The 143,739-nt window shown below is 40.8% G+C and overlaps 6 protein-coding genes across 21 annotated transcripts; 3 read left to right on the top strand and 3 right to left on the bottom strand.

The window, feature by feature from the left end:
• Positions 1–25,271: 25,271 nt before the first annotated feature.
• Positions 25,272–46,320, bottom strand: dmc1 (DNA meiotic recombinase 1). Of its 12 annotated transcripts, none has more exons than XM_062982940.1 (15): positions 46,182–46,318; positions 43,731–43,789; positions 41,771–41,861; positions 39,759–39,803; positions 38,873–39,019; positions 35,338–35,420; positions 34,861–34,913; positions 33,932–33,973; positions 33,520–33,589; positions 32,729–32,820; positions 31,663–31,736; positions 31,436–31,550; positions 29,687–29,747; positions 28,370–28,486; positions 25,272–25,950 (listed from the first exon to the last, which is right to left on the bottom strand). In XM_062982940.1, exons 3-15 carry the CDS (start codon positions 41,825–41,827, stop codon positions 25,881–25,883), a joined length of 1,026 nt encoding a protein of 341 aa, XP_062839010.1. In that variant the 5' UTR covers positions 41,828–41,861; positions 43,731–43,789; positions 46,182–46,318; the 3' UTR covers positions 25,272–25,880. The 12 variants fall into 12 exon arrangements, with proteins under 12 accessions (XP_062839010.1, XP_062839002.1, XP_062839007.1 ...); XM_062982932.1 differs by lacking the exon at positions 46,182–46,318 and adding an exon at positions 44,663–45,529; XM_062982937.1 differs by lacking the exon at positions 46,182–46,318 and adding an exon at positions 44,874–45,529.
• On the bottom strand, positions 45,753–78,663 carry fam227a (family with sequence similarity 227 member A). 4 transcript variants are annotated; one of them, XM_062982930.1, is made up of 17 exons: positions 78,094–78,169; positions 73,134–73,306; positions 72,200–72,347; positions 70,369–70,454; positions 67,687–67,765; positions 66,678–66,766; positions 65,992–66,138; positions 64,691–64,792; positions 63,938–64,042; positions 56,273–56,396; positions 55,848–55,955; positions 53,690–53,745; positions 52,679–52,757; positions 51,560–51,690; positions 50,489–50,645; positions 48,035–48,185; positions 45,753–47,317 (listed from the first exon to the last, which is right to left on the bottom strand). In XM_062982930.1, exons 3-17 carry the CDS (start codon positions 72,318–72,320, stop codon positions 47,188–47,190), a joined length of 1,665 nt encoding a protein of 554 aa, XP_062839000.1. In that variant the 5' UTR covers positions 72,321–72,347; positions 73,134–73,306; positions 78,094–78,169; the 3' UTR covers positions 45,753–47,187. The 4 variants fall into 4 exon arrangements, with proteins under 4 accessions (XP_062839000.1, XP_062838999.1, XP_062838998.1 ...); XM_062982929.1 differs by lacking the exons at positions 73,134–73,306; positions 78,094–78,169 and adding an exon at positions 78,436–78,663; XM_062982928.1 differs by lacking the exon at positions 73,134–73,306 and having other exon boundaries at positions 78,094–78,228.
• A 37-nt stretch (positions 78,664–78,700) lies between these two features.
• Positions 78,701–85,228, top strand: cby1 (chibby 1, beta catenin antagonist). The gene is made up of 5 exons (XM_016993692.2): positions 78,701–78,796; positions 80,496–80,611; positions 81,765–81,870; positions 83,055–83,170; positions 83,728–85,228. The coding sequence occupies exons 2-5, from the start codon at positions 80,534–80,536 to the stop codon at positions 83,806–83,808; spliced, it is 381 nt and encodes a 126-aa protein (XP_016849181.1). The 5' UTR covers positions 78,701–78,796; positions 80,496–80,533; the 3' UTR covers positions 83,809–85,228.
• Positions 85,229–91,208: 5,980 nt separating this feature from the next.
• On the top strand, positions 91,209–102,600 carry tomm22 (translocase of outer mitochondrial membrane 22). The gene is made up of 4 exons (XM_003220973.4): positions 91,209–91,367; positions 94,501–94,619; positions 100,538–100,655; positions 101,934–102,600. Exons 1-4 carry the CDS (start codon positions 91,260–91,262, stop codon positions 102,006–102,008), a joined length of 420 nt encoding a protein of 139 aa, XP_003221021.3. The 5' UTR covers positions 91,209–91,259; the 3' UTR covers positions 102,009–102,600.
• Positions 102,601–102,840: 240 nt separating this feature from the next.
• On the bottom strand, positions 102,841–113,044 carry josd1 (Josephin domain containing 1). Its single transcript, XM_003220974.4, has 5 exons — positions 112,898–113,044; positions 109,567–110,392; positions 106,327–106,455; positions 105,984–106,178; positions 102,841–105,056 (listed from the first exon to the last, which is right to left on the bottom strand). The coding sequence occupies exons 2-5, from the start codon at positions 109,749–109,751 to the stop codon at positions 104,957–104,959; spliced, it is 609 nt and encodes a 202-aa protein (XP_003221022.1). The 5' UTR covers positions 109,752–110,392; positions 112,898–113,044; the 3' UTR covers positions 102,841–104,956.
• Positions 113,045–118,227: 5,183 nt separating this feature from the next.
• Positions 118,228–141,105, top strand: gtpbp1 (GTP binding protein 1). Of its 2 annotated transcripts, XM_008110705.3 has the most exons (13): positions 118,228–118,622; positions 121,983–122,094; positions 124,431–124,611; positions 126,196–126,544; positions 127,002–127,125; positions 130,724–130,838; positions 131,571–131,715; positions 131,842–132,024; positions 134,213–134,348; positions 135,092–135,270; positions 136,167–136,367; positions 138,162–138,203; positions 138,856–141,105. In XM_008110705.3, exons 1-13 carry the CDS (start codon positions 118,353–118,355, stop codon positions 138,946–138,948), a joined length of 2,130 nt encoding a protein of 709 aa, XP_008108912.1. In that variant the 5' UTR covers positions 118,228–118,352; the 3' UTR covers positions 138,949–141,105. The 2 variants fall into 2 exon arrangements, with proteins under 2 accessions (XP_008108912.1, XP_003221023.2); XM_003220975.4 differs by lacking the exon at positions 138,162–138,203 and having other exon boundaries at positions 118,229–118,622.
• The last annotated feature ends 2,634 nt before the right edge of the window (positions 141,106–143,739 follow it).

The raw sequence follows: 143,739 nt of genomic DNA, 5'->3' as shown, positions 1-143,739 counted from the left end.
CTATCCTCTTACATCCATAGGACTGCTCCACATAGAAAATCGCCTAGGCTCTTTCTTAGATACAGAAAGGAAGCCCTAGGTACACCAGTAACAACTCAACATCTGGCTGTGTGGATCACATCAAATATTCCGCCTGGCCTACCAGCTAGCGGGCAGCCCAAATTGCTGCACACTCTACCAGGGCACTGTTTAACTCTCAAGCCTTTCTTCATGGCGTTCCCCAGAGGACATCTGTAAGGGGGCTACCTGGTCGATGCCTTCCACCTTTGCGGCTCATTACAAGCTGGATATCCAGGTGAAGAAAGAGGCTGCTTTTGGCAGGGCCGTGCTTTTTTCCTGCGTGGCATGACCCACCTCCAGGTTAGTAGCTAGTCACTCATATGTGCGTATTTCACAGACAGCACGTAGAAGAAGTATAAGTGGCTTACCTGTAACCGTATTTCTTTGGGTGTCAATCTGTGAAATTCGCACAGCCCCGCCCTTCCTCCCCACTGTGTCATACCTTGTTTTCAGTTGCTATCTTGGCGGCTGAGAATTGAGACGTAGCCCCGCCCCCGGGGTTATATTATGGGGAGAAGGAGCGGGGCTACTTCCATTTTGCTGCTCTTTCAAGCTCTAGAATGTTCCGAAGACTTGCGCAGGCACAGTGGATACTCATATGTGCGAATTTCACAGACCAACACTCGAGGAAATATGATTATTGGAAGTAATGACGTTTTAAATCCATAGCATTCCCAAGGTAAGTAATTTGCAGGTAAGAATTGCAACTTTCATGGAAGGTATTTGAAGTAATGACGTTTTAAATCCATAGCATTCCCAAGGTCGGTAATTTGCAGGTAGGAATTGCAACTTTCATGTAATATATTTGGAGTAATGACTTTTTAAATCCATAGCATTCCCAAGGTAGGTAATTTGCAGGTAGGAATTGCAACTTTCGTGTAAAGTAGTTGAAATAATGACCTTTTAAATCCATAGCATTCCCAAGGTAGGTAATTTACAGGTAGGAATTGCAACGTTCATGTAAAGTATTTGAAGTAATGACCTTTTAAATCCATAGCATTCTCAAGGTAGGTAATTTGCAGGTAGGAATTGCAACTTTCCTGTAATATATTTGAAGTAATGACCTTTTAAATCCATAGTATTCCCAAGGTAGGTAATTTGCAGGTAGGAATTGCAACTTTCATGTAATATATTTGGAGTAATGACCTTTTAAATCCATAGCATTCCCAAGGTAGGTAATTTGCAGGTAGGAATTGCAACTTTCATGTAATATATTTGGAGTAATGACTTTTTAAATCCATAGCATTCCCAAGGTAGGTATTTTGCAGGTAGGAAATGCAACTTTCATGTAAAGTTTTTCAAGCCATGACCTTTTAAATCCATAGCATTCCCAAGGTAGGTAATTTGCAGGTAGGAATTGCAACTGTCATGTAATATATTTGAAGTAATGACCTTTGAAATCCATAGCATTCCCAAGGTAGGTAATTTGCAGGTAGGAATTGCAACTTTCGTGTAAAGTAGTTGAAGTAATGACCTTTTAAATCCACAGCATTCCCAAGGTAGGAAATTTGCAGGTAGGAATTGCAACGTTCATGTAAAGTATTTGAAGTAATGACCTTTAAATCCATAGTATTCCTCTACGTGTTGTCTGTGAAATACGCACACATGGGTTTTCACTGTACCTGCGCAAGACTTCGGAACATTCTAGATCTTGAAAGAGCAGCAAAATGGAGGTAGCCCCGCCCCTTCTCCCCATACACATTTCAACGGTGCTCGATTTCCTGGTCCACCTTTGTATCAAGGGGATGGCACTCTCATCCATCAAGTGCGACATCGCAGCCCTCTCCTGGTACAGACGGAAGGCTGGGCAGCCATCCCTCTTTCAGAACCCTTTGCTTCAGTTATTCTTGAAAGGTTATAAGAACACTCATCCTCCTAGCTCTCTGCCCCCTCCATCCTGGAGCCTAGAGCTAGTCTTGTCCCAACTATCCAAGCCACCATTTGAGCCTCTGGCCTCTAATGACTTATGTTATCTTTCATGGAAAACCGCCTTTCTAGTTGCCATTATGTCGGCCAGGCGAGCCAGCGAACTGACCGCCCTGCGGGCTGACGCCCCCTATATTCGTTACCATGTGGACAAGGTCGTACTTCGAACAGACGTGACGTTCCTGCCAAAGGTAGTGTCACGCTTCCACATGTGCCAAGACATTGTGTTACCCTCCTTTTTTCCTAAGCCATCCTCCCCACTGGAGTTAGCCCTGTACTCTCTGGATGTTAAAAGCGCTCTCCTTTTACATCCATAGGACTGCTCCACATAGAAAATCGCCTAGGCTCTTTCTTAGATACAGAAAGGAAGCCCTAGGTACACCAGTAACAACTCAACATCTGGCTGTGTGGATCACATCAAATATTCCGCCTGGCCTACCAGCTAGCGGGCAGCCCAAATTGCTGCACACTCTACCAGGGCACTGTTTAACTCTCAAGCCTTTCTTCATGGCGTTCCCCAGAGGACATCTGTAAGGGGGCTACCTGGTCGATGCCTTCCACCTTTGCGGCTCATTACAAGCTGGATATCCAGGTGAAGAAAGAGGCTGCTTTTGGCAGGGCCGTGCTTTTTTCCTGCGTGGCATGACCCACCTCCAGGTTAGTAGCTTGCTAGTCACCCATGTGTGCGTATTTCACAGACAGCACGTAGAAGAAGTATAAGTTGCTTACCTGTAACCGTATTTCTTCGGGTGTCGATATGTGAAATTCGCACAGCCCCGCCCTTCCTCCCCGCTGGGTCATACCTTGTTTTCAGTTGCTATCTTGGCGGCTGAGAATTGAGACGTAGCCCCGCCCCCGGGGTTATATTATGGGGAGAAGGAGCGGGGCTACCTCCATTTTGCTGCTCTTTCAAGCTCTAGAATGTTCCGAAGTCTTGCGCAGGCACAGTGGATACTCATATGTGCGAATTTCACAGACCAACACTCAAAGAAATACGGTAATTTGAAGTAATGACGTTTTAAATCCATAGCATTCCCAAGGTAGGTAATTTGCAGGTAGGAATTGCAACTTTCATGTAATATATTTGGAGTAATGACCTTTTAAATCCATAGCATTCCCAAGGTAGGTAATTTGCAGGTAGGAATTGCAACTTTCATGTAATATATTTGGAGTAATGACTTTTTAAATCCATAGCATTCCCAAGGTAGGTAATTTGCAGGTAGGAATTGCAACTTTTGTGTAAAGTAGTTGAATAATGACCTTTTAAACCCAGAGCATTCCCAAGGTAGGTAATTTACAGGTAGGAATTGCAATGTTCATGTAAAGTATTTGAAGTAATGACCTTTTAAATCCATAGCATTCTCAAGGTAGGTAATTTGCAGGTAGGAATTGCAACTTTCATGTAATATATTTGAAGTAATGACCTTTTAAATCCATAGCATTCCCAAGGTAGGTAATTTGCAGGTAGGAATTGCAACTTTCATGTAATATATTTGAAGTAATTACCTTTTAAATCTATAGCATTCCCAAGGTAGGTAATTTGCAGGTAGGAATTGCAACTTTCATGTAATATATTTGGAGTAATGACTTTTTAAATCCATAGCATTCCCAAGGTAGGTAATTTGCAGGTAGGAATTGCAACTATCATGTAATATATTTGAAGTAATGACCTTTGAAATCCATAGCATGCCCAAGGTAGGTAATTTTCAGGTAGGAATTGCAACTGTCTTGTAATATATTTGAAGTAATGACCTTTAAATCCATAGCATTCCCAAGGTAGGTAATTTGCAGGTAGGAATTGCAACTTTCATGTAATATATTTGGAGTAATGACCTTTTAAATCCATAGCATTCCCATGGTAGGTAATTTGCAGGTAGGAATTGCAACTATCATGTAATATATTTGGAGTAATGACTTTTTAAATCCATAGCATTCCCAAGGTAGGTATTTTGCAGGTAGGAATTGCAACTTTCATGTAAAGTATTTCAAGCCATGACCTTTTAAATCCATAGCATTCCCAAGGTAGGTAATTTGCAGGTAGGAATTGCATCTGTCATGTAATATATTTGAAGTAATGACCTTTAAATCCATAGCATTCCCAAGGTAGGTAATTTGCAGGTAGGAATTGCAACTTTCGTGTAAAGTAGTTGAAGTAATGACCTTTTAAATCCATAGCATTCCCAAGGTAGGTAATTTGCAGGTAGGAATTGCAACTTTCGTGTAAAGTAGTTGAAGTAATGACCTTTTAAATCCATAGCATTCCCAAGGTAGGTAATTTGCAGGTAGGAATTGCAACGTTCATGTAAAGTATTTGAAGTAATGACCTTTAATCCATAGCATTCCCAAGGTAGGTAATTTGCAGGTAGGAATTGCAACTTTCATGTAATATATTTGGAGTAATGACCTTTTAAATCCATAGCATTCCCAAGGTAGGTAATTTGCAGGTAGGAATTGCAACTTTCATGTAATATATTTGGAGTAATGACTTTTTAAATCCATAGCATTCCCAAGGTAGGTATTTTGCAGGTAGGAAATGCAACTTTCATGTAAAGTTTTTCAAGCCATGACCTTTTAAATCCATAGCATTCCCAAGGTAGGTAATTTGCAGGTAGGAATTGCAACTGTCATGTAATATATTTGAAGTAATGACCTTTGAAATCCATAGCATTCCCAAGGTAGGTAATTTGCAGGTAGGAATTGCAACTTTCGTGTAAAGTAGTTGAAGTAATGACCTTTTAAATCCACAGCATTCCCAAGGTAGGAAATTTGCAGGTAGGAATTGCAACGTTCATGTAAAGTATTTGAAGTAATGACCTTTAAATCCATAGTATTCCTCTACGTGTTGTCTGTGAAATACGCACACATGGGTTTTCACTGTACCTGCGCAAGACTTCGGAACATTCTAGATCTTGAAAGAGCAGCAAAATGGAGGTAGCCCCGCCCCTTCTCCCCATACACATTTCAACGGTGCTCGATTTCCTGGTCCACCTTTGTATCAAGGGGATGGCACTCTCATCCATCAAGTGCGACATCGCAGCCCTCTCCTGGTACAGACGGAAGGCTGGGCAGCCATCCCTCTTTCAGAACCCTTTGCTTCAGTTATTCTTGAAAGGTTATAAGAACACTCATCCTCCTAGCTCTCTGCCCCCTCCATCCTGGAGCCTAGAGCTAGTCTTGTCCCAACTATCCAAGCCACCATTTGAGCCTCTGGCCTCTAATGACTTATGTTATCTTTCATGGAAAACCGCCTTTCTAGTTGCCATTATGTCGGCCAGGCGAGCCAGCGAACTGACCGCCCTGCGGGCTGACGCCCCCTATATTCGTTACCATGTGGACAAGGTCGTACTTCGAACAGACGTGACGTTCCTGCCAAAGGTAGTGTCACGCTTCCACATGTGCCAAGACATTGTGTTACCCTCCTTTTTTCCTAAGCCATCCTCCCCACTGGAGTTAGCCCTGTACTCTCTGGATGTTAAAAGCGCTCTCCTTTTACATCCATAGGACTGCTCCACATAGAAAATCGCCTAGGCTCTTTCTTAGATACAGAAAGGAAGCCCTAGGTACACCAGTAACAACTCAACATCTGGCTGTGTGGATCACATCAAATATTCCGCCTGGCCTACCAGCTAGCGGGCAGCCCAAATTGCTGCACACTCTACCAGGGCACTGTTTAACTCTCAAGCCTTTCTTCATGGCGTTCCCCAGAGGACATCTGTAAGGGGGCTACCTGGTCGATGCCTTCCACCTTTGCGGCTCATTACAAGCTGGATATCCAGGTGAAGAAAGAGGCTGCTTTTGGCAGGGCCGTGCTTTTTTCCTGCGTGGCATGACCCACCTCCAGGTTAGTAGCTTGCTAGTCACCCATGTGTGCGTATTTCACAGACAGCACGTAGAAGAAGTATAAGTTGCTTACCTGTAACCGTATTTCTTCGGGTGTCGATCTGTGAAATTCGCACAGCCCCGCCCTTCCTCCCCGCTGTGTCATACCTTGTTTTCAGTTGCTATCTTGGCGGCTGAGAATTGAGACGTAGCCCCGCCCCCGGGGTTATATTATGGGGAGAAGGAGCGGGGCTACCTCCATTTTGCTGCTCTTTCAAGCTCTAGAATGTTCCGAAGTCTTGCGCAGGCACAGTGGATACTCATATGTGCGAATTTCACAGACCAACACTCGAAGAAATACGGTTATTTGAAGTAATGACGTTTTAAATCCATAGCATTCCCAAGGTAGGTAATTTGCAGGTAGGAATTGCAACTTTCATGTAATATATTTGGAGTAATGACCTTTTAAATCCATAGCATTCCCAAGGTAGGTAATTTGCAGGTAGGAATTGCAACTTTCATGTAATATATTTGGAGTAATGACTTTTTAAATCCATAGCATTCCCAAGGTAGGTAATTTGCAGGTAGGAATTGCAACTTTTGTGTAAAGTAGTTGAATAATGACCTTTTAAACCCAGAGCATTCCCAAGGTAGGTAATTTACAGGTAGGAATTGCAATGTTCATGTAAAGTATTTGAAGTAATGACCTTTTAAATCCATAGCATTCTCAAGGTAGGTAATTTGCAGGTAGGAATTGCAACTTTCATGTAATATATTTGAAGTAATGACCTTTTAAATCCATAGCATTCCCAAGGTAGGTAATTTGCAGGTAGGAATTGCAACTTTCATGTAATATATTTGAAGTAATTACCTTTTAAATCTATAGCATTCCCAAGGTAGGTAATTTGCAGGTAGGAATTGCAACTTTCATGTAATATATTTGGAGTAATGACTTTTTAAATCCATAGCATTCCCAAGGTAGGTAATTTGCAGGTAGGAATTGCAACTATCATGTAATATATTTGAAGTAATGACCTTTGAAATCCATAGCATGCCCAAGGTAGGTAATTTTCAGGTAGGAATTGCAACTGTCTTGTAATATATTTGAAGTAATGACCTTTAAATCCATAGCATTCCCAAGGTAGGTAATTTGCAGGTAGGAATTGCAACTTTCATGTAATATATTTGGAGTAATGACCTTTTAAATCCATAGCATTCCCATGGTAGGTAATTTGCAGGTAGGAATTGCAACTATCATGTAATATATTTGGAGTAATGACTTTTTAAATCCATAGCATTCCCAAGGTAGGTATTTTGCAGGTAGGAATTGCAACTTTCATGTAAAGTATTTCAAGCCATGACCTTTTAAATCCATAGCATTCCCAAGGTAGGTAATTTGCAGGTAGGAATTGCATCTGTCATGTAATATATTTGAAGTAATGACCTTTAAATCCATAGCATTCCCAAGGTAGGTAATTTGCAGGTAGGAATTGCAACTTTCGTGTAAAGTAGTTGAAGTAATGACCTTTTAAATCCATAGCATTCCCAAGGTAGGTAATTTGCAGGTAGGAATCGCAACTTTCGTGTAAAGTAGTTGAAGTAATGACCTTTTAAATCCATAGCATTCCCAAGGTAGGTAATTTGCAGGTAGGAATTGCAACGTTCATGTAAAGTATTTGAAGTAATGACCTTTAATCCATAGCATTCCTCTACGTGTTGTCTGTGAAATACGCACACATGGGTTTTCACTGTACCTGCGCAAGACTTCGGAACATTCTAGATCTTGAAAGAGCAGCAAAATGGAGGTAGCCCCGCCCCTTCCCCCCATACACATTTCAACGGTGCTTGATTTCCTTGTCCACCTTTGTATCAAGGGGATGGCACTCTCATCCATCAAGTGCGACATCGCAGCCCTCTCCTGGTAGAGACGGAAGGCTGGGCAGCCATCCTTCTTTCAGAACCCTTTGCTTCAGTTATTCTTGAAAGGTTATAAGAACACTCATCCTCCTAGCTCTCTGCTCCCTCCATCCTGGAGCCTAGAGCTAGTCTTGTCCCAACTATCCAAGCCACCATTTGAGCCTCTGGCCTCTAATGACTTATGTTATCTTTCATGGAAAACCGCCTTTCTAGTTGCCATTATGTTGGCCAGGCGAGCCAGCGAACTGACCGCCCTGCGGGCTGACGCCCCCTATATTCGTTACCATGTGGACAAGGTCGTACTTTGAACAGACGTGACGTTCCTGCCAAAGGTAGTGTCACGCTTCCACATGTGCCAAGACATTGTGTTACCCTCCTTTTTTCCTAAGCCATCCTCCCCACTGGAGTTAGCCCTGTACTCTCTGGATGTTAAAAGCGCTCTCCTTTTACATCCATAGGACTGCTCCACATAGAAAATCGCCTAGGCTCTTTCTTAGATACAGAAAGGAAGCCCTAAGTACACCAGTAACAACTCAACATCTGGCTGTGTGGATCACATCAAATATTCCGCCTGGCCTACCAGCTAGCGGGCAGCCCAAATTGCTGCACACTCTACCAGGGCACTGTTTAACTCTCAAGCCTTTCTTCATGGCGTTCCCCAGAGGACATCTGTAAGGGGGCTACCTGGTCGATGCCTTCCACCTTTGCGGCTCATTACAAGCTGGATATCCAGGTGAAGAAAGAGGCTGCTTTTGGCAGGGCCGTGCTTTTTTCCTGCGTGGCATGACCCACCTCCAGGTTAGTAGCTTGCTAGTCACTCATATGTGCGTATTTCACAGACAGCACGTAGAAGAAGTATAAGTTGCTTACCTGTAACCGTATTTCTTTGGGTGTCGATCTGTGAAATTCGCACAGCCCCGCCCTTCCTCCCCGCTGTGTCATACCTTGTTTTCAGTTGCTATCTTGGCGGCTGAGAATTGAGACGTAGCCCCGCCCCCGGGGTTATATTATGGGGAGAAGGAGCGGGGCTACCTCCATTTTGCTGCTCTTTCAAGCTCTAGAATGTTCCGAAGACTTGCGCAGGCACAGTGGAAACTCATATGTGCGAATTTCACAGACAAACACTCGAGGAAATGTGATTATTTGAAGTAATGACGTTTTAAATCCATAGCATTCCCAAGGTATGTAATTTGCAGGTAAGAATTGCAACTTTCATGGAAGGTATTTGAAGTAATGACATTTTAAATCCATAGCATTCCCAAGGTTGGTAATTTGCAGGTAGGAATTGCAACTTTCATGTAATATATTTGGAGTAATGACTTTTTAAATCCATAGCATTCCCAAGGTAGGTAATTTGCAGGTAGGAATTGCAACTTTCGTGTAAAGTAGTTGAAATAATGACCTTTTAAATCCATAGCATTCCCAAGGTAGGTAATTTACAGGTAGGAATTGCAACGTTCATGTAAAGTATTTGAAGTAATGACCTTTTAAATCCATAGCATTCTCAAGGTAGGTAATTTGCAGGTAGGAATTGCAACTTTCCTGTAATATATTTGAAGTAATGACCGTTTAAATCCATAGCATTCCCAAGGTAGGTAATTTGCAGGTAGGAATTGCAACTTTCATGTAATATATTTGAAGTAATTACCTTTTAAATCTATAGCATTCCCAAGGTAGGTAATTTGCAGGTAGGAATTGCAACTTTCATGTAATATATTTGGAGTAATGACCTTTTAAATCCATAGCATTCCCAAGGTAGGTAATTTGCAGGTAGGAATTGCAACTTTCATGTAATATATTTGGAGTAATGACTTTTTAAATCCATAGCATTCCCAAGGTAGGTATTTTGCAGGTAGGAATTGCAACTTTCATGTAAAGTTTTTCAAGCCATGACCTTTTAAATCCATAGCATTCCCAAGGTAGGTAATTTGCAGGTAGGAATTGCAACTGTCATGTAATATATTTGAAGTAATGACCTTTGAAATCCATAGCATTCCCAAGGTAGGTAATTTTCAGGTAGGAATTGCAACTGTCTTGTAATATATTTGAAGTAATGACCTTTAAATCCATAGCATTCCCAAGGTAGGTAATTTGCAGGTAGGAATTGCAACTTTCATGTAATATATTTGGAGTAATGACCTTTTAAATCCATAGCATTCCCAAGGTAGGTAATTTGCAGGTAGGAATTGCAACTATCATGTAATATATTTGGAGTAATGACTTTTTAAATCCATAGCATTCCCAAGGTAGGTATTTTGCAGGTAGGTATTGCAACTTTCATGTAAAGTATTTCAAGCCATGACCTTTTAAATCCATAGCATTCCCAAGGTAGGTAATTTGCAGGTAGGAATTGCATCTGTCATGTAATATATTTGAAGTAATGACCTTTAAATCCATAGCATTCCCAAGGTAGGTAATTTGCAGGTAGGAATTGCAACTTTCGTGGAAAGTAGTTGAAGTAATGACCTTTTAAATCCACAGCATTCCCAAGGTAGGTAATTTACAGGTAGGAATTGCAACGTTCATGTAAAGCATTTGAAGTAATGACCTTTTAAATCCATAGCATTCTCAAGGTAGGTAATTTGCCGGTAGGAATTGCAACTTTCATGTAATATATTTGAAGTAATGACCTTTTAAATCCATAGCACTCCCAAGGTAGGTAATTTGCAGGTAGGAATTGCAACTTTCATGTAATATATTTGAAGTAATCACCTTTTAAATCTATAGCATTCCCAAGGTAGGTAATTTGCAGGTAGGAATTGCAACTTTCATGTAAAATATTTGGAGTAATGACTTTTTAAATCCATAGCATTCCCAAGGTAGGTAATTTGCAGGTAGGAATTGCAACTATCATGTAATATATTTGAAGTAATGACCTTTGAAATCCATAGCATGCCCAAGGTAGGTAATTTTCAGGTAGGAATTGCAACTGTCTTGTAATATATTTGAAGTAATGACCTTTAAATCCATAGCATTCCCAAGGTAGGTAATTTGCAGGTAGGAATTGCAACTTTCGTGTAAAGTAGTTGAAGTAATGACCTTTTAAATCCACAGCATTCCCAAGGTAGGTAATTTGCAGGTAGGAATTGCAACGTTCATGTAAAGTATTTGAAGTAATGACCTTTAAATCCATAGTATTCCTCTACGTGTTGTCTGTGAAATACGCACACATGGGTTTTCACTGTACCTGCGCAAGACTTCGGAACATTCTAGATCTTGAAAGAGCAGCAAAATGGAGGTAGCCCCGCCCCTTCTCCCCATACACATTTCAACGGTGCTCGATTTCCTGGTCCACCTTTGTATCAAGGGGATGGCACTCTCATCCATCAAGTGCGACATCGCAGCCCTCTCCTGGTACAGACGGAAGGCTGGGCAGCCATCCCTCTTTCAGAACCCTTTGCTTCAGTTATTCTTGAAAGGTTATAAGAACACTCATCCTCCTAGCTCTCTGCCCCCTCCATCCTGTCGGCCAGGCGAGCCAGCGAACTGACCGCCCTGCGGGCTGACGCCCCCTATATTCGTTACCATGTGGACAAGGTCGTACTTCGAACAGACGTGACGTTCCTGCCAAAGGTAGTGTCACGCTTCCACATGTGCCAAGACATTGTGTTACCCTCCTTTTTTCCTAAGCCATCCTCCCCACTGGAGTTAGCCCTGTACTCTCTGGATGTTAAAAGCGCTCTCCTTTTACATCCCTAGGACTGCTCCACATAGAAAATCGCCTAGGCTCTTTCTTAGATACAGAAAGGAAGCCCTAGGTACACCAGTAACAACTCAACATCTGGCTGTGTGGATCACATCAAATATTCCGCCTGGCCTACCAGCTAGCGGGCAGCCCAAATTGCTGCACACTCTACCAGGGCACTGTTTAACTCTCAAGCCTTTCTTCATGGCGTTCCCCAGAGGACATCTGTAAGGGGGCTACCTGGTCGATGCCTTCCACCTTTGCGGCTCATTACAAGCTGGATATCCAGGTGAAGAAAGAGGCTGCTTTTGGCAGGGCCGTGCTTTTTTCCTGCGTGGCATGACCCACCTCCAGGTTAGTAGCTTGCTAGTCACCCATATGTGCGTATTTCACAGACAGCACGTAGAAGAAGTATAAGTTGCTTACCTGTAACCGTATTTCTTCGGGTGTCGATCTGTGAAATTCGCACAGCCCCGCCCTTCCTCCCCGCTGTGTCATACCTTGTTTTCAGTTGCTATCTTGGCGGCTGAGAATTGAGACGTAGCCCCGCCCCCGGGGTTATATTATGGGGAGAAGGAGCGGGGCTACCTCCATTTTGCTGCTCTTTCAAGCTCTAGAATGTTCCGAAGTCTTGCGCAGGCACAGTGGATACTCATATGTGCGAATTTCACAGACCAACACTCGAAGAAATACGGTTATTGGAAGTAATGACGTTTTAAATCCATAGCATTCCCAAGGTATGTAATTTTCAGGTAGGAGTTGCAACTTTCATGGAAGGTATTTGAAGTAATGACGTTTTAAATCCATAGCATTCCCAAGGTAGGTAATTTGCAGGTAGGAATTGCAACTTTCATGTAATATATTTGGAGTAATGACCTTTTAAATCCATAGCATTCCCAAGGTAGGTAATTTGCAGGTAGGAATTGCAACTTTCATGTAATATATTTGGAGTAATGACTTTTTAAATCCATAGCATTCCCAAGGTAGGTAATTTGCAGGTAGGAATTGCAAGTTTCGTGTAAAGTAGTTGAATAATGACCTTTTAAACCCAGAGCATTCCCAAGGTAGGTAATTTACAGGTAGGAATTGCAACGTTCTTCTCCCCATACACAATATAAGCTCAGGGGCGGGGCCATGCCTCAGTTCTTCTTTTCCACCAAGAAAGCAAGACAGAGAACTTCTATTAGCTTGATCTATCGGTTTTTTGACTCAGACTGTTTTATCGCCGATCTGTTAGTTGTTCCCTAATTGACACGGACTGTTGACTATGTCTCTGCTTATCACTAACTTACCTTCGAAAATCCATCGATTGCAGGCCAGTGATGTCCACCTTTCTTTTCAAGAAGTGCGGGGCCTCTGAGGGCAAGCTGCCTGATGCAGATGGGCACTCATTGTGTCTTCTATGTCTGGGGTTGACCCATAATCCCCAGATTTATCCGATTTGCCAGGGGTTTACATCCCAGGCACGGAGGAATAGAGATGCCCACCTTAAAGCAACTCTATATGAGCAGGCTCTGGCTACAGAGGAGGCGAGGCTAGGAAATCGCCCCTCCTCACACCCTCCGTCTTTGCCCTCAGCCGCCCAAGCCGTTGTACCCCTCCCTATGGGGGAGGCTTTGCCGGAGATCGCACCGCGGCAGGGTGAGCCGCCGAGGAAAAAATGGAGGAACCGGTGAGGCAAATAGAAGCCTATGCTAATGAGGGCCTTGAGCAGGCCTCAGGTTCAAGCTCGGAGGCAGGCTCGCCTACACGCCCTCGTTAGAGCCCTTGGCATCGTCCTCCTCCATCGCCCCCGGAGACTTGGAGCCTCCGTACTCAGAGGCGTGGCGCAGGCGGCATGATCACTCTCCCTCAGCTGCTTCATGGAGCTCCGGTTCCGAGAACCCTTCAAGGGCCTCCTGTTTCTTCCGATCTAAGGAACACGGTTCCCAATATCGTTACCCAGATTATTTTTACCCTTACCCTCTTCCACCTCCCTTTCCTGGTTATGGATATTTTGATCATTTTAATTTTCGCTGGGACCGCTTTGATAGAGCATCTCGATTTCAAGGCGCTCCATGGGCGCGCAATCTGTGACACAACCACTTGTTCAAGCAGTGCAGCCACCAGCTCCGGTACAAGCAGCAGCATCCCCTTCGGAATCGGCCCCTTCTGCCCATGCTTTAGAGCCCAGCTTAATTCACCCACAAGAGGTGTCCCTCAGCCCACCCACCCCTCACCCTGTAGGGGAGGATGTTGAGCGCTCTTTGTTTGAACAAGTAGATGATGCTGGGAAGGCACCTTGTCAGGAAGACCCTGAACAACATCCACAGCAAGCAGGAGAATTCAAAAATTTTGCTGCCCTGTTAATTAGGCTTTCTAAAGCCCTGAACCTACCAACCCCTAAACAAACTGATGTAGTGGAGGACCCTTTTTTTCTTTATCGGGGCAATGTAATCCCTCCTCTGCAGCCCTTCCCACCCTACCTTACTTACTGAAAGTCATTAAGATTGAGGGGATCGCTCCCTCTCTTGTACCTTCGACTCCCAGAAGGGCGGAGAACTTGTATAAGATTGACCTCACTTCTGCCACATGGCTTGCGAAGTTACCAAAAGTAAATTCTGTTACTTCGGAACATTCTAGAGCTTGAAAGAGCAGCAAAATGACGGTAGCCCCGCCCCTTCTCCCCATACAAAATATAAGCCTGGGGGCGGGGCTACGCCTCAGTTCTCAGCCGCCAAGATAGCAACTGAGAACAAGGCATGACACAGGGGGGAGGAAGGGCGGGGCTGTGCGAATTTCACAGATCAACACTCGAAGAAATACGGTTAAAGGTAAGCAACCTATACTTCTTTTACGTGTTGTCTGTGAAATACACACATATGGGTGACTAGCAAGCTACTGACCTGGAGGTGGGTCACGCCACGCAGGAAAAAAGCACGGCCCTGCCAAAAGCAGCATCTTTCTTCTGCTTTTGGCAGGGCTGTGCTTTTTCCTGGTAGCACCAGGGTGGCCCCGCCAGCTTTGGTTTGCCTCTCTCCTCAAAGCATCGAAAGGCGATCACATTCATCTCCAGAACAGCCCGGACCTCCTCACAATGCAGGACAGTCTTCTCCGGCACCCTGAACCAGCCTTCCTTCGAGTGACAGTGTGGAGAATCGGGCCCAACTTTCAGAAGCTGTCCGCCAGATAATTGGGGCTGCACAGAAAACATCAACAAAGAAGTCATACGTCTACAAGTGGGGCCGCTTCAAGGCTTTCGTGGCGACCTCAGAGCTGGACCCTGTGTTTGCACCCATTTCAATGGTGCTCATTTTCCTGGTCCACCTTTGTACCAAGGGGATGGCACTCTCATCCATCAAGTGCGACATTGCAGCCCTCTCCTGGTACAGACGGAAGGCTGGGCAGCCATCCCTCTTTCAGAATCCTTTGCTTCAGTTATTCTTGAAAGGTTATAAGAACACTCATCCTCCTAGCTCTCTGCCCCCTCCATCCTGGAGCCTAGAGCTAGTCTTGTCCCAACTATCCAAGCCACCATTTGAGCCTCTGGCCTCTAATGACTTATGTTATCTTTCATGGAAAACCGCCTTTCTAGTTGCCATTACGTCGGCCAGGGGAGCCAGCGAACTGACCGCCCTGCGGGCTGACGCCCCCTAAATTCGTTTCCATGAGGACAAGGTCGTACTGCGAACAGATGTGATGTTCCTGCCAAAGGTAGTGTCACGCTTCCACATGTGCCAAGACATTGTGTTACCCGCCTTTTTTCCTAAGCCATCCTCCCCACTAGAGTTAGCCCTGTACTCTCTGGATGTTAAAAGCGCTCTCCTTTTACATCCATAGGACTGCTCCACATAGAAAATCACCTAGGCTCTTTCTTAGATACAGAAAGGAAGCCCTAGGAACACCAGTAACAACTAAACGTCTGGCTGTGTGGATCACATCAATCATCCGCCTGGCCTACCAGCTAGCGGGCAAAGAGCCCCCAGCCCGAATTGCTGCACACTCTACCAGGGCACTGTTTAACTCTCAAGCCTTTCTTCATGGCGTTCCCCTAGAGGACATCTGTAAGGGGGCTACCTGGTCGATGCCTTCCACCTTTGCGGCTCATTACAAGCTGGATATCCAGGTGAAGAAAGAGGCTGCTTTTGGCATGGCCGTGCTTTTTTCCTGCGTGGCATGACCCACCTCCAGGTTAGTAGCTTGCTAGTCACCCATATGTGCGTATTTCACAGACAACACGTAGAAGATGTATAAGTTGCTTACCTGTAACCGTATTTCTTCGGGTGTCGATCTGTGAAATTCGCACAGCCCCGCCCTTCCTCCCCGCTGTGTCATACCTTGTTTTCAGTTGCTATATTGGCGGCTGAGAATTGAGACGTAGCCCCGCCCCTGGGGTTATATTATGGGGAGAAAGAGCGGGGCTACCTCCATTTTGTTGCTCTTTCAAGCTCTAGAATGTTCCGAAGTCTGGATACCCAGTGGATACCCATATGTGCGAATTTCACAGACCAACACTCAAAGAAATACGGTAATTTGAAGTAATGACGTTTTAAATCCATAGCATTCCCAAGGTAGGTAATTTGCAGGTAGGAATTGCAACTATCATGTAATATATTTGAAGTAATTACCTTTTAAATCCATAGCGTTCCCAAGGTAGGTAATTTGCAGGTAGGAATTGCAACTTTCATGTAAAGTATTTCAAGCCATGACCTTTTAAATCCATAGCATTCCCAAGGTAGGTAATTTGCAGGTAGGAATTGCAACTTTCGTGTAAAGTAATTGAAGTAATGACCTTTTAAATCCATAGCATTCCCAAGGTAGGTAATTTGCAGGTAGGAATTGCAACTTTCGTGAAAAGTATTTGAAGTAATGACTTTTTAAATCCATAGCATTCCCAAGGTAGGTAATTTGCAGGTAGGAATTGCAACTTTCATGTAAGGTATTTGAAGTAATGACGTTTTAAATCCATAGCATTCCCAAGGTAAGTAATTTGCAGGTAGGAATTGCAACTTTCATGTAATATATTTGGAGTAATGACCTTTTAAATCCATAGCATTCCTCTACGTGTTGTCTGTGAAATACGCACACATGGGTTTTCACTGTACCTGCGCAAGACTTCGGAACATTCTAGATCTTGAAAGAGCAGCAAAATGGAGGTAGCCCCGCCCCTTCTCCCCATACACATTTCAACGGTGCTCGATTTCCTGGTCCACCTTTGTACCAAGGGGATGGCACTCTCATCCATCAAGTGCGACATCGCAGCCCTCTCCTGGTAGAGACGGAAGGCTGGGCAGCCATCCCTCTTTCAGAACCCTTTGCTTCAGTTATTCTTGAAAGGTTATAAGAACACTCATCCTCCTAGCTCTCTGCCCCCTCCATCCTGGAGCCTAGAGCTAGTCTTGTCCCAACTATCCAAGCCACCATTTGAGCCTCTGGCCTCTAATGACTTATGTTATCTTTCATGGAAAACCTCCTTTCTAGTTGCCATTATGTCGGCCAGGGGAGCCAGCGAACTGACCGCCCTGCGGGCTGATTCCCCCTATATTGGTTACCATGAGGACAAGGTCGTCCTTTGAACAGACGTGACGTTCCTGCCAAAGGTAGTTTCACGCTTCCACATGTGCCAAGACATTGTGTTACCCGCCTTTTTTCCTAAGCCATCCTCTCCACTGGAGTTGGCCCTGTACTCTCTGGATGTTAAAAGCGCTCTCCTTTTACATCCATAGGACTGCTCCACATAGAAAATCGCCTAGGCTCTTTCTTAGATACAGAAAGGAAGCCCTAGGTACACCAGTCACAACTCAACGTCTGGCTGTGTGGATCACATCAATCATCCGCCTGGCCTACCAGCTAGCCGGAAAGGAGCCCGCAGCCCGAATTGCTGCACACTCTACCAGGGCACTGTTTAACTCTCAAGCCTTTCTTCATGGCGTTCCCCTAGAGGACATCTGTAAGGGGGCTACCTGGTCGATGCCTTCCACCTTTGCGGCTCATTACAAGCTGGATATCCAGGTGAAGAAAGAGGCTGCTTTTGGCAGGGCCGTACTTTTTTCCTGCGTGGCATGACCCACCTCCAGGTTAGTAGCTTTCTAGTCACCCATATGTGCGTATTTCACAGACAGCACGTAGAAGAAGTATAAGTTGCTTACCTGTAACCGTATTTCTTTGGGTGTCGATCTGTGAAATTCGCACAGCCCCGCCCTTCCTCCCCGCTGGGTCATACCTTGTTTTCAGTTGCTATCTTGGCGGCTGAGAATTGAGACGTAGCCCCGCCCCCGGGGTTATATTATGGGGAGAAGGAGCGGGGCTACCTCCATTTTGTTGCTCTTTCAAGCTCTAGAATGTTCCGAAGTCTTGCGCAGGCACAGTGGATACCCATATGTGCGAATTTCACAGACCAACACTCGAAGCAATACGGTTATTTGGAGTAATGAACTTTTAAAACCATAGGTAGGTAATTTGCAGGTAGGAATTGCAACTTTCGTGAAAAGTATTTGAAGTAATGACTTTTTAAATCCATAGCATTCCCAAGGTAGGTAATTTGCAGGTAGGAATTGCAACTTTCATGTAAAGTATTTCAAGCCATGACCTTTTAAATCCATAGCATTCCCAAGGTAGCTAATTTGCAGGTAGGAATTGCAACTTTCATGTAATATATTTGGAGTAATGACCTTTTCAATCCATAGCATTCCCAAGGTAGGTAATTTGCAGGTAGGAATTGCAACGTTCATGTAAAGTATTTGAAGTAATGACCTTTTAAATTCATAGCATTCCCAAGGTAGGTAATTTGCAGGTAGGAATTGCAACTTTCATGTAATATATTTGAAGTAATGACGTTTTAAATCCATAGCATTCCCAAGGTAGGTAATTTGCAGGTAGGAATTGCAACTTTCATGTAATATATTTGAAGTAATGACCTTTTAAATCCATAGCATTCCCAAGGTAGGTAATTTGCAGGTAGGAATTGCAATGTTCGTGTAAAGTAGTTGAAGTAATGACCTTTTAAATCCATAGCATTCCCAAGGTAGCTAATTTGCAGGTAGGAATTGCAACGTTCATGTAATATATTTGGAGTAATGACCTTTTAAATCCATAGCATTCCCAAGGTAGGTAATTTGCAGGTAGGAATTGCACCTTCCATGTAAAGTATTTGAAGTAATGACCTTTTAAATCATAGCATTCCCAAGGTAGGTAATTTGAGAACTGAGGCGTAGCCGTACATAAACAGATATCCGCTAGTTGATTGACAATCTGAAGAATCACTAGCACAGTCAGGATCTGAATAACAAAACAATCTTGGTTTGTCACTTGTTGGTAACTTCAAATGTAAGTCCATTGTTCCTTTCAGGTATTTTACAACTCTCTTGACAGCTATCCAATCTTTCTGAGTAGTTGCACTGACCTTTCTGCTTCAAATTCAAACAGCAGACGATACATCCGGTTTGGTACTGGTAGCTAAATATAGGAGCTTTCCTATAGCAGTTCTATACTGGTTGTTGTTTGGCAAAAGTTCACTTTCTTCATTGTTTCTCAAGTAATCTGTAGCCATTGGTGTAGCTACTTTTTTTGCATCTTGAAGTCCAGTAACTTCCAGCAAATCTATAATCTTTTGCTTCTGACTCAAGAGAAAAGATCCATCTTCCTCTCACTTGATTTGTATTCCAAGATAGTACGTAGCATTTCCAAGTTCTTTCAATTCAACTTGTTTGCTCAAATGTTGTACAACCTCGGTGTAATCTTCATCTGATTCAGTTGATACAATAAGATCATCTACATAGGTCAGAATAAAAGTACAATGTCCATTTTTGGTTCTAGTGTACAAACACTGATCTGCTTCTCCTTGCTTGAATCCCAATTGCTTCAGCATTTCATCTAATTTGTCATTCCAGGCTTTTGCTGATTGACGAAGTCCATATAGACCCTTGTGAAGTTTACAAACAAGGTGAGGTCTTCTCTTGTCCTCGAAACCAGGTGATTGTCTCATGAATAGACTTTCCGTAATCTTTCCATGCAGGAATGCAGTTTTAACATCTAGATGTCGTACAGTCATCTTCTTTGAAGCTGCAATACTTAGAAGTAGTCTTATGGTGCTGTGTTTCACAACAGGTGCAAAAGTTTCATCATAATCCACTCCATACTTCTGAGAAAATCCTTGAGCAACTAGTCTCGCTTTGTAGCGCTCAATTCTTCCTTCTGCATTTATCTTTAATGTGAAACCCATCTGCACCCAATTGGCTTCTTGCCAGGTGGAAGTTCAGTTAGTGTCCAAGCTCCATTCTTATGTAGAGCATCAATCTCTTTTTGTGCTACTTTCCTCCACTGTTCAGCTTCTGTGGCAGGTAGCATCTCCATTTCTTCTATAGTAGACGGTTCACTGGATAATGTTGACTCTGCAAGGTAAGACAATCTCGAGGGTGGTACACCTCTGTTAGGACGCAATGAATACCTGTGAGTTTGTTCTGGAAGGCAACCTACCTCCGCAGATCCATCTACTCCAGGACTTAACTCACAAGCATCATCTTCTGGCCCTCCTGTTTGTGTACTGCCTCTAGCGTCTGTGGTGCATTCCTTGCCTCTCTGGATGAACCCCGGTGACATTTCCAGTGTAGTATTCTCTTCTTCATCTGAAAAATCTAGCACAGTCCTTTTTGGATTGATTTTGCTCTGTTCATCAAAATGCACTACATGTCGTGTAGATACTTCACCAGTCATTAAGTTCATGACTCTATAGCCTTTATTTGCAGGTGCATAACCAACTAAAATAGTGTGTTCAGATCTACAGTCCAACTTGTGCCTTTTCTGCTTGGGAATGTAAGCATAAGCTATACTTCCAAACTTTTTGATGCGTTTCATACTTGGCACATTACCAGTCCACAACTCAAAAGGAGTTTTAGTAGCACCTTTCATTGGTAGACGATTCTGAAGAAAGGTAGCAGTGGCAAAAGCTTCGCCCTAGAGGCAATCTGGAAGATTTATATCTTTTAACATACACCTTGTCATCTCAACTAGAGACCTAAGCTTCCTTTCAGCCACTCCATTTTGCTGAGGAGTATAAGGAACACTCTTAATATGCTGAATTCCATTCTCTTCCAGGAATCTCTGTGTGCAATGTGAAGTATACTCACTACCACAGTCAGTTTGAATAGCTTTTGGTGTGCATCCAAACTTAGTCTTCACCATAGCAACATATCTCTGCAACATGTCTTGAGCTTCAGATTTGTCTTTCAGAATATAAGAAACACAAAACCTTGAAAAAGCATCTAAGAAAATAACTGCATAATTATTTTCTCCAAATGAAGTCTTAAAGGGACCACAAATATCGCTGTGAATTAAATCTAGAATCTTAGTAGATCTCTTTTCTGTGTTGACTGGAAAAAAGGGACTCACTGCTTTCTGTTGAATACAGACTACACATTTATCAAAAGCTGTATTGCTTATCTCAAGGTTTGTAGCCAAATTGCCCTTCTGCAACTGCAGAATTGCATTTGCATCTCTATGACCAAAACGTCTATGCCAAATTTCAAGATTCTTTCCACCAACATGTGTCTTAACCATGTTGGCTTGCTCAGATGAAACACACAATTCATACATTCCATTCTTTTCAAAAGTTTTGTCATATAAAACACCTTCTTTTGTAATATCACATTGACCATTCTCAAAATGAATTGCAAATCCTTTCTTGTCCATGGAACTAACACTTAGCATATTGCATTGAAGTGAATCAATGTAAGGAACATCTGAAATCTCAGTTACAGCAACCTCATCAGGCAAACTACATTTCACAATACACTTTCCAGATCCTTTTATTTTCAATAAATCTCCATTAGCTATTCTCAAATCACCTTTAACTCCTTGATTCAGTTCAACAAAATTCTCAGAGTTATTTGAGCTATGCTGTGTACAACCTGAATCAACAATCCAAACATCTTCTTTGTCTTTGTTCTCATTAATTGTTAAAATAGAATGAGCAGCCATCAAGCCTCTATGTGATTGTCTGTTTCCAGCAGGCTTATTTGTAAAAACTTTCTTTTCTTGCTTTACTTGCTTATTGCCACCAGATGGCGTACCATCTTTCTTTGGTAGGCGACAAAATCTAGCAATGTGACCAAACTTGCCACAATTAAAACATGTACTCCCCTTTGGGCTGTCCCTTGAAGCTCCGCCCCTATGAGGGTGGTGACTTGACACCATGTAACTTGATTCATTTGCTTTGGGGCTATCCACATGTGAACTTCTATGCTGATCATAACAGAAGTCTCTGAACCTCGCAACGGCCAAGTTAAAAGTTATATCTGGATTGGACTCAATTGCAGACATGAATGGGTCGAAAATCTTTCCCAAAGATGCAATCAATAATCCAACCTAATGAAAATCTTCAATGATAAAACCAGACATCTTTAACTTATCAAGCATCTCTGTAAAATTCTCTAAATGTTTATCACACTCTTTCTTATCATTAAGCTCTGTTTTCGTAAGTCTCTTCAACAATCTAATAGCAGCCAGCTTTGAAATATGGCCAAATGTGCGTTTTAGTGCATTCAGCATATCCTTGGCTGTTACACAATCTCTTACATACATCATTAGCTTCGTTTTCAGAGAAGAAGTGATCAAATATCTGGCTTTTGCATCCTTTACTTTCCAATCTGAAATAGCTTCCTCATTAGACTCTGGACATGTTCTCTCAATACAATCCAACACTCTCTCATACTCAAGGAGTATCAATACTTTATCATGCCAATAATGAAAATTATGGCTGTTCAAATCATCTCTCAACAAATGCATTCTCTCTCTATCATCCATCTTTCAAACAAAATTCCAAAAAATCAAAAAATCTTCAATCAAAAATATAGGAATTCCAAAAAGAAAGAAAGATCAAAATCAAAATCTCAAAATATTGGCTTAAAATGAAAAATGAGCCAAAAAGAAAAATCAAAATGGTTCTCTGATAAACACATGCACAAGAGAAAGGAGGAGGAAAAAAAGTGTCCTTTTAAAAGTCAAGCCTTGTGGCTGGCAAGGCCTGCAAACATTGAAATGGCGACCATGCAGCCAGGCAATCTACAACACAAAAGGCTTCGCCTTCAGGCAGTCTCCAAGTTTAAGCCAGAACAAAAGAAGCAGGAAATGCCTTCTCAATGTGTGAGCTCTCTTTACTGTAGAAGCTCTGAAACTTCTCTCCAAACAAAGAATCAAAACAAAATATTACCTCTTAAAATTGCTCTTTTAAAAATATATCCCCTTTTTGTGTCTGAGCCCATAACCTAATAGAAATATATATTTTCATAACCTGTTAAGATTATGATTCCAATATGGTTAAATATTGGTGCAGAGCAGTAAAAACGCAGAAGACTAGGGGTTTATGCGAGCAGAGGTAAAAAGAAAATAAACAATAAGACAAAATATCCAGCCTCCCTTTCCCTTTAAAAGGTCATGCGCATAAAATAAACATCAGAGACATCAAATAAAATAGCAAAAATAAGTTTACTCACAATCTTGTATGATGATGGTCATACAGGCAAAAACATCTTAGTTTCAAAAGAAAAACAGTTCAGGATACTACATATCTCTTAACAAAACAGGAACATCAGCATGGCATGGTCAGGAGCGAAGACAGGAAGAGGCATCTGTACATCACTTCCTGTGTGTCCCCAGAAAGGATACTCCCCTTTCCCATTTCATATGCAAAAACCCCTAAATGGTGTCATCAACTCTGAAATGCAGCTTGGCTCAAGTTACTAAGCAACAAACATAACTAACTAACTAAGAGGCTTCACTTTGAAAATTGTATAAAAATGGCTTTATTTCTTTGTAACATGCTTTGCCTGACGAACTATCGCGGCATCGCATCCGTTTCAGCTGAATCGCAATAAAGATCACCTCGGTGACATTTCCTTCAACTTTGGCCGAGTCTTTCATTTTGTCTCAGGAATATAAAAAAATAGATCTATAGATTGGGCTTCCCCGGCTCGCCAAAGTAGCGATCCCTCCTTGTTGGGATCATATTGTCTCCCCTCACTGGGGCAGACTTCCCAAAGTTCACGGTCGATTTCAGAAGGAAAAAAGGAAGAGGGGCCGACCAAGGGCAAAATGGATAGATGTTATCCTTGAAGTGACTGGTTTGACCTTGAAAGAGCTGGGAGTGGCGACGGCCAACAGGGAGCTCTGTCGTGGAGGGCTGCAGCCAAGGGGGTGAGGGTTAGGGGTTCAAACCCCCCCCCCCTGAAATTTTTCAGGTTTAAAAAAGCCCTGGTTTACTCATGAATTTTAATTGGTTGACCAAATCCCCATGAATGTCCACTGAAGTTTACCTGTCTTGAGTGTCCACTGAAGTTTATCGATAGAGCCTGATTTCTAAATTATTTTGTTTTATGGAACTACTCTTCATGATTCGCTAAAAAAAAAGTTTCAAACCGCCCCCAAATTTTTTTTTCTGGCTACAGCCCTGCAGTGGCGTGGATTGGTCCATGAGGTCAAAATGAGTCGGAAGTGACTGAACGAATAAACAACAAAACCAACAATACGTTGAATTTTTTCAAAATTAATTCCTGAAATTAAAAAAAATGACTTGTGTATATATTTGCCTTTTCTTTGTAGATTTCTTTCCTTCCTCCCTTTGCCTCATATGCTTTGTCCATCTCCCTTTCTTTCTTTCCTTCTTTCCTTGCTTTCCCTCATACACCTTCACTTTTCTTTCCTTGCTCTTCCTTTTTTCTTTCTTCTCATGCTTTTCTACTTTCCCTTTTACTTTCCTCCCCTCCCCTCATACATCTCCCTTCTTCCTTTTTCTTCTTTCCTCTCTTTGCTTTTTCTTTCTTCTCACCCTTTTGTCCCTTTCTTTTTCTTCCTTCCTTTTTCTTACTTTTCTCCCCCCTCTTATACCTTTTCCCTAATCCATTTTCATTTTTCCTTCCCCCACTGCCTTCCTTTCTTCCTTCTCCTCTTTCCTCTTCTTTTTCTCTTTCTTTTCTGTCTTTCTTCCTTCCTTCCCCTCATACACATATCATCAGCTTTGTTTCTTTTCTTTCCCTCTGAGCTTGAAAGGAGTAGTCTTTTTATAGTTCAAACCCCTCAATTATTTTAAGTTGGAAAATGAAGGGTACATGTGCCATCTTTGGTCCAAATCCATCAAGCTGTGGAGGAGCCTTTGTTATACAAACCAACTAACCAACAGACATACTTTGACATGAAGGATAACCTGTGTAGTGTTTAAGATAGCTAGAACTGGGGAGGTAGGAATTCAAATCAATTATTGGGGTGCATCCACACTGTCAAATTAATGCAGTTTGTCATAACTTTAACCACTGTGGTTTAGTATATGGAATCCTGGATTTATAGTTTTACAGGTTCCTTAGCCTTCTCTACCAAAATAGTGATAACACCTCACCAAGCTTTACACATTGCCCAAGCCTGGACAAAATGACATATTGCAGTTACTTTAAAGTGGAAGCAAACAGCTGTGATCTTGTTAAAACTGTACCAGGGGAAGAAAATGGAACAGGCAGAACATGATACCCGGCACGTGCATTTAATAGTAGCTAAACTCTTCTTTTGGCTTTGGAGATACTCAGTCAAGGCCCTTCCACACAGCCATATAACCCAGAATATCAAAGCAAAAATTCCCACAATATCTGTTTTGAACTGGGTTATTTGAGTCCACACTGCCATAAATTCCAGTTCAGAGCAGAAAATGTGGGATTTTCTTCAGCTGTATGGAAGGGGCTTCAGCATCACGTTCAAGTAACAGTCGTTAGAGACAAACATATAGAACATTATGATGGAAGTGATTTTGTAGCTTAAGGCTTGGAAAATCTGGCAACTGTTAGTATTTATTAAAAGCAGAAATACAGACATTTCATTTTCAACAAAAGAAATCTGACAAGACTCATGTAATTTAAAAAACTTTATAAAGAAAACCATTCCTCCTGCACAATTTCAATTTTCCAATACAAATCAGGTTGATCTGGAAACTATGGGTATAAAGTACAATTCTTAAAATGATAATAAACTAATGCTAGCTCATTTTCAGTAACATTCCAGGATGCTTATTTTCTACTTTTCATGTATATATATATATATATATATATATATATATATATAGAGAGAGAGAGAGAGAGAGAGAGAGAGAGAGAGAGAGAGAGAGAGAGAGAGAGAAACTGCAAAAATGTACAAGGGTCCTTAGATTAGGGTAGATTGTTTCAATTAAATATTGTTTTAAGAAGAAGAACCAGTATCCAGTAATAACCAGTGTCCAATATCTAAAAAAATCCTTTTCATATGTTTTGTGATTTGTTGATAAGTCTCCATTCTCAAGACAACTAGGTAACCCTTAACCTGCAATTAGTATGTATTGGCACCTTACCTCCACCAAGCTACTTGTTGCCAATTTTAAAAAACTCACAAAGCAACCAAATTTTAAAAATCAAATGCGGAAATCTGAATTTTATGCAATGAAGGCTGAACTAATGTGCCTCAGCTGTTCACCACAACAGCCTGTCTACTCTTTGGCATCTCCAATTCCTCCAGCCGTTATTGCAAATGTTGCTTCGTTTTCAGGCATTTCAGGGCTGAGGGGGGAAAAAAACAGAAATTGAGACCAATTTCAGTATGGATATAGATGTGATATTTAGAAAAATTGAATTAAAGTCCCACACATGGATTGTATGCCAATTTTGCTCAAATTGAGTAAATATGCTTAAGAAGTTCTTACAGAATTTATTTATTGTATAATTGGACATGGTAGATATAATCTTTCTTTTACAATTATCCTTTTTGTCTTACTTTACTTCTGAACTAAACCATCACTATTTAATCAACATATATACACAAATAGACTTTAGATCTCAGGTCTTAATTATTTGAAGAACTGCATTCTCCCTTATGAATATGCCAGTGTTTTGAGATCTGCTAGGGTGGTCTTTCTCTCTGTCCCATCACTCTTGGAGGCCCCATCTACAGTAACCATATAATGCAGTTTGAAATGTATTATACATCAGTGTTAGATGCTAGATGGGGCCACAGCTACACCTAGTGGGTGTTCTTGGTGGCTTCCTCCAAACTCTGAAACCCTTCCCAAGGAAGTTAGACTAGTACCCTCCCTAATCCCATTCCACACACAGGTGAAGACCTTTCTGTTTCAACAGGACTTTGAGGACTAAGCGTACAAGGTTCGCCCTGCTGTGCATAAACAATATGCTCAACTCAGTTATTTTTATTGTGCTGATTCCCCACAATAGTTTAAGTTTTTAACTCGCTTTTATTTTATGATAACTTATACTCTTTTAACATGTATATTATATGTATTTTAACTATTATTTTTAATCTGTTCTAAATCGCTTTGAATCCCAAAGTAAGAAAAAGACATAAAATAGTAACACTAGTAGTATTGTTGTTGTTTTGTGCTTTAAGTAATTTCCAATTTACCAGAAAACTAATTTCTTCAAACTGTTTGTCTTTGTCTTTCTTTGAAGGTATCCATGATTGAATAGGGATTTGAGCCCCCTAGACCCCAATTTTGTTCCCTTAACTCAAAGTTGGGCTTTGGAAAAAAATGGGCAACAGTAAAAGTTTCCTGAATATCACCTAGTGGCTGTTTTCAACATTTATACAAAGCCATTGTGCAGTGTTTACTGAAGGTCCTGCAGAAGATACTTCATCCATACTTCATAAAAAGGAAAAATCAGCCTGTTTAGCAAGTCTTGCAAATACTGATTTATTATCAGTAAATGTTTGATTTTAGGGCCATGTAAGCATTTCTCAAGCATCCCAAGTGGAAATGTTTAAGAAGCCCCGTTCTATTGTAGCAGTAGTAATGCACAGATAATAATCAAGTGCTATATATTTTTTGGTATTATTCTAGCAGGAGAAAATGTAGTGGGCTTTAAAAATGTTTGAGGTATACAGTATGTTCATATATCATAACATCAGCCTGCAAGCAAGGAGGCTAGACTCACATATCTGGTACTAATTGATATTAAATCCTGGTACCATCTCATCCTAATCAAATCAGTACTGTAATTATTTTCAAAATATGTGATATTTGTGTAACTCTGCAATTGCACTCAAGATTTTTTAAAAGAATAAAGTACATAGTTAAATAGCTAATTTTGATGCTTGAGTGGATTATAACTCATTCCATGAAAATAAGTTCCATTAAGTGGATATTAATGTTAATTACTCAAGAGACTGATAGAAGAACCCTTGCCTTCTGCTTAATGGCAAGGAGATTGCTCTGCCTTATTGTCAAAATTTACACACTTGCTTTGGAAATAGGCTGTGTCCAATGCGTCATATCTCCCCACCTTCACAGGTCATTATTCCCCACAAATGCACTGACCCTGTTCTTGAGGCACTATATTATGGTTCACAAATGGAAATTCACAGCAAGCAACAGAGAAACAAATGGTTTTGCCAATATGCCATCTGGCTTTCCCAGCAACAACTTCCCTATCATGCCTCAGTTCACATGTTCAGACCACCTTTATGGTCATTGTATGCCCATACAATCCATGGCTACTAGTCTGCTCTTTCTTTATCAGCTTTCCCATAGTCAGGGATGGGGGTTCAGACGACAGATGCATCACCAGGAAAGTATGGCAGGATGACAATGACAGCATCATTTAGATCCCAACTTAAATATGAATGAACAGACAGCAATCTTGCTGTAGGTACCTTATCTAGTGTCCATGTTGAGTTAATCTAAATACTGAATGACTCATAATATTTCTTGAAAAAGTAAAGCCTTGGCTCATTAGTGATAACTTCAAATTATAAACATTGATCTTTTGAGGGAGTGAAGAAAGACAGAAATTACTTTTTCCTATTATTTGAAATGTAAATCTTATGTCTAAAACACAGTACTGTATTTTATTTATTGAGTTTTAATTTTCCATCCTTTCAGAAGCAGAATTGGAAACTAATAATAATGCTACAGAATCACGTATTCTGTAGCAGGAACTCTATAATTTTATTCATATTCTACATTACCTGTCATATATCTTGGCAATACGCAGCTCTCCTCTGCCCTTCCTTAAACTAATCCTGGTTGTAGAAGCATGAGCAAGGATGTGGCCTCCAATTGGCTTCTTAGGGTCTGCCTGAAAGCTGAATCATATAAACAAGCAAGCCAACTGAATGTGGATTGTTAACGCAGTTGCTCTTGATTTATGGGCAAGATCCTTTCCTGTACTACATACACATACATCTTACACCATGTCACTTACACCTGGTAATTTGCCGATTTAGCTGGAACATGATGCAGAAAATCCCAGGTGGCACAGATCTAAAGACTGAGTTCAAGCATTCTTGAAAGTAACAGTAGTGAGACTACAGCCAAATTGTCTGTGGCATTCCAGCCATAGTTAAGAAGCTATAAGTAATTTAAAGGTGGGGGAAATCCACATTCTACCACTGATGGCCGATGTTCTGAGGAGGCTGGATTCTGCCATTATGAAATGATACTTGGGATTACAGACTATCAGTGGATTCCTGACCACTTCACAAATGAGAATGCATAAACTATGCAGGCCTTTTCATCTACATATTCCACCTATGCAGGCCCGTAGCCAGGATTTTGATTCAGGGGGTGCTGGGATTTTGCTTTGGGGGGGGGGGGGGCTGAGTCTGGGTGAGAGAGGATCTACCCTAGCAAACCTTTCGTATCGGTATCCCAATACCCCCATGCATATGGGATATATTGAGCATGGTGATCAGATCATGATATGAATAAACATAACAGCTTAAATAGTAAATGTAAGGCCTTCTTGTGGACCACTCTGAGAATTTTGGGGGCGGGGGCGAAGCCCCTGAAGCCCCCCCCCCCCCCACCCCCGGCTACATGCCTGCACCTATGTATTTGTTATTATTGAAGAATTCTTTAACAAATCCCATCATTAAAACAAAAGAACTCAAATATACTAAGAAAATTTATTTTATTTTCAAGGAAAACACAGTTTCTTTTACTGTTAGTTTTATTTTACTATTCCTTCAGGCTTGGGCTATACATTTATACAAAGGTGATTCACCCTTCCTTTTATTCTACATACAGTACTTGTTTTTGCTTTCACTTCCTCTTTGAGTTTGCTGAGTAGCCACATAGTTTCCCATTTAATTCTTCCATGGGATTGTTTGTGATTGTGCTTTTTGAACTCGTTCTTCCAGAATTCCACCTTTGCTGGGTATCTTTTTTCTTTATCTTTTTTTCTGTCAGGTAAATCTGCCTCATAAACATCTAACTAAATTTCCTTCCAAAACTACTTTAGCTTTTATTTTTGTGGTTTGTCATATCATCAGGAAAATGCTTACGTCATAGTTGCTCCTGGGTCAGCAGTCATCTGGTTAGTCACAAATACAGCCACATTGTATTCTGCAAGAAGAAAGACCAAAGGAACGGAATAGGTATGAAGAAAGAAAACTAACTTAACTAGAATCCCAGTGGGAATCTTTTTCAGCTTAGTAACAGTGCAACATTTATGTCATCATGTACCCTATGTAGCGGGCTGCAGGCAATAGAAGTTTATATCAGATAAAGCCTTTAAAATTTTAAGGAGCAAGAACACATTTTTTGCATCAACTGGTGAACACAGTTATCTCCCAGAAACAATAACATTCAGAAAATGTGCTTATGAAAGATTCCATGCCAGTGGAAAAATCTGCAAGTTAATATCTTTTAGTTCTATCAAGATTTTTCAGTCAGTTGCTATATATTTTTAGATTTTTCTCTAATTTTAATGTAAGTATATTGCATTTTTATCTCATTTCCCTTACAATGAGCTCAGAAGAAAGTCTTGAAGATGATTTATTTCTTTAACATATGCTGGCTTTCAAAACATTAGCTTTCCCAAAGTATAATATAACTGTTTGAAAACTAGAAGCTAGAAAGCTTTTTTAATAATAAGAAGCCTTTCTAATCAATTCCCAACAAAACAGCATAATGGTCTGAAAGAGAAAGAATGGCAATTTAGTACTATTGGATACCCAAACTATTTAAATGCCTACATTGGCTACATTAGGTAAACGTCAAGGTTTTCCCTTGACATTAAGTCTAGTCGTGTCTAACTCTGGGGGTTGGTGCTCATCTCCATTTCTAAGCCGAAGAGCCGCCGTTGACCGTAGACACCTCTAAGGTCATGTGGCTGGCATGACTGCATGGAGAGCCATTCCCTTCCTACCGGAGAGTACCTATTTATCTACTCACAGTTGCATGTTTCCGAACTGCTAGGTTGGCAGAAGCTGGGGCTAACAGTGGGAGCTCACCCCACTCCCCAGATTCAAACCAGTGACTTTTCAGTCAGCAAGTTCAGCAGCTCAGTAGTTTAACCCGCTGCACCACCAAGGGCTTGTCTACATTAAAATTATGGAAATAATCTGTTACTACTATTTTTGTTTTCTTAATGTTCAGTCGTAAAACTGCCTTTACACTTTATTCCTTGACGTAATCTTTTCCATTCTTTGTTATTTTCTGCTAGTAATATGACCTCATTTGCATATCTTAAATTATAGCTAGCATACTAAATTGTTTTACAAATATTAAATTAGTTAAGCACTAGTGACATTTTATTCTAGTGGCAACATTTTCCTTGCCTTGGCTTAATCTGTTGCATCTGTGTCCTAAAAACAATAATTGTGTTTACTTGAAGAAAGCCATCTTTACTGCTTCTAAAACAACAGGAATACAGATGTAAGTATTAATACAATTCATTTTCATTTCAAAAATTACTGGGGAGTATACCAGACTTAGGAAGTGGGAATGAAAAGTATTTGAATGCTCAGGAAGTTGTTTGGACAAAGAAAAACATCATGTGGATTTCCAAAACAAAATTGGCTTCTGCAGGAACAAAACCTGTGACTCCCATATATTAATTCCCATGTGGAGATGTCCTTATCCAATGTTTTCTAGTGATAAGGAGATCTGAATATGAATTTCTCACAACTGTTCTGGTAAGTAGTTTGATTATTAAATTGTAGCTTTTGAAAGAGTGAATGGACTATATAAAAACCCGCTTTTTATGAAGGGAATCAGCAACATCTTACTGTCTTTAATATTTCTTGTACCTTCTGATATTTTCTGAAGCCTTGATAGCATCTGAGCAAGTTTTTGTTGCCTTTCAGCCAGTTCTCCCCGACCACTGAAGTCCACACGGAACAGGGCCATAATGGAATCAATGATCTGCAGCAATCATTGTGTGGGAAAGATTTGAAAGAAGTTGCCGTACTTTCAAAACACGCAATATATACGTTAAAGAAGTAGAGCAAATAACAAACAGGAACATCAAATGTACCAATAGTTTGAAGATGCCAGGTTCTTCATGGAATTTGGCAGCAACGAAGTCAAGCAATTCCATCTGATGCTCACCTTGTGCCATGAAATAATATTAAAAACAGGGAAAGCAGATTGAAACCAAAGTTGAAGGAGTAAGAAATAACACCAATATAATTTGCCTGCAAATAGAGCTATGTTCCAGTTGCCTCATGGTAGCTTTATTTTGCTTAGGTCAAGATTTTTGTATCCAGACCTCTTAAAACACTTTCAGCCCACCATTACCTATCTAAAATTTCACATGTTAAGGGAATCTAAATATTCTACCAGTAAGAAGAGTCTGCATAAGGCAACTAAATTCTTCCTTTAAATTTGTGTTATACTAACAAAGTATGCACCTAAATCACATTAAAATAATAGAGTATACATTTTACTTTTATTATAAAAACCCCTTTTAATACAATTGCTTGTAACAGCTGCAGAATTTCTCCCTAGATCTTTAATAATGTTATATGCAAGGTTCTCTCTACCAAATACCATAGTTAAGATTTTTTTAAAATCCTACTGAAGTATTCAAAGCAGCTTCTCTACAACAGAAAAAATATAAAAAAGAATATAATGTATGCCTTGAAAAAAAATTAAAATCAATCTTATATCTGTAACTATGGATTATTTAACTCCACTTCTTTTCTGGGGTAACTGTATTCTTTATGTTGCAAATAAAGCCACAGCTTGTTGGATGTTTTGATATACAGTATATGCATTCAATGGAAAGAAGTACAATGCTTTTCCTGTTTGTGTGAAAAAATAGATTGTGGGTCTTTCAAATATGGGTAATGCTTATAGTCTAACTTTAAATTTAGGCCTTAAAAATACACTTTTATTCTACTTTTATTTAGCACATCGGTTATTGGAATTTCCAGTAAAAAAGTACTATATATGTGGAATAAATGAGAATGCTTTACCATGAACTTGATCGCAATACAAAATGCAAAGTGAAAAGTAGCTGTTTATGTTCTATATTTATGATAATTAATTAATCTCATAATTAGGGAGGATCTCCAGGTCCAGCTGAATTGCAGTCTTACTAGTATATGCCCGTGCATACAAGACATTGTCAAGAACTGCATCATGATCTGCATTGAAGCGATCAGCAATATCACGAAGACGGTCTGGACGACTAAAATGTTTTCTAGTTAAGGAATGTCTTTTACAATCTAGTTTCTGAAATATAATAGTCAAGATCCAATATACACATGTAAATAATAAATATAACATAAAAATTAAATAAACATTATCTAATAAAAAGCAATTACTTTTTGGCACAGTCTGCTCAGTAAATGTCAGTTTTAATAAAAAATAGTTATGTTCTTCTTACTGCAAGCAGTCCCCGCATTACAAACATCCGACTTACAAAGGACTCATAGTTAAGAATGGGAGTGAGACAATAGGAACTGTGAGAAATCTACCACTCGGAAGGGAAATTAACTTTTGGAAGAGTTAATGCGGGAGAAAGGTGTTTCCACTGAAGCTTTCTACAACAAGCCCAATTTTTCAAAATACAATGGTCACAGGGACAGAAAGTGAGGTGAAATCTTCTGAACAGGGGCACAGATAGCAAAACAAACACCACAGGGGTCTTAACTCTTCCCTATGTTATCCAAAGGTTATATGTGTGTGTATGTGTGGGTTCATTCATTCTAACTGGAGCTACACTTAAAAATGTACCTGTTCCAACTTACATATAAATTCTACTTAAGAACAAACTACAGACCCTATCTTGTTCGCAACTTGAAAACTGTACTTCTTGTTGTATTAATTATTAGGAAAATCTTCCGAAACATTCTGTTAGAATACAATATCTTAGGGGAAAGGATACAAAGTGTTTTCTGTGTCAATGAAGATAATTTTCCCACCAGTATAATCTGCTCCTGGAAGTTGGGCTGTTACTACATAATGCATAATGTTAAATGAACAAATCTAAAAGCCTGGTAACTTGCAGTCAAGAAATTATAATTATGTATTTGTTATCATGGCAGTATAAGAGATATATAGATAAAACAATTCTCAAAGACAAACTAGATGTTAAGGGAAATGCAATAATTCCACAGGTACATGTAACCTACTGATGAGATTTGTAAATTAAACCAGTGTTTACTTTCCAGGGTTTAGTTATAATACAAAGACTAAGTGCAAATTATGAAAATGGGGTAAACATGCTGTTACAAACAGGTGCCTTTCACCAATTGAGGGACTACCTCTTGCCTTTAGTTGGATTGTTACATACATACCACAGATAGTATGGGAGAGCTGAGTTTTGCCTGTTCGGAATTCTAATTAAAAAGTCAAAAACAGAAATACATTTGAGTGCTAAAGATGCTCACCTTAATATTTCCAACCATCAGCACAATTTTTAAATCTTCCATCATGCTATAGAAGGTCTAAAGGTATGTGTGGCAACAAGATGAGATGATGAACTCAACAGAGCTTTTACACACACTTGCAATATCATCCAAGAAGAGAGATTATAATACTGTTTAGACTCCACATTTACAAGGATGTCCTATTGCCATTCAAATTAAAGATAATGCAGCATCTTGGTTTTTAGGCCTGTTCTTGGGGTTATTGGGGGCTCTGATTCAGAAAATTGTATTGGATAGACCACATCAGCTCTAGTTTCTTAGCTATTACCATCACAATTATCAATGGATAAAGACTGATAGATGGCATATCTCAAAAATTAGAGCTGACAGGGGAAAACCGGCACCATTTTTGGAACCAGCAGGTCAAATACAGCCAGAAACAGGTCTGACATCTGAGGCACTAAGATCTGTGTGGGCCAGTGTAATGTTTGCCTATGGCAAACATTACCTAGCTGTTATCAATCACAAGAGGAAATATGTGATTAAGAATTACCAAACTGTGGGAAAGCAAAGATAAGAATTAACATTAAGTTGGTATTGTACCAACATGCATTTTTTGTTTTCTCAGTGCTATTTCAAGTAGAAAAAAAGGGCTCCTTGTGTTAGAGAAGGGGCTGTTGTTATAAGATCCGTAGGGGACAACTTAATATGATTTTTCATTTAAAGTGATCACATAAACCCTTGTGCTCAGCCCCTCCAAGACCTAAACTGGTATAATCCAACAGACATGCTAAAAAGGACATTGCAGAGAGAGAGAGAGAAAACAATAAAGCAAATCCATGCGCACCCAGACTCACCTCCAAAGGCTTCTGTGATTGCCATGCTTTCAATCCCACCCCCCAGAAGCTTACTAGAACAGATGGGAGAAAGAAAAGGTTAGTAAAATAAGACTATGAAACAAAGAAAGCAATGTGAAATTATTATTATTTATTTTTGTTCTATATATTATCTACCTGTGTGGAAAGACTGCATTTGATTTTTGTACTACCCGTATGTAGGAAACCGTATGTGTTGATATTTCCTAGTTCACAATAAAACGTTCTTCTTAAAATATCTTCTTTTATATCTATGCCTTAAATAAATTTCATAATATTCACTTGGAAAATAATTTAAACTCTTCTTCTTAACTAACTAGGGACTATTCAATATGGCAATGGTATCTTTAAGTGCTTACCTTTTGGAAACTTATTAGCAAAACAAAACTAATAGAGCAACAACAATAAAAACCTGTGCAGGGAAGATTAAATAAAAAACAGTATTTATTGTTTACTAACTCAAACTCTTGGCTTCCTGTGCTGATGTGAAACACCATCTTCCGCTTCTCACTGTACTCAAAAGCAGTTAGAAATCCTGGTTCCTGCATGGAACACAAAACAGTTGAAACAGATTAGGATCCTAAGAGAAGGCACTGTTATTTAAGAATTTTGAAATTCTTTGCATATTGCAATGGGCAATGGAAATAATAAAACACAACAATGCTGGATCTTTAAATCAAGACTTACTATTTTCTTCAATCATGTTCACTCAGAGGTAAATCAGACTGGTTGCAGGCATGAGATTGCAACCTTAATGTATTTAGAATCAGAGAATCTTGACAATTTGGTTGCTAATAATTTTTAGAAGACAATGAAATAAATCTTCATATTTGCAACCTCATCAGAAGACTACTTCAAATTTTTGAACCAGTGAATTAATTATAAAAAAAATATTTGTGTGTTTACCATAACTACACACCTTAAAAACTGATGATTAACTGTATTTGCTTTCAAAGAGAACATGCCATGAAATACAGCTTCTTTAGCTTCAAAACAAAGCAAAACAAAATGTGGGGGAGTTCTGCCATCCATAAAATATTCCATGTGGAATATATCAACAACTATAGCATCTTATTATTAAAGTAAAAAGGAACAGGACTACCACCAGGCAGACATTTTGGCCAAGATTCTGTATACCTTTTGCCAGTTCATCTAATTGTGCAGCAGATGCTTTTGTCTTCAGATTACCTGTCATTCCAAAGTAAATTAGCTCTTTTATCCATTGACAATTATGTATGTACTTACCTTGTTTCCCCCAAAATAAGACAAGATCTTACATTATTTTTTGCTCCAAAAGATGCTTTAGGGCTTGTTTTCAGGGGCAGTCTTATTTTTCCAAATTGATTTTTTAAAATGAACTATATCTAGGGCTTATTTTTGAAATAGGGCTTATATTTTGAGCATCCTCATAAATGCTGAAAAATCATGATAGGTCTTCTTTTCAAGATAGGTCTTATTTTGGGGAAAACGGTAGTAACTGGTCAATAGAAGTAAGGATTACAGTATATATATACAGTCTGAGAAAGTGTAGTGGCCTGTTTTTCATCCTGGGGTAGTATTGTTGAACATAGCAACCCCCCCCCCCCACACACACACACACACCAAAATGAAATGAAATATTCCCTCCCCTCCACTACTGAATCTGACACCAACAATACAGTAGACAAATCAGCAGCTACAACTCTCACCTAAAAGGCCACTTTTAATTTTTATATCTTTTTATTAAAGATCTGTAGATATTTGCTGATACATATCAATGCACGTGCGGATTGGATTTGCAGCAGCAAATCTCTCACAGAGACTCTAGCATCATATTATTAAAGAAAAAAGGAACAGAGCTACCATCAGACGGACATTTTGGCCAAGATTCTGTATACCTTTTGTCTGTTCATGTAATTGCGGATCGGATTTGCAGCAGCAAATCTCTCACAGAGACTCTGTCCTTTCTCAACCCTTTAATAAGCTGTATCTTTCCTTCCAACTCTATGCCTATCTTGTATCCTTTATCCTGTGGAGTGCCACAGGGCTCCGTCCTGGGCCCGGTTCTGTTCAACATCTTTATTAACGACTTAGACGAAGGGTTAGAAGGCACGATCATCAAGTTTGCAGACGACACAAAACTGGGAGGGATAGCTAACACTCCAGAAGACAGGAGCAGAATTCAAAACGATCTTGACAGACTAGAGAGATGGGCCAAAACTAACAAAATGAAGTTCAACAGGGACAAATGCAAGATACTTCACTTCGGCAGAAAAAATGGAAATCAAAGATACAGAATGGGTGACGCCTGGCTTGACAGCAGTGTGTGCGAAAAAGACCTTGGAGTCCTCGTGGACAACAAGTTAAACATGAGCCAACAATGTGATGCGGCTGCTAAAAAAGCCAACGGGATTCTGGCCTGCATCAATAGGGGAATAGCGTCTAGATCCAGGGAAGTTATGCTCCCCCTCTATTCTGCCTTGGTCAGACCACACCTGGAATACTGTGTCCAATTTTGGGCACCACAGTTGAAGGGAGATGTTGACAAGCTGGAAAGCGTCCAGAGGAGGGCGACTAAAATGATTAAGGGTCTGGAGAACAAGCCCTATGAGGAGCGGCTTAAAGAGCTGGGCATGTTTAGCCTGCAGAAGAGAAGGCTGAGAGGAGACATGATAGCCATGTACAAATATGTGAAGGGAAGTCATAGGAAAGAGGGAGCAAGCTTGTTTTCTGCTGCCCTGCAGACTAGGACACGGAACAATGGCTTCAAACTACAGGAAAGGAGATTCCACCTGAACATCAGGAAGAACTTCCTCACTGTGAGAGCTGTTCGACAGTGGAACTCTCTCCCCGGGGCCGTGGTGGAGGCTCCTTCCTTGGAGGCTTTTAAGCAGAGGCTGGATGGCCATCTGTCGGGGGTGCTTTGAATGCGATTTCCTGCTTCTTAGCAGGGGGTTGGACTAGATGGCCCATGTGGTCTCTTCCAACTCTACTATTCTATGATTCTATGATTCTATGATCCTCTTCTTTACAATTAAATGTATTAAATATATTGATAATATGATTTCTGCCCAAGCCAGCCACAGGGGTCGTTGCCTCCTTGTTGACCCCACTGAGGAATTTCCTGGATATTCCTAGGGTTGGGAAAAACCCTAGACAAAGGTGACAACCAAGGTCCACTGTGTACATTCAGGCAGTTTCCACTTTTGATCTGACATTGCTGGCCGATATTTGCTCAGCTGATTGTTTCCATCAGGCTGAGAAACAGCTGGCCGCGGAAACCAAAACACAACATATGTACACTCTTTAAATTGCTTTATTTAACATCCAAGGCTTGATTAAAGAAGATCATCACCTTTTGCTCCAAGGCCCCTCACTCTTGCCTTTCCCAGGATACTTCCTCATCACCAAGGACTAAAACAATTAAACCAGTCAGAGACCCGCCTGCATTTCCTGATATGGACATGGATTTTCCAGGGCTTGCTGCCTTCGAGGAGAGCCGCCCCTCAATAACTGATTGGCCCTCCTCAGGCCAATCCATCTCCTACCCGTTGTCAGGATTCCCTGCCTGGAGGCAGTAATATCACCAGAGCACCAGCCAATCAGGACTCTGTTTCAGGCTGGCCTCTCGGCTGGTAAATCAGGAAGGAGAGCAGGCAGAGTGGGAATTTTGAACAGGTGTAAACTGTATAAAACTTCATGTCTCTGTATTGCATGTTATGCTTGTATATTTTTGGCATTAGTCTTACTTGCATCCTTTCTGGCCAGATCGTAAAATAAACCTTTGTGATTGTCTTCACCTGCTGAGTGTGTTATTTTATCTGGAACATTGGCTGTTAGCATAAATACTCACCAGGCACACACCCTCCGTATCCACAGTCCTAGTCTAAATTCGACTTCATAGTACCACAGCAATTCTAATCTATAATGGCTTGCTGAGTATACTATTATACATTCTTAACATCCAAAGGACCACCGATGATCATCTTCATTATGAGTAATAAAGCTTTCTTACTATAAGCTTGTTGGCAGCCTCTTTTATCTTCTCCACTTTTGCCTCTGAAAGTCCCTTCACATTGCATAGTGCTCGTTTTGTTGTCATCTGAATCCCTTTGATTGTACAAATTCCCACTGATTTTAACTTTTTGATATCAGCCACATTCTATGAAAGAAGAAAATATGATTTAAACTCTTGATGTCTGTAGATGATATTCCTGGAACATTAATCAGTCAGTCACAACATTATTTTTCACAACATTTAGAGGTTTTATAAAATGTTTTTTTCAGTGCTGATTTAGGATTTTAACCCTGTTTTCTAGAGTTGTAGTCATGGTTTAAACTATTATGCCACATTGGTTTTATACAATATGTAATTTATTAGAACAGTGACACAATTTTTTTTCTTTTGTCTGTTGAGATCATGGAGAAACACATTCAAGGTAGAAGGAGAATATGTCAGGGGATGAAAGCCTGCAGTGCCTGGGGCAAACGCCTACAGTATGCAGAATCGTCAACTTTTCTCACTTTCTCTCACAACCTTTTTTGCTTTCTGGCACCATTTCCTCTGCTCCACATCTTTCTTTCTATTCAGCAGGCTGCCAAAGGAGAAACAGACCACTCTTTTCAGAGGTCTGAAGTTGTCAAGGATTTTAAACATTTGACTGTAGATTTTGATTAGATATCCTTTTACAAGACAGACAGTATTAATAAATTTATTTATTTATTTATTTCCAATATTTCTACCCTGCCCTTCTCCCCGAGGGGACTCAGGGCGGCTTACACAACTGGCAGGATCACTACCAGTATATCATAATACAATAAAATAATAAAACAATTAAAATAGTTAAATAGCATAGTAAAATACAATATATAAAAGATTTAACACTTTAGAATATACTTACAATTCCATGCTTCTGTAATAGATCAATATCCTGGAAAAAAGATTCCTGAAGGAATATGAAAAAAAACAACAACCAGAAGCTTGGTTATTTTGCTCTAATAAATAATAATAATAATAATAATAATAATAATAATAATAATAATAATAATAACAACAACACCAACAACAACTTTATTTTTATACCCCGCCTCCATCTCCCCAAGGGGACTCGGGGCGACTTACATGGGGTCAAAGCCCAGGCAAATACAATAGCAAAACATAAAACACATCAAATAACAGAACCACGTGCAAATATAAAAAGTTAAACATTAACATAAAAGGATAAAATGGCAAACATTAGTAAAACATACAATAATTTAAAAACACAAAAATAGGATCATAAAAACAAACTGGGCAAAAGTGCACTAAGTGAGTTTTGTAAACATGAGGTTGTTGATAAAGTGCTACAAGATCGTGAGCGGGCACCTTGGAGTAGGGTGGATCCTGTGGCTATATCAAGAATTAACAAAGCAAAAGAGTGCAACCGATCAGGATGTAGTCACAGATACAGAGCTTATCATGAAAATGAGCAGTTCTTATCTGAAGGCCTGTATGCACAGACAGGTTTTCAGGCTCTTCCTAAACGCTACCAGGGTGGGGGCTTAACTAATTTCCCTGGGGAGTGAGTTACAGAGCTGGGGGGCCACCGCGGAGAAGGCCCCACCCTAAGTTTAGACCAAGGGATTGACAGGATTTTACTGTCTGTCAGCTAATCTCTATCTGTTAGGAAGTCCCTCTCATCACCCTCTAATCGCCTGGGCTTACAATATGTATAGTGTGAATAGGCAAAGTCAATCAACATTCCACTTAAGCAGTTTCAGAATCTTGGGATGCTAAATATGGGGGAATGTACCGATTCTGTTATACTTCCTGGGTATTTTAATATATATATTAATAGATATATAAATATACACTATATTCAATACAAATATAGAAATATATATGTAATTCACATCGCAACCCTTTAAATTATTTGTAGCAATCACCGTATTATTTTATATGATGTATTATTCGTAAATGTGCATTTACAAATATAGGGTAAAGGTAAAGGTTTTCCCCTGACGTTAAGTCCAGTCATGTCTGACTCTGGGGGTTGGTGCTCATCTCCATTTCTAAGCCGAAGAGCCGGCGTTGTCCGTAGACACCTCCAAGGTCATGTGTCCAGCATGACTGCATGGAGTGCCGTTACCTTCCCGCTGGAGCGGTACCTATTGATCTACTCACATTGACATGTTCAAACTGCTAGGTTGGTAGGAGATGGAGCTAACAGCGGCCGCTCCCGGGGCTTGAACCTAGGACCTTTCGGTCTGCAGTTCAGTGCTTTAACGCACTTTGCCACCGGGGCTCCTATAGTTATATTTAGTTAGCTTTTACTCAAAGGTGAAGTAATAATTCTGTGATTTCTTAATTTTTAAAAAACATAATTTTACCAATGTGCACTTACACAGACCATAATAAAGCAGTTTGCTGTAGTGCAGATCAAGACAGAAACAGCATGTTAAAACCCCCCGCCAGATATAGGCCAGATAATGTGCTGCAGCTGATCAGAGTATATCGGTATCCCATGTAGGGCTCAAATCTGAGGATGAAAAATGCAGAATGCTAAAAATACCAAAACACAGCTAGCAGAAAGGTAGACAATTACTCCCTGAGGAGAGGAAACCACATAATTCCCATGGGAATACTCGCTTTCCACCCCTTTAGTCTCATTTCCTGGGCTTTGCTATGGTCCATGCATTCTCCAGTGGCTGTCTGATCGCTTCCAGCTGCAGATATTAAGGTTTCTGGGTTTAATTCTGATCTTAGTTTAGCAAATATGGTGACCACTGTTCTAGACTCAAAATAATTCCTGGGGTGTTGGTGTTGTATAGTGAAATCAGTTTGTTTTAATCTACCTCCAAACTTCATTATACTGTCAGGATAGATAGAAGCATCCACAATTTCAAAAAGTGCCAATACTCTTTGAACCCTTACCTCATCATCTTGGTATCCTAGTTCTTCTTGTACAACTTGATCTTCCATAGATTTCATTGTGATGGAAGCGTCTCTAAGATGTCAATATGTACTGCAGAAAGCAATTATATAATGTTAACACATACAAAGAGAAAGAGAAATATCAACAAATGCTATAGTAACAAAAAACTTTTATTTATATCCTGCCCCGTCTGCCTGTGGGGACTCAGGGTGGCTCATAGACATAAAAAGGAAAATATTCAATGTCTTGTACAGAAATAAATAAGTACAGTAATACAATTTAAATAAAATACAATTTAAATATAAGTGTATTTTGAGACTGGCATTGATCTAAGTACTCTCTGAATCAATGACAAAGATTGATTGATCAACAGGTCCTTTTTAAATAAAGGGTTACAAATTTAATTGTTCTTGGCATGTCAACCTTACAAATTAATCTGACTCCTTTCAGTTCACTGTACTTGTGAATATTTGTGATACATATTTAAAGCAAAACTATTGTTGCGAGCAACATCAGTTACTCTTCACACTAATGTGCCCTCACAACCAGAAGAATGTGCATGGTGTTACCATAAATACAAGGGAAGGTTGTTCATTTCCATTGAATCCCGATGTTTCCCTCACCCTGAAGCAGTAATAACTAGTTTTATCAGAGAGCAAAGTGGTAGTCTCTCTTTCCCTTATCACTAGATCATTTGATACTATTACCACGTGCTTCCCACACAAAAACTAGACAAATTGTTTTGAGAAAATGAGACAGTAAAAATGGTAGATTTCACAATCTCAAAAAAAGGTTACTGTTTCACTTTCAGTATGCTTTATTCTCATATAATTATAGCATACTTGAACCTGAAGACAAAAGAATGACACTTGTCACCCAATCACTCAGTTTCAATTCAGTGAGATAACAGTTGAAAAGAAAAGGGTTATTAAATCAAGGAAAAGAAATTTTGCTGCTTTCCATGCATCATGTTTCAAAATACTTTTTGGAAAAGATCAAAATATTTTTCCTGAAGTAATATAATGACCATTATCTCATTATTGAAAGGTGGGAAATACTAACAAAATGGAAAAAGAGAAAGGGCATGTCTATTTTTGAAGATGACCATGCTTTCCTCATCATTGGCCTTAGCTTTCTAGAATTCATAGTGTTTCGAAACCATTTTCACAAAAGGCAATTCTATTTTCAAGAAGAAGGAAAGATTTAGATATCATGTCTAGGTCATGTTTCTGTGCTACGACATAAGATTAATAGTCAAGATGTTTTGTGGGGCAAGTTTTTTTTAAAGGCAAGTGAATTAGGTTCACTGACCACTAGTACTTGTCAGTATATCATTGGATATACTAAATATTTCACTTCCATGTAACTTTCACCATAAGTAAAAAATGTGGAGACTCAGGTGGATAAAATGGGGAATTTCACAGAGAACTCCTTTCAGTATATTCTGAAGACTGTACTCCAAGAAATAATAATAATAATAATAATAATAATAATAATAATAATAATAATAATAATATTTTGTGTGTGTCAGGAGCAACTTGAGAAACTGCAAGTTGCTTCTGGTGTGAGAGAATTTGATGTCTGCAAGGACGTTGCATAGGGGAATGCCCGGATGTTTTACCAAGCTGTGGGAGGCTTCTCTCATGTCCCCACATGGGAAGCTAGAACTGGCAGACAGGAGCTCACCCTGCTCCCTAGATTCAAACTGCTGACCTTTCAGTCAGCAGTCCTGCTGGCACAAGGGTTTAACTCGTTGCTTTTAAAAATAATAATAATAAAACTTTATTTATATTCCACCACCATCTCCCTGAAGGAACTCGGGGCAGCTCACAAAAGCACTTCAAAGTGCTGCACACATAGAATACACAATACATAAGCATATAAAACAATGACAACATAAATTTACACAGCAATATCACATTAAAAAGTCACATAATAATATTTAAAATTCAGCAGAACCTGTGGATAAAAACGGTTGTCTTCAAATATCAATCCAAGGTGCTGAAGTGGAGCAATCACTAAGAAAAATGGGGAAAAATCAAATTATGTGGTGTTTGCTCTTCTAAAATGCATAAAGATAGCCAATTGGGGTCTGAAATATAAAGAGCATTCCATGCAAAAAATGCAAAATGAAAAGCATGGATGTGAGAATATGATAAGGTGTCGGATATGTGAAGCTGGAGAAGTTCCAGCTTTACATATCCAACATCCCATCATATTCTCACATCTCTTTACGCTCATTTTCTAATGTGGTCTTAATTTAACTGCAAGCATAACCTACACCATTACAATGGCACACAGGGCTAGGAATGGAAAATAGGATTGCTGCTGAGGGAGAAGATGGCCTGCTCATCACAATCCATGTACCGAACGCTTGACAGATGGATTTTTATTTACAAACAGTGTTATGAGGGAAGGATAATGGAGGGTTTAGGACAGGGCATGTAACATACAAACATATTTCCATGTTAAAATATAAGGAAATGGATGAGGGATCAGGAGGAATTGTCAGAAACATTCACTAAAGATGGTTGCCTAACTGATGCATGTTATGGCTATACCTGTATAGGCCCAAAACAGTCTCTTAGCAATAACATCAGTATATACCAGGCTTGGGCAAACTTGGGCCGTCCAGTTGTTTTGGACTGCAACTCCCACCATTCCTAACAGCCTCAGGCCCCTTCCTTTTCCCCCTCAGCCGCTTAAGCGGCTGAGGGGGAAAAGGAAAGGGCCTGAGGCTGTTAGGAATGGTGGGAGTTGCAGTTCAAAACACCTGGACGGCCCAAGTTTGCCCATGTCTGGTGTATAAGGATAGTAAAAACAGATCCCCAGGATATACAAAATGTGCTCCATTTTGGGAACAACTGCCACCCGAGGACTATGGAAGTCACCTTTCAAAGAGTGAGGGAAAGTCTTCTGACACACCGTAATTATTTCCAGTTATCTTTCCCACCATATATTTGTGATATATATGTAGCTTTCTCACTCAGCGACACTGCTATAAAATGAAAAGCAAATACAGTAAAGGAATTTGCTGGGGAAAGAGAGCTTTTACGCTTCAAGCAAGAGGGAGGCTCAGGAGGCCAGACTAGGCCGAGTTACCTTCTTGACCCGAGAAGAAAGCAAGCCTTCCTCCAGAAAATCTTGACAGAAAGGAATCTTTGGACAAAAATGAGTAAGGAGAGATTATATATTGACCGTTTGTGGTCTGTATTCGTGTGAGCTGCCTCGAATCTCCTTTTTTGGGGGGCCGGTGGAGGTGAAATGTACTGTCAATTCACCACATTCACTATGTGGCCATGTTCCAGAAGTATTCTCTCCTGACATTTCACCCACATTTATGGCAGGCATTCCTCAAAGATTGTGAGGTCAGTTGGAAACTAGGCAAGTGAGGTTTTATATATCTGTGGGATTTCCAGGGTAGGAGAAAGAACTCGTCTGTTGGAGGCAAGTGTGAATGTTGCAATTGGCCACCTTGATTAGCACTGAATGGTCTTGCAGCTTCAAAGCTTGGCTGCTTCCTGCCTGGGGCAATCCTTTGTTGGGAGGTGTTAATTGGCCCCGATTGTTTCCTGTCTGGAATACCTCTGTTTTCTGAGTGTTGTCCAGTTTGTGTCCTCTCAACTACAGTAGAGTCCCACTTATCCAATATAAACGGGCCGGCAGAATGTTGGATAAGCGAATATGTATGATAATAAAGAGAGATTAAGGGGAATCCTATTAAACATCAAATTAGGTTATGATTTTACAAATTAAGCACCAAAACATCATGTTATACAACAAATTTGACAGAAAAAGTAGTTCAATATGCAGTAATGCTACATAGTAATTACTGTATTTACGAATTTAGCACCAAAATATCACGATGTATTGAAAACATTGACTAAAAAAATGCATTGGATAATCCAGAACATTGGATAAGCAAATGTTGGATAAGTGAGACTGCTGTATTTGAAAAAGAAACGGTGAAAGGACTGGAACTTGTTTGAAAGAATTTATTTTCACCACCTATAAATTGCCTTTACATTATCGTTTCAAAGGAGAGACACTTGAAAAGAGATGGCTGAATTCTGTGCTGATTCTGCAAAAGATGATACTTCGCAGGTACAAGAACGGATGTTTATATTTCCATAGTGGAAATATATAAAAAAACTGAGGTAAATCATAAACTGTAAATGTAGTCTTGAAGCGAATGAATGTTTTCATAAACAATGGACTAAATCTTACTTCAGAGCTTAGCAGTGTTTGCTAATCAAAAAGATGTCCCAAAACACATTTTTGTAGGGAATAAAAAGTTCCTTTTAACTGAAGCAGTATCTGTTGGAGATAGCAACCTTATCAAGCTTCCTATATTTAATGTTTTGTCTGTTTTATAATGTGCCAGTTTATTTCCTGAAGTGTATGTCTTACTTGGTTTGTAGTTTTCTTAGCTCTATGTACTTAAAGCAGTGGAGGGGCTGCAGACCATGTGACTGGTTCAGTGACTGTTTAGAATGTTCAGTTTTAAAAGGATGACAGAAGACAGTTGAGACTTAAGTCTGTTAGAGTGCAGAAGCCAGTGTCAGGAGTTAGAAGACAGTTGAGGCTTGAGTCCTTTGGAAGTCTGTTATGAAAGAGAAGTCTACTTGAATTTTGTCTGCTGAGAACATAGAATAGAAACAAGATATTTATGTGCCCGGTGATCATCCATTACTCAATAAACTAAAGGAACACTCCTGAAACTCTGCCACTCAATAGGTTATGATCCTAACAGGTCATAATCCCCAATAGGTTGTGATCCTAATAGGTCATAATCCAACAGCCCAATAGCATCGTGTTTAGTTTTATAACATGCTATATACTGACAATTTAAGATTGTTTCAAGGAATCAAAAATGGTTTTACATGAGCATAATAAATTACATATTACTATTGATATGAGTGAAAAAATGTTTTTTGAAATAATATTTTTTGAAAACTAGGGTTTTTTTTAATCATATCAAAAGCAAATTGAGAATATACTGCAAGTCGCTTCTGGTGTGAGAGAAGCGGCTGTCTACAGAGACGTTGCCCAGGAAACCCTGGGCAACGTCAACACATTTTAACATAAGAAACATAAGGTGCAATTCATTCCTTAAAAATGCTGGCAACAAATTTTTCTTCAGCCTTTTAAAGATTTTGACTCATAAAAGAAATGACATATCAACCACTGTTTGAGAGCATCATCTTATATTGTTTTTGGGGAACAAATGTTTCAAACCAGCAATATATTTATATAAAATCTTTTGAAAATATATTCTATAAATTATATCAAAATTGTGTTGTCGAAATTAATTTATAAAAGCCAATCTCAAATATTTACACTTTGATTTTAATCTGGGACACTTTAATTCAATTCAGAAAGAAATTAAGATGTGTTACAGGCCATATATATTAAACTATTGCAGCACAAAGGAGATTCTTGAGAAATGAGTTGTAATCTTTTCTGAACTATGTAGTGCTTCTGTAGCGAGTGACTCTTTCTGCTTTTGGGCCAGTCTTCTTTTCATCTCTTCCTTCATCTCTTGCCTGCAGAAGTAAAGTAACAAAAAAAAAGATGAAATTTATTACATCTGAAATCCCTTGAAGCTTAAGAAAAAGGAAGAAGGATGAAAAACATCATAGTCAAACAGAATCCCAGGCTCTGATTACTTATGCAGGCAAGTTGTGTTTATAATGGCATAAGATATTTTTAGATTTGCACATGCATTCTCTTTAAAAGTTTTCATATTGAAAAATTATTTTCAAACGTTGAGAAAATGTTAGAACTATACAAAAGAATGTAATGTTGTAGAGGGAAACCAGAAAGCTAGAATGGTATAATGATCTCAGCAATGGATTTTGCCTCTAAAGACCAGGGTTCTATTCCCTGCTTTGCCATAGAAATCCATTGGGTGACATTAGATGTGTCACATGCTCTCAGTCCAGGAAAACACTGTAATTTATTCCCTTTAGGGTCATCAAAAGTTGGAAGCAAAAAGTTGGAAGACACAAAACAACAACAGCAGCAGGACAAGTTATGGGCTGTGCACAATAAAAACACAAAGCAATTTAATTGTTGGCCATCCCAGTGTAAGCATAAAGAAAGGACAGATAAACTGAAATATCAAATTAAGATACTTAACCATTTACATGAGAACAGTGGAGAAGAGAGTGATAATGGGTAGACCTTTAGGGAGTCCCATTTCCCTCATTTGAGATGGGGATGCCAGAAAAAAAAAAAAGCTCAGCAACCTCTTTCAGTACCTGAAAAGTTCTTGGTTAGCCTTAAACTGTTGATCAAAACTCCTCATTTCCTTCCGATTTTTCAGATATGTCCTTCTGAATGCCTTGTGTCTATGGCAGATCATATTAAAACCTTCTTTGACCACTTCCGCATAAGTCTGAGCAGACTCTGTGTTTTTGGTGTATAAAGGAAAATTCTACTCCAATTATCACAGAAAGCAATTTTTAGATTTTATAAAGCAAAAGCAATGTAACAAAATAAAACTCAGTAAAATGTCAACCCTACCAATATAGAAAAAAAAGTTGGGGTACCCCTGGTAGCGCAGCAGATTAAACCACTGAGCTTGAATCCGGGGAGCTGGGTGAGTTCCTGCTGTTAGCCCCAGCTTTTGCCACCCTAGCAGTTCAAAAACATGCAAATGTGAGTAGATCAATAGGTACCGCTTCGGCGAGAAGATAACGGCACTCCATGCAGTCATGCCGGCCACATGACTTTGGAGGCATCTACGGACAACAGTGGCTCTTTGGCTTGGAAATGGAGATGAGCACCATCACCCAGAGTCCGACACGACTAGACTTAATGTCAGGGCAAAATCTTTATGTTTTATTTAAGACACACACAAATACAGACAGCCCCTGAGTTGCAAACATCTGACTTGCAAACAACTCATAGTTACAAATGGGGGTAAGACAACAGGAAGTGAGAGAAATCTACCCTTTGGAAGGGACATTCACTCCTGGAAGAGTTATCATGGAGAAGCTTTAATACCAATCCAGAACAAACTGAATTTTTCAAAATTCAATTATCACAGGGACAGAAAATTAGGTGAAATCTTCTGAACAGTGGCACAGACAAACTCCACAGGGGTGTTAACCCTCTCCTGTGCTTTCCGAAGGTTATACTGTATGTAGTTAAGTCAACATATATTTAAGTCCCAATGAAACCGTATATATACACTAGTGGGGGAATAGTAACTGAAAGCAAATAGTTAACTAAATCTTACACAGATGTAAAGTCTATTGAAATCAATTGACTTCAATTAGCTTAACTGTACAAGCTAGGTTTAGAAAAGGCAGCAGAACAAGAGACCAAATTGCCAATATCCGCTGGATAATGGAGGAAACCAGGGAGTTTCAGAAAAACATATATTTATGCTTTATTGACTATTCTAAAACCTTTGACTGTGTGAATCATAATAAATTGTGGCATGTTCTTGGTGGTATGGGGATACCAAGACACCTTGTCTGTCTCCTGAGAAATCTGTATAAAGACCAAGTAGCCACAGTAAGAACAGACCACAGAACAACAGACTGGTTCATGATTGGGAAAGGAGTACGGCAGGGCTGTATACATTCACCGTACCTATTCGACTTGTACGCAGAACACATCATGCAACATGTGGGGCTTGACAAATCCAAGACTGGAGTTAAAATTGCTGGAAGAAACATTAACAACCTTAGATATGCATATGATACTACTCTGATGGCTGAAAGTGAGGAGGAGCTGAGGAGCCTTATCAACAAGGTGAAAGAAGGAAGTGTAAAAGCTGAGTTGCAGTTAAACATCAAGAAAACCAAGATTATGGCAACCAGACTGATTGATAATTGGCAAATAGAAGGAGAAAACGTGGAGGCAGTGACAGATTTTATATTTCTAGGCACAAAGATGACTGCAGATGCAGACTGCAGCCAGGAAATCAGAAGATGTTTACTTCTTGGGAGGAGATCAATGGCCAGCCTCGATAAAATAGTGAAGAGCAGAGACATCACACTGGCAATGAAGGCCCGTATAGTTAAAGCAATGGTATTCCTCATAGTAACCTATGGATGCGAGAGCTGGACCATAAGGAAGGCTGAGCAAAGGAAGAAAGATGCTTTTGAACTATGGTGTTGGAGGAAAATCCTGAGAGTGCCTTGGACCACAAGAGGATCCAACCAGTTCATCATCCAGGAAATAATGCCCGACTGCTCACTGGAGGGAAGGATATTAGAGGCAAAGATGAAGTACTTTGTCCACATAATGAAAAGACAGGAAAGCTTGGAAAAGATCATGATGCTGGGGAAAATGGAAGGAAAAAGGAAGAGGGGCCGACCAAGGGCAAGATCGATGGATGGTATCCTTGAAGTGACTGGCCTGACCTTGAAGGAACTGGGGGCGGTGACGGCTGACAGGAAGCTCTGGTGTGGACTGGTCCATGAGGTCACAAAGAGTCGGAAACGACTGAATGAATAAACAACAACAACAAAAGCCTAACTGAGCACTAGATTGTGGCCATTATCATTAAACAGTCAAATGCAATGCAGACCATGAAGGTTCAGGGAAAGGTCTTATATCTAACTGCTTAAGACCACAAACACAGGACTAAGAAAACCAACTCTTCCATCACTTTGCTTGTATTTAAGTTTGGCTTGAATGGACCACTAAAGTATTTGAATCTCTATTCTCATTTTCCCCATGTATGCCATAAGGATATGGTATTGGCTTGCAGATTTCCCTCCTAGGCAAAAAGATCTCACATCCTCCCTTTGACAGAGCATGCCGTTTTTCAAGGAAGTGTTCAATTAGCGGGCTGTGTCCACCAATATTAAAGCGATGCCAGATGAATTCAGGGCCAGAACAGGCTGGGTGCGACTACAAGATAAATGAGAATAATTCACTTACATTAAGAAAAAAACATTTTTTGGGAATACAGCATTTTACAGTTTTTAAAAAAACTTCCATCATGGTGAAATCTTTTTACAAATTAAATAATACATTTATATTTGTGTAAACCTCTGGTGATTTCTTGTTTTAGTCTGGCCATCTAATGAAATTGTTTATGTGCCTCAGAGATGTGACGTAGGCTCAGTTTGGAGCAGTGGATGGAATATGGGGATATACTCAAGTAATAGATATCTGGGAACTTTGATAATCTGAGGTTTCTGGAGTCACTTCTTTAACATCTTTTATAAAAGTTGATGGAAAATATACTCCAAAAGTTTGAATACTTAATATTTAACAGTCAGATAGTCATTAGGATTTGATATCCAGTGGTTTTATTTGATAATAATAGAAAAGTGTACTATTTGATTTGACATGAAAGGTAATTTATCAGACTTTTCTTAAGCGACCACACTTGTCGCCTTGATGTGCATTTGCCTGGGAAAAACTCTTCTCATTTGCATTATTGGTGGCTGCACAGCAATGGCTGCTTTGTGGCTTTTCTTCCCCTCAAGCATGCAAATACATGTATATTTGCCTAAGGTTTCTTTAAGCATCATGTTATGTGGAGGTGTGCTAATACTGATATACTAGTATATTGATTTGCAAACATCCACGTTCAGTGGCAAATGATCACATGACCTGCTGGCCCTTGTAACTTTCCACCAAAGAGTTCAGGTCACCCTAACTCCTCCATCAGCTCCAATGCAAAGCTGCTAGTTGGAGACAGCTATACAAAAAAAATCATAACTCATTTAGATCTTTGGCCAGATTGTGAGATAAAGAAACAATTAAGGGCCAAATAATCAGCTGGGATAAGAATTGTCACAAAGGTCTAGAATTACCTCTCGAGGAACCAAAGCAATCTTCAGTTTCTTCTTTTTTTGTGAGCTCTGCTGTTTGCTCCATGAATCCTTCTGCCCATCCTCTTTAAGCTGGTAATCACCTGATGCAAATTTAGAAAAGGAGTCTATTTCTGAAAAAGAAAATCCCACCATTTTGATATGTTAATCGACTGAGGCTTAAAGTTACCACTATAATGTTTAAAAGTATCCCCAAATTAAAAAAAAATCAGAAATGTTATGCAGCAAACCAAAACAAACATCCTTAGATGGACCAAGTTCAAACATCCTCAATATATAGAACATCTTTGGATGCGAGATTACAAATACTATATACATTTCAGTTGAAACAATCTCTTCCATTAATCAATAAAGATAAAGACAAGCAATGGGTTTGGACAGAATTTATATGAGATCCAGATCTCATATAAAGATAAATGAAATAAGAGATAACCCCTTTTGTTGATTACCTTGATTATCTGGAGCAACTAGAGAAGAAAAGTTCATCCCACAAACTACCCTTCTGATACCTGTTATCATATATCCTTTGTTTTATCAAGGAAAACAAACAAACAAAAAGGTTCACTCTAGAGTTGGGAAAAACCTGGGCTATATAGATTATTAGATTTTTTCTCCCAAAATAAATGCTTAACTAGACAACATGTATGAAATACGCTTCTATTCTGTACAGGGCTAGTTTCAGATTCATCAGATGTTACATTTCTAAGAAATAAAGAAGTAATCAAACCAACTCCTACCACACTGAAGTCTTTAATTAAATTGAGTTTTTAATTAAATCATAGACAAGGATTTATTGTCCTGTCCCATGGGAACCTGAAGATGATCTATGCTACCCTTAAGACAAGTCCATTTATTTCTAACATGGAATAGCTGCATAATATTATCTTCACTGGTATTGCAAACCCAACCAATTGACTTGTTCCTTTTCATTTTTCAAAACATGGGATATGCTTTTGTTAGTGTAAAATATGACAATGTTAAAATCGGAAGAAAATACTTTGGATTAATGCTGCTATTTTAGTTGGGGGTGGGTGGGAGATGTTGTGGATGACTCTTTTATAGGAAACTCTGAATATAATACTTTACTTGTAAATGTTGTACCTTTTTTGGGACGCTGATCTTTTTGCCCAGAAGTAGTCCTCTTAGTCATTTTAGTGGACTTCCCTGGAGATCTGCTCCTCTAAACCAAAAGAAAATGGAAATATTTTAATCATATTATATTTCACCTTGGTTATGGTGGGGGAGAAGAATGAATGCGGAGTAGTATATGTTACCAAGTGGTTTGTGGACTGACATTAACACAGATTGTGTTGCGTCAGGCCATGCAACACACAGTAACATATACTACTCTGGATTCATTTTTCTTTTCACTACAGCCCAGCATTTCTTTCTTTTCAAAGGACTATGTGAACATTGGCCAATATAAGTGGATTAATGCTCACTATCATACCTACCCTGTTTCCCCTAAAATAAGACATCCCCAGAAAATAAGTCCTAGTAGAGGTTTTGCTGAATTGCTAAATATAAGGCCTCCCCCAAAAGTAAGACCTAGCAAAGTTTTTGTTTGGAAGCATGCCCACCTAACAGAACACTAGAGCATGCAGGATCGGTAAATGTACGTACCATAGAGTGTTGTACATGGAAATATTGGTAGTAACAAGAAATTCTTGATAGGATTCACAGTTTGTCTGGTTATGCTGGTTTGTGATGACAACTACTGTACAGTATATATAAAATGTTCATTTTTTGTTTAATAAATGTGAATTCTTCATGGAAAAATAAGACATCCCCTGAAAATAAGACCCAATGCATCTTTGGGAGCAAAAATTAATATAAGACATTGTCTTATTTTCAGGGAAACACAGTATTATTCTGAAATGGTGCCCTTTCCTGCTCTGCCTTTGGCTGAAGCAAGTTAACAGCAACAACTAGGAATACAATTTTCTTAAAATAATAGCATTATTTGGGGAGAGGGTAATTGATATGAATCCAAACTCTTGATACTCAGGCAAGATCTTCCTTTTCTCCAAGGCACATATAGAATGCACCCCAAGGCTTATATTAATGGCTATCTCTCCAGCACAAGTATGTGAAAATTCAATAACTGTTTACCTTTTGGAATTGCAAAGCATGAGAAAACGTGTCACTACTAAAGGAAACACCACTGCCTATGGAAATAAAAGAGTCATGTCAAAAATTATCTATCTAAAATCTTTGATGCAGGATGGGGAAAATTACATTCTGTCCAGGTCACAACACATATTATATACAGTGTGTGTATTTTCCATTTGCTATGGTCTGTGCTAAATGGAGTATTTCCCCTCTAACCATGACATTGTGAACATTTATCCAGTGAAATTTACCTGCAGAACTAGATCATAACAAATGTTTTTCTCGTGCCAGCAAAAACAATTAAGAATTTATGGAGTTTGACTTAAAGCAATTTCAAATTAGCCAAATATGTACTAAAGAACACTGTATATTTTACTCTTCTAGTAGAAAATAAGAAAGAAATATGAAAGGAAATAAATCCAATGTTTCCCTCTTAATCGGACGCCAGCTCCTGGAAGACAGTAGTATATCCTTCTGCTGATTACATTCTGTCTTGGAATGTATTGTTATCCTATTCTACAAGTGCATACTGCAAGATATTTTGATGATTAATAATTTCATTACTTCTCTGTTTCTTTGTGTATGAAATAAACCTGCTTCCACTGCTTCAAGCAATTAGACAAACCATTTTCTCTGTCTATCTTGATATGTTTTCCTCTGTGTAAGCCTGTGACCCTTTTAACTGGCCATAACATGGAATGAACCTGGCTGCTCTTATATGTAAAGCAAACTGTATACCACTGAGTTATGATGTCCCTAATTCCAGCTCTGTTTCACCCAGTTTATTTGTACAGTTGATATGTAATGGAAGGAAAGGGTTTAGTATTTTCTCCCATTTCTGGGCAAGGTACTGGAGTATATGTGACTTCTCAACTGCATGCTGTTCAACATATACATGAAACTGCTAGGAGAGGTCATCTGGAGTTCTGGAGTGCAGTGCCATCTAGACGCAGGTCTATTACTTCTTTCCATTTAATTACAAGAAAGCGGTTCCTGTGCTAAACCGTTGCCTGGCAGCTGTAATGGACTGGATGAGGATGAAGGCATTGAAACTTAATCCAGACAAGACAGAGGTGCTGCTGGTCAGTCATAAAACAGATTTGGGAATAGGAATTCTGGCTGTGTTAGATGGGGTTACACTCCCCTTGAAAATGCAAGCTTGCAGTTTGGGAGTACTCCTGGATTCAGCTCTGAACCTGGAGGCTCAGGTATCAGCAGTGACAAGGAGTGTCTTTGCTCAGTTAAAGCTAGTGCGCCGATTATGCCTGTTCATGGAGAAGTGAGACCTGGCCATAGTGATACATGCCTTGCTTACATCCTGGTTGGACTGCTATAATGTGCTCGAAACGTCAGTTGCTCCAAGGAGCAGTAGCCAGACTGCTAGCTGAGGCGGGCTACAAAGAGCATTCAACTCTGTCACAACAGCTCCACTAGCTGCCAACACATTCCCAGGTCCAATTCAAAATGCTGGTTTTGATCTACAAAGCCCTATACGGCTCCAGTCCAGGTTATCTGAAAACCGTATCTCCTTCTATTAATCTGTCAGACATCTATGATCAACTGGGGAGGGTCTTCTCTCTGTCTCACTACCTGCTCAAGCATGTTTGGTGGGAACACGGGAGAGGGCCTTTTTGGTGGCTGCTCCCAGACTGTAGAACTTCCTCCCAAGAGAGACTAGGATGTCCCATCTCTCCTGGCATTCTGCATGCAGGTCAAGACCTTTCTCTGCCAGAAAGCATTTGGAGAAGGATAAGGGGAACACTGCTAGGGAGGTTGTGGGTGGGATTTTGGCGGGATTGTGTTTTAAAATACATTTTAATTGTATTTATTATGTTTTAATTGTATTTTTAACCAGACACACAGTGCTATTTAAATGTTTTTTTAATTTTTGTATTCACTTTGTTTTAAATTGATCAATGTGTGACATTGTTAGCCGTCTTGAGTCCCCTTGGGGAGAAAGGCAAGATATAAATAAAGCAATAATAATAATAATAATGGTATTGTTGAAATACATTGGTAATCTTCTGTCTTCATTGCCGAATACTTGCCCTATCCCCCATGTCTCAATGACAAGTCCTTTCATTTAAATTAGTTAGTTTTATTCTAACTGTACTGCAAAAGGAGGTTAATTTTTTTTTGGGGGGGGGGTGTCTCTTACCAGCCTTCAACTGTGTCTTCCCTGAGAGCAAATCTTCTCTCCTGGACCGTTCCGGTTCCAGTTGGGCGTAATTCCATTTCTTGTAGCTCCCTGGAGCATGTAGGATACCTATATTGTAGGGGAAATTAGAAGAAAGATTTGACAGTGAGTGGCAAAGTAATTACAATGTACTCTTGACATTCCATGAGATTTGGTTTGGTCTCCAATAAGATTCTAACATAATGGATCTTTGGATTCTAAGTTAGGATGTGGATGAGATGCCAGGGGACAGTTTAATAACCTCAGAAAGATACATTTTTGTTTCATTTGAAGCGGGGGATTAACTGATGTTGCCAAAAACCATTCGCTGTGCTTTTTGTAGAGTCTGGAATAGGAAATTCTCCAAGCACTCAATTCACTGATCATAGAGAAGAAAACCATCTCACCTCCAAACCACTCAGAAAATACATCACAGAGTTGGGCCTTGAATTCCGGGGTATTGAACCAGGACCTTGGGAAACTGTAGCAGAAGCAGGTATACACAGCTTGACTCACTATTGATGGGAAAAACTAGTTTCAAGTAAAGAGAGAAAAGATCTGTCAGAACTCTTCTAGCAACTTTGTGTTCATTACTCAAAGATCCAATCCAACATGGTTGTTGCTGCTGCTTTTCCAAAATATTTCAGAAGCCCTAGGTGCCAAATTATTATTATTATTATTATTATTATTATTATTATTATTATTATTATTAAACTCTCTTATCCTGCAACACAAGATTACTGTGTGTGATTCATCATTTTTTCAGTTCATGCAGAGAATCAGTGAATCCCAGCAGACTGGGGAGGGCAGGGAAACTATAAATTCCTAAATTGCAGAATCTTCAAAACTGTTTGTGGGGTTAATAACATGGAAAAGATTTGCTGGGGCAAGTTGATTGAGCAACTCCCACTTTCTCATATCTATTTTTTTCAGTATACATTTTGAGTATATATAAGATAAAGAAACATAATTTAGGAATTAGAAGTTTCTTCTTTGTGGTGCTTCCGTGGAAATCGCACTGATGGCATTTCCTGCGCAGCATTCTCGGAATCTTCTAGAACAGGGGTCCCCAAACTAAGGCCCGGGGGCTGGATGCGGCCCTCCAAGGTCATTTACCTGGCCCCCACCCTCAGTTTTAGACTTCGCCTCGCCCAAAGTCTGAAATGACTTGAAGGCACACAGTACCAACAATCCTACTTAACTTGACTATTTCATTGGCCAGAAGCAGGACCACACTTCCCATTGAAATCCTGATAGGTTTATGTTGGTTAAAATTGTTTTTATTCTTAAATATTGTATTGTTCTTTCATTTACTAATATTGTGCTATGGTAATAATTGAATATATTTTGGATACATATAATATTGATACTAATATTATAATGTAATACAATATAATAATATTAATTATACATTATATATTAAATGTAATATTACTAATAATATTACAATAGTGGTCTAGGACAGTATAGTAATATATAATGCTAATATTGTGCTATGCCAATAATATAATATATTGTATGTACATACAACTTGTAAGCTGCTCTGAGTCCCCTTCGGGGTGAGAGAGGGTGGGGTATAAATGTAGTAAATAAATAAATAGTTGTTGGGGGTTTTTTTTGCACTATAAATAAAACATGTGCAGTGTGCATAAGAATTTGTTCATATTTTTTTTCAAATGATAATTCGGCCCCTCAACAGCTTGAGGAACCATGAACCGGCCCTCCACTTAAAATGTTTGAGGACCCCTGTTCTAGAACCTCTAAATGAAACATTTTGGCAGGGGCCCCGCTCACACTCCCCAACAGATTATATAAGGCCCTGTGGGCGGGGCTAGCCAGTTCCTTTTTTCCACCGCATCAGGCAGCAACTATAGGAACCTCTCCAGAGCCTTATACCACGTTTGTCTCAATTGGCTTGACCTTGGACTGGCTATACTTCTGTCTCCTATCATTTGACCTCGGACTGGCTTTGGTAACGTTGTTTTTCTCCTACCTACCGACTCGGACCATTTACTTACTTGGATTTGGATTTGGGTTAAGGGCGCAAGACTAGGCCACTGTTATGGCTTCCTTTTTCAAAAAGTGCACCGCTTGTGGAGAAAAGCTCCCCAAAGCAGACGGCCATTCTAAATGCCTCTTACGCCTTGGAAAAGGGCATATCCCTCAGTCATGCCAAGTTTGCCAAGGGTTCACCCCTCAAGCGAGGAAGAACCGGGAATCTAGGCTAAAGGCCCTTCTCTACGAGCAGGCCTTAGCCCCTAACCTCCCTGGGCCCTCCCCTCACCCAGCCCCGGCAAATCCCTGTGGCCGCAGGAGAGGCGGCCTCGGCAAGGCCTTTGGACCATCCGCTGTCTGAAGCCGCTCAGACGTAGGCTGAAGTGATTTTCCTCCCTGAGAACCCCGGGGCTACCCAAACAGCTACCTGCCCAAAGGATGGCCACAAGAAAACCAAAAAGTCTAAACATTTCTCTAAGGTGCCTCGCCCTCAGCCTGCCCCAAAACTCCAGGATCTGGATCCCGCTTTGGTGCGGTCCCCGGAGAGGAGCAATCCTCCTCCCCTGATACTGATTGAGCCACAGAGCTCTCAGGCGCTTAGCCCATCTGTGCTTGTCCCTGTTCAGCTGGCGGTTCCACCGCCGAACGGATGGCAAAAGGCGCGGGGCCAGGGATGAAATTCTGGATCGCAACACTTGTTTTTGAGCTCACCAAGCTCCTCTCCTCCACCAAAATTGCCCAAACGGGGCCGGGGCCGATCATCTAGGAAGCGGCGCTCCCCATCCACAAGCTCGGGAGCATCCGGGAGCGTTTCGCCATCCGGCCCAGATTCCAGAAGCCGTTCGAGGGAGCAACACCTCCCCTTTTACCGCTATGGCTTCCCTCCTTGCCCATTCTTTCTGCCTGGTTTCAAGGGCTTCCAACCCTGGAACCTATACGGGCTCTACGCAGCCCCACCGGGATCGGTGCAGGGGCATGCCTCTTGCTCGGCTCGAGGCCACGTCCCATTGCTTCTTCCGCAGTACGCTCTGGGTTCAGGCCACACCCCTCAGGCGCAGTGATCGGCGTTTGCGGAGGGACCTCCCTGCAAAACTGCCCTTGGATTTGACACCCGGAACAGAAGGCGAGGAGGCTTGCGGCTGTTCTCCAGCCCCACAAGCCTTACCAATGCTCTGTGCCCAGCTGGCTCCAACAACTCCTCAAGCAGAGGCGCTGATCGCTTCCCTGCAGGTGGCTGAGCATGTCGCTGGGTTGGCTGAAGATGGGGAGGCCCTCCCCATGGCTCCAGTGGTAATAATAGATCCGCATGATGATTTAGATCCCCCTTCTGCAGAAGATATTAAGACCTTCTCCACACTAATGATTCATCTTTCTAAGGCCCTCAGCCTACCTTCACAGAAACCTAGTGGATGACCCGGTCTATCCTTCCTCCAAACAGCAAGGTCCTCTCACCATGGCCTTGCCATCCCTTCCTTATACCATAGAAATTGTCAAAAACGAAGGGGTCTCTCCAGCGGCACTCCCTGCTACTCCAAGGAGGGCTGAGTACCTGTACAAAATTGACCTCTCAGGGGCCCCGTGGCTGGCCAAACAACCAAAATCGAATTCACGTGTTGTGGATGTTACTCAACCCACACAAATCCAAAGATCCCAAGCAGTGCCTACTAACAAGGAAGGCAAGAAGCTCTAGAGTATGGGGAAGAAATTTTATTTATCTGCATGTCTGTTTGCAAGAATGGTGCACTATGGCGCCTACACAGGGGCGTATCAAACTTACCTTTGGGAAAAGATGACCCAGTATATAGATCTCCTCCCACGGCAGGACCAGGCCATGCCCAGGGAGTTCCAGCAAGAAGCATGCCTTCTCTCGAAGCTCCAGAAGGACTTGGCGAAAAATGTGGCGGACGCATCAGGGAAACTGTTAGCGGGAGCCATCTCACTCCGCCGCCATGCATGGCTGAGAGCAGCCAATCTTTCTCCTTCCATCAAATCGGTTATCGAAGATCTTCCCCTGGATGAGGCTGGCATCTTTAATCCAGAGACAGACACACAAATTAAGGACACCCATGAGGTGACTCAGGCCACCCATAAATATGGTATACAGCAGACATACCAGTCCCAGAGGCGGTGATGGAATCCATACTATCGGAATAGGAGATCTACCTCCCCTTCACACAGGGAAAAACAGAAACCCTCCTTTCGGATCCAGATGAACCTCATTCCCCTACAAGGCACAACAGCGACGCCGTTTTTAGCCTGTGGTCCAGTTCCCCCCCCCCCTCAAAGTTTCTTCCAAGTTTGTAGCTCTTTGATTCTTGTTCACCTGTTTTTTTTAGTAGTTCAGAGGGTCCATCACGACCCTGCCCTGTTAGCCCTCAGCAGGGTAACTTTGCATTTTTTGAAAGGCTAGCCCCATATCTTGATGCGTGGCAAAGGATAACCTCTGACGTGTGGGTCTTAGGAGTCATCCGAAGGGGTTACAATCGAATCTGCTTCGTACCCTCGAACGGGGACCTTCCGCCCGACCACTCCATCACCATATCTCCTGGAAGAAGTATCTGCTCTCCTAGAGAAAGGGGTGATTTCTAGAGTTCCTCCTCGAAGAGCCCGCTCTTGTTTCTTCTCTAGATACTTCCTTATCTGGAAGAGGAGTGGCGGCATGCGCCCCATCCTGGATTTACGGGGTCTCAATAGACACATTAGGGCCCGTAAATTTCGGATGCTTACACTGACTACCATCCTCCTGTTTCTCCGGAAAGGGGTTTGGTTCGCGACCATTGACCTACATGACACGTATTTTCACATTTCAATACGGTGTTCACATTGTAGGTACCTAAGTTTTTTAGTGGGACACTCGATTTACTCCTTCAATTTGCTGCCGTTCGGTTTAGCCACGGCGTCCAGAGTATTTACCAAATGCATGGCCACTGTGGCAGCATACTTGAGACAAAGAGGCATAATACTTTTTCCTTATATCGATGACTGGCTTCTCGTAGCAGACACAGAAACTGGCCTCCGGGCTGATGTGTCTTTCACACTCCTTCGTTTGCAGAAGCACGGTCTCATCGTAAACGAAGAAAAATCCCACCTAACCCCTTCACAAAGCATCGAGTTTATTGGAGCAGTCCTGGATTACTGATCGGAAAGTGCCTAACTCCCGGAATCCAGTTTCCTTTCCATCCGGGCTTCTATCCTGCAACTCCCTGCCCGGGGATGGGCTTTGGCGTGGCATGTGCTGTCCATCCTAGGGCACATGGCCTCAACCACCGTGGTGGTAAATCTAGCAAGACTCAGGATGATGCCCCTTCAGATATGGTTTCTAGAGACATTCCACCCATCCTCCGACAGCCAGTGGGTTACCCTGTGGCCTCCGGCCTCTGTAGTGCGATCCCTGAGATGGTGGACAAAGAGACGAAATCTGCGGGCGGGCCTGCTCTTTCACCCACCAGTACCAACACATGAAGTGACAACGGATGCGTCTCAAGATGGTTGGGAGGCACACCTCAATGATATGGTGATCAACGCACGTTAGACGGGCCGCACACACGATGCTCACATCAACGTGTTAGAGCTCCTAGCGGTGGAGAAGCCTTTGCACGCATTCGAACGTCTCCTGCAGGGAACCACCATGAGAATTGTGACAGACAATACAATGGTAAAGTACTATCTCAACAAACAGGGCGGGACCCACTCAAGACGTCTGCTGCACCTCTCGCTTCGTCTTTGGAACTGGTGCGTGAAAAAGAATGTGACACCTCAGGAGGTCCATTTACCGGGAAAGGACAACATCTTGGCGGACACCCTCAGCCGGTCAAAGTCATCGTGCCACGAGTGGCATCTCAACGTCAGAGTTCTGGCTTCTGGTACGCCGCTGGGGTTGGCCGGTAATAGATCTGTTCGCGTCCCCAGAGAATGCCCATTGCCCCATCTTCTGTGCGCTCCTCCGCCCCGGGCAGCCCCGGGATGCCTTGGGACGTGTTCCGATTCCAATGGACAGGCAACCTGCTCTATGCCTTTCCCCCTCTACCATTAATAAGCAGAACGGTCTCGAAGATCCTCCGTGACAATTCGTACTGCGTTATGGAGGGCGTCTGGCAGCCAGTACATCAGACTCAAGAATTCTCCGGACCTTCTCACGCTTTACAAAGGACGCGTTCGTCACCTGGACGTGGCCACGTTGAACCTGACGGGCTGGAGGATCAGACCCTGCACAACCTCTCGGCCCTGGTAAAGGCGATTCTCCAGGTGGCTCAGAAAGCCTCAACCAAACAATCGTACAAGTACAAGTGGGCGAAGTTCCAAGAGTTCTCTTGGGCCAGAGGCCTGGATCCAACCACAGCCCCAACATCTGCCATCTTGGACTTCTTGATGCACCTTTCCAATGCCGGCCTATACCTTGCTTCCCTCAAATGTTACATTGCAGCTCTTTCCTGGTATCACAGAGGTCTCACGGGGCGCTTGTGCTTCCAGGACCCTTTAATCAGATTATTCCTCAAGTGTTTTTTTTGTGTGTCAGGAGCCACTTGAGAAACTGTAAGTTGCTTCTGGTGTGAGAGAATTGGCCGTCTGCAAGGATATTGCCCAGGGGACACCCAGATGTTTTTGATGTTTCTTATCATCCTTGTGGGAGGCTTCTCTCATGTCCCCGCATGGAGCTGGAACTGATAGAGGGAGCTGATCCGCGCTCTTCCCAGGTGGGATTCGAACCTGGCAGCTTTCAGATCAGCAATCCAACCTTCAAATCACAACAGGCTTTAATCCACTACGCCACCGGGGGAATCCTCAAAGCGTTCAAGAACTTACACCCACCGGTAGCGCCCCCATCCCCTGCATGGAGCCTGGAACTAGTACTATCCCAACTGTTCAAGCCGCCCTTTGAACCCATGGCCTCCTGTGACATTTCTTACTTATCGTAAAAAATGGCCTTCTTAGTAGCCATCACCTTGGCAAGCAGAGCCAGCGAATTGTACGACCTGAGGGCAGACCCTCCATACTTGAGATTTCATAATGATAAGGTTGTCCTGAGGACAGATATAAACTTTCTAGCGAAGGTAGTCTCTAAATTCCACATGTGCCAGGACATTACGCTACCAGCTTTCTTCCAAAATCCTTCAACACCTTTGGAAACAGCTTTGCGCTCCCTGGACGTCAAGAGGGCGCTGGCATACTACATCGAGAGGACTAAGGCTCATAGGAAGTCTACTTGGTTATGCCTGAAGTACAGGGCAGACGTGTTGGGGACCTCTATCTCCCCTCAACGCTTGGCTGCTTGGATTGTTGCTACCATTCAGACTGCCTATTCTCTAGCCGGTTGAGATCTTCCGCATCGGGTGGTAGCTCACTCGACAAGGGCTGTGTCGACGTCACAGGCATTTCTGAAGGGAGTGCCTTTGGAGGATATCTGCAGAGTGGCTACGTGGTCCTCCTCGTTCACCTTTGCTTCCCATTAAAAATTGGACGTCTTGGCGAAGAGGGATGCAGCATTCAGGAGATCCGTCCTGTTCTCGTGCGTGGCATGACCCGCCACCTGGGGTGAGTAGCTTGTCAGTCTCCCATCAGTGCGATTTCCACAGAAGCACCACGAAGAAGAACATATAGTTGCTTACCTGTAACTGTGTTTCTTCGAGTGGTGTTCTGTGGAATTCCCACAGCCCGCCCATCCTCCCCGCTGTGATCATGCCACTGTGCTATAGCTGCTCCCTGGCGGCGGGGAACTGGCTAGCCCCACCCACAGGGCCTTATGTACACTATTGGGGAGTGTGGGTGGGCCCCCCGCCAAAATGTTTCATTTAGAGGTTCTAGAAGGTTCCGAAAATGCTGTGCAGGCGCAGCAGATTCCATCAGTGCGAATTCCACAGAATACTGCTCAAAGAAACACAGTTACAGGTAAGCAACTATATCTTATCCTGGCTACAAGTTACAAATACTTCAAAGTTCTTCCAGTATTTACAAACTCTAAAAGAAAGCGTCTCATCATGCTGAAGGTAATGTGTTTCCTTCACAAGGCTATCCAATGCTACTTCCCTGTATGAAATCTAATACCTCTCTCATCCATTTCCAGATGTGTACATACTCACTATAAGGATGTGTTCCTGGTTGGAAACCTTGTGGCAACCCAAGAGGATACGGGAATAATTTTCTGCAATGCGTTCAAATAAATATCCTTGAATCTCTCTATTTGGCTATTGAGAGAGAGAAAAGATGGAAAAGTTAACAAAGAGGCATATCCTTTTACTTATCATTCCATGGTGATGGGGACTCAATGAAAGCAGCCTATCATAACTGAACATCCAAAATCAGAAAAAATCCTGCGGCAAAAGAACTTTAATGGCATGGAAGGCATTTAAAGTGAACTGAGTAAATATTCACAACATTGACTAAGCTCTTGCTTTTTGTTATTCTACTCTACACAGAGAAGGATACGGTTCCTTTTTAGACAAGAGTACAGTACTCATATTAACCTGTGCATAAGTCGACCCAGGATTTCAGTTTCATATTTTTAACTAAAATTTCTAGACTTATACATGAGTACATAGGGCAGGTTGTTATATTTGACCTAAATCCAAGTAATAGTCCAGGTAAATCCAGTGAACTAATTCTGAAAGATTATTCTATGCCCTTAATCTAGTTGGAGCTAAGAATAAAAGTCAGGCCCTTCATTTCCATCCTCACTCTTTCATTGGTTGACATTTAAAAGATTTAGTGGAATTAGCTGTAGCAAAATGAATAATTCTGAGAAATTCAGAACAATCAGAAACTTTAAAAAACAGAAATGAAAAGGTATGACCAAAAGAATTTCCCAAAACCCATGTATTTAGGTGTTTTCTTACATGATACAGTTGTAGAAACTGCCACCAGAAACTGTCCAGCAAAATAGCCTGGATGCATGGAGCACTGAGAAACTTGCGCAGCATTTTCAGTGACCAGCTTGTCTGTAAAGAAATCAAACACTAACACTTTTACAGAATTTTTATTTATAAAACAACAAAGGAACTAGTTTTCCTCACTTCCCAGTTCGTATCCTTTTTTATTCACAGTGCAATCAGGTTTCATTAGAGGAGTAAACTAGTAAGATTAGATCACTTTAAATGACAGCACTCCAATTCAAATAAGATGCAGAGTAACTTAAGAAGCCAGAATGTGAATCCAGGGTTTGTGACTGTCAAGAACATTTAAAATTCACAAGCATGATTCAGACATATTTATTTTAGTCTAATAATTTTATTGGACTCTACTAGTTCTGGACACTGTACAGCCCGAAAGGGGTACAACATGGGCCAATGAGGTCAGGATCCCAAACACTGCCACTAAGAAGTAATGATTTATCTGTACTCTTTCTTTCACTCACTCTTGCAATGCAATTTAAAAATATTTGGAGTTTGTTAACTATCCTTTCTTATTACATTCAAACTTTGAAATTGATCCAGTCTTGATTCATAAGCCAATAAAGCTCTCTCTCTTGATTTCATAACCTGATATCAGACTACAGTTTTCTGCTTTGGATGTAATAAGAAACTGTGCTTTAATAAACAACGGGAGTTTTGAATTGTAGTACAAAGAAGGACGACTGAAAGAAAAGGGGGAGCATTCGCACATTGCTGTTGTTCAGTCAATAAATCATGGCACCTTCTGTTGGTCCTTCTCCTCTATCAATGAGTGCAGCAGTGCCAGGGAATTGGGTCATTTATTTATTTATTTATTTATTTCCATCATTTATATGCCGCCCTTCTTACCCGAAGGGACTCAGGGCGGCTCACAATACAGGGTTACATCAGGCTTGGGCAAACTTCGGCCCTCCAGGTGTTTTGGACTTCAACTCCCACAAATGCTAACAGCCTACTGGAAGGCTGAAGTTTGCCCAAACCTGGGTTACATGATGTTTGGGCTCTTGCAACATGAATTGTAAGTTTTTCCGCCAAGCAGGTGTGGGGCAAATAACCTTTTAAGAAAAAAGGCCCTACATATAGCCATTTGGTAATGTGTGGAGTACTCAGTCAGAAAAAAAATGTTTGCCAAGGGGAAGCACATAAGCACAAACATAAGCATACAAACAAAAGCATGCACATCCCTACACAATTTACCCATCTTTCCTACTTCCTTCCAGATCGTCATGTATAGGATAGCAACATACCTGGGCAATTGATGTTTTTCTCTGGGCCTGAATCACCTTCTCCAAAATGTCATCTAGCTGTACTCCATTTGGCAGTGGTGTTGTTTCTTCCTTAGAGTATCCTGGATACTGAAACAACTCCACCAGTTTATCTGTTTCGGCTATAATCTAAAGGCAAATAATGGATGAACAACGTAAAAGACTCACGTCCCAATGCAAAAAACAAGTCAAGTTCAACCTCTTGACGTTCCAATATTTGTGTGACTCTACTGTGGAAGAATTTCCAAGAAAAAAATAGTATGTGTTTTCTGCATGTGATATAATGGATGTTCTTTATCACTTACAAATCTGAGGCATGGCTGCTCTAGAAAGCATTAAATTCAGTATCATATCTTCCCAAACTAGCATGTGCACAACAGCCAAGAACTATAGATACAAATACTAGGAGCTCCAGCAACACTTGTACTAAGTGTTTCCTCTCCATTTAACTGCAATGTTATTCCAAACAGAGCAAGAAGGGCAGCATAGAAATGCTAACTACTAATAAGACATAAATGCAGCAGTGATTATAGAAATGTTTAAAGAAGCCTGATCCAGCATGCTTCTTCAATGAATATTCGCATAATCCAGAGCTCAAAGTTCATGATCATGCTAACCCAAATATGCACAAAAGCAGAGGACTCCTGAAACCTGAGATACCACTGTACCTTCTTATGAGCAATTTTTCCTGGAGATGTTGGAGAGACAGTCTCTGAGCTGTAGCCACCAAACTTCTGTGTCCCCTTTTGGTCTTTCTCTGTAATATAAGGGAAAAAGTAGCCATACTGAGCATGTGAATAGTTAAAGCAATGGAATTGTTAAGTGAAAAAACTGGGTTTGTGGTTTGAAATTATTCACCATCTGTAATAAGCCAATTAAAGATGCTGTGTATACAGGTATATTTCAATTAAACTCTCTAACAAAGAAGCTCTTTTTATACCACTTTGATGGGAATCTAGTCCAGCCCCTCTTTTCTGCTCTTCTGGAATTTTTCTATACCATTGGCATTGGAAGGATGATGAAGGAAAACTGAAGAAAGATAAACTTTCAGTACTGAGTTGCAGCAGCATGTCTGCAGTAAAGTATGCAATAAAGCTTGATCTCAGAAAGACTTTCTACTCTAGGCTAACCTATTGAAACTGTGTGTGTTTGTGTACAACTGAGATAAATTGCTATCTCCAGAATAATTTCCTGAGTATGTGTGAAAAGCAAAACAGAAAGAAAACAAAAAAAACAGAAAGAACAGGGGAAAGCAGAATAACCTGCCTCACTAGACAGAATTATGTTATCTGCAGTACTCAATTGAGAACATAATTCTGTCTTGACTAATCGTCAATTCATTAATCCCCACTACTAACAGAAGAAAATAGTTCAGAATTAAAATAGATTTCTCAATTTTGGATTGAAGGAAGACTTTGGTGTTATCAGCATACTGGCAACAATGTACACAGAAGTCTAGCATGTGAGGAAGGCAGACAAACAACTCTAAAGCAAAAATTTGCCTTCTGCAGGGAAAGAAGTTAAAACCATAGTTTGTTTAGTACAAATCACAAACTGGTATTACATCTGAAATGAGCCAATGACATGTTGGGAACTTACTACTTTAAAATTATATTTTAATGAAAACTTTGGAAGATGTTAGAGCAATGTTACATTATCAAAAGTAATTATGCTTACCTTTTATTTTGCTCACCCCTTTCCCTTTTTTAAGACCCCTTTGCAGTGCATGTTTCTTAAGTGCTGCATCATCAATCACCTTGAAAGACAAAGTAAGAGACAGGGATGGTTACACACTAATTTTCTATAAACTACTGGAATCTAATATCATTGTGGCAGACTGGAAAAGCAAAGGTATATAGGCCCGATCTACACTGACCATTTAATGCAGTTCAAAACTAGTTTCAAACTGTAGTGGCTAGACATGCCCACAAAACACATGAAAGAAAACCCTCAATGTGCATTAGGGTGCTGTAGTTTATGTAAACACCATCCAGGTCTCAAACTGGTTCCAGGATTTTCTATCTGCACAGCAAAACCACTTTCTTCAATACCAGTTTGAAACTGACTTAAGCCATCAGTGTAGATGTGCCCATAGAAATATATTCATTGCCTTGTTATTTTCTAACTCTTGTTACGTGAAAATCTAATTCAAGACCAAGCAATTTTCAGGAATGTCACAGTATAATCCTGGTCCAGCGAGGAATTTTGTGAGTTCCAAAAAGGAAGTTGTAATTCTAACCAGATATAATCAGGAAATTGAGAACAATGAGCTCACATCTGAGTAAGCATAAATAAAATGACACCACACACCTGTTTCTCCTTTTTGCTTTCTCTCACACTTCCTACATTTTCCCCACTACTTTCCCATTTCGCTGTTCCCCTCCCTGCTTACTTCAAACTTGTTAACTTTAAACAAGCCGCCTGTTCAATAAATTTGGGATTCAAATTAAAAAGGTAAGTGCTTTGTTCATACATACGGACACCATGAAAGGTCAAGTACTGTTAAAGGCCACTGATTTCAAATGAAAAACAAAAATACTAAAACTTTTTCCACTGAAATAATCTTAGCTGAAATCATGTCCTCAATTACTACCCTTTCATACATTTAATTTTCTTTTGGTCAAGCTTAAAGAAGCATGTATGTCTACAAGATGAGTACCATATATACTCGAGTATAAGCCGACCCGAATATAAGCCGAGGCACCTAATTTTACCACAAAAAACTGGGAAAACTTATTGACTCGAGTATAAGCCGAGGGTGGGAAATGCAGCAGCTACTGGTAAATTTCAAAAATAATAAAATTAGATACCAATAAAATTACATTAATTGAGGCATCAGTGGGTTAAATGTTTTGAATATTTACTGTATTTCAAAGAAAAACAGTAAACTAACTCTATAAGTGGAAAAGCAACAATAACTTTATAATAATAATAATCATCAACAACAGCTTCATTTGTACCCTGCCCTATCTGTCTCCCCCTGGGGAACTCAGCCCAGCTTCCAACATAGTAACAGGCAAACATATAATGCCTACATAAATAATGCAGAACTAGATATAGATCTATCATTATATATACTAATTTCACATGTAACCTTTGCAAAACCTCTCTCTATGTGCATTTTCCTCCTGCAATATTTGTAAACCCTATTTATCAATGTTTATATCTATCTAGACATCTATGTGTGAGTGTGTGTGCGCGCACGTGCATTTTCCCTCTGCACTTGCAAACATGTGATGGTAAAATTCATATAAAATTAATATATAAAATTAATGTATACATATAGGAACAGATATACAGGTACAGGGAAATCTCTATCTATATTTACATATGATTTGCAAAGACCTGTAAACATATGAGGGGAAAATTCATATATTAATGTATTTGTAGGGGGAACATCTATATAAATATTTAGAAGCTTTGGGGCATGCATTTACCCAAGGAAGAAATGCAAGCAAAGCCCCCCTAAAAACAACTTTGTCCTCTTTTCTCCTGCCCTTTCCCACCTCTTTTCTTTCTCCCTTTTTCAAACTCTAAAAGTAGCCAGAAAAGGCTTTTTAAAACTTCTCTCCCCCGCCCAAAAAACCCCACCTCATTTTTGTTTCCTTAGGAATAAAACGAAATACACACCTTCTGTTGCTCTCTTTTCCCTCCTTCCCTCCCTTTGGACTCAAATGTTCTTGCAATAATAGTAGTAGTAGTAGTAATAATAATAATAATAATAATAATAATAATAATAATAATAATAATAATAATAATTTGCAAGAATATCTTTTTTCCTTCCCCTTCTACCCATGCAATCTGGCTTGCAAGGGTTTTCTCACATTCTCCTTTCGCTTTTGAAAACATTCGCTTCTTGTCGCTGTCTCTCTCTCTCTCAAAAAAAATAAGATAACCAGCCTGGGAGGAGAAGCAAAGGAGGGAGGTTTTGGAAAAGAAAACATACTGTGGCCTCCAGGCTTCGGCTGCTGGCTTGACCTTGACCCGAATATAAGCCGGGGAGGCTTTTTCAGCTCATAAATAAGGGCTGAAAAACTCAGCTTATCTTTGAGTATATATGGTATGTATAATCTGATAATAATCTGCTGTGTTGGATTGGCACCACTTTTACTTGACATCTAATTTTGCTCCCTGTACATACACGTTCAAACCTTTGGAGCATTTAGATATATGGTACTTGGTGCAAGAGTAACATGTGCCTCAAAGATACCAACATTTGACGTCACTTCCACTTAACAATATGACATTGATTTCCACTTGTTAGAAAGGCTAAGATACTCCGAAAAACCATACTATGTCTGGAAAAAAAAAACAGAAACCCCTGAGATTTCTTACACACTATGCTTCAATGACACTTACTACATCACTACTGTCATATCTTTTCAGTCCCACTTCTAAATTAGCAATTTTCTTGTTCACTTTTGCTATACTGCCAATGACATACACTAATAGTTCTTGGTTAAGGAATCTTCTGTTACATTCTGAATATGTATTTAAGAATTTCATATTGCTATTCTGATGTCTTCTTGCCCATTTCTTTTAATAATCTACAATTAGTAACTTCTAGCCATTTAAAAACTACATAACAATTAAGATCTGGTACTTGGGATTTCTTGTTTTCCTTTAAACCCCTTCTGATTCCCTTTCCCTTCTTTTTCATGTACTTTTAGAGTGCAAGCCTGCGGCTTGCTTTTATTGCTTTGTAAGTCAATCTGGGAGCATTATTATTATTATTATTATTATTATTATTATTATTATTATTATTATTATTATTATTATTATATTTATACCCTGCTTTTTATCTCCTGGAGACTCAAAGCAGATTTTGGATGAAGACCAGGTGGTAAATGCTCCAAGTAGATACATTTTATAGATTGGTTATAATTAGTATTATGATGAGGTAGAAAGGTGATTGCATGGGTAGACAGAACAATGACCTAGTCCCGCTCTCCAGTTCCATATAAAATGGTTATTGAACACATGGAAATCATATATTGAATAATATAGGCTATAGGCCTGTTTGTATGACACAAATAGGTCTTCATGACAAGCCGGGTTTTACATAAATACATTGGTGGTTGTGTTGCAGGAACTTAATCCTATGTGTTCTGGAAAGAGGAGGAAAACTTTAGGAAATGTAATACAGTAGAGTCTCACTTATCCAAGCCTCGCTTATCCAAGCCTCTGGATAATCCAAGCCATTTTTGTAGTTTTCAATATATCATGATATTTTGGTGCTAAATTCATAAATACAGTAATTACAACATAACATTACTGCATATTGAACTACTTTTTCTGTCAAATTTGTTGTATAACATGATGTTTTGGTGCTTAATTTGTAAAATCATAACCTAATTTGATGTTTAATAGGCTTTTCCTTAATTCCTCCTTACTATCCAAGATATTCGCTTATCCAAGCTTCTGCCGGCCCGTTTAGCTTGGATAACTGAGACTCTACTGTAGTAGTCCCTCCAAATGCTAGACTCTGTGACTAGGGGTATTTTCTTTCTTTTTATAGTTTTTTGTTGAATTCACTGGTGTCCATTTGATAGCTCATTTAATGGCTCACAAGCAGCTAATGGGTCACTGCTGATTTCTTACCATGTACTATATCAAATGCTCAGGGTTAACATTATTCGTTTGCCTCCATTGGATTGACAGTTTTGCAGGGCTGGTTAAAATTATTTTTATTTTTCATGACTAACAATCTAGAATGGCTTAAGATATTCCCAAATTTGTGATATCTTAATTTCTTGAAACAAGAGTAGAGGAAGCACCAAATAACTATTTCCTTAACAGTAGTCATCTTTAATTTAAATCAAAACATGATGGTTAAGGCTATAGCAACTAGCTTTAGTGAATAAACATGTGAAGCAACTAAGACATATGAAACAGCCTAAACAGAATGATTTCTAGGCATTTTGGCATAAACAGATTTTCTATGAAAACACATTAAACAAATTTATTGTTAACTCTCAGTCCCTTGGTTCTTATATGGACTTGTGGAAAAACACATGATGAACACTATGATGAACACTAGACCTAATAGCACAAAACTGCATGATGCCACCACTAGATGTGCTTTTTTAATTTACAATTTCAAAATAAATTTCAAAATGAAATAAAACATATTTGTACATGTACACAAGAATTATCTTTATTAAATATTTACCATGGGAACAAAGGATACAGCGTGGTTTATCATCTAATTTACAAAGGAGGGGATTACTTTTCTTTCCTTGGGTTTCTGATGGAAATGTCAAAAATCCCTTTAAAGGGCTCACAAAAGATTCTGTATTTATAAGCTCCATCTTTCCTCTTAAAATAAGAACTAAAGCCTAAGGAGAGAAATGACATACATATTTCCATTAAGACCACGTTTCCATAGTCTCTCACACCAAAACACAGTCACTATTGGATAAGATTTACAAATCATGATTAATCTGGTTTGATTTGAGCTATAGAGCTATTTTACGATTCATAATACTGAAAATGAAGAGATTACCAGAGAAAACATTTTATCTCATATAAAATTTAGTGAATACAAGAAAAGGGAACCAGCAGGAAATCCTGTTAATTTCTTATAGTTGTAACATGTAGAAAAGAGGCAGATGTTTGTAGGTTTAGAAGTTTACAAGATATTCTTAGCAGAAAACCAAAAATACTATTTGTGATCTTACTGTTTACCACTGATAATTTTTTAAAATAAGGTATTGAAAGATTTTATCTTTCTGGCAAACCACTATCTCTGCTGTTGCTGTTTGGTTTGAATCAAACATGCAAAAACATTCCACATAGGTGGAGATATTTTTAAATATTTTAACATATTTTAAGTATTTTAAAATGGATACTCTCCGTTATAATTTTAAAACATCAAAACTATATGTCTTACTACTGCAGTGTTACAATCATGAACAATATTCCTTGAAGTTTAAATGAATGCTTCCATAATGGAGGGCTTCTATCTCTACCACTTACAAAGCACTGTGGAGCCATTCTATTTTCATTTCCTTTAAGCAGGAGTGGAGAATCCAAGGCCACCAAGCCAAACCTCTGAGGTTAATTGCTTGTTACCATAACAGGCAGTCCTCGAGTTACAAACATCCAACTTACAAACTACTCACAGTTAAGAACGGGGGTGAGACAACTGGAAGTGAGAGAAATCTATCCCTCGGAAGGGAAATATATTCCTGGAAGAGTTATCATGGGGAACAGGTATCTCAAGTGAAGCTTTATCACCAATCCTTGTTTTCACAACAAGCCAATTTCACAGGGCCAGAAAAGGAGGTGAAATCTTCTGAAAAGGGGCAAAGACATCAAATCAAATACCACAGGGGTGTTAACCTTTCCCTATGCTATCTGAAGCACTCTCTCTCTCTAGCTTTGGATAGCATAGGGAAAGGTTAACACGTATACATATACATATGGCTGGCGTTACACTTAAGAAATGTACCTGTTCTGACTTTTATACAAATTCAACAAGAACAAACATACAGAACCTATCTTCTTCGTAACTTAGGGACTTCTTGTATATAGCGAAGTAGTTCCTAACTTTTGGATGGATTTTCTTCCATTCTGAAAGACTGATATCTCTCTCCTAAAACTTAGCTATTGATAATAAAAGCTTCAATATAAAACATGATGGACTTTTTGCTTCACTCTTCTTCATTTGGACACAGCCATCCTTGGAATGTACCCCCCCTTCAAATAGCTGCAACATTGGATTTGACTCTTAATTTCTGCAGGCCTGTGAAGGGGGAAAGGATCACATGAAGGTTTCTTAGGAACTGGGAGAAACAGCAGCATGAAAGGCTATGGCAAAGTCTTACCCATGTTTGCTCGAATCTAATGCACAACTGAATTTAATGCGCACCTCAGTTTTCAAACCCTGAAACCAAAAAAGGGATTTTCTGGCAAATGTAATGCGCAGCAGCAAAAAGTGTATTCTTTGTAATTTGAATAAAAATGTGCGCATTACAGTGACTGCCTGCTTAGGATTCCTTATTTAAAATGGGAAAAGATTTGGAATAATAAATTAAAATATACATATTCATATGACCTCAAACAAAATTGGTATAAAATGATGTACCAGTGGTATATTACACCCAAGAAACTATCATAATGTTATAAAACTGTCCCGAATAAATGCTGGAAGTGCGATACACAAACACAAACACAGCAAGGACCAAGTACAGAGAGCACAATAATCCCAAATAAACAGTTCGAGGGGAGGTCACAGGGGCTTACATGTCTTTACACTAATGCTCAGAGCATGGGAAATAAGCAAGACGAACTCCAACTCCTAGCACAGCACCACACATAAGATGTCATAGGCATCACTGAAACCTGGTGGGATGACTCCCATCACTGGAATTTAACCATTGAGGGCTATAACCTCTTTCACAGAAATAGAACAAAGGGGAGAGGAGGGGGAGTAGCTTTATATGTCAAAAACAGTTACGTTGCAGAAGAAATGCAAGACTGTAATCCGGGAAACCAGCTTGAAAGCATCTGGATAAGAATCAAGGGAACCGGGACTCAAAAAGATCTTGTCGTGGGTGTCTACTACAGACCTCCGAGTCAGGATGAAGGACTTGATGAAGCCTTCTGTCAACAGCTGACCAAACAGGCACAAAGAAGAGATATAGTAGTCATGGGCGATTTCAATTATCCCGATATCTGCTGGAAAACAAACTCAGCCAAGAGTACAAAGTCCAACAAATTCCTCACTTGCCTTGCAGATAATTTTATGGTCCAGAAGGTAGAAGAGGCAACAAGGGGATCAGCAACTCTTGATCTAATCTTAACAAATGTGGAAGACCTGATCAATACAGTTGAAGTGGTTGGATCCTTAGGGGCAAGTGACCATGTGCTCCTGCAGTTTGCAATACAAAGGAATGCTGAAACTAAGACAAGTCAAACACGCATTCTGGACTTTAAGAGAGCTGACTTCCAAAAAATGAAGGAATTACTGAACGGCATTCCATGGACGCCGATATTAAAAAACAAGGGAGTTAAGGATGGATGGGAGTTTTTCAAAAGTGAAATACTCAAGGCGCAAATGCAAACAGTGCCAACAAAGAAGAAAAATAAGACAAGTGCAAAGAAGCCAGAATGGATGTCCAAAGAACTTCTAACTGAGCTAAAGCTCAAAAGTGACATGCACAAGAAGTGGAAAAGGGGAGAAATCACCAAAGAAGAATTCAAACGTATAGCCAACTCCTGTAGGGAAAAGGTTCGCAAGGCTAAAGCGCAAAATGAGCTCAGGCTTGCCAGGGACATAAAAAACAACAAAAAAGGTTTTTTTGCTTATGTTGGTAGAAAAAGGAAGAAAAAGGAGGCGATAGGGCCACTGCAAGGAGTAGATGGGGTGATGGTGACAGGGGATAGGGAAAAGGCAGAACTGCTTAATGCCTTCTTTGCCTCGGTCTTCTCACAAAAAGAAAGCCATCTTCAACCTCAGCAACATGGAATGGACGAAGGATTGGGGGAAATCCAACCCCAAATAGGGAAACAAGTTGTCCAGGAACACCTGGCCACTCTAAACGAATTCAAGTCCCCAGGGCCAGATCAGCTACATCCAAGAGTATTGAAGGAACTAGCGGAAGTTATTTCAGAACCACTGGCAATCATCTTCGAGAGTTCTTGGAGAACAGGAGAAGTCCCAGCAGATTGGAGGAGGGCGAATGTGGTCCCTATCTTCAAGAAGGGAAAAAAGAACGACCCAAACAATTACCGTCCGGTCAGCCTCACATCAATACCAGGCAAGATTCTGGAAAAGATCATTAAGGAAGTGGTCTGCAAACACTTAGAAACAAATGCGGTCATTGCTAATAGTCAACACGGATTTACCAAAAACAAGTCATGCCAGACTAATCTGATCTCTTTTTTCGATAGAGTTACGAGTTGGGTCGATACAGGGAATGCCGTGGATGTAGCATATCTAGATTTCAGTAAGGCCTTCGACAAAGTCCCCCACGACCTTCTGGCAAACAAACTAGTAAAATGTGGGCTAGACAAAACTACGGTTAGGTGGATCTGTAATTGGCTAAGCGAACGAACCCAAAGGGTGCTCACCAATGCGTCGTCTTCATCATGGAAAGAAGTGACAAGTGGAGTGCCGCAGGGCTCCGTCCTGGGCCCGGTTCTGTTCAACATCTTTATTAACGACTTAGACGAAGGGTTAGAAGGCACGATCATCAAGTTTGCAGATGACACCAAACTCGGAGGGATAGCTAACACTCCAGAAGACAGGAGCAGAATTCAAAACGATCTTGACAGACTAGAGAGATGGGCCGAAACTAACAAAATGAAGTTCAACAGGGACAAATGCAAGATACTTCACTTCGGCAGAAAAAATGGAAATCAAAGATTCAGAATGGGGGACGCCTGGCTTGACAGCAGTGTGTGCGAAAAAGATCTTGGAGTCCTCGTGGACAACAAGTTAAACATGAGCCTACAATGTGATGCGGCAGCTAAAAAAGCCAATGGGATTTTGGCCTGCATCAATAGGGGAATAACGTCTAGATCCAGGGAAGTCATGCTCCCCCTCTATTCTGCCTTGGTCAGACCACACCTGGAATACTGTGTCCAGTTTTGGGCACCGCAGATGAAGGGAGATGCTGACAAGCTGGAAAGCGTCCAGAGGAGGGCAACTAAAATGATTAAGGGTCTGGAGAACAAGCCATATGAGGAGAGGCTTAAAGAGCTGGGCATGTTTAGCCTGCAGAAGAGAAGGCTGAGAGGAGACATGATAGCCATGTACAAATATGTGAGGGGAAGTCATAGGGAGGAGGGAGCAAGCTTATTTTCTGCTGCCCTGCAGACTAGGACACGGAACAATGGCTTCAAACTACAGGAAAGGAGATTCCACCTGAACATCAGGAAGAACTTCCTCACTGTGAGGGCTGTTCGGCAGTGGAACTCTCTCCCCCGGGCCGTGGTGGAGGCTCCTTCTTTGGAGGCTTTTAAGCAGAGGCTGGATGGCCATCTGTCGGGGGTGCTTTGAATGCGATTTCCTGCTTCTTAGCGGGGGGTTGGACTAGATGGCCCTTGAGGTCTCTTCCAACTCTACTATTCTATGATTCTATGATTCTATGATTCTAGGTTCTTTCTACCAGATGTGGTGAAGCTGTAAAACAGCTAAACAATTTTGGAGACTTATACATGCAATAACACAGAAGATACTGAATATAAAATTTGCAATGAAACCAGAATATTTTCTGCTAGGAATGACTGATATGAAACTAGACAAAAATCAAGAAATGTTAATTACCTAGCTACTGCAGCAAGAATAAGTTATGCAAGAAAATGGAGAAATAAGGAAATACCAATGAAAGAAGAATGGTTAATTAAAACGGTGAATATAATGAATATGGACTGTCTTACAGTTTTTGAAGAAATATCAAGGCATGATGACTAAGGCAACAGATTACTTTATTTAAATAGTATTTGAAACAAGAAAAATGAAGATGATTTTATAATGTTAGGAGAAGTTATGGATAGATAAATCTGAGATGGAGTATGAAAAAAAGAAACAGATATGAAACATTATAAGAGAACTAAATACCAGTACAAATGAGATTGGAAGTCAATAATACCCTTCCCCTATTGTATCTATTCTATATTGTATATATAACATTTTCTACTTTTTTTCTTTTTTCCTCTCCCTTCCATTTCCCTGACCCACCTGACTAGATCTGCCTTTTAATTACTGTAAACATATATTAAATATAAGATTCCTTCTTTAGAAACAAAAGTGTTAGAACAACAATGCTTCCAGCAATGGAAAAGAAAACCTTGGGGTGCATCTGTGCTGTGGAATGAATGCATTTTAACTGCCCTGGATCAATGCTATGGAATCATGGAGGCTGTAGTTTTATGAGGTCTTGAGCCTTCTCTGCCAAAGAATGCTGATGCCTCGGCAAACTACAAATCCCAAGATCACATAGCACTGACCCAAGGCAATTGAATTAGAAAGGTCCATCAAATAGAATAGTATAGCCAAGGCATGGGCAAACTGGTATATACTGATATTATAATACGCTATGATAGATACGATAGAGATAGGAGAGTATACACTACCGCGTGGCTTCGAAGCCTATTCGCGGCTCTACCCTGCGGTTACACAGTCCAGGCTCCCTTTCAGGCCTACACTACTCTAGACCGGAAGTGGGGAACGTTCGGGCCTCGTTCAGTTCGCTTCCTTCTATCACCAGGGCAACCCTATGGGAGAATAAACCATTTATATCCCTCGGGGGGAAAAAGTTAACAGCAGGAGCTTGTTATCATTCCTAAATTAACAGTGTGGATTAATGTCTCCTTTAGTCCAGCCACCGAGGATGACATTATTCCCTGTTGTTTTTAAAAACGCTTTCCTTTCCAATTCACCCCCCCCCCCCGTGTATAACAATGGTACAGTCCTACCTCAGATATTCCCCATCGCTCCTTTTTTGGCGGCGGTTTGGGACGCTACCATTTCATTAAGAGAGAAGGAAGGGTAGGCTTTCTGATACGTGCTTGATTCGCCGTCGAATTTCTACCCTCGAAAAAGGTGATTAGTTATTTTCAAACTTCTAAAAATTGTTTTTAGTGGTAAGGATTCGTGTTTTTAATGTTAATTTACAGATAATATCTTCTTTTGTCATAAGGTGGAATCGTCCATCCCTCTTCTCTAAATGGCCTCGCCTGCTGTGGGGACGCGTCCCCCGGCTACCGCTAGCCGCGGAGTTCTAACAAATCGAGTGAAAGTGCGCATGCGCCAACTGGTCTCAAAGGCTATAACGGGGTAAGAAGGTCCATTGGGCGACCGTTGGGTGTGATGGACCCTTGTTTGGGGGGTAGTCCCTCGCTAGCATCCCACATTTTTCATTCTTCTCTATTTATTATGGGAGACTTTCTCCACATAGCCCCCTCCCTATGCGTTGGACTACCTCCCTCTTAATGCTTAAAGTGATGGGAGTTGTAGTCCAACACATTAAGGGGGCGCAGATTGTGGGGTCCCTGTGGTGCTGTCCCTTGAACAATGGGTTCAGAATATCAGGTTTCTAGAGCCCAGATTTTGTGTGATAGACAAGTGGCCGAAAGTATTAGAATTTAGGGTGCATCTGCACTGTAGAAGTAACGCGGTTTGACACCACTTTAACCACCATGGCTCAGTGCAGCGGGATCTTGGGGGATGCATTGATTCCACTGTGTAGTAGATGCACTCATAGACAAGATAATTCAGTCTTGCTGCTAAATACCTTAAAGGCAGGACTGGCTTGTCTGATATTAAAAGCTAAGCAGGGTAAGCCCTGGTTAGTATTTGGATGGGAGATCACCAACAAATCCTTATTGATATTTTAAAGCTAATTGTATTGTTTTAATCTACTTCTGTAAACCACTCCGAGCCAAATTGGGAGTAGCGGTATACAAGTCTAATAAATAAATAAATGCCAGGCTCTATAGCAGGCATGGGAAAACCTTGGCCCTCTGGGGGTTTTGGACTTCCAACTCCCACAATTCCTAACAGCCAGTAGGCTGTTAGGAATTGAGGGAGTTGAAGTTGAAAACCCCAGAGGGCTCAAGTTTGCCCATGCCTAGTTTTGCCTGTTCTTTAATTCTAGCATGGTGACAAATTGTCTCTGAATAATTACAGTTTATATTTTTTGTTATTTTGATTACTATTGTTTAAGTCAAATGGCATCTCTGCAGGCCATGAACCACTCAATTGCTTTTTGTACAGGCTCAGAGTTATGGATCCTGATAATTGTAGTTTGGCGAGGCTCCAGCATTATATGGCAGAGAAGGCAAATGGTTGTGTGAAACTACAATTTCCATAGCACTGAGCCATGGCAGTTAAAGTGGTATCCAATTGCATTAATTCTGCAGTGTAGATGCATCCGTGACTGGCTGAGAGAATTGCACCATTGCTTTTGGATGCTTAATGTACAGACATATTAAAATCTTATGTAAAAATACCTTTAGGCTATGCGTATAAGGTAGAAGTGAAACATGCATACATTTTGCATTTACACCTGGGTCCTATTTTCTATGGTAATACATGTATGCAAAAACAGGTACAGTAGAGTCTCACTTATCCAACATAAACGGGCTGGCAGAATGTTGGATAAGCGAATATGTTGGATAATAAGGAGGGATTAACGAAAAGCCTATTAAACATCAAATTAGGTTATGATTTTACAAATTAAGCACCAAAACATCATGTTATACAACAAATTTGACAGAAAAAGTAGTTCAATATGCAGTAATGCTATGTAGTAATTACTGTATTTACAAATTTAGCACCAAAATATCATGATGTATTGAAAACATTGACTACAAAAATGCGTTGGATAATCCAGAACGTTGGATAAGTGAGACTCTACTGTATTTCAAAATCTGAAATAAAAAACCATTCTGGTCCCAAGCATTTTGGATAAGGGATATTTAACTTATATTAGAATTATAGCAGGTGAACTTTGCTTCTGTTACTTTCTCACTAGATCAGGCAACCGGAGAAAGTGTTTAAGGCTGAGAAGCCATGCCCCTTTTTGGAAATACATTCAGTCCAAAGAAGACTCCACCCAGAAAATCCGCTTCACTTTCCAATCTACACTCGGTGAGTTCTGGGACAGGAAAGGCCAGGCTTCACATTTAGTGTATCCTATACATTTGAACCAAGACCCCCAGTTTCCATAGTCACTAACTGTAGTTTGCCTTGGAGACCCATATCCAAAATAGAAGCTTAGAGAGGCATATTTAGTCACTGTTAATCTGCTGCACCTCATGGGTGATAAAGTAGATGCTTTGCTTATACAATTATAGGGTGGGCCAAAGGGAGTCCTATATATGCTGTCTGTAATGTTATGATATTGGACACCATTTAGGAGATTTTTCACACGTAATATCAAATTCTTTCCTATACTGTATATATTTATTTATTATTTATTACATGCATTTATACCCCGCCCTTCTCCCCAAGGGGACTCAGAGCTATATACTATATATGAAGCTATGGTAATCTAAATTAGAAAGAAAAAATACATGTTTTATTAAATGTTGAAACCCTTTTGTGACTTTTTGTCACCACCTCTCAAGCCTCCTCTATTTAATGATTTGTCTATTTATAATGTGTCGGTATATTTTCTGAAGTGTTTGTCTTCTTTGGTTTGCAGTTTTCTTAGCTCTAAACTGCATTCTAAACAGTCATGTGGGAGGGGCTGCAGACCATGTGACTGTTTAGATTGCAGTTTAAAAGGATGACAGTTGAGGAATGACAACTGAGTCTGTTTGAGTACAGAAGCCAGTGTTAGAAGTTAGAAGTCAGTTGAGGCTTGAGCTCTTTGGAAGTAAACGGTTATAAAGGAAAGCTGTGCAGAGCAATAGTTTTGAAGAGACTGTTAAAGACTATAAGCTAAAGATACAAACTGAAATGTTTTAAAGTTTAACCTGACAAGAAGTGTACCTGAACATTTAAATAAATGAAGTTGTGAGTAAAATAGTTTATTTTAAAGATGTCTATTTGAATCTTTATCTGCTGAGAGCACAAATAGAAAACAGATATTTACGTGCCTGCTGATCTTCCATTACTCAATAAACCAAAGGAACACTCCTGAAACTCTGCTACCCAATAGGTTATGATCCTAACAGGTCATAATCCCCAACAGATTATGATACTAACAGGTCATAATCCAATAGTCCAGTACCTTTGGCCCAGAAATGAACAGGGATGCAATACTTAGAAAAATGATGCATTGGCCTTTTCCCTACAGCTGGACCGATCTACCCGTGAGATTGAGCTGGGACTAGAATATGGCACTCCTGTCATGAGTCTTACTGGACAGAATCTGAAATTTGAGAATGGCATGTGGATAGCAGGTGAGAGGAAGCAGACATTTTGTAAGTCAAGCTGTGAAAGGAGCAAGGTCTTGCTTCTCCTTTCCAGGACCTCAAAAAATACAGCTATTATCTGGTGCTCTCTTTCTCTGTATCTTTGAATACTTTTAGGTCAGGGATGGGCAACTACCTCAGAGAAAGAGGCTCCTTGTGCCTCTGGCTGAACTCACAAGGCTGTGCCCATCATTTTGGGTTCCCCCCCCCCCCCCAATGTCCCTCATTTTGTCTGATTTCAGCAACTGGAATACTGAGCTAAGAATAAAATTTACATCTAGCTTTGGAAAAAGAAATCCTCTTCTGGGCCCAAAGGGAGGAGGGCTTCAAAACAATATTGCCCTCCCTGCTCCCTACAGGGTATGTAGGCCATTTCTAATGTAAAATACATTTAAATTTCTTTAAACATTGAGGTAGGGAACTTTGGAGGCAAATGGCCTTCAGGGTTGAATGTAGAGCAGTAGTTCCCAACTTTTTTTTTTTACCAGGGACCACTCCAACATTAGTACCAAAAGAGTTAGGAATAAGTTTTTTAGTCAACTTTAAATTTGGTTTGGTTATTTGGGGTATTGGTTCAGGAAATTACATTGGATAGACCACATCAGCTCTAGTTTCTGATACAGAACATATGCCATCCAGTAGCCGCAATCTGCTCACCCACAGAAAACCATATTTAATAATCTAGAGCCACAGACCTTATTTTAGGTCTCATGGCCCGCAGGTTGGGAACCACTGATGTAGAGCATGGGCTACATTTTCCCACTTTTGCTTTAGGTTTTATTGATCTCAGTTATTTTAGGGCCAGGTGTGACATTTGCATTGTAGTCTCAGGGCCCTTCCACACAGCCATATAACCCAGAATATCAAGGCAGAAAATCCCACAATAATTGCTTTGAACTGGATTATCTGAGTCCACACCGCCATATATTCCAGTTCAAAGCAGATAATATGGGATTTTATTTAGCTGCGTGGAAGGGACCTATGTCAATGTTGGTTCTAAGTTTGTCCTTCCTCTACCAAACCTCATTACTACCGATTTTCTTCCTGAAAGACTTCTGATAGAGTCTCTTAACACATACTAGTGTTTGGTTACTATTGGCCAAGACAGGACCACACTTTGGATGTATCCATTGTAGGGTGGGGTGACTATATTGCCAGTTTCTGTCTTCCAGAATCATTAGGGGGCACTGGGGACCAGCGAGAGACACAGCGCCTTCGCAGAAGGAACCAGCAGCTGGAAGAGGAGAACAATCTGCTACGGCTGAAAGTGGACCTTTTGTTGGATATGGTGAGAAGGGGGCCATTTGCTTCTGTCTTTTATTCTGTTACACGTATTAACAATGCCCTAATGTTAATGTTGTCATCAGTGCAGCTTTGTCAGTGGTCTGTAATAGCATTTGAATTCCAATATAACTGTCTCAAGTAAGTACAACTTTAATTTCAGAGACCTAGCTGCCCAGAAGATCGCTCTCCCCTGCTAATGCATCAACTGCAAAGGAATGTTAGATGTCTTCTGAAGGGAATATTTTAGTACAGAGGGTGACAGCAGGTGTTCTACATTAACTGAGAATAAAATTTGCTCCAGAACAAATCCAAAAGCTCTTTTGAGGATGGTTGTATTACCTTAAAAACTAAAATGTTTTATTTGGCTTAGACATTTGTGGACGGCAGCCCATTTGTTCCTTTAGAAATTGATGTTTAAAAAAAGAGATCCCTAAGGCTACTAAATCTAAATAGGAAAGCTTTTGCTAGAAAACAGAATTAAAATAGTATATCTTTTTCCAAGCACAAATACACCATTGGAAAATGGTATATCATGCCACTGTCATTTTGCTTTGTGTTTAGCTTTCTGAGACAACGGCAGAGTCCCACCTCATGGAGAAGGAACTGGAAGAAATGAAAAATTACAGTCGAAGGAGAAAGTGAACAGCAGGATAGAAGATACGGGGAAGGAAAGAGTAGGAGAATGTGGTCAAAAGGAACTACCCCAACAAACGTTGAGGCCACATCTGCCTTGGAAGACCTGGCTGTCTTTGTCCTCTTAAAGGGCATGTAGCCAAGGTGCCAAGAGACATGTATTAGTAAGTTCTCCAGTCTTGTTAGGAAGCAGCTGTTCCTTTTCTTCCTTCTGGAGCTTCTGTCTAAATATTCTTGAATATATCTTTGCAGCACACTTTTACTCAGGTCAATTGCTAGTGAAGTGCTTAATAAATAATGAATGTGTGTCTATATCCAAAGTCAATGCAGCAGATACTTCTGCAGTGTGGATATTGAAAAGGAGAGGGGAGCACAGTCACAGCTTATATCTCCATGATCTTATTGTCTACGTTTAGACGACCACATTCTGGTTCATTAAATTAGAATATGCATGCATAAAACCCATTTGCCTACAATTCTAGTGTAGCTAAATTCTCTACCGTTTGTGCAAGGAACAATATACTGTAAGTCATATAATTGGGCTTAATCACAGCTTCTCATATCTAAACCATAGTTAAAAGCTTTCAAACAAACCAAAATCAGAGGTCAACTGTAAACCACAGTTTAAAACAGGATAGGAAATGAGCTGTCCTGCAGACATTGAACTATAAATCCCAGCACTCTTCAATATTGGTTATGCTGGCCACCTTTGGTAGGCCAACAGTATCTGGAAGGCCACATAATTCCCAATCCTAGTTTAAAGTATAGACATGACACAAAATAATGAAGTCCATATTCCTGGCTTATTTAATTGTTCTTGCAAGTGATACCTTAGTTTACTAGGCCACTACTGATGGTTTACCACAATCTCTGTAGAAGACAATTGTCTTAACATATATTTCAGATTGAGGACCTAGCTGTGAACTTGAGTAGTTTGGCTGAACAACGTGACAGACTTCTAGTTTTGTAGGGCCTGTTATTTAAACTGAGATGAACATAAATAATATGAAATATCTTGATAACTATTTTAAAAGTTGCATACTATAGTCAGTTTATAATCTGACTATAGTATATAACTGAATTTCAGTTGTGCTTATTGCAAAGTTGACTGAAGTACAGGATTACAACACAGAGCAGAAGTCTGAGATGTCTGCCCAATTTGGTGTTTTCTGTTCTCTCGTGTCCTAGTGCTATTTATAAGTTAAAATGTTGATTCCTTTCATAGTTCGCCTTATTATAAATACCGATTCATTCATTTTCCTGTGTTGTAGTTTGGTTTTTTGTCTTGGCAAAAAAAAATCTCATTTTGGATATTTATATATTGTTTATATTTTCTTCTATTCTTATGACTATGATGTAGAATGTTGGAATTAAATGGCTTTGTCTATTTTTATACTTTTGAAATAAAATTATTGCATTGTTTTTATCATTTCATTGTGTGTGTATTTTATTGCATACTCAGGTGATTTTTAAAAATAGAAAACACCTGTTGTTTTTTAAGAATAAATTTGCTAAAATCATGTATAACCCTCAGTGGCCTACAACTGCAGTGCAGCTGGATGGCACTTTGCCATGGTCCAATCCTATGCAATCCTGGAAGCTATCTTACAAAGCCTGTAGCCTTCTCTATCAGAGAGTGCTGGTGGTGCCCCCATCAAACTATGACTCCACAGCACTGAGCATGACAGTTAAAGTAGGGTCTAATTGCATTAATTCTACATATGAACCCTAAATCATCATCATCGGCGATCACTCGTGTCTGAGTATGATTGCCTTCTACATGTAGGGTCTTGGCAATGGGTCCGTAGGTGACCATAGAAACCTATTCTTGATCCGCATATTCTTCCTCAGTGAGGACATTGATTTCCAGATGGAAGGCAGTCCGGGCCAGGGTTAGCTTGACGTGCTTTCCTCTTGACATGTTTCTCCCTTTCGCCCTCCATTTGTGCCTCTTCAAATTCCACAGCACTGCTGGTCACAGCTGACTTCCAGTGAGAATGCTTAAGAGCCAGGGCTTTCCAGTTCTCTCTGTCTATGCCACAGTTTTTAAGGTTGGCTTTAAGCCCATCTTTAAATCTCTTTTCCTGTCCACCAATGTTCTGTTTTCCATTCTTGAATTGGGAGTAATTTAGGAGACGATCGGGCGTTTGGACAATGTGGCCAGTCCAGCGGAGTTGATGGTGTAGGAGCATCGCTTCAGTGCTGGTGGTCCTTGCTTTTTCCAGCACACTGACATTTGTCCACCTGTCTTCCCAAGGGATTTGCAGGATTTTTCAGAGACAACGCTGATGGAATTGTTCCAGGAGTTAAGTGACATCTATAGACAGTCCATGTTTCGGAGGCGTATAACAGGGTTGGAAGGACAATCTATATATATAAAAGAGTGATGGCATCACGGCTATTCACAAAACAACAAAAGTACAGGCCCCCCAACCTCAAAATTTGACAACACAACCCATCATCCACGCCTCAAGGTTGATACAACAAAAAGAAAAGAAAAATAAAGTCCTAATTAGAGGGAGAGCAATAATTTTTTTTATCCAATTGCTGCCAGTTTAGAGGGCTAATCTCTGCCCACTTGGTTGCCTAGCAACCAAAGGACAGCCAGGTTTCAGTTAGGGGACAGGCATTTTTAGGCCTCACTTAGACTTCTTCCACAGATTATCTAATTTGCACTGGATTATATGGCAGTGTAGACTCAAGGCTCTTCAACACAGCTATATAACCCATTTATAATCTTATATTATCTGCTTTGCACTGGATTATCTTGACTCCACACTGCCATATAATCCACTTCAATGTGCATTTTATACAGCTGTGAAGAAGGAGCCACATATAATCCAGTTCTGAGCAGATAATATAAGATTAGAAATATACAGTAGAGTCTCACTTATCCAACGTAAACAGGCCGGCAGGATAAGTGAATATGTTGGATAATAAGAAGGGATTCAGGAAAAGCCAATTAAACATCAAATTAGGTAATCGTTATACAAATTAAGCACCAAAGCATCATATTATACAACAAATTTGACAGAAAAAGTAGTTCCATACGCAGTAATGCTATGTAGTATTTACAGTAGAGTCTCACTTATCCAACACTCGCTTATCCAACGTTCTGGATTATCCAACGCATTTTTGTAGTCAATGCTTTCAATATATCGTGATATTTTGGTGCTAAATTCATAAATACAGTAATTACTATATAGCATTACTGTGTACTGAACTACTTTTTCTGACAAATTTGTTGTCTAACATGATGTTTTGGTGCTTAATTTGTAAAATCATAACTTAATTTGATGTTTAATAGGGTTATCCTTAATTCCTCATTATCCAACATATTCGCTTATCCAACGTTCTGCCGGCCCGTTTATGTTGGATAAGTGAGACTCTATTTATTTATTTATTTATTTACAGTATTTATATTCCGCCCTTCTCACCCCGAAGGGGACTCAGGGCGGATCACATTATAACACACATAGGGCAAACATTCAATGCCCATAAACACATCAAACAGAGACTGAGAGACACACACAGAGGCAAGTTAACCTTCTTCTGAGGGGATGTTCGATTCTGGCCACAGGGGGGAGCAGCTGTTTCATCATCCACACTGACGGCACTTCCTCATTCCAGGTCGTAAATTAGTTAATCTTGCCTCCCCACTTTATAAGTGGTACCTTATCTCCTACTTGATAGATGCAACTATCTTTCGGGTTGCTAGGTCAGCAACGAGCAGGGGCTATTTTTTATTTTTAATTGACGGGTGCTCACCCCGCCACGGGCTGGCCTCGAACTCATGGTCAGAGTAATTTAAGGCAGCTGCTCAACAGCTGCGCCACAGCCCGGCCCCTCTACTGTACTATATTTACAAATTTACCACTAAAATATCACAATGAATTTAAAACACTGACTACAAAAACATTGATTATGAAAAGGCAGACTGCGTTGGATAATCCAGAACATTGTATAAGCGAATGTTGGATAAGTGAGATTCTTCTTTAATATGAAATAATTACTGGGATAGAATAATGCAGAACAATATAATCTCTAAAACCAGGACAATAAATAAACAGGGGAATTCCACACAGGAAACAATCGGGGCCAGCTAACACCTCCCAACAAAGTATTCCCATCATCAAAGTCTGGCAAATCCTGTTTTCTCAGGGCCACAGACAGTAGAAGCACATAAAATATCGCAAACAACACCACTCTGAAAACAAGGGAATTCCAGACAGGAAACAATCAGGGCCAGCTAACACCTCCCAACAAAAAATTCACTCAGGGAGGAAACAGCCAGGCTTTAAAGCTGCAAGGCCATTACATCCTAATCATTTTTCCTAATTGCAGCATTCATACTTGCCTCCAACAGACAAAAAAAACCAATCAGAAATATTGTATATTCACAACCTTTAGGAAATAATATCCCCTGATGGCGCAGCGTGTTAAAGTGCTGAGCTGCTGAACTTCTGGACCGAAAGGCCACAGGTTTGAATTGGGGGAGCGGAGAGAGCCCCCACTGTTAGCCCCAGCTTCTGCCAACCCAGAAGTTCAAAAACATGCAAATGTGAGTGCATCAATAGGTACTGCTCCGGCGGGAAGGTAACGCCACTCCATGTAGTCATCCCACATGACTTTGGAGGAGTCTACGGACAACGCCGGCTCTTCGGCTTAGAAATGGAGATGAGTACCAACCCCCGAGTCAGACACGACTGGACTTAATGTCAGGGGAAAAACCTTTACCCTTGACCTTAACTACCACCGATTCCTCAATACTTTATCTCCCATACCACCAGACTTCGCCACAGCAACGCGTGGCCGGGCACAGCTAGTCTATATATATAAAATGATAAAGTTGTTTGCGCAGTGACTATAACAACAAAACTAAACATCCCAGAAATACGAAATTTGGCAACACAATGCAAAAGGCTTGCCTCCAGGTTACAACAACACAACCACACCACAAAACCACAATCCAGACCCACAAAACTCACAACAACGCATCATGCAATAACAACACAACTAAACGCCCCAGAAATACAAAACTTGGCAACACAACGCAAAAGCCTTCCCTCCAGGTTGTAACAACACAACCACACCACAAAACCACAATCCGGACCCATAAAACTCACAACAACGCATCATGACTATAACAACACAACTAAACGCCCCAGAAATACGAAACTTGGCACACAACTAAACGCCCCAGAAATATAAAACTTGACAACACAATGCAAAAGCCTTGCCTCCCGGTTGTAATAACACAACCACACCACAAAACCACAATCTGGACCCACAAAACTCACAACAATGCATCGTGACTATAACAAAACAACTAAACGCCCCAGAAATATAAAACTTGACAACACAATGCAAAAGCCTTGCCTCCCAGTTGTAACAACACAAACACACCACAAAACCACACAGGACCCACAAAACTCACAACAACGTATCGTGACTATAACAACACAACTAAACGCCCCAGAAATACAAAACTTGGCAAAACAATGCAAAAGCCTTGCCTCCCAGTTGTAACAACACAACCACACCACAAAACCACACAGGACCCACAAAACTCACAACAACGCATCATGACTATAACAACACAACTAAACGCCCCAGAAATACAAAACTTGGCAACACAACACAAAAGCATTCCCTCCCGATTGTAATAACACAACCACACCACAAAACCACAATCCGGACCCACAAAACTCACAACAACGCCAACACTTCCCCAAACCCTACAGTCACACTTGGCCTCCAAAAAAAACAATTGCAATAATAACAATGACAACAACAATAACAATAAGAATCAACACCATCACAGGCAAGAAGCAGCCAGTCACTGAGGCTGAGAGGCCAGTCAGTGCTACACTGGGCCTCCAAAAAACAATACAGTAGCATCTAACTTATCCAACCTTCATGACCACTACAACAACAACAATAATAAACACCTTCACAGGCAAAACAAAAAAAGACTATTGTACCACAATGAAAATATAAACCGCACTCAGCAGAATCAGACATTACAACTAACAACAAACCAAAGACAACAGGGATCTCAAGCAATTATCAATCAACACAAAAATTGAAGAAGGTAACAGACTTCAAATACTACTACTAATGTGAGTATAAAGAAGGTGGAGGTCACAGCATAAATACAACCTAATGTAGACTGACCAACACCACCAGACTCAGACACAGCAACGCGTGGCCGGGCACAGCTAGTAGCTTTATAAAAAAGCACCTTGGTATCCCTATGAATGACACGATCCTCAAACATTCTTCATTTGGAAGAATACTGCACTCCCAGAGCCCGGTCAGTGTTGTATTTCAGTATTTCACCTTTTGTGTAGAGGTGGCTGCCAAGGTAGTGGAAATGGTCAACATTTTCGAACATTACACCATTAAGCTCTATTTCTGGCATTGGAGAGGGATTGCCTGGTGCCTGCTGGAAGAGCACTTTGGTTTTCTCGATTTTCAGTGAGAGACCGAGCTTCTCGTATGCTTCTGCAAAGGTATTTGGAGTGGCTTGTAGGTCTTCTGAATGAGAACAGACTACATTGTCATCAGCATATTGGAGTTCTATAACAGATAATGTGACCATGTTTTTGGCTTTCAGTCTGCTGAGGTTAAACAGCTTGCCATATGTCTGATAGATGATTTTTACGCTGGTGGGAAGCTTCCCATCAAAAAGGTGCAGAATCATAGCAATGAAGATGGAGAAGAAGAACTCTTTTTTGCTGGAGGCAAGCGCGAATGTTTCAATTGGCCACCTTGATTAGCATTTAATTAGCACTGCAGTTTTAAAGCCTGCCTGGTTCTGCCTGAGGAAATCCTTTCTTGGGAAGTGTTAACTGGCCCTGATTGTTTCATGACTGTAATTTTCCTGTCTTCTGAGCGTTGTTCTTTTTTTACTGCCCTGATTCTAGTTTTTTAAAATACTGGTAGCCAGATTTTATTCATTTTCATGGTTTCTTTCTTTCTGTTGAAATTGTTCACATACTTGTGGATTTCAATGGCTTCTCTGTGTAGTCTGACATGGTGGTTGTTAGAAGCTGCCAAGCTATTCAGTACTAATCAAGCTGACCAACTGCAACATTCACACCGGCCTCAAACAGACAAGAGTTCTTTCTCCCACCCTGGACCTTCCACAGATAAACCCCACTTGCCTAGTTTCTAAAAGACCTCACAACCTCTGAGGATGCCTGCCATAGATGTGGGCGAAATGTCAGGAGAGAATATTTCTGGAACATGGCCATACAGCCCGGAAAATGCTCAGCACACAGATTCCGGAATATTTTGGAAGCGAAAGGCGAGAGGACCTGCTGCAGGGCTGTTCAATGCCCTCCCCTCCGCTAGATGTCGCAGCTCGGCTCCTTTGTGCAGACCCCCTCCTGTTGTCACTTCCGGCAACGCTCTACCCTGCTGCCCAGGCTCGCTCGCTCTCCTCGTTTGCAGTCATGGCCGCCGCGACGCCGCTGTCTCCCGAAGGCCTGCTTTTGCCCAAAGGCGGCGCCGGCAAGGTCGAGCAGCTGGGAGCGGAGATCGAGGAGGACGATGACGACGAGGTCTGGGGGCCCTCCTTGGCCTGTGGGGATCGGGGATAGGGCCGGGGCAGGCCTCGTGAGAGCGGAGGCACCTCGGGGGCGGGCCGGGCCCGGCGTGAGGCCCATGCGGCCGCCTCAGAGGACACCTCAGAGGGATTGCAAGGGCGAGTGGGCTCACAGAGAGCTGGGATTGATCCCGCTTTCGTAGTGGGATAGTGCTTAGGATATTGTACTAAGGGGAAAGGAGACCTTTATTGCCCAAGCAAATCCATCCAAAGAGAAAAGGAAGGGGAACAAAAAAATTTCCAAATCTATATGTACCAACACGGTGCAGTGGTTTGAGCATTGGGTGGTAATTCTGGGGACCAGGTTTCAATCCCTGCTCACCCCTGGGTGACCTTGGGTGCATCTACACCAGGCATGGGCAAACCTGGGCCCGCCAGGTGTTTTGCACTTCAACTCCCACCATTCCTAACAGCCTCGGGTCTCTTCCTTTCCCCCCTCAGCCGCATAAGGAAGGGACCTGAGGTTGTTAGGAATGGTGGGAGTTGAAGTCCAAAACACCTGGAGGGTCCAAGTTTGCCCATGCCTGATCTACACTAGAATTACCCCACTTTTGCTGCAAGTTGCTTCTGGTTGTGAATACTCATTCCCAGTGTGGAACACATTTCACCATGTTAAAACAGTGGATGTGGCCCTTAATGAGACATGCCGCATTATCACAGGATGTCTACGCCCCACACCACAGGAGAAATTATACTGTTTAGCCAGTATTGCACCACCTGACATCTGCTGGGAAGTAGCAGCCAGCAATGAAAGGACCAAGGCATTGACATCTCTGGCCCATACTCTGTTCGGATATCGGCCAGTACACCAATGCCTCAAATCAAGAAATAGTTTTCTAAGATCTACAGAGAGACTCACAGGAACATCTCAGCAAGCAAGAGCCCAAAAGGCGCAGGCTAAAACCCAGAAACTCAAGCCATGGCTGATACCAAATGAGAGATTCCCTCCTGGGCACACAGAATACTGGGCGACTTGGAAGGTGCTGAACAGACTGCGCCCTGGCACCACGAGATGCAGAACCAACCTTAAGAAATGGGCCACAATGCGGGGTCCATGACATGCGAGTGTGGAGAAGAGCAAACAACAAACCACCTATTACAATGCAGTCTGAGCCCTGCCTCATGCACAATGGAGGATGTTCTTATAGCAGCACCAGAGGCACTCCAAGTGACCAGCTACTGGTCAAAGGACATTTAGAATATTTTTTTTAACTTTACGTTTTTAAATACAGTACAACTGTACCTTTGATTTGCTTCTGATATGATAAATAAATAAACCCACTTTAACTACCATGGCTGGATGCAGTGGAATCCTGGGTGTTGTAGTTTGGTGGGGCAACGTCACTCTCTGGCAGAGGAGGCTAAAGACCCTGTGAACGTATAGCTCCTGGGATTCCATGATATTGAGCCATTGCAGTGAAAGTGGTGTCAAGCTGTATTTATTCTACAGTGTAGATGCAGCCTTGAACTATCAACTAAAGCAGGCATAGACAAACTTTGGTAGGCTGTTAGGAATTGTGGGAGTTGGAGTCCAAAACACCTGGAGGGCCAAAGTTTCCCCTTGTCTGAGCTAAAGTCATTGCCCAAAGACAATCTCCAATTGCCATATTGGAAATCCAGTCGTATTAAAATGCTGCTACTACTGCTACTAATAACATTTTGTTATAAAAATGCTAACAGAAATAGTGATTAATTGTGGAAATCTTGCAGTTAGTTGTTTTTCAAGTAGCAGGAAAGACAAGATTATCCAATAGCCTTGTACTGGTATTTTAGTTATATCATACATATCTCCCTATAATGGGACTTAAGTAGGGTTAACAATATTTATTTATTTACCATATTTATATCCCGCCCTTCTCACACCGTAAGGGACTCAGAGTGGCCTTACAAATAGGCAACAATTCAATGCCATGTAAAACAAACAAACAATTAAAAATAAACAGTTACATTAAAATCATAGAATTAAAACATCAATATGCAGGTCAAACATCCTTTTATTTAAAATGCTTGAGACTGTAAGTGTTCTATACATTCGATTTTTAAAAAGTTTTGGAATACTTACATATACATAGTGGCCCATATTCTGTATCTGTAATACACATATTCCAATATATCTGGGAGATAGCACCCAGATCTAATCAGAAAATTCATTTATGTTTCATGTGCCTGTATGGCCTGCAGGTAATTTTAATATTTTTGTTAATTTCATCCATGAAACAAAGTTTGTGTACAAAGCAAAGGTGCCACTATCTCAGCTAGCCATGTACACTTTTAGATTCTGAGGTATTTGGGGATCCTAGATAAGGGGTGCTCAGTCTGTATTAAGAAACAATGCAAGCTAAAAACAATATAAAAATCAGAATTGAAGCATAAAAATAAGATTAAAAACTCTGTAAATAAAAACGTTACAATGAAACCTCAACTTTAGAGTGTTTTAAATTAAGACCGTCACTCGGCCCATGGGTTGCTTTGAAATATGACCTACATTTTGAGTTAAGAGCTAGCACCAGAGGGAGTGCCACCAGCAGAGTATTAGGGATTCAAGGGAGCAGCTTCTGTTCCTTGTGCTCTTGTCTGCTTTGCTCTTGTCCATTTTGAGGACTTTGGGTTAATTGATTTTGTGTGGTCTTTATTCATGGTATGTTTGGCTTCATGAAGAGAGAGAGGGAGAGAGCACGAGAGGGGGGGAGGGAAGGAGGCTGGAATGAGTACAATATGAAGAAAATGATGTTTCTTCATCTTCACTTTGTGCATCCTTGCCACAACTTTGTTCTTCTACCATTTTAAAGTTGATCTTCCTTTGTTTATTGTTGCATGTTCATGTGCATTTATACATTACTTGTTATTTATAAAGTACATTTATTATTTTAAAATGTAACAAAAATAGGCAGGGGGGTTGGGGGGGCTGGAATGGATTAATAGCATTTCAATGGGAAATTAGTTTTGAGATAAGAGTGATCTGAGTTAAGAGCTCCATCACAGAACAAATTAAACTCTTAACCCAAGGTATCACTGTACATGCAGGCCCTTTAAAAATTATCATACAGGACTATCAGACCTACTTTCTTTCCCCCCTTTCTTCTTTACAGCTGGATGAGACGTTGGGAGAGAGACTTTGGGGTTTGACAGAGATGTTCCCAGATAGTCTTCGATCTGCAGCTGGAGCAACTTTTGACGTATCACTTTCTATAGCCCAGAAAATGTACAGGTAAGAAAGGAGAAATGGGCGGTGATGTCTCCATTGTATTATAGTGTGTGACAACTAGGCCTTGCATTTCATGTATTTTGGATGTGAGGGTAATCTGGTTGCAACGTCTGTCATTCCCGGTGATAGTGATGATTATGCAGGGTGTTTGAAAGGAATGGGCTTGATTTGAAATTGCTATATACAGTAGACTCTCGCTTATTCAACATAAACGGGCCAGCAGAACGTTGGATAAGTGAAAATGTTGGATAATAAGGAGGGATTAAGGAAAAGCCAATTAAATATAAAATTATGTTATGATTTTACAAATTAAGCACCAAAACATCATGTTTTACAACAAATCAACAGAACAAGCAGTTCAATACACGGTAGTGTTATGTAGCAGTTACTGTATTTACGAATTTAGCACCAAAACATCGCAGTGTAATGAAAACATTGACTACAAAAACACTGACTACTAAAAGGCAGACTGCGTTGGATAATACAGAATATTGGATAAGCAAAAGTTGGATAAGTGAGACTCTACTGTATCTGCAACCAAGAACTGCCCATGAATGAAACACTTATCCCTTGGGGCATAGAGTTTCAAATATTACTGCTAGATGCCTCTCCCAGTGCACAAACAGCCCTTTGCCTCAGTCATTTGCAACACAAGACCTAATGAAATATTCTCCATTTGTGGCATTCTAGGTTTTTTTCTAGCTCAAAATGCTTAGTAAAATTTAATAACTCAGAAAGCCATTAATACCTTTTTGTGTAATTGTAATGTGTTGCCATCATGAAATAAACTGCTTTAAAACTGGGTCCATCATTTTGAAACCCCCTAGGTTTATTTATATCCCACTTTCCTCTCTTAAACGGGTTCTTCATGATTGATTTGGCTGATCTGGTGGCTAGATGAATGTCCCCTTCCTCCCTTTAGTTCTGCATCTATTTTGTTTGTGATTAAGGCAGGGATGAGTTACTTGTGGCTCTCCGGATGTTGCTGGATTGCAGTTTTGATTATCCTTAACCAGTGTAGCCAGTAGGGAGGCATGATGGGAATTGCAGTGCAACATCTGGAAGACAAAAATGTTGCCCATCTTGGGATTTAGCCAATAGACCACTGCTTCATTTTGACTGATTATTGCACCAAAAGTGCAATGCTCTTTCTGTCAAATGGCTAGAAAAGGAATGCTGAACTATTTACATTTCTAAGTTAAAGTCATAGTGTATTCTTATAGTTTATGTGGAATGCAGAACGTAACTGTTGCCACTATGAAGTAAAGATTGACTCTTCTTACACTGGAAGGTTATCCTGAAGCAGTTAAAATTCAACATATACATTTCAGATTTTACAAAGAAACCACTTAAAGATTAATATAACGTGTAACTTACATTCGCTTAAAACTTGTCCACAAATTAGTTAATAAATATTCAATGGCCAAATGACATATACCAGCATTTTCCAACCAGTGCCATAGCCATGGGATATAATTCCACAGGCTGTCCAAAGCCAGGGTAAAATGCAGTGGGATTATGTCTGGAGAGTCAACATCATCCAAAAGTGCCTGAATGTGACCAAGAACTAATTGCTGAACCATTTTGGACATCTCTGGATTCTGCCTCACTTTTTCAGGAGAGGCTGAATCAGTATTCCCTTTGACAAGACTAGTTATTGGTCATCTCATGGGCCAACTGTTTTGTTTTCTGGATTGAAGTTCTTATGTCAAATTTACTACCTCTATTTATTTATTTACAGTATTTCTATTCCACCCTTCTCACCCCGAAGGGCTGATCACATTGTACACATATAAGGCAAACATTCAATGCCATATACACATAGAACAGAGACAGACGCAGAGGCAATTTAAACCTTCTCCTGAGGGTATGCTTGATTCCGGCCACAGGGGGAGCAGCTGCTTCATCATCCACTGCGACGGCAACTTCCTCATTCCAATGGCGGGTGGATGATTTTTATGGTGTCGTAAATTAGCCTCCCCACATATAAGTGGTACCTAAATTTCCTACTCGATAGATGCAACTATCTTTCGGGTTGCTTAGGTCAACAACGAGCAGGGGCTATTTTTAATTTTAATTGTCGGGTGCTCACCCCGCCCCGGGCTGGCCTTGAACTCATGATCTCTTGGTCAGAGTGATTTATTGCAGCTGGCTGCTAACCAGCCTGCGCCACAGCCTGGCCCCCTCTAGTTAGTTAGAGTAGCCAAAGATCAAGAACAGAGGACCTCCACTGTTTCATTTGTTTCACCTGTGGGGATAGGATATGGTGCATCTCACCAACCTTTTCCTCAAACTGCATTATAAACTAGTAACCGCAAACAGTGAAGGATTCAAGCAGCTTGGTCACTGTCATTTCCCACTGGGAGACCCAAGTTTTCAGCTGCAATGCTATCCATATCAACAAGAAAATCTTCCAGAGCTCTCAGGAGTGCATCCCATACCATCATTTTTGAGATGTGGAACTTCAGTGATGTAAGCTTTCTGGAGAATTTTGAATATAGCATTTAGCACATTTGCTTGACTGATATATGACTTCCAAATGTCCTGACATCATAGATGTTTAGAACAGAAATAATTGATATGTACAGCAATTAGAATATCAGACAATGAGACTGGTGGATTTAGATTCCAATCCCTGCTCAGCCTGAGGATTACTGTGACCTTTGGAACTGCTAAACTTGTCTATTACTGTATTGTTGTGTGCCTTCCAAGTTGTTTCTGACTTATAACAACAGTAAGATGGGTTTTTGGAAAGAATTGTTCAGAGTGGATTTGTCATAGCCTTTATCTGAGACCCAGAGAGTATAACTTGCCCATGGTCATTTGAACACCAGTGTCCATAGTCACAGTCTTAACACTCAAACCATTATACTACACTGTCTTAATGGGATTATCTTCCATTAATTGTTGTTAGTGTGTGTGTCTTAAAAATGGAAAAAATAATCAGTAATTTGCTTGAAACCTGAATGTCTTCTATTAAGAAAACACAACAAGGAGTGCTGGGCAAAATACAACCTGTTGGTCACATGTGGCTACTATACTCATGTTATGGCCCCTAAAAGGCTATTTCTTTTCACTTGTTGTTTTAAAATGCCTCTAGCAGATGTAAGTAAAATTTCTGCCACATTTGGGCCTATCTGAGGCCCAGGAAAGGCATTTTTTAAAATCCAAAGTATACCAGAAGTGACTTTTGGTCACGTCCCATTTTGAAAAAAGCATTCTCCTGGGCCTTTTAACATGGTGGAGAGTAGAGCTCCTCACAGAGGAGGACCCATTTCCATGTTGCTATTTGTAAATAGTGATGGTAGCCCACTAGGTAGGGCACCTTCAGAAATGTTCATGTGGTACAGGTTTCCTATACAAGGAAATGTATTCTTGATCCCAAGTTGTTTACAACTTTGTGAATTAGTTTTAAAACTTAAATTCTCACTGTGGCCTTTGAGAAGTTAAATCCATTTTATTACCACAATATTTTACAATCTTTTTATGGAAATATTTTACACAGATCTATATATATAAAAGAGTTCTGACATCACGGCGACGCACTAAACAACTCAACTAAACACCCCCCAACCACAAAAATTACCAACACAACCCCTCATCCCCGCCTCAAGTACGAGACAACAAAATATCACACAAACAACAATCACAGGGCCAAAAACAGCCCAAAAACCACAACAGACCATGTGCGCCTGCGCCAACACACAATCCTAGAAACGCTTCTCCCGCGCGCGGACACACATACCCCTCGCTCACGCGCTCAACTTCTCCCTCCTCCGGCACCGCCTCCATCTTACAAAAAAAACTCTTCACCAATCCTTCCCTCCACCACCTTCCCCCCAACGGAACACTCCATCTTCCTTCTCTCCAGGCCTCCGAGGTAAAAAAAAACCAAAAAACGGAGAGCCTCCATTCAGCAGCTTCTTCGTCACCCACCTTTTCCTCTTCCAGACACTATGGCTTCCTTTCTCTCCCCCTCTCTCCTTCCTCCACCTACCTCCCGATTTGAGGCGAGATTCCTGAGGGAAGAAGGGAAGAACCACCACCAGCAGCACCTTCCGCCTCAAAATAATTTTCTTCTCCCTTTTCCCCGCACACCCCCTGCCTTACTGTCTTCCTTTTAGTACTCCTTTCCAAAACTTTCAAATGTTCTCAACTGCTGTGAATCTCAAAGGCTCCTTTAAGAGCCAGCCTCTATTCTGGGGAAACTACAGTTCCCATCATGCTCTGCCATGCCTCTTCCCCAATGACAGGGAGAGTTCGCAACGTTTCCTTAGCTACTGGAAAACTTCAATTCTTCCTCCTTTGGTTATACAACAGACAACCTTGGGTTATACAAAACCAGCACCTTGTGGCTCAAGTGACTTCACTCCAATCGATATTAAATAACAATCAATACCCTTACACCATCAAACCGTACTTCCTTCAGACTTTAACTACTAATGGACTTACTGGAAGTTCACCAGACATGATGTGAGTTCAAGATCACACACAATCTTATCCATTTTCTACATATATACAACCATAACACATATACCAAATACCACGACTTCCTCATTACTTTATTTTCAACACCACCAGACTCCTCCACATCAAGACGTAAAGAACAACACTCTGAAAACAGATGAATTCCACACAAGAAACTAACACAGCCACCTAACACATCCCAACGAACGATTCCCCGACTCAGGAATCACCCAGGCTTTGAGGCTGAAAGGCCATTACATGCCAATCATTCCAGCTAATTGAACCATTCATACTTCCGTCCAAACGACAAAAAAAGGAATAACCACAAATACTGCATATTCACAACCTTTTGGAAATGACATACCAACTACCACCAATTGCTCAATACTTTATTTCCCATATCACCAGGCTTCGCCACAGCAGCGCGTGGCCAGGCATAGCTAGTATTACTGAATTTACTTAAAATCATTTTGCAATGTTTGATGAAGTGATCTGGTATTTAAACCCATGAGTTATTGTGGATTCTAAAACTTTGACACAGGACAAGTTAGAGCAAGCAACTTGCAGTTTTCCTGGGTCAGAATCCAGTGAAGCCTCTCCATATCCAGTGCAGTGTGAATTTTCTTCTCTCCACCCATTTCTGTGCCAAATACAGGACTTCCAAACCTTCACAGCACATTTCAAGGGTGCATGAGGGCTGAACTTTTGTGACAGACCATCTTCAAATTATTAACCTATCTCCAATCTAAAATTTAGAAATGTTTTATTTTCAAGATAATCTAATCGTAATACAGTAGAGTCTCACTAATCCAAGCCTCGCTTATCCAAGCCTCTGGATAATCCAAGCCATTTTGGTAGTCAATGTTTTCAATACATCGTGATATTTTGGTGCCAAATTCATAAATACAGTAATTACAACACAACATTACTGCATATTGAACTACTTTTTCTGTCAAATTTGTTGCATAACATGATGTTTTGGTGCTTAATATGTAAAATCATAACCTAATTTGATGTTTACGTAGCATTACTGCATAGGGAACTACTTTTTCTGTCAAATTTGTTGCATAACATGATGTTTTGGTGATAATTTGTAAAATCATAACCTAATTTGATGTTAGTAGGCTTTTCCTTAATCCCTCCTTATTATCCAAGATATTCGCTTATCCAAGCTTCTGCCAGCCCGTTTAGCTTGGATAAGTGAGACTCTACTGTACAAGTATTGAGAAGCTTTTACATGTTATGTCTTGATTTATTAATTCCTTACTAATGACACGTTAGTAGGTCAAGGTGAGAAGACATAGAGTGATTTTTAATTTTCAGGGATGGATATTATGGAGCAGTTGTAATTTGAGGCAAAAATGCAATAGTGAAAAGGGAAATTGCATAGGTTCAGATGTTGCCATATGAAAGAATTTGAGTAATAATCTTATTTGCTTTTGACCTCCCTAAAGATTCTCCAGGGCAGCTCTGTGGATTGGGACAACTTCTTTCATGATCCTAGTCCTTCCTGTTGTTTTTGAAACCGAGAAACTGCAGATGGAGCAGCAGCAGCAGATGCAACAGCGGCAGGTGAGCTTTATATTGACTTTGTTGTCTTTTAATTCAGCAGTTCTAGTGCAACAATTCATTAATTTGCTACAGAGAGTTCCTTTCATTTATGGATCTCCTGTCCTCAGTCTAGCATAACTCCTGAAGATAATCCATGATTAACTGTCACATCATTCAATAAATGAGTTTTATTTTATTTGATTTAGTGCTACATCTGTATCATTCCTTCTGCATACACATGGTTCACAAACCTTTTGATAGCAAAAAGCAAACTGCAGCTTACTCCAAGGGTGGTCAGGGGTGAGGAACTTTGGAGAATCTGTGGGGCAATATCTTGTCCTAGGACCCTCTGGGCAACACAAAATGCCAAAAGAGAAAAGAACCCGAGTGGCTGAAAGTTTACTTCTGATTTTGAGAAATTTCTCCTCCTCCTCCTCCTTCTTAAAATGTGTAGGGGGATCATATGACCTCTTTAAAAGATTACTCTCCAGTCCTTGAGGTTTAAAAAAAAGGTGGCCCATCCCTTTTTTGCCCGAGAAAAAGCATGATACCAGACACTTGGAAGACTTGAGGGCATTGAAAATATGCTGATGGGCTATATGCTTTAAGGCGGCAGTTTGCCTATCTATCATTAGTAGATGCAATCCAGATCATCCATGCATATTTTTATCCTTTATTATTAGTGTTTTTCAGTTGCTACTGTTGTTAATTCAGGATAGGATTGATATTTGGATCTTTTTTTTCCTTCTCATTATTAACTTTCATTCTGTATAATGGTGATCAACGGTATTTAGCTGAGGAGTACAAAACACTTATGCTAATTGACTTGGCTTAGATCTTTGGCTGTAAGTGCTTTCAGGAGCAAAGGCTTTTCTCTTTTAAGTGCATATCATTTGTGTGATGACAACTGGCTGAGGTTTCCTAACCAGAATGCACTTAATTCTGTCCTCTCATTTACCAAGAATCACATTTTCTAGCCTTCTCTCCTTCCATTGAGCTAACATTCCTGCCTTACTCCCAAATGGTACTCAGTGGCATTGCCCTCCTCATTGATAGGAATTTGTTCATGGCCCTGGTTGGTCATCATTAAATGGGCTGGAGCCACAAATATCTTCAATCTGCAAAGCGATTTGTTCTCATTGTAAGAATAACACTGCTGCAAAATAGTTGGGAGCATTGGTTTTTCATTTTTTATGAGCAAGAGGGATGCAAAAAAACTGACACGAGATCTAAGGTGGAAATCCTGCCCAGTAAGTAGATTTGATTATTGATCTTGCTCATGGTTTCCGTTTCTTACAGATTTTATTAGGACCCAACACAGGACTCTCTGGAGGAATGCCAGGTGCTCTGCCTCCTCTTCCTGGAAAGATTTAATTAAGCTTCATTGGAGCCATGACATGGAAGGAAGCTCAAAATCATATGTTCGAACTGTTGTTGGGTTAAGGCTGGAGCCTTTCTTTCTTTATGGGACATTCCCCTATTCACAATGGAGGCAGAACCCAAATCTGGATCTCCTGAGATGGGTTTTCTTCCTTCATCTTTTGACAGTCATGATTTTCCCATCCACCCACTGAATCAATGTTATAATCAGCTGCAAGGACTTTTGAAGCTTCTATTTGGTATCCTTACCTCCAGAAAACCACCTCAGGACAAGTCTGACACTGGCCAGCTTTAGCCAGAAGTGTTATCTGTGTGAATAATCCTGTGCTCCCTTCCTGCTTTATCTAAGATCTGTCTCAAAAGAAGAGCAAGAAATGCAGTAAACATGCCAGCAGGTATAGTATGGAGAAGAATCTAGTGTACATTAAAGTCCATGGTGTGAGCGCCTACTTGAATCTTCTGTCCTATAATGTTTCGAAAATAAGTGAAGCAGGAAAAGTCAATTTTGCTAATTATCTGTGCTGAATCTATTAGTATCAAAGTCAAGTACTACACTTTTGTATTAAATAGTTTCAGTGCAAACAAATGTTTTCTTCATTTCATGTCTAATTTACACTGTGTTTGCTTTATGCTGAATACTAAGACTTCTAGTGTTTTCTGTACATTTAGATTTTCACTGGTGGGGAGAAGGCTGGGATGGCCCCCACATTCCCAAAATCTGTTGAGGACAAGATTTTCTCAGAAGATACCTCATACTAGCATGTGTTTATTTCCTCCTTATATCTTCATTAATACATTAATACATTGAAGTGACAAGATACATAGGAAAGTTTTCTTATTTTTAATGTTTGGATAAACAAAATACATCTCTGTAAACAAACCCAAGACAAGGCTATAACAAAACCAAACAAGCAAGAAAACAATTATGGGCTTCTCCATTCCCAAGCAATGGAACTGAGCTGGTTTGTCTCCTCTTGCCATAACTCTGGTCCGGGTGTGTGTGATCCCATGTTCCCTTTACCTGAGCTGCTGAATCACATCACTTTCCATGTGGACAGATCAATGGCATAAATACACAGAGAGGACAGAAATAGCCATAGGTTTTCAAAAGATTTGCATATTGTGCACTGGTCCATTGGGTTCCATGCAACACAGTCTCTCCAAAGTGCTATTTTAGACAGCGTAGAGAATAGTCTTTCCTGCTGATACAGTATATATATATTTTAAAACATTTGAAAAAAATGGCTTCAAATTAGAAGCAGAACTGCAAGCTTGGTGTTCTGCTTGTGAAAAGTGTGTAGATGTGTACAAATTCTGCCAGCTGGTTTTGGTCATTGGAATGTGTGGCCCAGAAGAATGGGGAGGCTTCTGTAGAAATAGAAGTATTAGGTTTGGACTGTAGTACATGCAAAGAACAGCCATCTTGGGTTTCCACTATAGTGCCTGCAGGTGATCCAGAGGCCAGTAAACAAGATGATGCCACTTACATGGTATTGAACTGTGAAAGGGGAGGATAGGTACTTGGAGTGCTAGCTTAAAAGGGTTGTATCTTGCTCGCATTCAGAACAGATAGGCTGGAGATCCTTGGAGGCCCCCTTTAAAGCTAAACACCCCCTACATGAAATGCTGAACCATGAATCCTATATCTGTTCCTTGAACGCTATTGTAAATGAAGCTGGCAACAAGCAGTAATAAAAATTCAACACTAGAACAAGTTGGGTTCAAGGAGGAATTAATAGATTGAAAGCTCAGCCACAATGCCATTTCATCTGGTAACAAGAATAAACGATGCCCAACGCCTTCACAAGGCGACAAGGAAAATAAATTCCCTAACGAAGTCTTCTGCTCATCCACCACTGATTTGGTGAGTAGAGTGGGTTGCCAGTCAAGAAGAATGCAACACTGTCGACCTGGAAATAGCTCCCACCTCACACCCATAGTTACTTACACACTGTCTCAACTACAGAAGCCACAGAGCTGTTTAGAGCCTGTTATGGGGAACGTTTAGAGCCTGTTCCCCATAAATCCTTTTCAAAATTAAAATTCACCTTTCCACCAGCTTTCTACCTTACTGAAACTTGACTGCTTCCTTTTCATCCCATGATCCCATCTTCAAACAGCCTGCAGTTTTATTCCCTGCACAGTGAGTATTTTCCCTGAATTACAGGACAGACAGACAAGAAAAATAAACACAGGCTACATCTAGCCCACCTAACAAAAATATTTGAGGCTTTTAAATAAGCATCAATTATCTCTTTTCCAAATGATTCAGTCTTGCATTCTCAGACCAATAAAAGGACACAGTTATAGTAAAGAGTATGAGAAAAGAACCCCATAGACTCCTGTAGAGTTCTGCAACGGTGGTCCCATTTTGTCTACATATCCCCTAATTCTTGGCACAATTACTATTACAAAAAAGGAGTCCACAAGCACCATACCATTGCTAAGAATATCTAGAGTTTCCTGAGAGACCCATATGATTTGCAGATTTCTTCTACGTAGTTTGGTGTTGGAGGGAGACATGGATATGGAAGGAAATTCTTGTTCAAGCCCTTCTCTGAAGCCACCCTATCCAGCTTTGGGGACTCCTGAAGACAGTAGTGTTCAACCTGCTATAAAGTCTTTTAAGACTGGAGGAGAAAAGGGAAGTAGGGGGAAGTTCCAACACCTCACTCCTAAATCACACTATGCATTATAGTTAAACAGCACAGAGCAGACTTCTGTCTCCTCTTCTCCCTTTATGCATTGAAGCAACTCTTTCCTTTCATGCTAGCCCTGACAATGACTTGTGGATGCCTTATTGCACCTTCATAATGGAGACAATAACCCTCCAGAATTCCAGGGAAAAGGAATTAAGAGTGCTCATTATCCACATTACAGGACATTAGAAGTTGGTGAGGGGAGGGACCAGTACTGTAGTGCAAGGGCAGGGAATTTGCAGATCATGCATCAGCTCTCCAACTCTGATGTGCTTCTACCTCCTCAGGCACCACCAATAGAAGTTCACAGTTCTTTCCTCGTAACTGATGCCTCAAAAACTTCCTGCAAAAAAGAAAAAAATACAGAAGCAAAGATCAACTGTAGTAGCATTGAACTAACTGCTGTATGAGCAGAATATAAATAATAATTACATACTACTTTTTATCTAGGAAACAAGGCATTGGGCCTGTTTATCTAACCTCTTTCTACTAAAAGATAATTCCCGTTGTCTCAACCCATATATTCTCTGAGAATTATTTCTTGATCTATTTATGCACAATGTCAAAAGCAGGGTAGAAACCTCACAGTTACAGAATGTATTGAATTTGGAGATTTGGTACAGCTGAAAGTAGGACCGTGTCTGGGAAGTTGGCTTTTGGTGGTTATAATTCAGACACAGGAAACCTTAAGCAACCAAAGTTTTGTTTTTACACTAAAGAGTGTCAGCAGAAAAGAATCATCCGAAAATGATTTACCAAGACAAGAAATAAACTCATTTCTCTGGATATGACCAGGTGCAAAGAACTAGAGAAAATGACAAATGTTTTCTATTGCTAGTGCTTATAACTGTCTTGCAAAAAAATAATTAAAAAGACAACATCCAGATTAAGGTGTGTAATTACCATTCTTACTCTTTGCTGAATAGTTCACTTTTGTGATTTCTTAGGAGATTATCCAAATTATCCTATATAGCAGAGATGGGCAACTGTGAAGGGAAAGGAAATGCAGGAGGGCTGCATCTGCTCCTATAAAAATGCTCCCAAACACCTCTCGGGGACATGGCGATATTTCCCATATGCTTTAGGTTTAAAGCATGGGCTTATATTGTCTTGAGAGTAAGAGAGCCGTAAAATGTGGTGGAAATTCCCCCTATGCCCCCAGTGGACATCCTGAAGCATTTCACAGCAAAAAAATAGAAATTTAGCAAGAATTATTTTTGACCCTGGTGAGAGTAGAGGCAGAGAGCTTCCAAATGTGGTTACAACCTACCTGAGCTCTGTTTCACCACCAATCCATTCAGGCACCTTGAGTTTAGAGTCAAGATTGTAGTAGGTACCTCCCACTTCGCGGACACAGATCCAATGTTGCCGTTTTAGAGGAAGTTTCAGTGGACCCCAACAGAGGCTTGAGGGGAGATTCATAATGAAGCCCATCACATTAGAGAGGGCAATTACATTAACATCCCTGAACAGAGAGAGGGAGGGAGGGGGAGGCAATGGTAAGTAAAGCTCTCACATTCAGGTATCATTGAGAGCTATAATGTGAGATTCCCAGGTGGGAATCAAGACATTTCCAAAATGACAAGTCTCTCCTGATATGTAAGTCTCTTTACCTGCGCTTATCCCACCAAACGGCTTCATAACCTTTGGTCTGAAGAGCTGCCATGATGACATTCACGTCATAGTTCCCATTTCCCAACATGCTCTTCTTGTGTGGTGTCACCATAGTGTTGGGAGACAACCTGAACATGAAACATAGCACAAACTTAAGACTATCGGAAACAGAACAGATTAGAGAAATAAGGCTGTAGATAGATTAAATGCCAGTTCAAATTGTGTAACATGACATTCCTCCCTCTGTTCCCTACAATACCAAAGGTTTTTTTTTAAATAAAAAGCATTCATATTGATTTTTCTGTCACCAAATTACATTCCTTTAAAAGATACTGCTATTAAGGGTTCAGTGAACTTTTCAGCAGAGGTGGACAAAGTGTAACCCTGTTCATGAGACTCTGGCCAAAAAGGGGAACATTTGAATTGCTTTTCCTACAAGCATCCAGAAAAAGCAATTTGCCTTTTAAATATATTACAGGGCATCCCTACACCCTTCAACATCTGGTCACTTTGGGAGTTGGTGGAATGCAGATGGATCATTTTGGGCAATATGAGCAAACGTCAAAGGCTCATTTTCCATCCCCAGGGCAGAAAGCTCATTCCAAAACCTACTTGAATTGCTGGCCTTAATTTATAGGAACTGCAACAATGGAGAGTAAAGCTCATAGAAATAGCTAGAGTCAACTTTTAATTACATTACCCCAAAACTGTGACTCTAAATGGAGGAGTCACTTTATTAGAGTACAGATCTTTCCACACTTTTGAAACATTGTAGCTCAGTGGTTCTCAACTGTGGGTCCCCAGATGCTTTGGCCTTCAACTCCCAGAAATCCTAACAAATGGGAAATTGGCTGGGATTTCTGGGAGTTGTAGGCCAAAAACCTGGGGACCCACAGGTTGAGAACCACTGCTGTAGGTGAAGTCCTGCATTTTTGGTGACCTAATCTAAGAAGAGTATGAAACCTTTGGAAACACATACATCAAGTATTTTCTGAACCAAGCCAGATAAGTCAAGCTGGCCACAGTTCAAGAACTGAGCAGTGTTCTAATGACATTAATCTGTAATTGGTAGACTAGCATAGGGAAATGAGTTATCCTTAAAACAATAGTCATGAAAAGATACTTCTTCACAACCAGATGGCATAGGTTCATTCATAATTACTCAGGAGGAACCAAAGGCACCTTGCACTTATCCTTAGAAAAGGATAACATGGGGCAGCTCTCCTTGCACAGACAAGGAGAGGTCTGCTATGAGATATTCCAGAAAACAGCAACACAATAGCTTTTGGTCCAAGATGAGTTAGCAAAGACAACAGGCAATGACTACTATCAGGGGGCTCAAACATGCATAATACAGCATTTTCTTTGATATGTAATCATTAATTTTTTTCACAGCCACAATAATTTTACAATTATATGTGTAAACACACAAGCAACAAAATCTTTATGCATTAATAACTTTCGTAAAATTTCCTCAACATTTACAAAAGCTTGAGTTTTCAGTACTTTTGAATTATAGATCAGCATTTGAGAGGAACTGCATCTCTGAAATTAAGATTCTTGTAAGTCTTGAAAAGCAACAGGATTCCCAGAAAAAAATGATGCAATAAGCACAAGAGCTATTAAATAGACTATATTAATTCATTTTCACCCCCTCCCCAAAATACTGAGAAGTAGCAAAAGCAAAAATTGATGAGGATCTGACAGAATCAACCAATGAAGGGTTTAAAAAGTTGTAAATTGGTACTTAAAACTATCAAAACCTAACAATGTTTTAGTCTATCAATATCTGAACATTTTTTCATGGAGTCAGAAATGGTCTGCACAAAATTCTGATCACTTATGGTGATAACTCCATACCACTAAGTGATACTGAAGTCTGTTTTTACAACTAAACATCAGTCAATAGCATTGAAGTTCTGAATTTGTGTTCATTAAAAAACACAGCCAAATCCTGTACATTTTAATATACCCTCCCCCAATGCATCTTCAATTTGATTTACTCAATGAAGTGAGCATGAAACGGTAACCTTAAAAATGTTGAGGCACTTGGGCTGTACAGTGGGGAAAAAAGTATTTAGTCAGATACCAATTGTACAAGTTCTCCCACTTAAAAATTTGTGAAAATCAGACAATGTGATTTTCTGGATATGTTTCCTCATGTTGTCTCTCATAGTTGAGGTCTACCTATGATGTCAATTACAGGCCTCTCTCATCTTTTTAAGTGGGAGAACTTGTACAATTGGTATCTGACTAAATACATTTTCCCCACTGTAAATGACTACAATCTAATTTTTCAGCTGAAGCCTCCCTGTATTCAAGACAACTTTCCAACTTTAATGGGATAATCTTATTTTTTGTTTTTCTAAATGATAATGTGAGAGCCAATGTGATATACTAGTGTGACCTTGGGCAAATCACACCCTGGCGACTCAGAGTAAGGCATAATCTCCTCTGAAAAAAACTTGCCAAGAAAATGCTGCGATAAGATCACCTTGTGTCATGCATGCCCTTTCAGATCACCTGTTAAGGTATGGCAATCCTAATAATTTCACATGGTTTTCTTAAACAAGGAATACTCAGAGGTGGCTTTGGAAGTACCAATATAAGTCAGAAACAATTAGCAGGTACAAAACAGCTGCAGTAAAGGATGACAAGCAACCAGGATAATTGAAAAGGGAGTGGTATGGGTGAAAATAGAAGGTCTTGTAAAAGACTGAGTGGGGGGAAGTGCTTCCAGTTTACCAGTAAAGAGAAGAATGAGTAACTACTCTCATCACATGGTACTAAGACCTATATTAAATACAATGAACTGGCAGCAGTTTCCATCAGCAGGAAACTTGACCCAACCTCTGGTTCCTCATTTGTTACATGCATGTATCTAATTTTTCATGTTTGCCTATTAACAACATGCACAAATGAGCCCTAGGGAGACTTTATTTCTTGGTCTGGGATTGAGACAGACATGTGGACTCTCCCAAACTATATCCGGGGTAGGGAGGCAATATTTCTAATAAAGTGTTTCGCAATCAGTACTACTATCCTAAATATCTTTTTAATTTGCTTCATCAATTCTATAAAGAGTTTCCAAAGCATAAATTTAACCAAACAAACAAATGCACCACCACCATCCATCTTCTTCCATGAGAATATAATGGTGACAGAACAAACAAAAGCACCACCACCATCCATCCTCTTCCATGAGAATATAATGGTGACAAAAATCATAATTTTCCTACCTCTGGAAAATTTCCTGCAATGTATCTCGCGTAAAGGCATTGCCATCCTGGAAGACATTATTGAGAGCATGGAGAGCACACAGCTCCCTACGTTGTTTTTCGTGATAAATACGCACTGGTGTTTGTTGTGGTGTTTCCGGCGCTTCAGATTTGGTTTTGTCACCTTTCCATGGCACACAACTCATTTTCCCCCGTGATATAAGTAGTGAAGATGCGAGACGATACGGTGTTTCTCCACACGTCAGACAAGCAAAGAAGAAATAAATCCTTTATCAGCAACTCCACTGGATCCAAGTAGAAGTCTTGTTGCTTTAACAGTTCACTTTATTTGATGGCTGCAAAAGTAACAAGATGTGGATCATCTTTCTTTCCCCTATTCTCTTGCCTTCTTTAGCTTGCAAAGAAATTGTCCTTAGTATACTTCTGCCCTTCTCCTTTTCTTCCCTTGATATATATTTTACATGGCTCCAATATCACAGTGTCAAATAGAATTCCTCACATCGCTCCTTTTCCTCCATTTCCTTTGGTCAATGATATCTCTAAAAGAAAGACTCAAGTTCTGAAAATATGTTTGCCCCTTTAAAAGGACAGATAAAGACAAACAGTATGAAATTAATTAAAGACCAGGTTGCTGCTGCCCAAAACAAATACAAAGGTCCAAGAGTAACATCAACTGCATTTTTGCATTATTGAGGGAGGATCTGTTTTCTCCAAGCAAAGATGTCAAGCAGCAGAGAAAGATCAGTTTCTTCTAAGGCAGAAAGTAAAAAGAAGCTGCTCTGCCTTCCGTAAGCAGAAAATTCCAAGCCCAATCCTTTGTATGTTCCTAAAAGAGAAAGAAACAATCAAATGAAGTACAGGGTTTTAATGACACCACACACCAAAATAAGTAAAATTATACAAAGTACACGAAAGCTTTGAAAACTGCTACAGACTGAGCATGCCTTATCCAAAATGCTTTGGGGTCAACATTATGGATTTTTATATGACCATAGAGAAGTCAAGGGTTGTTCAGCAGAGAAGGGAAAGTGCCAATGCTACCTTGGGGGATCAGCCACCTTGGGCCACTGCTGGCATTTAGCGCTCAGGCATTTTAAAAGGCCAGAAGTGTTGCCATGGTGGAGAGAGTTGAGGCTTTTTAGGTTCTCCTGGGAGATGAAGTTGTTGCCTTTCATTACTCTTCCTTTTGTGATAATAGGTGACGTACAGTGAGTACAGTACTCACACTGTCCCATGAATAAGTCAACTCAGCTTTGTTGGATTGATTTTTTGACTAACATTTCTAGACTTATACATTAGTGTATAGGGTATGTTTCGACTACAATTTATACATAGCCAGAAAATACTTTATATACAATATTTTCATAATTTTATGCATGAAACAAAGTTTGTGTATATAGAACCATCAGAAAGCAAAGGTGTTGTTCCCTCAGCCACCTATAGATATTTCGGGATTCCAGGTTTTTTTCCTGTCAGGAGTGACTTGAGAAAATGCAAGTCGCTTCTGGTGTGAGAGAATTGGCCATCTGTAAGGACGTTGTCCAGGGGACATCTGGATGTTTTACCATTCTGTGGGAAGCTTCTCTCATGTTCCAGCATGAGAAACTCGAGCTGACAGATGAGAGCTCACCCCACTCCCCGGATTCAAACCGTCGACCTTTCGGTCAGCAGTCCTGCCAGCACAAGGGTTTATCCCATTGCGCCACTAGGGGCTCCTGGGATTCCAGATAAGGGATGCTCAGCCTGTATATTTATTGTCCTGTATTTCTATGATTCTAAGATGTAAGACACACATTAATTTCAGGAACACAGATTGAAAAAAAATCTGTATTTATATATAAGAAAAGCACCCGAGATTTTACGATGTACCCCATTTTAGAGATATTTATATTGGGGCGAGTGTGTGTGTGTGTCTTAGGCTCAAAGACGTAGGGCCATTTATAAGGCCTGCCATAAATAGGGTCATTTATAAGGCCACCCAAGACCTCATTTTCACACCTATGCTTTTCTGTAACCTCATAAGCATATTTGTGCCTTCAGGTCAGATAAGGAATGCTCAACCTCTATGTTTATAGCCTTAGAGCAGAGGTATCCAAAAATTTCATGTTGGTGACACACTTTTTAGACAAGCATCATTTTGCAACACAGTAATTCAGTTTTACTAGCAAACAGAAGGGTTTTTAAAAACATGTCAAAAGTGACTTGAGAACATACTACAAGTCGCTTCTGGTATAAGAGAGCTGGCTGTCTACAGAGACATTACCCAGGAGACGGTCGGATGTGTTACCATCCTGCTGGGAGGCTTCCCTCGTGTCCCCGCAAGCTAGAGCTGGCAGACGGGAGCTCACCCCGTCTTGCGGAATCGAACTGGCAACCTTCAGGTCAGCAACCCAACCTACAGGTGAGCAGTCCAGCTGGCACATGGGTTTAACCCAGTGGTTCTCAACTGTGGGTCCCCAGATGTTTTAGCTTTCAGCTCCCAGAAATCCTAAAAGCTGCTAAACTGGCTGGGATTTCTGGGAGTTGTAGGCCAAAACACCTGAGGACTCACAGGTTGAAAACCACTGGTTCAACCCATTGTGCCGGAGGTTAAACCAACCCCTTATATGAAATTTAGAGTAACAAAACGTATGCCGGACATAATAATATCTATCATATTATATCATTTAACTTTCTTGTTTATCGATGCTTGTCCTTAACCCAATGAACACATTTTGTGCCTTCATGCCAGCCAAGGATACCACTTTATTGCATCCGAAGAACTGGGGATATAGCCGGCATGGGCAAACTTGGGCCTTCAAACCTCCAGGTGTTTTGGACTTCAACTCCCACCATTCCTCACAGCCTCAGGCCCCTTCCTTAAGCTTAAGCGGCTGAGGGGGAAAAGGAAGGGGCCTGAGGCTGTGAGGAATGGTGGGAGTTGAAGTCCAAAACACCTGGAAGGAAGGCCCAAGTTTGCCCATGCCTAGGATACAGTATAGGTCCCAATCTGTGTGAGAGGCCAAAGGAGGGGAGCTTGTGTTTGCCTTGCAACTCGGGCCTGCTTTACAGAGAAGCGGTTGTGCAATCCCGAAAGCCCTCCTCCATCTCCCTTTCCCTTCCCTCAGAGCGGATTCCCACCCACCCCAGGCCCCTTTTTTATGAGGGGCCACACAGTACCTGCTTATTTTGAGGAGGAGGAGGGCAAAAACCGTGTATTTAAAATGGGGGGGAAGACACCCTGAGTGGTCAAAACAAAAGGCTAAGGAACCCCACAGACTCCCCTCTCCCTCAGTCATCTTCCTGCGTCGACGGCACTCAGGAAAAGCCCCCTTTTTTTACCCCTACTCACCAATCCGTGGCCCCAAACCTGCCTTGTACCAACAGCCACCCAAGAGCCCGCGCGCATGCGCAACCCAAACACAGGCCCTTGGGAGGGGGGGTCCCGTCGCGCGTACGCTCGCTAGCCCCGCCCCGCCGCTGACCAACGCTTCTAGTACGTCAGAGGGAGGCGGTGCTTGGTTAGCTCCGCCCTCCTCCGCACGAGTGTTCTGTTTTCCTGCAGTTTACCGCTCAAGAAGGAGTCGTGTTGCGAGTCTATGGAACGTTGAGATGTTGGACTACATTTCCCATAATGCCCTGGCTGGAATAGTTTGACGTGGAATTCTGGGAGTCGTTGTTTAATAAAATCTGCCGGGTGCTTCTTGGTTAAAGGGAAATGTCATAAATATTCTGTGGAACTCATTGCCTCCATATATTAGAGCAATGTCGGAGTTGCGACCTTATGTAAAAGCGCTCAAGACATGGCTGTTTGGTTGTGCATTTGAGTAGATCAGATCTAGTTTGCCAAATAGTCACTGTTGAATGTTTTTATGTTGAATGTTGTTATATTGTGGAATGATATTTTAAATTGTAAGTCGCTCGGAGCACTCTGGTGGAGAGCGACCAATTAAGAAATAAAGTGAAGTGAAATATTATAGAAGGGAGGCTCGAGCCTATATAACTTTAAGCCGTGCTAAAACACACATAGGGGGGCCCTGGTGGCACAATGTGTTAAAGCGCTGAGCTGCTGAACTTGCGGACCAAAAGGTCCCAGGTTCAAATCCCGGGAGCGGAATGAGCGCCTGTTGTTAGCCCCAGCTCCTGCCAACCTAGCAGTTCGAAAACATGCAAATGTGAGTAGATCAATAGGTACCGCTCCGGCGGGAAGGTAACGGCGCTTCATGCAGTCATTTTATTTATTTATTTATTTGCAGCATTTATATTCTGCCCTTCTCACCCCAAAGGGGACTCAGGGCGGATTACATTGCACACATAAAGGCAAACATTCAATGCCATAACATAGAACAGAGACAAGACGCAGGCACGGGCAGGCCTCGAACTCATGACCTCTTGGTCAGAGTGATTTGTTGCAGCTGGCTTGCTTTCCAGCCTGTGCCACAGCCCGGCCACAGCCAGTCATGCCGGCCACATGACCTTGGAGGTGTCTACAGACAACGCCGGTTTAGAAATGGAGATGAGCACCAAGCCCCAGAGTCGGTCACGACTGGACTTAACATCAGGGAAAACCGTTACCTTTACCTAAAACACACACAGACACCCAAATAATCTAGACCAGTGGTTCTCGATCTGTGGTTTCCCAGGTGTTTTGGCCTACAACTCCCAGAAATCCCTGCCAGTTTATCAGCTGTTAGGATTTCTGGGAGTTGAAGGCCAAAACATCTGGGGACCCACAGGTTGAGAACCATTGATCTAGACAAATTCGAATGACAATATTCCTATGTTACTATTATTATTATTTGATACACAATAAGATTAGTACACAGCAAACAAGATTGCTATGCTGGCTGTTGTATTAGATCACTTCCTTTTTTATTTTTTATTTATTTATTATTATTATTATTATTGACACAAAGACAGAGTATGACACAGCAAACAAGATATATATGCTGGATTTCGTATCACAGAATCATAAGTCAAACACTTCCCAAGCATTTAGGATTGGATGATGTGTTTTCAAATGATGTGCGCAGACCCTAGTAAGGTAGCCTTTTGCAGTTGACAGATCGTAATTTTGTCAATGTTTATTGTTTTCAAATGTCAGCTGAGATCTTTTGGCATGGCACCCAGTGCACCAAAAGATCTCAGCCGGCATTTGAAAACAATAAACATGATTACTATTACTATTATTATTATTGGGTTGCTGTGAGTTTTAGAGAATGTATGGCCATGTTCCAATGTTCCAGAAGCATTCTCTCCTGACATTTCACCCACATCTATGGCAGACATCCTCAGAGGTTGTGAGGTTTGTTGGAAACTAGGCAAGTGGGGTTTATACATCTGTGGAATAATGTCCAGGGTGGGAAAAAAGAACTCCAGTCTGCTTGAAGCAAGTGTGAATGTTGCAATTTATCACCTTGATTAGTATTGAATAGCTTTGCAGCTTCAAAGCTTGGCTGCTACCTGCCTGGGGGAATCCTTTGTTGGGAGGTGTTAGCTGGCATTCCACAGATATATAGTTTCCAACAAACTTCACAACCTCAGAGGATGCCTGCCATAGATGTGAGTGAAATGTCAGGAGATAACGCTTCTGGAACATGGCCATATACACCCTGGAAAACTCACAGCAAGCCAGTGATTCCAGCCATGAAAGCCTTCGAAAACACATCAGTAAAATTTGCCAGGCAATCCTTAGTTGAAGGGAGATGTCATAACTACAGAAGGGAGGCTCGAGCCTGTAAAATTTTAGGCTGTGCTAGGACAGACATACACACCGGAATAATCTAGATAAATTCAAATGTCAAGATTCCTATGTACAGTACTTATTATTATTATTATTATTATTATTATTATTATTATTTATATCCCACCTTACCTCTCTCGAAGGAGACTCAAAGCAGCTTAACACAAAAGCATTAGCTTACAATTTAAAATATACAAATATGCTAACATTAAAGCAGAATTAAATATAAACCATATTTATATTTATCCATACCTCACAACCTCTGAGGATGCCTGCCATAGATGTGGGCGAAACGTCAGGAGAGAATACTTCTGGAAAATGGCCACACAGCCCGAAAGATATACAACAACCCTAAATATAAACCATTTTTTAAAAAATTCAGTTAAAATCCATTAAAACATGTAATGGCAGTTTGACATCACATAGCTCAATGTTATGGGCTCCTGGTAGTTGTAGTTTTACAAAATCCTTTGCTTTCTCTGCTGAAGAGTGCTTGCGCCTGATCAAAGTATATCACCCAAGGTTCCATAGCAGTTAAGATGGTATCAAATGGTGTAGATGTACCCATGGTCCAGTGCTCAAACCAGTACCCCATGCTGGGTGTCTATCCATTTCTACTGAGATATGCCATGCATCTTCCACCAAGCAGCATAAGCCTGAGATGCTGTGACACACTTATTTTAAATAGATAGTGCAGAAAAAAACTAAATTCAACAATCCTTATAGCAAAATATAGAAAATAGGCATTTTAAGGATTCAAAGACTTGTAATAGAACTGACCACGTCCCATTGAAAAAAAGTCCTGAAATCAAGCCATCTGTTTTCTTGAAACAAACTTCCTGAGTCCAAAACAGTGCCTTGCAAATGCTGATGACACAGGGCTGAAACAAAGTCAAATACAGCTATGTGAGTGCACTCATAATATAGTGGGCCCTCAGTATCTGCTGAGGTTTGATTCCAGAACCCTGTGCAGAAACCAAGTATACAAATGCTGACATCCTGTTACATGCAATGGGGTAGTAAAATGGTTTCCTTTATTTAAAAAACAACAACATCAGGATCAAAATCTGCTTTTGATAATTTTAAAATATTATTTCCAAACTGTGGATGGCTAAATCTGTGCTGGGTTCCATATTAATTTGTATTCCGGATAGTCCTTTAAGCATCCCTATGGTTCCTTTTTGCATTGTTTGTTCTTATGGCTTCATTTGGTAAAACCAACTTGCCTTCCTTGTGTCAGTTGACCATATTACATAATCAACAAAATGGGGTTTGGGAACCAAGGAGAAACAAGAAGAAGAAGAGGAACAAGGAGAAAAAAGGGGAAGAAGAGGAGGAGGAAGAAGAAGAAGATGGAAAAAGGAGGTGGCATGTGACATTTTGGGGCCGTGGTGGCATAACGGATTAAACCGTTGAACTGTTGAATCTGCTGACCTAAAGGTTGGCAGTTCGAAGTTGTAGATCGGGTTGAGCTCTCGCTGTCAGCCCTAGCTCCTGCCAACCTAGAATTTTGAAAACATGCAAAAAGTGAGTAGATCAATAGGTACCGCTTCAGCAGGACGGTAAGAAACGCGCCCATGCAGCCATGCCGGCAACACAACCAGAAGGTGTCTACGGACAACAGGCTCCTTGGCTTGGAAATGGAACCAGAGCACCCCCCTCCCCCATAGCTAGAGTTGAGCATTGCCTCCAGAAAGCCTGAGATGTCTTTGTTCTGTGTATTTGTATGTCATTGTTATTCCACTGTATTAAGGCACTGAATATCTGTGTATGTTGTAATCTGCTCTGAATCCCCTTGGGGAATATAAATGGTGTATTATTATTATTATTATTATTATTATTGGGAGTCATTTTATTTATTTATTTAGCATACTTGTACCCTGCCTTTCTTACTCCGAAGGGGACTCCGGGCGGCCTTACAAAGGCAACAATTCGATGCCGCATATACATATACATATCAATACATAAGCAAATGCATTAAAATCTAAACCAATTAAAATATAAACATTAAAACATCAATGAAAATCACACAATCCAGGTCATATTCCAGGAGTGATCCAAATCATCATTATATTATTTAATATAATATAATCTATGACTCTCCTACTCTAAAGGTTTTAAAATAGAGACTGGGTGACCATCTGCCGGGAGTGCTTTGATTGTGTTTTCCTTCATGGCAGGGGGTTGGACCGGATGGCCCTTGGGGTCTCTTCCAACTATGTAATTCTATACTTCTAGGACCTATTCCAAAAGTTGAAGCTTAGCTCCCAAATAGGTTCAGCACCTTGGATAGTTCCTTTAACATTTGGATTGGAGCCCTGACCAGGTTCACCATCTCACTGAAACTGCGACTACCATGAAGCAGGCAAGAAACCCCGGATGAGATGTTAAGGAAATGTTTGGATAAACAAAATTCTTGCCAATGACCTTTGAAACCAATCACAAAGGCAGACAACAAGGAAATGGAATGTATTTCTAATCCGATTCTCCCCTGTGACTTCTCGGTTGCATAAGATTATCATCCCTCGATGGAATGTATTTCAACCCTGTGTCATCAGCCTTTGCTTTCGGATTATCTCGGAGCAGGCAATCGGTCTGAAATAGTCAAGTAAATAGAGGAAATCACCATCCGAGATCATAAACAGTTATTAGAACCTGATTGGCCTTTTCAGTCCCCATATCGCTTTCTTATTGGCCACGAAAGTGTAAATCCCGCCTTCTTCTTGCCACTGTAAAACATCGGCTCCTGCCTCTTATTTGAATACTAAGCGCGATTGGTTAGAAGCGTGGCTTATCACGCGTTTCTTCTTCTTCATTGGTGAGGAAGAAGTAGCCATCAAGACCCGCCCTCCCGGGATATTTCTATATTAAGAGACCACTGGCGCTCTTCTCAAGCATTTCGGGTTCTTGAAAGGGGCGTGGCCTTATACGTGGTCTATTGCCGTAGCCACGGAGTAATTATTCATCACCCTGCACTCTGATTGGCGGATTCTTAAGTAGCGCTCTCGGGGAAACGAAAGGGAAAACAGCGCGCGGGTAGAATTTGCGCGCGGGGGGCAGGGCTATGCTAATGAGCCCCGGGGAGGGGGAGGGAGAGGAGGAGGAGGCCCGGGCTGCCAAGATGGCGTCGGAGCGGAGTCGCTCCCCGATGGGAGGCTCGCCGGTGCCGGCCTCGATGTTCGCCCCAGAGCCTGCTTCTCACGGCGGAGTGGCGGGGGCTCCGGGGTTGGCGTCTTCGCCTGCTAGGCCTCACCTCGGGGGAGTCCCGGACTCGGACTGCAGCGAGGACGGCGAAGTGCTGAACGGAGAGCCCGAGCTCGATCTCACCAGCAAGGTAGGCCCCGGCGAGGCTGTTGAGCAGGCTTCCCCTCACCGAAGGCCGTTTGCGCCCTTTCTGAGGTAAACCCCTCACTTCCGTGTATTCTGGCGCTCGTCTGAACGTGCCAACACGGGTTGGCGCTTATTTTGATGACACGGGCCCGCCGTGGACGTGGCAAGCGCCGATGGCGGAGCTCTGGGATGCCAAGGCCTCCTAGCACTCCCCTCAACTCTGCTTACTTCGAAGTGAGACCTTCTCTGGGGCATCTACACTGTCCAATCGTCGAGTCGGAAGATCCCCCCACGGGCCGCCCAGCCAGCCCTCTGCCAAGCACAATCAAAGCACCCCCGACAGATGGCCATCCAGATGTTGTACTCCAGGTCAGGATGCACCTCTGTCTTTACCACACTCCAGTCCAAGTCAAAACATCAAAGCAGTTTATGAGGATTCTATAAAAGCAGTTTAGCAAAAATAGTAGGAATGTCAAAGTCGCAAATGTAAGGCAAGTCCATAAAATTCAAGCTACAAAAGTTGCTTCAGAATCCAAGACAACCAGACATCGAGGAAAGGCATCATAAAAATCCAATACAGAAATTCAGGAATAATCCCATAAACATGAAAGGCTTGAGACATAAACCTTGAAATCCCTTAGCAGGCTTAGCTAAGACATGACCATGGGTGTTGCTATTCAAACTCTAATGTTGACCAGACGAGAAAAAAGCCCTCTGGTCCTTCTAATATATACAGAAAATCGTGCCATCTCCCCTGAGAAATTGATAAAGACTTTTTGGCTAACATGCGTTTTGACCTTCATAAACTCTGCTGGGCAGCTCTGTGTTCACGAAACTATCGGCTCATTAGTCTGTGGCGCAATGGGTTAAACCTTTGTGCCAGCAGGACTGCTGACCGATAGGTCGGTAGTTCGAATCCGGGGAGAGTGGGTGAGATCCCTCTGTCAGCTCCAGCTCCCCATGCGGGGACATGAGAAAAACCTCCCCTATGGATGGTAAAACATCAAACAGACTGCCAATTCTCTCACACCAGAAGCGACTTGCAGTTTCTCATGTTGCTCCTGACACAGGAAAAAAAATTAGTCTGTCTACCTGGAATTTCCTCCTCTGAGCTCATCTCATCCTCTGACCTTGCTTCCTTAGCAAACTGCTTGTCTACAACATCTGGCCCCCTTTCTGGAATGTGGCCTTCACTAGCTACTGGGGACAGAGACGGCTCAATTTCAGGACTAAGAATCTCCTGCTGACTTGCAGGTCCAGAATTCCCATGATCTACTTCAGTGGTTCTCAACCTGGGGTCCCCAGATATTTTTGGCCTACAACTCCCAAAAATCCCAGCCAGTTTACCAGCTGTTAGGATTTCTGGGAATTGAAGGCAAAAACATCTGGGAACCCACAGATTGAGAACCACTGATCTACTTCAGTGCCATCAGGTGCAGGTACAATCAAAGGATGAACTATAACGCCAGCCTCTGCTTAAAACCCCCCAGAGAAGGACTCTCCACCATGTTTGGAGGCCGTGTATTCCACTGTGGAACAGTTCTTGCCCACAGGAGGTTCTTTCTAATGTTCAGGTGAAATCTCTTTCTCCGTCAGTTTGGTTCTATTGCTGGTCTCCAGTGCATCAGAAAACATGCCTGCTGTCTCCTCAATGTGACATCCATCCTTTCAAGAAATTAAACATGGCTCCCACGTCCCCTCTCAGCTTTCTTTTCTCTAAGCTAAACCTTTAGCGACCCCATCACACTCTGCACACTAGGCATGGGCAGGATTGTGGGAATTGAAGTCCAAAACACCTGGAGGGCTAAGGTTTGCCCATGTCTGCTCATGATCCACATTCAATTTGTGGTCTGTTAAGACTCCTAGATCCTTTTCACAAGCCAGGTGTCCCCTATCCTATATCTGTGTGTTTCATTTTTATTCCCTAAGTGTAATATGATATATTTCTCCCTTTTGAAATTCATTTTGTGAGTTTTAACCCAGCTCTCTAATCTGTTAAGGTCATTTTAGAGTCTGATCCTGTCGTCAGGGGTATTAGCTATCCTTCCCAATTTGGTGTCCTCTCTTCTGCAAACCTGACAAGCATGCCTCCTGTTCCGTCATCTGGGGGCCCTTCAACACAGCCCTATATCCCAGAATATCAAGGCAGAAAATCCTTATCTGCTTGAACTAGGTTATCTGAGTCCACATTCAGATAATGTGGGATTTTCTGCCTTTATATTCTGGGATATAGGGCTGTGTGGAAGGGCCCCAAGTCTTTGAGAAAGATGTTCCTGGACCCAGAATTCAGAATGCAAGCTCTTTAGCCTTTTCTGCAAAAAGTTCTGTTATTTCAGGAAACCACAGCTCCCATGATTTCCTAGCATTGAGCCGTGACAGTTAAAGTGGTGTCAAACCATTGTGGATGAATAGAAGTCACATTCAAAGCACCAGAGTATCTTTGTATATAGGGAGCCAGCATGGTTTAGGAACTGCAAGAGCATTGGACTACAACTCTGTAGACTACAGTTCAAATCACTCTGCCATGGAACTATACCTTAGGCAAGTCACACTCTCTCAGCTTCAGAAAAACAAATGATAGAGTCACCATAAGTCAGAAATGACATGAAGGCACATGATAACATCCTCTTTGTATATAATAATGTAGTAAAGTGTTAGCACCTTTGATTTATTTTTATATATTAACTATGACCAAGTAGCAGGATTGTTTGTTTCATTTAAATAATTTATATTTGTTACTATTCTGCTTTTATCTCTTGATCAAGACACAAAGCAGTTGACAACATTAAAAACACAATTTAAAATTTGTAGCTTCCAAATATTAAAATAGAATTAACCATACAAGTCAGTTAAAATAATTTAAAACTCTCAAAACACTTAAGCATTGTGAAAAATAATATAATACCACCATACACACGCGCACGCCTCACATTTGAGAACTTTCTTCTTTGAAATCCTGCTTGAATATAAAGGCTTCAGACTTCTTCTGGAAGGACAGGAGGAAGCGGGCTATTGTTAACTCTCACTCTGAAGTGATTATTTTAATTTTGCATTTTATCCCTTTCCATAGTTCTGTTTCTAACCCACTTTCTGAAGTTGCTCTTGAGAGCAGAAGTGCCACCTTTTCTTCTAATACTAGATCAAAACTAAAACAAAATTCAGAGAACAAAATTCTATCCAAAGTGAATTTCATTCTTTTATGTTGTAGAATATGGATCTTTTATGATGTAGTTAAAATATATATAAAAGAAACATTTTTGAGAGAATGTGATCTCTGATATCTAAACAGGCATTCAGGAAGGTGGCTTCGTTTCCCTTTACAAAATCAGAAAAAGCAACATGGATATTTTATTTTTGTGTTTAGCTTGTGATGGTGAGCCCAACATCGGAACAGTATGATAGCTTACTCCGGCAGATGTGGGAGAGAATGGATGAAGGATGCGGAGAGACCATCTATGTCATTGGACAAGGATCAGGTGAGTCTGGTTTCTCTCTCAAGTACCACAAATAAAATATTAACATATAACAGGGCTCAAAACAAGTGGCTGGAATTATGGCATTTGAAAAGTGTGTACTTCATACTTGAGGGTTTATTGCTTTTATTTCCTCATAGTAACAAATGCTTTTCATCTTGCCTGTAGGTGACTAATGCTTTGAAATTTATTGGTCACATTTTGCCTCCTGCCATAGCAACACAAAGCATTTTCGTAGACAACACCAACCTGTATTTGAATAAGCAAAAGGGAACCAGTAAGACAATGTAGTGTCCTGTGAAACTTTCACAGTATTTTTGTATTTTTTCTTTTTATGCTAAATGAATGCTTGGATTTTTACATTTTTGTGTGCATGTGTTTTAATTTTCAGCAAAGCCAGTTCAAAATATTCTAACAAATCAATCCCCACTCATTTTCTCAGTAGATGGGCGTGTTGTCTTTCTTTCCTTGGAATATAAAAGATGAAAGGCTCCTTGTCCTCCTTGAAGTAACCAAAGGTTTTAGCACTTATATAGGAAGGATAACAGCAACCTCAAAAGAACGAGAAACCAGTGATCAAATATAATTTCCTTCAGTTCATGAGCCATGGGGCATTTATGCAATTAATATTTGTTGTGTGAATTAGACTTTCTGGATATTCCATTTTGTACATGTTTTGCATGACGTCTTTGCAAATATGAGCTCCTGCTTTTTGTATTAGCACAGTTTTCTATATTTGAATAGTTATTTATGGTGGGTAGGTAGGTTGTGGGTATCCCAATGTCAGTTTTTTGGAGCCACCACAGCAGCCCCCCCCCCCCCCAACAAGAGAAATAGAGATAAGCAACATCTGCTTCAGGTTTGTAAGCCTCCTTTGGCAGGGGGAGGATTTAGGCAAATAAAAGACACAGGGCAGGCTCTGTTTTGAAAGAGCAGCAATTTTCCTTTTATAACAAATCACTAGAGGAAGGACATTGGGAGGAGTCCAAGGGCTGCAAAAATGGTTCTGTATGCCTGTGACCCACATGATTGTGACCCTTGGTTTAGAAGCAGGGGTCCAATAGTGCTTTTCCTGCTGAGTCGTCAAGCAGTGGAATAAGGCATTTGATTAGTATAAAACAGTCTTCCTCTTCTGCCACACATGCACTAATAGATTTGTACTATCCATTAAAGAAAGGTCTGAGCAAACAGTTCAAGGTATCACATAAGCATTTGGAATTGTCGTTCAGTCACACTTGATTTTTTGTGTTTGCTTCCACTGTAGGCATGCGCAACATGTGGTTCACACGTGACCCTACTGCCCATTTTGTACTACCTATATCAAATACCTGCTGAAAAAATGGATTTTCCATTTGCTACATTTTATTTATTTATTATTTATTTATTTCCATCATTTCTATCCCACCTTTCTCACCCGAGGAGACTCAAGGCGGCTTACAAATCTGGCAAAATTAAATGCCAATTACCAACAATACAATAGAATAAAACATAAAGCAGTTAAAAACAGTTAAATGAATAACAATATACAATATACAAATTTAAAACAATACAAAGTGTTTAGTGCTTAAATTGTAAGCAAGTGTGTGGGAAATATGGTCTTGGGTTAAAATAAAATTGTGTTCCGCAGAGTTTGATTTGTGCTTTTTAAAGGAGGGGGTCATTTTTGCTTATCTTACTGTACTGCCAGATTTCAGCATTGCTACAGAAATTGCAGCCCCTAGTGGGTTGGTTGGCAAGGAATTTAGCATGCTTTTCTTCACCTGGGAAGTTGTCCACCCCCACTGTAGTATTCCTCAGATTTGTTTTATGTACCTCCAAGTTGACTCTGGGGCCCCTTCTACACTGACCTTATATTCCGGGATCTGATCCCAGGTTATTTGCTTTGAACTACATTATATGTGTCTACATTGTCAGACAATCTGGGATAAGCAGATAGTCTGGAATCGGATCCAGGAATATTGGGTAGTGTAGAAAGGGCTTGAATTGTGATAAAATGTTCATTTTTTTTCTGGACAAGATTTAGTAAGAAGTTTGCCCATAAGGCTGAGAGAGTGTGACTTGCTCAAGATCACCCAGTGCATAAAACATTTACAACCACATCCCTTTTTTATTTTCAAGTCTATAGTTCAAACTTTAGCTGTTGGGGTGAAAAACAGTTCCTCTTGTCTGTTCTAAGTACAATAGCCTCTTCCAGTAGTAAGATGAATTTACATTAACAAGATTAGAGTAGAAATTACTCAATTTCTACAGCAGAATAGAAGTTCTGTACCAAATAAAGAAGTGGAAAAACAATTCTCAAGTATCTGATCCCCTTTTCTTTCTCTCCCATGTTCAACCAGATGGAACTGAGTATGGACTCAGTGATGCAGACATGGAAGCTTCATATGCAACCGTGAAGAGCATGGCAGAGCAAATTGATGCAGATGTGATCCTCTTACGAGAACACCAAGAGGCGGGAGGCAAAGTGCGCGACTATCTGGTTCGAAAACGTGTGGGTGACAATGATTTCTTGGAGGTCAGGTAAGGAAATAGGTGGAGAGATAATTAGTTGGCAGGCTTCTCATGCAGCATGATAGAAAGCTGGTTTCTCTGGTTTGACTGTGGAAGTGACTCGATTTCCCCTTGCTAATTAAATTTTCTCTTGCTGGTGTACATTATGTGTACAAACTGCTGGTGGTTAAGCTCTTGAAGACATGCTTAATACAACCTTGTTTGCATAGGACGCTTCCTGGTTTTATTCTTTTTTCCCACTCAGCATAACACTTCACAAGCCATGTCCTTGTGTCTATCAGTCACCAGATTCTTTTTGCCTTTGTAAATTTTTAAAAAGACCTTCTGTAAAGTTGCTAGTGGAATGGCTAGTATAGACTGGTTCATGGAAATGGCATTTTGTTTCTTAGGTAGTACATAAATTGACTTTTATTTCTTGTGGCTATTAAAATATTCTCCACAGAAAATTAAAATTGTGACTGGACAAATTACCTGGAATTAATCAAACTGAACAGTTGAGGTTGTTGTCTTTGATTTTCACCTTTTCCTAATTCTTACTCAGAGTTGACACAGGAGACAACTAAAAGATGTCTCCTGAAATTTGAACTGGATGCTTAAAAACTGGAAATATTCTTCCAGCTTTGCTTTGTAAGACTTTGTGGGTATCAAACTGAAAAGGTGCAGTTATCAATGGTATGAAAACCAAAGAAGAGGCCCAATGGTATCTCAAGAATTGTCTCTAGCTTAGAATGTAAGTGAGGCTTACAAGCATGTATCACTCCTTCTGAATAGGGTGTAGGAGGCTGTTCCCTAGCCTTTTGTGCCTTCTTCAAAACTTCACCCCAGTAGCTATCAATCCTCAAGCAGCTGCTTATTAATGGGGAGATTGGGGAGGCAGTTCTGATGTTTAAGGTGCAGCTGGTTTGGACTCTTAAGGGGAAGGAAAAAGAGAGTGTTCTCCTGTGAGCACACCCCTTTTTATTCCATCTGTACCCATCCACATCATCATTCAAACTCTACAGAGTTTGCACAACATGATAAGGCTTTTAAAATTTCTAGTACTACCACTGAAGGATAACTCAACAGAAGTTGTTTTCTTAAGGATAGCACGTTATCCAGAACTTTGGCTATGGACATAGTTATTGAGAGATGCAGTTTTGTTATTAATAGTAATAATACTACTTAGCCAGATTGTGATTCAAATCACAGCTAAACTCTAAAAAGTTTATTCAGTGGTCTCTTCTCTTTTCTGTTTTTCAGTTTCCTCCAATTTGAGTAGCATTCTATTATTCCTCAAACGAAATGATTGTTTAACTATAAACCTTTATCTCTTGTATATGCTGAAGAGTTTCTTCTTATGTGGCTCCTAAAAATGGCCTGAGTCATTTTATTGCATAGTAAGCAAAGCCAGGTGAATACATCTGCTCCCATGCCTGGCATTAAAAATATAGTAAAAGCAAATTGAATAACTAACAGTATGCTCTCTTTTTACGACAGCCCAACACTGTTGCCCAAAGCACCTGTCTCACACTAATAACAGGGCCGGCCCTGAGGGGGCTGTTTGAAAGGCTTTAGTGCTCAAACATATATATTTTTTCTCTGCTTTTCTTACAGGGTAGCAGTGGTTGGCAATGTGGATGCTGGGAAGAGCACTTTGCTGGGCGTCCTCACCCATGGTGAGCTGGACAATGGGCGTGGTTTTGCTCGCCAGAAGCTTTTTCGCCACAAGCATGAGATTGAGTCGGGGCGCACCAGCAGCGTGGGCAATGACATCTTGGGTTTTGACAGTGAGGGTAATGTTGTGAACAAACCTGACAGCCATGGTGGAAGTTTGGAATGGACTAAGATTTGCGAGAAATCCACAAAGGTCATCACTTTCATTGACCTGGCTGGGCACGAGAAGTACCTGAAAACTACTGTCTTTGGCATGACTGGGCATCTACCTGATTTTTGCATGTTAATGGTAAGCTATCACTGTAGCAATGGCTATTTAGCTCCAGCATTTGTCATACTGTAATGTTATGGTATTGGTAAAAACAATAGATGCTTAAATTCCCACTATCAGACAAGATTCAGGAATCCAGAAGTTAATATGTGTTTTGCTATAGCCTACAGTAATGGGTAATTTCACAGTACAAGAAAGTTGAATGGCTTCAGGGATGACAATATGGTTTGTTTTGATTCCTCCTTCGTCTATCATTGTCTTTCAGACTTTTCTGGAACTGTGTCCTCCATTCATACTCATGTTATGAATGTTCTGGGATGACAGCTCATGAAAATATTTCCTTCAAAAGGCTATTTGTCTCCCAATTTCATTTCCTTTGCTGTAGGTGTTGTTCTGGTCCTGAGCCAGATCTTTAGAGTGGTTGTCTCTCCATCTATTTTTACCACCCCTTTCCTCATGCTTTGCCTTGTTGTAGGTGGGCAGCAATGCTGGGATTGTTGGGATGACCAAGGAACACCTGGGTCTGGCATTGGCACTCAATGTCCCAGTCTTTGTGGTAGTGACCAAGATTGACATGTGTCCTGCCAATATTCTCCAAGGTGAGTGGATGTAGACACAAACACCTTTCTACTAAGAAGTATTTGCCATCTTCTTTCTTGGTGACTGCTTGCAGATAAACTAGATTAATTTCAAAATACAGTAGAGTCTCACCTATCCAACATAAACGGGCTGGCAGAACGTTGGATAAGCGAAAATGTTGGATAATAAGGAGGGATTAAGGAAAAGCCTATTAAACATCAAATTACGTTATGATTTTACAAATTAAGCACCAAAACATCATATTTTACAACAAATCAACAGAAAAAGCAGTTCAATACATGGTAACGTTATGTGCAGTAGTAATCATTGTATTTACGAATTTAGCATCAAAACATCGCTATGTATTGAAAACATTGACTACAAATACACTGGCTACTAACAAATTGACTACAAATAAAGATAGAATTGTATAAAATGAACTTACAGTAACAACACTGTTGGAAATTAAGTGCGTAAAAAGTTCAGTCCTTGCTGCCTAGAGAAATGGCTGTGGATCTGGGCGGGAGACAAAACTGTGTTGGATAATCCAGAATGTTGGATAAGTGAATGTTAGATAAATAAGACTCTACTATATTCTTATTTCCAGTCATTGTCAATTCCTGATTTGTATTTTTTTGACATTGTATTTTATAACCCTATGCTACTTGTTACTTTTTAATTACAGGATTTCTCTTCCTTCACATTTGATAGTTTGATCTCTATAGTCAGTTTAGATTAGCTGGGGTTTTCAAAACCATTTCTTTTGATATGATGAAAAGGTTGAGGAACAACCTTTTGATTGTTTTTATCCCTGTCATCTGTAAGTAGATTTCCAAGAAAATAATGTCTAAAATCTCTTGAGTGCCTGATTATTGTGCCCATGATGAGCATGTTTTCTGTATGATTAGTGGCTTTATGGTAACATTGGTTGGTATGCTGTGGTAGTGGTTCTCCTGCACTATTCTTCCAATCCCAATGTTCTTTTAAAATTTAAAAACCCTTCACGGTGAAACAGAACACAAGAAAAGAGGAGAAGCTTGGCTGGAACAGCATAAAAAGATTTAGAAAAGGGGAGCTTCTTTGTCAAAGGTTTTGTGGGTTGAGGTGTGTCTGTACTTGGCTCCTCCTTTTACAGGTCATCTGAAATGAAAGGAATGATTGCTGGAAATAATAGCCTGTTACCAAGTCCCTTCAAAATATCTGGATCTGTATGCAGAGGATTCTTGGGATTCATATACACTGTAGAATTAATGCAGTTTCACACCACTTTAACTGACTCATTGCTATGGAATCCTGGGATCTGTAGTCTGTTGAGGCACTAGAGCTCTTGGCCAGAGAAGGCTAAAAATCTTGTAAAACTATAACTCCATGAACTCATCACATTGATCTATGGCAGGTAAAGTGGTATCAAACTGCATTAATTTTACAGTGCAGGTGCCTCATAGGTCTTCTGACACAGTGACTGTTAATGTGATGCATAAGACAGCCAGGAATAATCTCAAATGTATAATTAGCACACTGGTAGAAAACAGAAAGCAGAGATGTGATGAGGCAGTCCTGGCACTCAGTGTTCTTCAGAGCTGCTGACTCTAGTAATATGTTGATGGTGTTATATCTGGGCTGCCCTTAGCAGCTGTTTTTTTCAAATGCATCTTATGCTTTTCACTACTAATCATGATAATTAGGATTCATAGAGAAATAATTTTGCTCTGGCAAATGCAAGTTACTGTTTTTGTTGGGAGATGCTTTTAAGACAAGGCGTTAGATCAAATTGGACATCTCTTTTCAAAGCTGTTAGAATATTGCCAATTTTTTAAACAGAAAAATGAAGCCACCCACCCTGAGGTTTCTTCTACATTGCCATATAACATCCAGATTATCTGCTTTGAAGTGGATTATATGGCAGTGTAGACTCATATAATCCGGTTCAAAGCAGATAATGTGGATTATCTGATTTTATAATCTTGACTAGCTTTGCCCGGCCACGTGTTGCTATGGCTTATGGGAATCATTTGTTAGCCAGGTGGAATAGCAGTGAATAGCCTTGCTGCTTGCAAGCCTGGCTGCTTTCTACCTTGCGGAATCCTTGGTTGGCCAGTTTGAATAGCAATTAATAGTCTCGGTGTGGCAGGTATGAATGCTGCAATTAGGCACCTTGATTAGCATTTAATGGCTTTGCAGCTTCAAAGCTTGGCTGCTTCCTGCCTGGGGGAATCCTTTGTTGGGCAGTGTTACCTTGCCCTGATTATTTCCTTTCTGGGATTCCCAATTTCCCTGCTTTTAGAGTGTTGCTCTTTATTTACTATACTGGTTTTAGAGATTATATTGTTCTGTATTATTATACCACAGCAATTATTTCATATTATATTTATAATCTTATATTATCTGCTTAGAAATGGATTATATGAGGCCCCTTCTACACAGCTGTATAAAATCCACACTGAAGTGGATTATATGGCAGTGTGGACTCAAGATAATCCAGTTCAGAGCAGATAATATAAGATTATAAATGGGTAATATAGCTGTGTGGAAGGACCTTGAGTCTCCACTGCCATATAATCCAGTTCAAATCAAATAATCTGTATTTTATAGGCAGTGTGGATCAGGCCTAAGTGCACTCGGCTGTGCCCTGGGCACCATTTTGGCTGAAGGAGTTGCTAGGATACGAAGGGGGCGGGGCCTAAAGGCAGCGGGGAGGTGGGGGGCTAAAGGCAGCAGAGCCTACCTTTCGAATTGGCAGGGGGAGAAAGGCTCTTCCTCATCCTCTGTAATTTGGACTATTTTTCTAGGTTTTTTTGATTGAAAGACATATTTTGGATGACTATGTCTTTTGTGGCCAAATTTGGTGTGATTGGGTTCAGTGGTTTTGTTGTTTCCTCCATAGTAAAACAAACATTACATTTTTATATATATAGATTATATGGCAATGCAGAAGAGGCCTGAGGCAAAAGCCAAATCCACACCTATTTATCTCTGGCAAATGCGGTGTCTTGCTGATTGTAACTTGGATGTTGTGGCCTGCTTGCTCCCAATCATTTCTCAAAACGATGTTGGTTGTGAACCTCTCTGTCCTTGCTCCTTTGTCATTGGAGCAGGATGTTGAGTGGTTGGTGTGAGTTTTCCAAAAGATTGTCAGAAGTATTCACAGATACAGAGTAAACTTTTAGGAAAAAAAACTCATTACTGTCGCCCTTGGAGAGGGTAATCAGAAATATCATATGGCTTCTTGGTTGTCGCTGGTTACTTTTTGTAGGGCTTTTAAGGGCGTTTATTTTTAGTTATTGTTGGAGTGGGATTTTTTGAAGACTTTCTCAGTATTCATTCTTATTACCATGTATGCTGCAGAACCTATAGCTTTCCGGAAATATTTGGCCATTGGCTTAAAACAGAACTAGCTGGTATAGTGGATGGCCAGAGAAGCTGAAAGTTCTAATATTACATCTGGTGGATCACAGGTATATACAGTGACATTTAAAACATATCAGTTCTGCCATATCTCCATAACTCTTGAGTTATTTCTTGAACAGTAGCTGATGCAGTTTTGAAGCTTAATCTCTCTTGCACGCATAACTAATTGCTTGATGTTAAGTATAACTTCTCTTTATTTGATTTAAAAAGAAACCCTGAAGCTGTTGCAGCGTCTTCTGAAGTCCCCAGGATGCCGGAAGATCCCTGTGCTGGTCCAGAGCAAGGATGATGTCATTGTGACTGCCTCCAACTTCAGCTCAGAAAGGTGACAGATGAGAAGCACATAAAGAGGTCACAGTAGTAAGATGAACTACTTCTCCAACAGGCGTGGGCAAAGTGGGCTTTTTGAAATCTTGTTGGATTGCAGCTTCCAGTGTTCTTCATCATTGGCTGGGGCTGATGGGAGTTGCATCTGCTGGAGCATCCCACTTTGTCAGCTTTAACAGGTTAAGTAGCAGAGATCCTAAATGTCTTTTGTGGGAAAAGTTGAGGCAGGCATTTATAATCTCTGCAATGCCCTGGTTTTCATAGGAAGTGATATTATATCACGTCTGGTTTTGTCTTCAAGCAGTTTTTAGCTGTTTGATGGGATTGGGAAGGTAAACATGAAAGAGTGGGGCTTGGAGGCAAAACAACTATGTTTTCTGGTGATTTTGAGCTGTTTTGGGTTCATTTAGGAAACACTTAAACAAGTTTTAGGAATATTTTTAGGAATCTGGGGGCTTTTGGAGGCTTTAGCAGGGTTTCAGTGAACTGGCCTCCAATATGCACTTTTGTTAGTTCAAGCTAGAATAGACCCATTTAATCAATGTTTGAATGAGAAATCACTTGTTGGAATTAACAATAAGATTCCAACTCTATTGTCTACAGTGGAGATATGACATCTAGTATGTCTTACATGGCATTTTCCTTTCGTGGCATCCCTAGATATGATATTTAAGATAGCATAGAGCCATGAATAACTCCTGTTTTTTTTAACTCTCTCTTTTTCCATTAGGATGTGTCCAATATTCCAGATTTCCAATGTCACTGGTGAGAACCTGGAATTGCTTAAGATGTTTCTCAATCTCCTGTCTCCAAGGACCAGTTACAGGGAAGAGGAACCTGCAGAATTCCAAATAGACGACACATATTCTGTTCCAGTAAGGAGAGTGGTTCTGGGAAGGTTGCTTCTGCCATATTTTCTAGGGTTGAGAAAGGATGGGGACTAGGATCTGCCATTGCTCTCTCAGTGTTACTAACTCAGTTCTTTTTTCACTTTTCCCTAGGGTGTTGGGACAGTCGTGTCTGGAACAACCTTAAGAGGTCTAATCAAGTTAAATGACACCCTACTCCTAGGTCCAGACCCACTGGGTAACTTCCTGCCCATTGCTGTGAAGTCCATCCACCGCAAACGCATGCCAGTCAAAGAGGTGCGGGGAGGTCAGACTGCCTCCTTTGCTCTAAAAAAGGTAAGTGCAAACTTCACTGATACTGAGAGATTGGAAAAGCTATTTTTTATACCATAACTCTCGTAAGGAGGAGGACTAGAACACTTTAACCCATTGGAACATTGGCTAACCCACTTGTATTATATGGCTGCTATGATACATCTTAAGTGTTAGCCATTTTTAATGTAATTGTATGTGAATTGCTTTTAGGGTATATGTTGTAATGTTTACTCATGTTTTGGTTTATTGTATCTTATTGGATTGTTTCTGTTTTATTCTCATTTCAATGCTTAATTCTTTTGTTGTAAGGTTACAGTTGTTACTGTGCATTATGCTGTATTATTTTTGACGTGTTTGTATTAATTTGAGGCATTGAATGTTTGCCTTTTGTGTGTGTGTAAACCACCCTGAGTCCCTTTGGGGAGAGGGGGCGGTCTAGAAATAAAGGTATTATTATTATCATCATCATCATCTTCTCCTGGACTATGTGGTCATGTGAGTGGGTGGAGTCTGGGAGTTTTAGCCTAGAAGAAAACCTTCTGATCCCTCATACTTTTCTACTTGGAGAAAAGTTTTAAATAACTAGTACTGCAATCCTAAATGTTGGTATTCAGAAGTAGGAATGGAAATAATATTTGTAATTACAGTGGGCCCTCTATATCTGTGGAGGGTTGGTTCCGAGACCACACATGGATATAAAAAAGCAGATGGTCACGCCCAATATTATTAAATTATGTGAACATGCATGCTTCATTATGACTAGGGTGCTTACAGACAGGACTTAAACCTGCTTCAGAGAAGAAACCTGCTTCAAAGTGGGTTTATGTCCTCACTGCCTGCCAAAAATAACTGGGCTTTCCCAGTTGGTGTCCCCATGTCAGTGCGGCAATTTCATCACTAGCACGGGGCCACCAAAACACCCCCCAAGCCCTTAAAAGAAGAAGAAACTTACTGGGCGCCATGAGGCCTTTCCAGCAGGCCTCCTAGTGCGTAGAAATGATGCGCCAGGAGGTGGTGGGAGAGTGAGCCCACCGCACCTCCTGGTGCATTATTTCTACACACCAGGAGGCCTGCCAGAGAGGCTTCATGGTATCCGATAAATTTCTTCCTATTTTAAGGGCTTTTTCCAGGGAGTTTGGGGAATAGGTGGGTGCCTTCTTCGCTTCTCCGGGCGGTGGGGAAACTCCTGCGACTACAGAAGCAGTTCTAGGAGTCTGTCCCCACAGGGCCCATACCTCATTAGACCCAGGCCTTTCAGGAATGCCTAGGTCTAACGGGGTAGCTATTTAATTTGAGACGAAGCGGGGTTTATCTGCTTTGTTCCGAATTAATATTTTATGGACGCCTCAGCTAAAAGTCCGACAGAGCCTGCAATTTGGATCCTGTCTGGAAGAGCCCTTGGTTCATATTGCCACTATTTAATAATATGGGGCATGGTGATCCATGGTTGGTTTAAATCATGGATCTGGAGCCTACAGATGAGAGTTCAAAAATATTCCAAGGTCAGAAATAACTTTTGAAAGAGTAGTAGATGAGTGAAGATTTTGTGCATATTCTCCTCAGTATTGAAGTGTTGCAGATGTTATGATCTGGAGCTTTAGCATTCAGATATTATGATCTGTAAATCTCAGCATTTCCTGCCATTGGTGAGGTAGGGTAGGTCTGCTGGGAATTGCATTCCCAGTAACATCTGAAAGTCTGGATAATTTCCCCCTTTGCTTAGAATACAATCTTATGTGTAATGTCTCAGATCTCATTTCTATGGAGCTTAGTGGGACTAGTCATAGTAATAATTATAGGATGGCACTGTAGCAATAGGGATCTTGGGTGTTTTGTATTTTGCCTGTATATGTGTGTCTTGTCAACATATTCAATGAGGAAGGGAACAAGGGAATAAGATCTTTGAAGATCTTTACAAACTAGCTTCATGGCCAGGCTGTCTTTCCAGTTAGGAACTTAATACTGACCCAAACTGTCCTTTGAAGTTACTCTGCTTGAAGGTTTTTCTGTTTGCCTCTCTTTGCTTCTCGCTTTTGAAAAATGCCTATTCAGATCTATTGGATGACTCTCATGTTCTACCTCTGGAATCACTGTATTTTAGAATGCTCATGTGGCCTTCCTTCTGTAATATGCTGTGGAATTAAACTGATTTTTGGAATAAGCTTTTGGAATACTTCCTAAATCCTGTTTTAAATTATTCTGCTCCCAGATCAAGCGTTCCTCTATCCGGAAAGGCATGGTGATGGTATCCCCACGGTTGAATCCACAAGCATCTTGGGAATTCGAAGCAGAGATTCTAGTACTGCATCACCCAACCACCATCAGTCCTCGTTATCAGGCAATGGGTAGGTGTTACTGTTTGCTGAGGTTCTTGCATGCATTTTCTGCTTTGGTCCTAAGGTACTGAACCTATTTGTTGATGCTAATACTTAAAAAAAGCATAGAGAATAAGCAGCCTCAAATAGCAGAAGGTCCCAGTGAGTGGAATCATGCCAAGTGCTGTGTCACATGGGGCACTTGATGTACTTGAGGATTTAGATAATCTTTGTCTTACTAAGAAAAGAGTAACAGAATATAGTTCAATACAGTTTACTCTAGGTTGGACTGCATGATCCCTAGGTAGGGGAATACATTGTCTCCTCAACACCCATATGAGACCATACTTTACCGGCACTGCCAGATATACTGCTGTAGCTCTAAAAAGCAATATTTTGTCTTCAAAACAAGGCTCATGGGAAGTCTGCACTTTGTTGTAAAGCTGAGTCTGTGAGACATCACAGCACACTGAAAACTTGCTGCTTTCTTCCTGCATGCTTCTTTTAAAATATGGGAGTTTTTTTATTTTTACAATTGCCAAAATTGTGGTAGCAGAGTTCCAGATTCAAGAGGGTGTGCAAAAATGGGTGGACTTGACACCTGCACACTGTGGAGTGCCTCCCCTTTCCCAAGGTATGATAACAGAGTGCAAAATTAAGGCCCATGATCTCAGAAATAAACTCAAAAAAGTAATGGCTTGGAATAACCTATGCAGTTAAGATTCATTCCCTCATAGCTTCTAAGTAACCTGTAAAAATCTTACTGTTCGCAGTGCATTGTGGCAGCATCCGCCAAACGGCCACTATTCTCAGCATGGATAAAGATTGTTTACGAACAGGAGACAAGGCTACCGTTCACTTCCGTTTCATCAAGACCCCAGAGTACTTGCACATAGACCAGCGGCTGGTTTTCCGTGAGGGGCGGACCAAAGCTGTGGGCACTATCACCAAGGTGAGGGAAGGCTTGGGATAAGACAGTGTGGGGGTTCTTAAAGGGGAGGAGAGTTTCTCAGGGCGATGCAAACATGTTTCTTCCTCCTTTTCCTGTTTTGTGTACAAGGCTCTTTGAAATAGTTAAATTGTGCTTTCTGGAAGGGTCTGGTTATCTTTGATAGTTACGCTGTTGATTTTGGTGGGCCTTGTGGGGCTCATGCACTTTATATTTCTGCTTTACAATGAAATTAAATTCCCTGTCTTAAGTTTCTTTCACACCACACAGTTAAATGTGATATCACTTTATCTTCTATTATTGAATTCAGTGGAATTCTGGGATTTGTCATTTGGTGGGTTTCTAAATAAACGATAAAACATGAAATTCCAAGATTTCATAGAATGGAGCCATGACAGTTAAGTGGTATCTAACTGCTATAATGGTGTAATTTGAAAGAAATCTTTATCTTTTGATGTATTCAAATCAGGAATGGACAGCCAGGTGGGTCTTCTGGCTGACCTGACCCTGTTGCTTGCCAGTCAACATTCTCCCAGTGTAGGGACTTAAAGTGGCTCTATTTCTCACGGGGCTGTACTTCCAATTCCCAATAAAAGTGACTGGAAGCTCACTTTTGCTTTTGCTGAAGGAATTTGGGTTGGGGTTTAAACAAGGTGCAGGGGCCTATTCTTATTTTACCAGAGAATCGTGCTCCCGGAAGGCTTACAGAGGTACAATCTTTTGCCTTTGTGTGTATGTGATGTGGAGGCGGGCTCTGGGATCTAAGCAAAAGGCCCTCGATGGCCATGTATTTCCACCTTTTTTAAAGCCCTACTTAGTTCTTTGCTTTAGAGCAGGCATCACCGCGCGCACAAAACCCCAGATCTGTTTACCTTGCTTCATCTCTTTCTGTCTGGCAGTTACTCCAGACCACAAATAACTCTCCAATGAACTCCAAGCCCCAGCAGATCAAGATGCAGTCGACAAAAAAAGGCCCCCTGACCAAGCGAGAGGAAGGGGGAGCCCAGGCGGGAATGGCAGCAGCGAGTCCCACAGTGGCAGAAGAAGCCACTTCTGTGGCAGCAGTCCCATCCGGCCCAACTAGTGCCCAGCAACCTCAGGTATGCAGAATGACTTGTGCAATACCTATCACCCATTTCAAAGCATTATCTTTCCCTGCTCTCAAGCCTTCTGTAGTAAAATGCTAGTTCTGAAGAGGAGCCATTTTTTTCCTCTCTGCCAAAACTTGTACAGGAATATTGGCGGCTGGTGTTCAGTTAAGCAGTATTAAAATGGGTGCATTTGAGGCCCATTCATATTGTGTGTTCTGTTTTTGTTCTGGAATAAATACGTAGCATAAATTTCTCCAAAAATAGAAATACTTACCATGTTGTGGTGTGGGAAAAAAGCAATTTGCATATTAATGAGAAACTGATAGAATTCTTTTATATATTCTCAACAAAATTAGAATGCCTCTGGATTTAGTTCAAAAAGTAATTTTTTTTTTGTCTTGCCACCTCTTCACATGGGCCTTTTGGGCCATGCCGCTGCGCCACTAAAGGAAAGGCGTGTGGGGTAGCTAGTGGCACCTCGCACGCCCTCTCTCCTCCCCTCATCACATGGTGGGCGCGGGACAGGATACATTGGCACCCTTTCCTTCCCCCCATCAGATTGCAGAAAGGGTAGCAACACATATTGTCCCTCTGCCCTTTCTGCCATCACACGGCAAAAAGGGGTGGAAAGTGCAGGTAGCTACCCAAACAACACTTTCCTCTCACTTAGTGGTGGTGTGATGACACACTGCAGGCCCTGTCCAAGCTGCGCATAAAAGCAGCAAAACAGGGCAAAAATGTCCTGTGTGAAGAGGTCCTTACTGTAATTTGAAAAAGGTTTTAAATGTATTGCGTTTCAGAGCTTGAAATATCTGCATTTCCCGTATAAGCCTTGTAGCTTTATTGCAAATTGTAGATTGCAATTTGTGTCCTTTTGCTATGTGAAATAAGGACATCCAAAGCAAAAGAAAAAGAAAAAAAGGACCTTTTATGTGTTTGTCAGAATGATGGAGCATGGACTCCATCTGGAATCGTCATTGCTTTCTGAAGGCAGAAGTAGAATATACTTACTCTTCAGCGTGTTGTCTGTGAAATGCGCACATATGGGTTTCTCAGTGCGCCTGTGCAGTTTTCAGAACCTTCTAGAAGCGCTTAAATGCAACATTTTGGCAGAGGCCCTGCCCACTCTCCCCATGTATTATATATATGCCCGTGGGCAGGGCTACGTCTCAGTTCTTCTTTCCGCACGACAGCAGACTGAAGGAACTTTCTATTAGCTTTCTCACTCGTGATCTTATTAGTGGAAGAAATATCAGTTCCTGTTAATATTCTAGGATATTGTTGTTTTTCATTTACTTTATTTTTTTAAAAAGGAGGATGGGTCTTAAATATGCTGTGATTGTAAGCCACTTCCAAGTTTGTAATTTAAATGTATTTCAAGATTCTGCTGAAACTGGTAATTGCCTGACTGGGATAGCAAAGAAGCAAGCTTGACTTTCAGTCCTACAAGTTGTGCTTTATGGTTGAGGTGGCAAGAGTCTGAGCAGCTCTCTTACTTTGTGTCTTGGTATTACAACGGGTCTTCTGTTGCTTTGCCAACCTCCCCTTCTTGGAGTGGTGCACATGTGTGTGTGTGTGTGTGTAAGCTTCTGTGTACAATTTTGTGTCTTTTCCTCCTCTCTTTCTGTTGTGTGGTATTTTAGACTGTGATCCTAATAAACCCTTTGCAATAAGTCTCACTGAAATCAATGGGCTTTGACTCTGTACAGTCATACAGAGGCGTGCTCAGGCAAGGTACTTCTTTTTCTCTCTGTTGCTCCTTCTGCTCATCTCTGCTTCTGTCTTCCTAACATTTTCCTTCAGCCTGCGCTGGATGAGGAACCTCACAACCGGGAAGGCAATAAGGTATTTCTGTATTCTCTTGCTGCTTTGGCTCATCTTTCTTAGGGAACAAAGTCCAACCTGACTGCATCATTTTCTTTTCTTTCTCTTCCTTCCTCATCCTTTCAAACACTTTAATTTGTTATAGTAGAAGCTTGACCTGTATGCAAAGCTCCTGATAGTCTTCAAAGGAGAAAGGCCTCTTCCTTCCTTTCCCTTTCTGATAGATGTAGTTGGTGGGCCACACTTGGGTCACCAAAGATTTTCCCCCTTTTCCTTCTGTGGGGCTTACACACAAGAACAGAAACATGCCCTTAGGAGTATTTATGGATCAGTTTCCATGACACCTTTTTCTTACCAGGAACTTAAACATTAAGTAATACAAGAACAATCAGAACAGGAATAATAACCAAAAGAAGCAAAACAGGATTGAAAGAGGAAAAAAGCAGAATCTATCTAGTTAAATCCTCTTCCCTATCAAGAAAAATTGATTGATGAAGGCCCAGCTGAATGAAAAAACCCTCAGCTATTCAGCCAGTTAGATTTGTCCTTTTCCTCAGATTTATACTGCTCACTCCAACTCTTCTTGTTCATTTTTAAGCAATTGGGTTCAGATGCACTGAACCTTTACCTGGGCTTTTCTTTTTCTTTTCCTCTCCCCATTCCCCCCAAACAGGCCAAGGCTGGAGGAGGTGGCCGGCGACGTGGAGGCCAGCGCCATAAAGTAAAGGCCCAGGGGGCAATCATGACTCCCGCTGGTGGCTGCTGAACATCTTCTCTTCATCCCTGAGGAATTCATCCCCCTCCCTTCTGTTTCGTCAATCCAAAAAAAAAAAACCCCGGAGCAGCATAACCAAAATCCATCCCAGTTGATTGGCTGCTGTGGACCTCTCTTCTTCCCTTCCTGGAGAATGACTTGAGGGACTGGAAAAGGAGAGGGATGGGTTGTAACTTAAGCTAGTGAAGGTGACAAAGCACACGTGGGACTGACCAACTGCCACCTTCTCTTCCCTTGACCCCCAAAACATTTTGTACATCGTGAGCTCTTAGTCATAATTTTTATTAGTTTTTATTATGGTGGATGTGTGTGTGGGTGTGTGGGTGTTTGCGGGTGTGTATGCAAATGAAGACTCAGGAGAATCTAGGTATACTAAAAAACAGTACGGTACCTGCCTCCTCTCTTCTTACCACACCTCATCATTTTTTAAAAACTAAACCTATGTCTTGTCTATGATGGATGCCTGATATCCCAGGCCTTTAAAAGTATAAGTATGCTAGTTGGTTGGGATGAGTTAGCCCTTCCTCCCTTCTGGCACCAGGGCGCTTCTACATAGGGGCCAGGCCTCCCTTGTTCTAATGTAGCAATTACTCTAATAGGTTAATTGGTATGAAGGGTCTCCTCAAACCTGCAGCCTTATCCAAATTGCATTAAAGTGAGATCCTAGATCTCCAAAATTCGTTACGTGGTGGTGCCCCCAAAACACTCCTTCCTCTTGTGATGGCTTCTAAAAGTCTCCATTAAAACAAAAGGGTTGATTTAACACAATCCCTTTTCAAGCTATTGTTTCAAAACAGATGTTTTTCTTGCAAATCTAGCCAAACAGTGTCCTTCTGCAGACTATATCTGGATTAGCAACCTGCCACGAATGGCATCCTTTTAATGATTTACATGTACTTAAGTGTAACTTTTGTGCATGTAAGTCCCTGTTTGGATATGGCATCAAGAGCTATACATTTGCCCTTGTGCGCTGTCCAAAAATCTCCCACTATGGAGCCCCCCAGAGAGGCATCTGCAGCTGTTGCTTACCAGAGGAGAGGAAAGTTGGGAAGGAGGCAATTCATGACTACAAACATCCGGGTGCTCTGAGCAGGGGAAAAGAAAGGGCAGGTGCACCCCATTTCATCACCTCCCAACCGAGCTAAGATTAGTTGCCTCTCTGTATTCTGAATGGCCTTTCCCCTCTTTCCTCTTCCCATTGGTAAATGGCAATTGCAGGGACTCCTCCCAGGGCTTGACAGGTGCTGGGCTGTGTCAGGACACAGTACTGTATGTGCAGAGCTGCCTGTAGATGTAGAATCACAGCCCATGCCTGCAAAGCAGAGTGGGGTGTGAAAATAACACAGTATTGTTCCTGGCTTTGAGAGACTTCCCAATTCCATTGTAGTGTCTTTCAAATTCTCAAAACAGGCACTGTCAGTGATGCCTGCTGCCTTTTTTTGAGCATTTGAAAGACATGCTTGAAAACTGCTTTAGATTAATAGCCCTTTCATACACCGCAATTGTAGCGCTATGAGTCCACTTTAATCGGATGGAATCAGATTTGCTTTTTAGGGAGGAATATATTGAATTCTCTTCTAAAAAGCTCTACTGCTTTACTAAACAACAAACAGTTGGATACCACGTGATATAGATGTGACTGTTTAAAGTGGAATCATAGTGCTATAATTGTGGAGTGTGAAAGGGCCCTAAATGTCCCAGATGTACCTTATGCCAGCATAACCACTGACAGTTATGGGAATCTTGTCCAAAGAAGTAACATTTTTCAGCTCCACTCCTACTTATTTGTATAAGGAGACACCACTCTCTTCACAAATCAGTGAGCATTTAGCTATAGTTTTGAAAGGCCAGGTTCCCAATCCATCCGCCCTGTTGTTTCATTCCTTATAAAGAATGTTAACTATACCATGACATGCATGGTGGGTTTGCCTACAGAGACAGCTTGCAGTTTGCTGAACCTGGTTTTGAGCTGTGCTTTCAGATTTGGACATATGTTTGTGATTTTTATAACTTTGATAGAAAATGTTTGCTGTGTCTGTTTAAGGCACTCATTCTTTTAACTGGCATCATGTTGTTGCTTGAAAAGAAGAAGACAAAACCACAAAGTTTGTAGTTCACCGGTTTGTAACTTTAAAAAAATCCCCTGCATTGCTGTCTCAGACTTTCTCTATCCTGACAGAGTTTTTGGAATGAATGGGTTCCTTGAAAGTTAGTTTGAATGTTGGAGAGGAAAAAGTTTTATTTTATGCCAGAGTTCTCCAAACTGGTGCCTTCGGCTGGGTTGAACAATGGACTTCTCGCCATCACTTAAACTGACATAATCCCTGGGATAATAGGAACAGGTCCAACGGTAGCAAAAGGGCACCACGTTGGGGAAGGCAGTTTTGCACATATTTTGGAAACCTCTTTTTTTGGACTTCCAGAATCCCCCAGTCTATATAGACGGTTGTCATGATGGCTGGGGAAATTCAGAGAGTTTCAATCTTAAAAGAAAATGACTCAGATTCTGCATTGTATTCATAGCTGCAAATTACCTAAGGATTTGACATCCCAAAATGCTCCTGAAATACTCCTTAAATCCCAACAGCCATTCCAAGTGACAGAGGTCCAATGGGGATGGGAAGAGCTGGCTATGTTGTCCTGAAACACTCCACTCGACTGGGCTACAGGCCTACATTGCTCAGAGCAGGTCCCTAGTGTTTAGGGTGGGTTTGGGGAAGCATTTATGCCACAATCATGAATACATAGCATAATGGAATATGGAGCAGTTAGAGCCATAACTCTGGGTTATGAATTCACAGCTGCAGTGCAGAATGCCAGCCAATGTTTCCAAGCTCTGGTTTGCCTTGACATCTGTTCATCATGATCTGTGGCAGCTACGGTATTTATAGCACCCTCAGAAGAAAGCATAACATAAAGCGGCTAAAACAAGATTGCAACCCTTTCCATTCAATGCCACTGGTGTTATAGTGACATTAAGAAGTACATCAATCTCATAGCCTTGTTTCCAAGGGAATGCAAGGCCTCTGTGTGGTGTGCTTCTCACCCCTTTCTGTCCTTTCATTCCTTAGTTCTGAAAGGAATGTGAAATGCTGAAGAGTTCAATTTTAAACACTTTTTTTTAAAAAAAAAATCACACATTACTGTGTTTTCATTTTTTGACCAGCAATCAAAGACTACTGAAGCTGGCATGGTGTTAAAAAGAAATGATAGAAAAATAAAAGAGAAAGGTTTCTTAAAATGTCAAAATCAGTGCTGTGATGTTTCTAAGTTTTCATCACTGTAGAAAAAGATGAAGCAGCAAATGTCTTTCCACTCTTGGACCCAAAAAGTGCAAAGGAGGTAAGATCTTGCTCTGAAACATATTGTGAGTGGGTCTTTGTCAAATTACTATTTATTTACATCTGCTCTTTTACACAAGGATTCTTTTTGTCTCCTGTATTTGACCAAGCTGCTTATCACCTCCCTCACTTTTGGAAAGTAGAGAATTCTGAAAAACGGTCTTTGTGTCCTTCCAGTGTCGAAATGTGGGCTTAAAAGTGGTCCCAAAAACTGGGACCTGACAGCAAATCCACACACAGATTAATTAGTCCCGGGAAATACTCCCCTGCCGCCCTTACGCTTTTCTTTGAAGTGGATTTTACAAGTCTACAAATTGGAGGGGGGAACAGCACATCTGGCGGAAATTTGGTTTTTTAAAAATAATATCCCCGAAATGTGCTGGACGTCATGCGCTCATGCAGAGATCCTAATGTACATACAAGCAGATTTCTTATCTTTTCACCCAATTATAAATTCAAGATCTGTGTATATTCTAAACATTAGAACAAAAGAATGGCTGCAGAGAGTTCTAATTGCTTTCCAGCTGTGCTTCTATCTGTGTCCATGGCTCCATTTTTGACAGCCCAATCAGCTATTTTGGGCTTTTAAAGTGTGCATGTGTACTGGACCAGTCCATACTGCGCTCGGAAGGAAGTCACGTTTTGCATGACTACAGGGATATAGTCATTTGAAGATCCACATTTTTGGGGGTGGAATTGGGTTTTAAGCGCATTTCTTTAACATGTGCTTTTCAACGGTTGACTTGATTCCGCCTAGTTTCCTTACACATTATTTAGCCCCACCCCCTTTTTATCCCAGTTTCTTGCAGGTTTTTAGGCATGTGTAGAAGGGACCTTTGTTTCTCATGAGGGAAAATCAAACTATGAGCTAATACAGTACATTGATTTGGTCTTAAAAATGGGCCATTGGACCCTGCTCCTGATTGAAGACAGGAAAATATATTCCCGTTGAACATCTACATTGCCTCAGGGTGAATTTGTGAACCACTGGAAATTTTTAAAAGTGCTTCCTTTTACTGGTGGCTATGTATCAGAGACAGCATGTCTCTGTAGTGGTTTTTATGGAGCACAGAAAAAAATATGCTCTTGTATTCACAGGCAACCGTTCAGGTGCTGTGTATACAGAATCCTAGACTAGATACACCTTTGGTCTGATCCAAAAAGACTCCTTGTGTCACCTTAATCTGCAGTGGAATTTCAGCATCCAAAGCAGTGCAGTGATCCATCTTGTCCTGTTATGGAAAACTTTGGCCAAGCTATCCGAGAGAGGCCAGTTTTTGAGACATCAAGCCCTCTCAAGTATCTGCAAGCAATGCCTCTCCATAAGACTTTGGGGGCATACAATCCTATTACAAAACAAGACACGCTTACTATGAAGTTTACTGGATTTATCTGCAATTTTTTACAGACAAATGAGAATTCTTTATTATTATTATTATTA

Source organism: Anolis carolinensis, chromosome 5, assembly GCF_035594765.1.
Source record: "Anolis carolinensis isolate JA03-04 chromosome 5, rAnoCar3.1.pri, whole genome shotgun sequence".
In the NCBI taxonomy this organism is placed as follows: domain Eukaryota; kingdom Metazoa; phylum Chordata; class Lepidosauria; order Squamata; family Dactyloidae; genus Anolis; species Anolis carolinensis.
Note: the sequence above shows the minus strand (reverse complement) of the source record. Positions and strands in the feature narration are given on the sequence as shown.

Coding starts and splice junctions, on each gene's coding strand:
- tomm22 (XM_003220973.4), top strand. CDS start 91,260: ATGGCCGCCGCGACGCCGCTGTCTCCCGAAGGCCTGCTTTTGCCCAAA. Junction 91,368..94,500: donor AGGAGGACGATGACGACGAG/GTCTGGGGGCCC, acceptor TCTTCTTTACAG/CTGGATGAGACGTTGGGAGA. Junction 94,620..100,537: donor ATAGCCCAGAAAATGTACAG/GTAAGAAAGGAG, acceptor ACCTCCCTAAAG/ATTCTCCAGGGCAGCTCTGT.
- gtpbp1 (XM_008110705.3), top strand. CDS start 118,353: ATGCTAATGAGCCCCGGGGAGGGGGAGGGAGAGGAGGAGGAGGCCCGG. Junction 127,126..130,723: donor TCCTGCCAATATTCTCCAAG/GTGAGTGGATGT, acceptor TGATTTAAAAAG/AAACCCTGAAGCTGTTGCAG. Junction 135,271..136,166: donor CTGTGGGCACTATCACCAAG/GTGAGGGAAGGC, acceptor TCTGTCTGGCAG/TTACTCCAGACCACAAATAA.
- fam227a (XM_062982929.1), bottom strand. CDS start 72,320: ATGGAGCTTATAAATACAGAATCTTTTGTGAGCCCTTTAAAGGGATTT. Junction 51,691..52,678: donor AGATCAGCGTCCCAAAAAAG/GTACAACATTTA, acceptor TTTCTTTTTCAG/AAATAGACTCCTTTTCTAAA. Junction 50,646..51,559: donor TTGCTTTGGTTCCTCGAGAG/GTAATTCTAGAC, acceptor TTTATCTTGTAG/TCGCACCCAGCCTGTTCTGG.
- cby1 (XM_016993692.2), top strand. CDS start 80,534: ATGCCCCTTTTTGGAAATACATTCAGTCCAAAGAAGACTCCACCCAGA. Junction 81,871..83,054: donor GAATGGCATGTGGATAGCAG/GTGAGAGGAAGC, acceptor TCTGTCTTCCAG/AATCATTAGGGGGCACTGGG. Junction 83,171..83,727: donor TGGACCTTTTGTTGGATATG/GTGAGAAGGGGG, acceptor CTTTGTGTTTAG/CTTTCTGAGACAACGGCAGA.
- dmc1 (XM_062982939.1), bottom strand. CDS start 41,827: ATGAAATCTATGGAAGATCAAGTTGTACAAGAAGAACTAGGATACCAA. Junction 35,421..38,872: donor AGGCTGCCAACAAGCTTATA/GTAAGAAAGCTT, acceptor TGTTCCATGCAG/GAACCAGGATTTCTAACTGC. Junction 32,821..33,519: donor ATTGACACAGAAAACACTTT/GTATCCTTTCCC, acceptor AAAACATTTTAG/TCGTCCAGACCGTCTTCGTG.
- josd1 (XM_003220974.4), bottom strand. CDS start 109,751: ATGAGTTGTGTGCCATGGAAAGGTGACAAAACCAAATCTGAAGCGCCG. Junction 106,456..109,566: donor TTGCAGGAAATTTTCCAGAG/GTAGGAAAATTA, acceptor TTTCATGTTCAG/GTTGTCTCCCAACACTATGG. Junction 105,057..105,983: donor GGTGGTGAAACAGAGCTCAG/GTAGGTTGTAAC, acceptor TCTTTTTTGCAG/GAAGTTTTTGAGGCATCAGT.